Below are 117,975 nucleotides of genomic sequence, written 5' to 3'. Positions count from 1 at the left end.
AATTTAGAGTCTCCAGTGAATGCAAGCATGCGTTTGGGATGTTGGAGGAAACCGGAGCGCCCAACCGGAGAAAACGCACGCATGCACGGGGAGAGCATGGCGGGGCCGGGATTTGAACCCCGGTCCTCAAAACTGTGAGGCCAACGCGCTACAGTTGTGCCACATATGTGTTTTTCATATCAGACAAATGCAATTCAAAGCACTCTACATGAATTAAAAATATATATTTAAAAAAAGAAAATGCCTACCACTAGTCCAGGACACAGAAACACACACATTTAAAAAAAAAAATAGTAATAATAATAATAATACTAAGGCCAAATAACCTGAGGAAGAATACAGTGCATCCAAGTGATATACTTATACCGGTACTGTTCAGTTTAGAATACACACTCGTACCTTAGGCGCCCCTGCAATACATTTTGTGAACTATACAGCTTGATTACAAAATAGATGATGATAAATAACTGGAGGAATAAACGTAATGTGGAAACAACATGCATATAGTTATGATTTAGTAAGTAGCCTTTCTGATTCTGACATACACAAAATTTGAGATACAGTATATTTTTACAGTTCGCCTCGAAAACAAGCGTACTGCATCTGATATTTTTACGGACACTGGGTGGCGCTAGAGTATTGCAGTGTGTAGTCTGGGGCACATTTGGATGCCATTGCAGACAAAGCAATAAAATCCCACTCTGATCTTTAGTCTGATATTCAAATATCTCATTTCTTGCTTCTTACGTAGCTTGGAGTAAAATGTCACACGCTCCCCAAGAATTTTCTGAGCCACTTATCCTCACGAGGGTGGCGGGAGCGCCGGAGCCTATCCCAGCCGTCATCGAGCAGGAGGCGGGCTCCACCCTGAACTGGTCGCTAGCCAATCGCAGGGCACAGAGAGACGGACAACAGCCGCACTCACAATCACACTTTTGGGGGCAGTTTAGAGTCTCCGATGAATGCAGGCATGTTTTAGCCATGTGGGAGGAAAGCAGAGTGCCCACCCGGAGGAAACCCACGCAGGCACGGCGAAAACGGGCAAACTCCACACGGGCGGGGCCAGGATTCGAACCCCGGTCCTCAGAACTGCGCGGCGGATGCACTCACCAGATGTTCACAGCGCCACCTGTGCAACTTATCGATTATCAAATTCACCAACAATATTTTGGATCATTGATCAATGGCAGTGGTAAAAATCTTCCGATTCAAGCCTCTCAAAGGTAAACATTCCGATTTCTGTTGTCCTACATGAAAGCAGACTGCTTAACTTTTGTATTAAATCCAAACAAAAGACACCTGCAAACATCTGTTTTTACGTTGGAAAACAATCATCTCCATTTTTGTCTCGTTTCTGATGTGACCGACAAACCAGTAACTGAATGATCTGTCAATTTGAGAGAATGTTTTTTTAATACAAATGGATAAATGGATTTAAAAAAAAAATATATATATATATATATGCAAGGACAGAAATATTTTCTCATCCGAATTAATTAAAAAAAAAAAAAAAAATCAACTAATTAATGATTGTTAGTTCCTGCCCTATATTCTCGGACTTACAAAAAAAAATACATTTGAAGTAAAGGGAGAAAAGAGCTAAATGCAATATTTTTGATGATGTAAATGCTCAGCGGGCTGGATTAAAGCCCACGGCGGGCCACCCTTTGTGCATCGTCACGTCAGGTGTCGCGTGTCTGACCCTCACTTTCTAACACAAAGAGCCCGACTGTGACTTCCACACACACAACTTACGCTTGACCTCGGACGTGCGCATTTCCACTGGGCTTCGCTTTGCCCTCAGACTTGGTGTAACCTAAACACGCCGTCTCGTCTCTTGAGGTTATCTTGTAACTGATGTGGCTTCTCCGCGTTCCTGCTGCTAAATATACGCTCCACAAGCATCTGGGAGAATCATTTTGTTCCCTTAATATCCCCATCAGCACTTTAAGCTGGCCAAAAGACTGACCCCCCCTCTCCTCCTCCCCCCCCCCCAAAAAAAAAAAAAAGAAAATCCCACCCACCCCTCCATGCTTCCTGCATCCCTCTCCTCAAAATCCAAATCCACCACACCGCTGTCACCCGCAGCCTCAGCCTGGAAGAGACGACCTAAAGGGTGGGTGTCGCGCTGACCCCCGAACCGGGAACCGACTCGCCGCACGCTTTTTGGGGATCTCTCAACTGGGGATCTCGGATCTCAGCCCTAAACAGGATTTTATATATTTAAAAAAAAAAAAAAAACAACAACAACAACAAAGGAACGCAGGTGAGTATTAATCAACTGACGGCTTTCATTAACATTTGCAAAACAAGTAGCGGGGGTCGACGTGCGGCACGTTCCAAACGATCCTTTCTGGGGGAACTTGCGACAATCGTTCTGAACGCTGTTGGAATTATTTGAGTGCATCTTCAAATGACCAAAGGAATGGACCAATGTGCCGACCCTCCCACTCTGAGCGCTGCATAGAATGAATATGCTGTCACGAAACCCTGAAAAGGGGCGGGGGGGGGGCATTGGCGTTAAACCTGAGAGGCTGCTCCTAATCATTTTTTGGGGGGGGGGGGTTTAAAACTGCACCACTGACTTTATTTAACCAACATTTGCATTCGGTAAGAAATGTATTCAAAAGGTGGACTAAATTCCGGGAATGTGCGTGCGCTGATGGGTTGTATCGGACCCCTTTGATCATCAAATGACGCTCAATATTTTGGCTTGGGGTGGCTATAATAAAAATAGCATCGTGGGTTGTGTTACAGCCACTCGATGTGATGTTTTTCCTTTTAACAAGGGGGGGTGGGGGCTCGACATGTTAAGCGCTGGAGGTGCTTATGGACGGACTTACAAGTAAGACAAAAAAAAAAGAAGGGGGGGACCATACAAAAGAGCAAAAAAAAAAAAACAAAAGAAACATTCAACGAGGAAGATTCCTCCATTTTGAACCAAATGCAAAATAAAAATGAAAAAATGAACCTTGGCAATCAGTTCCATGATGTTGATCGACTTCCACTTGTTTCGATTTTTATTTATTTTTTTTTTACAGAAAATGTCACAACTATAAAAACCATGAACGCCACTGGCTGGCAATGCTTTAAGTAACATCTATAACTGTCCAACAATAGAAATAAAGAAATATAGAATAAAACTAAAATGTGCTTATCATCACACTCAATTGCGCAAAAAAGCCAAAGAAAAAGCAAAACACACTTGTGGTGTTCATCGTTCTAATCTCTCAAACGGCGGTTTTGAAACTTTAAAAAAAAAAAAAAAAAAAATGACCACTTCAAAAAATTCCAAGCTCTCTAAATAGCACCATCACAGTGTAGTAAGCCGGCGTGCTCATCATGCTTTATTCCTGAAAAGTACACCGATGGCCAAAACGCAAACCTTCCTATCTGGAAAATGTACTTCGAGAATGATTCAATTAAAGTGTATCAAACCAAAGTTCAATGAAAAAATGTGCCTACCGAAACGTTTGAAAAGATTAAATGCAACGGTGTTGTATTGGAAAAAAAATACCTGCAGCAAAAGAAGTGTACTGGAGTGGATTTTTGTCCTGGTTGTAGTCTTTGTAAAATTCTACAAACTTAACCTCAGTGATTCTTTTTGTCCCGCTAGAGGGAGCCAAAGTAGCACACTTGATTCCCTCATTTTAAGTAATTTGATGACAACCTGCATGACCAAACAAATAGCGAGTACTTGAACTATTATTATTATTATTTTATTTATTTTCTTTTTTTTTCCCCAGCTCAGTTTCCTTGGCGGAACGTCGGGAATCTGAGGGGAACGACATCCTTGACTTGACTTAAAGAGATTTTTTTTTTTGCCAATAAATTTGAACTCGGTATTGTAGACAGTCGGGTGACGCGAACTTGTAAACAAATCAGAGTTTTCATTGTAATCCAGAAGAAGACACCACAACACCATCAAACATGAAACTCTGAGAGTGCCGGTCCAAGACCCAAAATCTTTGTGGGATGGCGATCCCACCATGAAGAGATTCACAGGATCCCATACTGGCGTAATTGACATTGATCTCATTTTCTCGCCCCCAGCAGCCATGCCGGCAAGAACGCCCACCCCAATAAGCAAGAGGAAAAAGGCCACCAAAGTCATCGTTGACTTATCAAAAATCTCTCAGGACGGTAAGTCTGGCAGTTTGTCGCATCATCCGCCAAACTCGACACCAACACTCGGCCGTACGGTCGGCGCTTCACTGAGGGGATTGCGCTTACCTAGAGTTCGAGCCCGTGGTGAAGATATCCGAGTTCGACTTGGGGAGAAAGATCGGAACGCCAAAGGACATCATGCTGGAGGAGTTGTCGCTGCTCAAGAACAAAGGCTCCAAGATGTTCAAGATGAGGCAGCAGCGGGTGGAGAAATTCATCTACGAGAACAACCCCGACGTCTTCGTTGGCGACTCCGTGGTAGCGCGGAGCAAACGATCAAGCGCAAATACATTTTGTAAGAAAATAGATAACGCTGTGCCTACCTTGGCCTTGCTTCCCTTTAGGACGAGTTGCAGAAGTTTGTCCCGACGGTGGGCGGTCACACGATACACCTGGGCGGGTATCTCCTCAGCAAGGATGCCAGTCAGAGGCATTACGGAGGGATGCCGTTCGGAGGGGGGGGGCCCGTGCCTCCCCCGAAGCCCGGGAACGAGGGCGGAGAAGCCGGAGGAGTCGGCGGGGGGGCGCAGCGCGGGAAAGACGGACTCCACGGAGGATCTGGGGAAGGATCCACAGCGAAAGGTTGGTATGAAGGAATGTTGACGTCTCACGGACACCTTGCAAGTTCGCCATCTCTGAGTGTCTCCATTCAATCACGACGATCAACTGATATTTTCAGGTGTGTGGAGATGAATTGATGAAGTGTTACATAAAGCGTCGAATTATGCCCATGAACGCAAAGTAGCTCCGAAAATGTTCAAATTTTGCCTTCAAAAAAAACCATCGCCCACCAACGGTCGGCACTGCTAGCGGACTTTCGAGTCCGTCTCATTTTCCAGTCGACGATCTTTCGCTTGACAGATGGCGGCGGAAAAGATGCGGCATCGAAGATGGCCCCCAAGACCTACATCTCGCCTTGGGAGAAGGCCATGAAGGGTGACGAAGGTTTGCTTGCGACCCTGAAATGGACCATGCCCGGTCCCGTTCATCATATTGAACTGCGCAAGTACAAATGCTTTAACAGGTACTCGACTTTAGAAGAAAATGTGAAATTTGGCTAGCGTGGCTCTGTCATGATTTTATTGAGGAGAGAACTTGCATTTGTCTCTAACCTGTAATTAAAAACAAAACTGTGCTACTTAATGGAGTACCTCAGGGTTCTAGCATTTGACCCTACCCGTATTTAACTTTCACATTAATGACCATCCATGACTCATCTAAAACTTGTTTTTTTTCCCTTCACATATGTATCCTAACGAGACATTTATCCTCTGTATTTTCCACAGAACCCGATAATTGCCACAACTATGCATGCTTTCACACCGCGGGCATCCTGCAATAATACAATTGGAAAATAATTCATAGTCTGGGGTGACCTATCAATTGAACTATGCTACTTTGTGGAAAAAAAATGTCAGGGTTCTGTTCTTTAACATCACCATTTTGCAATCTATGTGAAACTTAAGCTTCTTCCGAAATTGGTGGACAGCTATAAACGCCTCATTTAACCAACAAAGTCATTGACAGTACGCAGAACCCAGCGAAGCTGCATAGTGATGGCGTTTTGGTTTGTTTGTTTGTTTGTTTGTTTTTTAATTGTGAATAAAACTGACACTTGCCTCACATTACCAGGACTGCCATGCCATACGGGGGATTTGAGAAGGCTCTCCAGTTCATGAAATTCCAAATGCCGGACACCGAGAAGACCAAAGTGGTGGCCGAGCCCACGGTCGTGTACGGGCACGAGATCAACCTGCGGCCTTCTTTCAACCGCACGCCCATCGGCTGGGTGGGCAGCGGCGAACCCAGCAGCATCCACGTGGATCTGGACAGCGTGCCCTACGACGGCGAGACGGAGGAGCTGTGAAGAAGCGGCCGCCGAGCGCACGCAGACAAACAAATAACGTGCAAATACATATTGCATGCATGCACATTGACGCCAGATGAGCTTACCAGTGCTGCTTTAAATGACGGCCCAGATGTGGCAACGTTCGTGCTCTGAAAGGCAAAAGAACAAAATGTACACGGTCGAGAGAAAATAAACCACGGGGAGGTTTTTGACAACGTTTAAACGGATGGACTCACTTTCTCACGTGTGTCCGCATGTCAACATGTTACAACAGTTGCCAAGCATATCGCAGGGGCACGTCGAGACAAACAAGCGAACTAACAATCACACCTTGGGCCAATTAGTGTTTCGGGTTTTTGGGATGTGGGGGGGAGAGAAACCCACGCAGGCACGGGGACAACATGCAAACTCCACGCAGGCGGGTCTGGGATTGAACTCGGTACCTCAGAACTGTGAGGCGAACCCTTTCCCACCTCCAAGAACAAATATTTGTACTTCATGACTTCCCACCACTGCCCGTGCTGCGTCAACGATAGTGAGTGACTGAGCACTGAATAATAAATAAACATACATATACTATACATACTGCGCTGCCTGCATCACGAAGGCAAACGGGAACCCGACCGAAACTTTCATTTTCAAACGAAGAGTCCTCCCGGCCTGAGTGAGGCGCCCATTTTGACAAAGCGCGAGCACGAAGGAGAATAAAGTAGTAGAAGAAGAAAAAGAAGAAGAAGAAGAAGAGAAGGCGGAAGTCAGTCCGTGCTTTTCTTTCCTTTCTGCGTTAGTTTTTGTTCTCTAAATTTTAATTTCAACTCAAGACCGGCTGTCGCAGACTGTCTTTTGAAAACCAGCAAAATGGGCCCTAACCTCACATTTTCAGGTAATAGCAACTCAACGTGAACGCTAGCGAGTTGCCTGCCGCCGGGATGGGACAAGTTAGTGTGGAAGATGACTGCGGACTGACACGGCTGAGGAGAAAACGTCACTCTGCCACACCCACGTGTTCGACTTTAGCTGCTAATGATCAAATATTGCAGCCATTGTGCCCACAAGCATTAACATGAGCATACTTAGTCCACCCTCACCGGAGCGAGTACGCCGCCTGCGTGACTGTCGTAAAGCGTTGTGTGTTACCTGGCAACCGACAACACCGCCCCAACTTCCGTCAATACCAGACTACTAAAAACAATTAGCTTTACGTAAGTAAACCTGTGAGGGTGCTACTAAATTCCATGCAGATCCAGCCATATGCAAATTGGGTAACAGATTGATTCATCTTCATCATACAAGAAATGTTATTTTACAGCCTTATTCCAAAAGTGGGATCATTTTATTTGTTATTTGCAAAGAGGAATGCCCAAAACTGAACTGCTCCCGGTTGCCAGCCTGGCACCACAACGCAGAAACAAACAAGCGTCCGCACTCACATTCACATTCACACCTACGGGCAATTTAGAGTCTCCGACGAATGCATCCAAACTCCACACAGGCGGGGCCGGGATTTGAACGCCGATCCTCAGAACGTCAAGGCAGACGCTCTCGCCAGTCATCAAAGTCCCACCACGCAATGGAATGTATTTCATAATCATGTCACAGGCCTGCAATAGCGCTGCGATTTCGACCGGATGACATCGAACCCAAAGGTCCGTTGGGCGCCACTGCCGAGGACGGAGCTCCTCGTCTACTGGCTGCTATCCTTTGGCTCCCATTTCTACTCTTTTTATGAACTTCACAGGTTCTCCAAAGGTAGGAGAATGATTGAAATTGCCTCAGCTTGTTGGCAGAGCTCCGGAAATATTGTTTCTTTATTTCAGAGCACGAAGCAGGATTGGACAGACAATTTCAACTGGAAACGGGCCTCGTTCAGGGGTTCAAAAGGGTACGTTTTTCAAAATGATGACCGTTGCCTTTGAAACAGCCGCTGTGCATGAAAAGTTTGCCATACCCCTGGTTAAATGATGTGTCTTTGTGATCAGAATCAGCTTTATTGGTAGCATGATAAAGTATAATATCTATCGTGTAAAGAAAATTCCACCATGAATGTAACCTGTAACCTATTGAACTCAATTGATGGTTGAAATCCTTTTTGACTGGGGAAATGAAAACAAACAAGTCAAAACAAAAATGGTGGCAATAGTATGCAAACCTTCTTGGAAGTGGGATGTGGCTTTGTTCTGAATGAACCAATCCAACAAAGAAATCTCACATTTCTTAATATGCAGTTGTGCACAACTACATGGCCCCGTAGCTCAGCGGTTCGAGTGTCGGTTTGGTAAACCAGGGGCTGCGAGTTCGTATCCCGCTGGGGCCTCCGCTCCCCGCCAGGGGCTCCCGTCAAGAAGGGCAACTGTGGCAAACAAATATGAGCGTGATGCCGTGGCGACGCCTAACGGGACAAGCCAAAAGAAATTGTCTTCTGCTGTTGGTTTGGTTTTTCACCTTCCTACTTTCTGGTAAAGCGTTCTTGTGTTTTGGTCAGGATGCTTCGGACTTTGAGTGGAACTTCTGGACCGAGTGGGCTCACAAGTCTTTGCTGTGGACCCTGACTGGACACGCGCTCCTATCCAGATTTTGCTGCATCTTTTACCCACAGGTTGGACTGAACCCGCCTCACACAAACATCGTCCATGTTCATGCGACAGTTGCACGACACGGAAGCACACAATCACGTCAATGTCAATAGCAAAACAGGAACAAAGAGGAAAGTGTGTGGCCTTGAATGATTTTTTTTTTTTTTAAATTTTCCCCTACCTTGCGTCAACAGTTTCGGGTCGCGGCGCTGACGGTTTACGGCCTCTTGGCCGCCGTCGGCGTTTTGGGCCTCAGAGGTGTCGGCGTGTTGCTCCTCCACGTGGTTTTGTCCTTCTCCGTGGCGCAGCTCAGGAGGTCCGCTCTGTGCTGGGCCTGCAACCTCCTGCTTCTCTGCACACTTCACGTCCCACCGCTCCAGGACATCCAGGTGGGGGTCCCGCCTCAATGTAAATAGATATTTGAATGACATTCTTAATTATGACCATCCAGAGAGAGACTGTGATGCTCGATTCAATGGACACAAGAGGGTGGAAGAGGCCAAGCCAAAATGGCGCTGCTTCATCTTAATGATAAAGTGTTCAATATACGTCGTCTATATGTCTCTGTATGTGCTATATCTCAAAGTGAACGTCGTCCCAAACTTTTGCCCCTGAATTTCTCACAGAGAGGCTGGTACGAGCGCGACGAGGAGTACTACCTGCTGCTCTTCAGCGTGGCAGTGGGCACGCTTCGGCTCCTCAGCTTCAGCCTGGAGCGATGCGGGCGCCCCGCAGTCCACGCGGGGACTTTCCCGCAGCTGTGCTGGCTGTTGTCGTACACGTTCTACCATCCCTTCTTCTACAACGGCCCCGTCATCACGTATAACGACTTCGTGGAGCAGGTGAGGAGCAGAGGAGCCAAGCGACGGCAGCTCGGCTTTTTAACGGAATACGGGCGTCACCCCGCGATACCGCGGTTCATCGGTCGCTGGTTTTCGTTTGGCAGCGGAGTTCCGGGGATAGTCGTTGTTCCCGCAGAAGAGAGAGAACATATTTTATACAGTATGTGTTGATGCTCTGTGTGGTAAAATAATGTGAAGAGAGTTGAAGAGCCTCATTTCAACAAAGGTAGAGCATTTCCATCCATCCATTTTCTTAGCCCGGTTATCCTCACAAGGGTCGTGGGGTGTGCTGAAGCCTATCCCAGCTGTCAACAGCAGGAGGCGGGGTACACCCTGTACTGGTTGCCAGCCAATCGTAGGACAGCCACACTCACAATCACACCTCGGGGCAATTTCGTGCCCAATTTATGTTGCATGTCTTTGGGGTGCGGGAGGAAATCGGAGTGCCCGGAGGAAACCCACACAGACACGGGGGAGAACAACTCCGCACAGGCGGGTTCGCTATTGAAACCGGGACCTCAGAACTGTGAGGCCAACGCTTTCCATCTGATCCACCGTGCCGCTCATTTCCATCACCTTTTTGCGGCGGGGAGTGTCACTTCCAGTCTTCTTTTTGCTATTCGTGGCAGGCTGTATTTGAAAAAGTGTATTTTAATAAGTTTACAAACTTTTTAAAGCACGTGGGAAGGTTAAAAAAAAAAAAATGGTCGCCAATAATTCCCAATTGCGGCTAGAACGTATCCCCGCGAGCATTTAAAGACGACGCCCGACACCTTGCAGATGCAGACGCCCGTGGAAGAGGGCGAGCGGCACAAACCGGGCGCTCGCTACCTGTTGCTCCGGTCGGCTCGGATCCTGATGTGGTGGTGCATGGCAGAATTCATGATCCACGTCACGTACATGCACGCCATCCAGTCCAACGAGACCTACCTGGAGATTCTGCCCGCGTGGGCCTTGGGTGGGTGATTGGGTTCTGACTTTTGAGGGATCCACCTCTTTACAAAGGAAGTTAATGACGTGCAAGGTTAAAAACAATAATGATAATTACAGACTTGCTCTCACTGACCTTGTTCCATTATTCATATGTGATGATTTGCATTTAAATTCGGCTTCGCAGTTTAAACTTTGACTTTATCTTCATGTTTTGCTCATTTGCTTTTAGAAGTTAACACTCAATCCTTTTTTTATTCCTTTTCCTTTCTTTTTTTAATTCATCATATTTCACTACTAAACTACGTAAAAAAAAATGGGAGCAGAAATATTTCTTCATTTTTATCTTTTAATTAAAAGCAACAGGTGCCTTAAAATTCAATTACATTTGTATCAGTGATTTACTATTTCTTAAAGTAAAGATCTTATGGATGTAAAATTTATGTAATAAGTGCTATTTATTTTCAAGTTCAGTGGCTATAACATAGTTGTGGTTACAAAACAAAATGTATTTTCTTATATCAAAATCTAGAAATTAGTTGCTTTTTTTTAAGTAGTGATTTGTAAAATTATGCATTTTTTGGGAACAAAAAAAAAACGTGGCTTAAATTACATCATTTGTATATTATTTAAAAGAATGGTTGAAAAATATTTTGGCTATAATTTGATGTCATTTGGAATAATAATAATATTAGTAAAATATAATATAAAGTATAATAAAAAAGAAAAAGCAACAGCTGCACATTGTCATTTCTGTTGATATTATTTTTGGTATCAATGTGTTCCATTTGATTACTTGTGGCGTGGCAGGTGGCCTGGCCCTGGCCCTGGTGCAGTTCTTCTTCGTCAAGTATCTGGTCCTGTTCGGCCTCCCGTCCACGTTGGCCACGTTGGACCGGCTGGATCCGCCCGGCCTGCCTCGCTGCGTCAGCATCATGTACAGCTTCACCGGCATGTGGCGGTAAGTCGCGTCCGCTCAGCGACCCCCCCCCCGCGTTCCTTGGCCGGCACGCGCTGTACATCCTCGAAATAAAAAGCTTGCATTTAATGTCGAGTGCGTTTTAAAGTGCACACGCACACTTTGGCAATCACACCGAGTTGACTCGCTCATCCTTACTTGCGATCGCCAGGAAGGGTCACCTCTGCGTCACATTGGCGTGTCTCAAGGACTCATCTTACTTTCTTTTTTTTTTTTTTTTTATGACTAGCGCTAAAGGGTGAAAGGTTAATGTCGCAAAACACACACACACGCGATCAATTTCATCAATGATCTCTATTGAAGGTAGCGCCTATTTGTGAGCTGCCTTTTCCGAGCCTTGCAAACGCACGACAATGCTGACTGCACACTGCGGGTGGCGCTGTTGCTCAAGGTGCCACGCGGGGTCGAAAGCGCCTTACTTAGACCGAAGGGACTTGTGAGGTCACGTTCAAATTTCTATGCAGATGACAGTTGTTTATGCATCACAGCTGCGTGAAGAGATACATATTTTTTAAATGACCTCCAAAGTACGTACATCATTCATCACAAAAGTGGTACAATTGGTGTTCAACCAAAGACGTTAGACGAGTTCTAACCATCAACATGCACGAATCTTGTTTTCTTTGTATTTTTTTTTTTTGTATTTTTGGTGGGGCTGTAATGCCAGCACACAACTGTTTACGTGTTTGCATTTGAAGAAAAGACGTAGATGGATGTTATCAGTAGTGCTCGACTACAGGTCAAGGGGTATAATCCCAAACAATTGACCTTATCTATGTACCTATGTCATTATGTAACCCGTGTCTCTGTTACATAAATGCATTTGGTGAACAGGTTGAGTCAGTGGAAGGAACCTCTCAAATATCCACTCTACCTCCTTTATTTCTCGCCCGTTTCCTCTCTTTGTATGATTATGATATGCCGTCATTTCCGGCCTATAAGGCGCGACTGTTGTCACGCGCTTTGAACCCTGCGGTTTATTTGTGCATTTTTTTCCAATGGTCGCAAGGGGGCACTCGAGCAGAAAAGTAAGTGAGACCGGTGGAATATATGTGCCGAGGAATTGACTTTTACCATTTACCCTGTTAGCGCTGCGCTAGCGTGTTACTGCTGTGTTTCAGTGATTTTTACAAGGTTTTTTTTTTTAAAACCGGCCTTGTTAGCGCGCCTTTAGCGCTGCGGCGCTAGCGTTAGCGCTAAACTGTCTGTGTACCGTCTTTGTAAATATCTCTTGTTTCAATGTCGGTTTCAATGTGGGCACTTGCAGCTTTTACGCGGCTGCGGCCTACCTACGTATACCAAATGGTATTTCCTTTACAAATGTACTCGGCGAGGCTTATAACCAGGTGCGCTCTGTAGGGCGGGAATTACGGTACTCAGTTACATTAGTCATGACTGTCCCCTTCTTCCTTGACAACCACACCATGTTTGCGCTTCCAAAAAAATGAAAGATAAGCGACTCCTCCAAAAAGTTGTTCGGTAGAGTAAGAACTCCAGGGTTTGCGGTTTTTGCATTGCCGCAGGTTTATCGCCTGGTGTGCAGGTGCGAGTCGCCGACCCAGCGCTGCATTTGGAACTTGCAAATTGCAATTGCTAACCGCTGGAACTTCTTCAGGAAATCGAAATGTAGTTTGATGAATGTCCTTGTTTTGAAAGGCAAACAAGTGAATAGAATGTGCTGAGAAGCAAGCCACAAAAGCAGCACTGGCCCTCCATGTCAAGCGCGAGACGTAACGCTGAGACGGACGGTTTAGGCAAGTGGGCCCAACGGTGCTGACCGGTGACGCACGGCAGTCCCGCGTGCGCTGAGCTGGCCCGCGTCGGCGACGTCGGCGGAATGCATAACGCTGTCAGCCGACGACGTCGACGGCAAACGTTTGATGGGCGCGCCAACTGAGAAAGGCCCGCTTCTTCTAATCTTCTCATGACGTAAGAGCAAGGCAGCGTCTGGCGCACAAAAGGGAGCGCTCCTCGACATGCCTGGGTTCATTTGGCACGGCGTATAATGAAGCCGCCGGAGCTCAGGTGTTCCCGGCTCATGCTATTATCATGTAAATGTGAGAATCCAATTAATGTTCTCCCCCCTCTGTCTCCACTCTCACAGGCATTTTGACAAGGGCCTCTATCGATGGCTGCTCAGGTAAGAGGACTGCAAATAACTCAAGTAGTCTTCTCGTCCGGACTTTGTCTGGCCATCTACCCGGCAGCATCTGGCTATACGTACGTCCGTCTATTCATCTAAAATGATGTGTCTTAATTCAATATCAATCCACAAATCGATCGTTTTGATGAGGTACGTTCCGCTTGTCGATTCCGCCGATAGTTCTAAAATGCCACCAGGTGGCAGTATTGCACTGCAAACGCGTGCCGACTCCCTTCCACTATGTGAAGGGAGTCGTTTTTACTTTATTTTATTTTGTCTAATTATCTGCCTGTTTACTATTTTCTTCCCCACTTGAGCACGTCTTCATTCTGGTACATTATTGAACTATTTCAAAACCTTTTTTTTTTTTTTTTTTTTTTTTTTCGTGAAAAAAAGAAGGTTGGGAGCAGCTGCCTTGCCCAGTTGATCATAAATAGACAAGGACGCTGCATTTGCATGGAGGCTTTCTTATGATTATGAGCTCACATTTTGTGGTTGTTGGCGAATAAAAGCGCGTTGTTGTTGTTTCCGCCCGCCTAACCCTGGAGAAATGCCTCCTTTGTTTAAGACGTGCATACAATATGTTGCAGCAGAAGGAGCGGCCACCGCGTTTTTATGATTCGTTAGCCTGCCCCCCCCCAACCCCCGACGAAGCGAACATCTCCGAATGTGCCTAGCGTTTCGGGAGTTTCCGATGCGCTTGGTGGGGGCACGTCGCCCCGTGAAGGCGGAGACGGCGTCGTGCCACGCTTGTCTGACAGCACGCTCCCTTGTCTCTTTTGCTTTTGTGTGTTGGTTTTTTAATCAGTACGCTACTAATCTGTACTAATTAGTGGGGGTATCTGGTTCATTTTGACAGGCATCCATCCATCCATTTTCTCCAGCGCTTCTCCCCATTACATTCGGCTTGCGATTGATCCGCAGCCTATCCAAGTTGACTTTTGCTCTTTTCTGAGTGAAACGGGGTAGTTGTCATTTCCCCTGAAACTATCCAACCTATCGATTCGTTAGCATGTTCCACTAGCAAAGCGTGAACAGTTTTTTTTTTTTTTTTTTTTTTTCTAAATACAGGATCCCAGTTGTCAGGCAGAGACTTCAAGCCGCAGTCGTTTTTTTTTTTTTTGTCTGTACCTAACGAAATGGCCATTCCCCTACGGCCGCAAAGGGCTTTTTCCGCTTGAGGCGCAGAATGGCAGCCACGCTTCCGTCATACTGCACCGTGGCAGCTGTGGCTTATCACCACCAGGTGTGACCGAGGAGCGAATGAATAATGCATGAAATTCTGAACCGCTTTTGAGTGCCTGGAAAAGCGCTGTACACTGTAAGCGTATTGCATCGTGATTATTAACTAACATTAATAGCAGCGATAGCTATGCATTTAATCATTAGCCCTTTTGAACACACCTATTGTGCTACTAAATTAAGAAAATAATCCACAGTGGGAGCATTTATTGCGATAGATTTCTGACCATTTTTTTATGTTTGAAGATGTGCGCTTTGGTCCTTTATTTTGGTTATTTAGACCCCCGTAGAGTACGTGTAATTCCTGAACATGGACTTTGTATAAAAGTGTCAATTTCATTTAAAAAAAAAAAAATGTAATTTGTCATACAAGTATAGCTACCGTACTTCTGCTTGACCCAGTTTTGGATCTGCTGGGACCGCCCCCTTTCTTCTGATTGGTTACCTCCATGTAGACGACCCCCCAGCGCATGTGTTTGTTATGTCAACAGCGCCGAATCTATGCTCGTGGCGTTAAAAAGCTCAAGAAATTGATGTTAATTCATATTTCTTTTGTTTTCTAAGGCACCATAAAGACAGAGGGGTACAAGTATGACTGATCGACCCACGCTCACAAATATAGTTTGGTTTTTTTTATTTATTTATTACAGAGCAGTCACTGATGGTGCAGTAGTACAGACGCCTGACTTTGGTGCGGGCAGCGTGGGATCGATTCCCGCTCAGTGACGGTGTCGATCTCTTCCCTGCGACCGACTGGCGTCCAGTTCAGGGTGTACAGTAGTCTGCCTTTCGCCCGAAGCTAGTTGGAATAGGCTCCGGCTCTCCCGTGAGCCTTGTGAGGATTAGCGGCTTGGATAATGGATGGATGGATTTATTACACGAGGCAGTTTACCATTTAGAAGATGACTTCGACTAAGTAATTTTATTCAGTACGATGCAAAATGCAGTTGGCATCTATGCAGTACGTCAGTGGAAAATGTTCAAGTAGAGAAACATTTTTTGCATGTTTTACACGATGGGAATTATTTCCTTCACCATAATTTGCTGTGGGAAAATCGGAATTGGTTTGGGGATTACAACAGTTTCAATGTCAACGAGGCCCTCACAACGGATTGTCCTAATCCCTCTTAAAAGATATTATAGAATAACAGTTCAAAAAAAAAAAAAAGTATGAACGTGAATCAGTTAACAACTTGAGCAAAGCCTCGTGAGTAATATCTGAAGAATAGCGAAGTTAACGTGAAATAAGCAAAACCTTTATGACTAGTTTGTCTTTTCTTCACTTTGTCCAAAACCTCGTGGACTGGATCGCCTCCAATTCATTTGGCATTTAAATTGCAAATGCGAGTTTCCATTTCGGGCGGGTGTCCATTGGAAACCGCACCCCCCCCCCCCCCTGCCCCTGCACGGGCCTGACACTTAACGGCATCGCTCGCAATTATGCCACCGCAAATGCACAAACGATAAGCGGCGCACAATGCGCCGCACGTCCGCTCCTCGTCCAAAGTGCTTCTAAACAGGCTTTAATGCGGCGGCGAGATAGCGCCCAAACGGTCCGAGGAGGCTGGCGTAGGTGTGAAACGGTGACTCAGCCGTGGCCGTCTCCCGGGGCCGCTAAGTGGCTCCTTCTTTGTCATTCCATTACCTGCCGCAGGTACGCCTATCGAGCCCGCTGGAGGGTCCTCCAACCGCTGCTAGATTAGAGTTTTTGCAGCTGAAGTGCAGATGAGAAGGAGCGTTTGATCCAAGATGAACAACTTGGCCATTTAGACTCTCATTTACCTAAAGCGGGGGAGAAAATCCACACGACAGACTCTGCCGGTCTCTACTCAAGCATCTGATTGAAGTGTTTGAATTGTGCGTCGTAAAGGTGTAACGCCGCTATTGTGTTAGCCGTCCATCTGCTCACGCGACCGAGCCGGCCGCCCTTTTCCGAGCTCCCGCAATTCTGGCTCGTCTTTCAGCGGCTTTTGATTAGCCACGGGGTGGCTGAAATAATGATTTTGCAGCTTAGCGGCGCCGGCTACCTCGCTGAGCAACACAAATGCCGAAACTGGATTATTCCACTTTTAACCAGTCAAAGTATTCTCGCTATACTGTATTTGATGCAAAAACGTGACACTGGCGCTACTTGTAAAGCTTCCAGCTCGTCAAAGGTACAAGTGTCATGCCTGTAAACATTCTAAAATAGATATTGTGCTGCAAAAAAATACATAAAACATTATTCACTTCAATGTCCATACGAAAAAATAAAGTTGCGGAAGTGTCATTCGACATCCAAGTGGCAGCCGTATCGCCTGCATCGTCCGTTCTTGACGTCACACCGCGACATTCGCCATTGAAAACACGCTGTGCCACCAACTATGGGACACGGAAGCTCTTTTCGAAGAAGAGAACATCTCACAATCTAGGGAAGTGACCGGGGCGATATTACCCTATCGTTTCGAGCCATATTTAGATGATATGCGGATCACTTCGAACTAGCAACAGATTCCCAGACAGGATGTATGAGCCAGTCTGGCTGAAGCCCTGCTCGGCACCGACGGGTACATCGACAAATATGGCACCCCTGACTTAGGTGCGCAGATCTTTTGTCATATTCTGAGAGGATTACGTTCCCACCCCCCAAGCTATTATTTGGTTTTCGTAGCTGTATACACACCTACCTGTCATCTGGAACCCACGAAGCTCTCGTCCTTTGCACCCGTGCAATCCATCTTTCACGACCGACCGGGTCCTATTGAAAAGTATGACGAATGAGTCCATCCTTTCCCGAGTTTTCGAACAGTATCCAGCAATACAACGAGCCGGCGTTTTGGCTAACGTGAAGGAACAACGAGTTACTTTCCCGGAGTTAAAACTAATGGAAACAAACGAGTCCACTTGAGGGCGGTCCTGCCATGTACGTCACTTCCTGCTTAAAAATCATGCGTTTCATACCAGTGGACCTTTAAGGTTCTACAGATTGCGTGAATATCGGTCCACCACGACCGCCCGGCACGCAATCAATTTGCAGAATTGTAAAAATAAGTTTATCTCTTCTCATCCTACTCTGTGAATGGCGAAGAAATAAACAAAATCAGCATAGCGTACCTGAGAGCAGCAGTAGAAATGGAAGCTGAAATCTGCTCACAGCGCGCAGTGACGCCAGACGCGTCTGCCGTGAATCACAAGGCAAAAACAAAACAAAAAAGAAAAACAGAACAAATTCATTCCATCCGGTGGTGTGATTAATAACACCGGGGCCACAATTGTTATTTTGCCAGGCATCTCATTTTGTTGTCGCTCCAGGGGTCGTAACTACCTTTATCCGATTAAAAATCTCCAGAGTTGATATGACGCACGGCGAGGTCGGTCGGCCATTTTTAACCCCTTTGGTTCGCATCCGCGCTCGTCGTTCGCTGCGTACTGAGAAACGCTCGTGAAATCATCTCTGAGTTGTTTTTGTTTGTCTTTCCCCGCCTGTTGAAATGCTTCCTTTCTCGCTGGCGTTGCAGATACATCTACGTGCCCCTGGGAGGTTCGCATCGCGGAGTGCCGCGCAAAATGTTTTCCACGGCGCTGGCGTTCGGCTTCGTCTGCCTCTGGCACGGCGGCCATGACTACCTTCGGTGCTGGGCCCTGATGAATTGGCTGGGCGTGCTGGTGGAAACCGGGCTCAAGGCTCTCCTGGACTCTGCGCTCCTTCGCTCCTTTTTTGTGAGTTGCTCAAACTCCCATCTCTCATCTGAAAGAAATCTGACCACCATTCTCAGAGTTAAGTCGACAAAATTCTGCTCAATGCAACCTGGATTAAACGTAACCTCCAATTCTGCATACGCGTTCGATTCTGCAAAAATATTGGCAGTCCACCAGCATTTTAGGGATCGATTTCAGGAAAAATTAAGTGCAAAACAAAAGAAATAGTAACCTGGATCAGATCTGGATACTGTTGTCTCCCTGATTCTGGATTCACTTGGGGTCCAGCAAACAAATTTGGGTTCTCACGGGGAAAAATGTTTGCCGTAATTCCGGGCCTACAGAGCGCACAAGGTACATACATACGCTGCAGCTGTGTAAAAGCTGCAACTGCTCACATTCAAACGTGACATATTTACGGTACACAGAGAGAGTTTTGCACTAGCGCTAATGCTAAAGCTAGTGCTAACACTGCGCTACCGCTAATGCTAACAGGGCTGGTTAAAATAAAAGTTACCAGTAAATATCACTGAGACACGCCAGTAGCATAGCAGCTAGTACAGCGCTAACAGGGCTGGTAAAAGTCACATCCTCGGCACATATATTCCACCAGTCTCATTCTTACCTTTTCCGCTCGAGCGCCCCCTTGCGGCCGTTAGAAAAAAAAAAAATGCACAAATTAGCCTCATCACCGCATAAACCGCAGGGTTGAAAGCGTGTGGAAAAAGTCGCGGTTTGCAGGCCGGAAATTGCGGTAGTTCATAGAAAATCTGGATCAGATCTGGTTTCAACTCCTGCAAACTGTTCATCGTTCCAGAACATACGTACATTTTTCCCTCTCTCAAATCCACGTTCAGTTAAAAAAAAAAGATCCAGATTTGAAAAAAATCCAGGTTGATTCATCCATCAGAGAGAAGATTTGAAGTTGGCCAAAATTAAGGCACAAACCGTGGCTGCGCTTTTTAAAAGAATGTCGACACGTTTGTTGCTGGTTCAGCGAGTTGGAGGGTTTCATCGTGTCTCCCCCCCCCCCCAAAAAAAAAAAACAAAATGAAAGAGGGGGGCAGCCACTGAACGTGATTTGATAAAGAAGCAAATCCAAAGCGAGTGGTGGGACGCCGTAAAAGTGTCGGGAATAGACGAGCAGCAGCGGGCCGCCCTCCCCCTTTTCTGCGCTCTCGGCCGCCGCCGCCGCCTCGACACACTTTTTTGTTATTGTCGCTCGGCGGCGTCTCGTCACGGTCTTGCGACGCTTCTGGCGGCGGCGGGCTTATTTGCGCGCTGATTTCCCAGGAGCGGCATTCCTCCGCGGCAGCGAGAAGGCGCCTCGCCGCGCTGCTCTCCGCCTTCTCCACGGCCGCGCTCATCCTCTCTAATCTGATCTTCCTCGGGGGGATTCACGTCGGGAGGATCTTCTGGAGGCGCGTCTTCCTTCAAGGTAACGTCGGCCTTCCGTGCAGCCGCTCAGCTTTTCTCCTTTTTTTCGTTTTGTTTTTTTTTTTTTTCTTTTCTTTAGTTATGAGGCACCGCCTGGTCATTTTTTTGTTGTTGTTGTTTTTTTTCGCTTTGCGTTTCCGGCCAAATTTCGATGAGCAGATATGCCGATTGCTTCAATGAAGTGACCAAAATAAAACGAGAAAACGCCGGTTGCGGAGACGTCTCCGAGTCGCCGAGCGGTTGCGGGCAAGTTGAACATTTTCAATCATCAGAGAAAATTGATAGTCATCAAAATTTACGTCGTCATCTTTGCAATCTCTCAAAATATCACAACGGTCACCCCAAAATTTTGGACTTACTTTCGTTTTACATACCCATCAACTTTTCGGAGCGCCAACCGGTATAAACTGCCCAAAAAAAAAATCCTTATAACATACCGAAGCAAATTATATGTCAAAGTAACGGAGGGAAAAACACAAAAACAATATAGCAATTCAGCACTCAGGTAATAACTATACAATGCAAATTTAAACAAACAAATATTGAAAAAACAGGAAAAAAAAAAAAACCTAAGAAAAATAGAAATTCAGCAGTAAGGTAAAAACTATACAATAAAAACTTCAAACATAAAGTTGAATAAAAACTAAATGAAAAAACTGAAAAAAAAAAAACCTAAAAAAAAAAAAATCGCAATTTAGCACTCAGGTAATAACTATACAATAAAAATTTCCGTATGATTTGTGATATTCAGCCGTTATACGTAAGATTCACCGCAAAATCCGTATGAACTACGGCTAAAGCGTACGAGTTGACGGGTGTGGTATTAGCGAGGGCTCTGGTGCCATCTTTTGCCATCCGAACAGAGTTATGGAAAGGTGACAAAAACAGCAAGTAGGCGATTTTATCGAGTGAATGAAAAAGTGTCAAAATGTATTTTGTAATTTCCAGCCTACAAGCCGCGACTTTTTTCCCCCAACACGCTTTCAACCCTGCGGTTTATGCGGCGCTAGCATTAGCGCACCTGGTTATAAGTTTCGGTACACAGAAAGAGTGTAACGCTCGCGTTACACTCTCTCTGTGCAGCGAGGCTTATAACCAGGTGCGCTCTGTCGGTCGGAAATTACGGTATACCAAGTCACATTGTAGCGGGAGGGAAGGGCATCAATATGTTTTTTTGCTCGGTTCCCTTCCAGTTCGAAATGCTGCTGTGTGCGTTTGGCTGCGTTTTTTTAGCCTTGTTTTTGTTTTTAAGGCCTCCCAAATCGAGCGACATCTGCTTGGAACCGCCTCATTTGCCCGCCAAAGTCACAGCCAGTCGTCGTCAGTCTTGATTCAGCAGGAAGCTGGCCTCACCGCTGCCGTTATCCCTCAACTGGTTTTTGCCGCGTCCCCCCTTTTTTTTTTTTTTTTTTTTAAGTCAGGCCTCCACGGGACCGTCCCATGCGGTGCCAGGCAGGAAGCGTTCGGTCGGTTGAGCAACGCTTTTACAGCCCCGCGCAAATGTTTGCAGCCGAGAGGCAATTAAAAGACTTGGCAGTTGTTTGTTTCACGGCCGGGAAGCTCCTTTTAATAAGCCACAAAAATCGCTTTTTGCTCATAACAAAATGTGAAAACTTTTATTACCTTCACATCCACAAAGTATTGGGATCGCTTGCTTTTAAGCTTTTACATTGAAATTTAGCGCACGACCACCATCTTAAAACTACGACGGTGGTCGAGAGCAACGATTCTCAACTGGTGGCTTGGGACCCAAAAGTGGGTCACAGACACGGTTTGGGTGGGCCACGGTAAAAAAAAAAAAAAGTGTAAATTCAGATTTTTTTTTTTTTTTTGAGGGGGGAGGTAAAGAATTGGGAAGCGACAAGAAATGCTGATTCCTTGCGTTCTAGCCACTTGTTTACTGCGTAAACAAACACATGATAGCTTAGCCCTTGGAGCGATATGAAAAAGCATTTAAATACGTCGTAGACAGCACTGCACGTCTTTTCGGAGGCAATTGAGAAACAAACAAAACTGCACGTTGGAGGGTGACCGCGGTCGAGAGGCGCGCTGGTCAAACTCTGCTGCTTTGTGATTAAAAATGTGTCACAGCAGTCTGATGAATAATTACATATTTAGATTGCTTTACTCACCAACTCGACATTGTTTTTTTTTTTTTTTTTTTTTTTTACACGGTATTAAAAAAACAAAAAAAGGTACATCTCAAACATTGGAATGGAATGCTATAATAGTTACACACCTCCGTGATGTTTTCTTCCTCCACACAATATCAAATTTCATTGGGACACGGTTGCACATTAAAAATACATAAATAAATAAAATGGAAAATTAAATTTAAGTGGTGTTCCCGAAACACCATGTAGATGTAAATGTAGTGCAGTGCGCCAACTCTTCTCTCTTGTATATTAAAAACAATAATAATAATGATAAGTAAGTATGTCCATGTAAAATGATTCCAGTGGGATCTTGTGGACTTGAACACCTCACGCCGGACTTCTCATTTTAGGCAACATCAAAAGTCAAATCAAATCAAATAAAAAAAAATTAGAGCGGCAAGTCTTTTCATTGCTTTGGGGCGACAGCGGGCGATTAAAAAGTAATAAGCCGCTCGCTCACTTCCACGTCGAAGGCCTAAAAGGTTATTAGATTACCAGTATAAATGTCTTCAATACGGATGTGATTGTGCTCCTTTCAGACCTGAGGCATGAAAAAAAGAAAAATTATCCACGTGAGACTTGCTTTAATTTCTTGACTTATTAGTAGGATTATTGTTCTTTACGTAAAGACAGAAAAATGTGGAAAAAAAATGGTGTTACAGTCTAGGAATAGGCACACTGATTTCTAGCCGGTATAGTAGGAAATATGTTTTTGTCGCCACAGGAAGGCCACGGCCTAAATGCGGGTGTTATGCGCATTAACTCCTCCCACGTGACGCTCGGCAGCCAATCAAATCAGCAGCTTGGGGGAGCGGGCGAGAGTGTACGAGATGGGGGGCTTGGGGGGGTCTCAGCAAACCTTGAACGCGACAGCTGCGCACAAGTGGATGCATTTGAGGAGCCGCCAATGCAAACTCACAAAAGTCACTCAGTAGCGCCCCCTGGGAAGGGGAAAAAGGCGGGTTGCACATCAAAGAGCAATTGAAAATTAAAAACAACATTCGGGACGTCAAAATTGATCGTGAGGTGCTGCCCTTTAGGTGAGCGAATGTTGAGAATTTCTTCGCGTCTTCATTTTTCCGTCTGGCAGACTGAGCCAATCCAGTTCTGATCCAGTTCTGGATGTTCGTCTCTGCGGCGCAATTACGGAGCCGCTTGATTAAAACCGCAGGAATAATATTGGATATTTATTGTCTCGGACTCATCGCGGCGCCGGTCGGTCGGATCGGTTGGTCGGAACGCTGCCGGCCAGCTCGCGGGTCATCACCGCGCCCGTCGGGTGCCCGTCGGGTGCCCGCTGGTCTTTATTATTTCATCAAAGGCAGAGAGGACAAGACATCCGTCCGTCTCTTAGGGTGCGAGGGGGTTCATTTGTACAAATAAGATGAGGAAAAATGAATACAAACAAAATCAATTCACAAAAAAATACATATAAAAAGGCAATAAAACATTGATTTTAAAATCTTTGGTTCAACTTTTTCAAAGTAATCCCCCCCACCCAAAAAAAGAAATTCAAAACTCATGATGGATATAAAATGTTATACTCTCTATATATATTCAAATATAATAATGTACTATACAATAATAATAATAAATCATTATTCATAAGCAATTCACAGGAAAATTATTAGATGTGACATGTGAGTAATTAAATGTATGTTTAGATCATTTCTGATGTTTTAAGATTTTTTTTATACAACCCAAATACTGAAAATGAAAAAATCTTGAGGCTTAATTTAAAACTGTTGAAATAATACATGAATATTGTTATAGAAATGTAATAATGACTTCATATTTGTATTATATTAAATTATAATAGTATAAAAATGATTTGTAAATATAATGAATGGAAAAATAATTTGAAAAGAATCACGTGAACTGCAAAACTAAAATGGATAAACTTAAAAATTATATATCAAATAATATTTGGATATTTTCCCATAGTAAGGATCAATTTAAAAAAATATTCCAAAGCATACGTATTCCATAGAACGTATAATAGCCGGCCGGCATCATTAGCGTGACTGTATTACAGCTTTACAGATGCCAGGTGTGCTGACATGAAGACATTTGAGCGCGTCACGTGTGGCCTTCGTAACTGAGACCGGATATGATTTGGGCTGATGTCTTATTTTGAAACTTACGTGTCAAGACAACACGGCGGGGCTCCCTTTGAGGGTCGCGCAGGGTTCGGCGCGTTTGCACGTCAGCAAACCTGGAAAAAAAAAATATCAAAAAGGAAAATCAGGCAAGTATTGTGGCTGCAGGTGCGCACGTTCTGGGGGGGGGGGGGGGGGGGGGGGTTTCGCCTTGCTCAGCTGCCGCACAAAGTAAAACACAAACACGACGACGCACGGGCTCATTAACGCAATGATATTCAAAAACAAATCATTGAAAGGGCCCTTACGCTTGTGGTTGTGCCAGGCTGGTCCACGGCGGCGCCGCCCATGCTGGCCTTCCTCTACTGCTTCGCTCAGGTGGGACTGGAGTGGGCCCCTCAGCCCCCGTGAGTCACCTTCGCCCTGCAACGCGGCAAAGGAAAGAAAGAGCCAAAAGCCGAGCGCCGCAACCGCTCTCGGGATCTGGACCGCCGCCAACGGAACCTGCGCGGGATGCTGGCCGAACTCAAGCGCTGAGCGCTGACTCGTAGAGTGAGTGAGTGGGGGGGGGGGGGGCAAGTACTTGGAATAGAAAATTGGAAAAAAAATGAGCTATGAAACAAAAACCATCTGAAGTCATTTGCGACTGAGCTCCATGCCCAGGACTCGCAAATAGGCCGAGTTGACTGAAAATCCAAATCTGGCGCCCTTGACAAGATTTTCCAATTTTTTTCGTAAATGCGCCACATTTTCCACAATCGTAGAGGTCTTCAATTGTTTTCTAAATAGACGCCGACGCTGTCACATTGAAACTACAATCGTCACACAACAGCAGAAAACAGAGCAGCATAACTCGCAAATAAAAGATGACTCGAGACAAAACATGCGCGATTTCGGCTTCCAGATGTGAAATGCAATTGGGCCTCGCTGCCTCTTGGGCGCCACCATGTGGTAGCCTACGTACGTGCTAAAACGTGTGCTAACAAAGTCGCCCGTGTCTTCAAGTGTACGTCATTGGACGAGTCGCACGTGAGGTCGGCTTGCAAAAATATGGCGGATTTTTGTTACTGGCGGGGCCGTAAGGAAGGGAACCCCGGCGAATAACGGCTGTATAAAAGCAGAGAAGGGCTGCTGGTGTGACGGTCTGAGCGCTCCCCCTGTGCTGAAAAGTCTCCTTGTGATGAATGCGCAGGCGTTACTAACGGGGGGAACTCTGGGTACGCAGCCGACGCTTACTGGGAAATCCCCCGGTCTCGTAGTTCCCCTTCTTCTACATAGAGGGAGCTAACATACGTTATACCCTAACCTTAAAACAAAAGTTGATTTAAAAAAAAAAAAAAAAAAAAAAAGCTATATACACATATATGTACGTTAGGAATGGCACATGTTGAAGAAGCACGGATGGGGATGTTTCAGACTGGCAGGAAGTTTACAAAATATACGCGCATGCGCATTCATATTTCACGCTTTTCAGCACCCGGAAGCGCTCAGACCGTCACTCCGGTCTTTGGCCTCCACGTCAAATTTGGCTGAGGCTAAAGTCACGAGACGAACTGCTGAAGAGTCTCAGCCGGGCGGCCGCCGGGCACTTTTTTTTTTTTTTTAAACGGACGCCATTCACCTTCTGAAATGCAAACACAGGAAGTCACAGTTTTCCATCCAACGTCAGCCATTTTGCTATTGTGGCGATCGGCCGGCAACCAGTTGAGGGCGCGCCCCCTGCCTCCTGCCCGATGACCGCTGGGATCGCCTCCCTCCGGCGGTCCCGCGACCCTCGTGAGGATAAGCGGCTCAGAAAGTGGATGGACGGTGTTTGTCAGTGTGTAAAATAATCTACCTCCGTGATTGCGCTGCGGCTGTCCGCTCAAATCCCAATAAAGCAGTTTTGGGTCTCATCTCATCTTTCTATACGCCCAAAAAAGGTCATTTTGCCCACTGGAGAAATGTGGCAGTAATGGCAAAGAGGAAAAAGGATGATGATGATGATGACAGCCAAAGCGGAGGACGCGGAACGTGTAATTCTTCCCAAATCTTCGAGTGGCCTCCACCTGGTCTAGTAGTGGACTGCACTCGGTTCTCAATCCAACCAAATCTGAAGGACGGGATTGTCTCGGAAGGGGTTGTGAAAACGGCAGAGCTCAACCCCAAAATGTCGGCTTCAAATCATGTCAACGTCTCGAGAACCCCTGCGCAGGAACAGGAACAGGCCAATTTTGGTTTCAAACAGCCATTACGGGTCAATTCCAGGCATTTGTCAACAATGAGGAAAAATTGCACTTTTTTTTTCAAAAAAAAAATGTAAATTATGGATTGTATACCATCCCATATTTTTTTAAGGGGGGGGGGGGCACGACGATTTTTTTTTTTCCCCCCAAGTCTCTGTCCACCGTAGGTTTTAACTCGAAAAGAGAAACAAAACTGAAAGTTAAGTGGCGTCAGTCCTTCTAAAAACGTAATCCGACGGGACGAGCGCGTCCTTTAAGTTTCCATTAGTTGATGCGCGGCGTCGGGGATGAGCCGGGATCAGTGTCCAATCCGCTTAAAAGGAGCGCCAAAGTCTCGGCTAAAGGAGATCGAAAAACCTGCTGAGTTCCACACTTTGGAGTCTGGCTCGAGGGCCTCGTGCGCTCCTTCGGTTTACGTCACCTCGGGAACATTTGGATTTCACTCCATTTTTCAGGTATTTGTACTTTGAGTGGGGTTTTTTGTTCCGTCTCCCTACAATTGAAGAAATTTCTATTTCATTACATTTTTACAAACTCAGTGGATGACAACACCGCATTAGATAAAATACACGACAAAAATACGGAAAGAGAGAAGGTTGGCGTTTCCAACTAACGCAAAACTCCCGGGAGCTCTGACACACTGAAGTAAAAAAAAAAAAAAAAAAAAAAACTGCAAGTAAATATGTGCCACCAGGATTTGAATTCAAAATGCCACTGAAAATTACATGTTCTAAAATTTGCATTTTTATTTAAAAGTGATCACATTTCCAATAGCTATGTTTCAGTTTAACTTTTCAAAAATTCACCATATCAAAAAATGTAACCTTCAAAATTCAAACTCCTGAGATTCAACCGACTACAAATCGCTGTATGAAATTCACTGTCTAAATTCAGTGTTAAGAAGGGCAGGGTTACATCAGGTCAGAACCCGACACCCAGCCAAACCAGTTACACTTTCTTAGTCACGTGACACATCACATGCTAAGAACGCGTCACTGGATTGGCTGGCTGTCAGACGGTGAATTTCAGCCAGCCAATTGTAGCCAGTTGAAAATATTGCGTTTGAATTCTGAAGGTTGAATTTTTTTTTTTTTTTTATAAGGCCAATTTGTTAACAGTAAAAAGTTGAACTGAAATACAGCTATCGAAAATGTGCTTTTTACAACATACAATTTTCGGTGGCATTTTGAATTCATATCCTGTTGGCACATATTTACTTCCATATAACACTCTGCAAGTTTCCAAAACGGGGGAAACAGTTATCTACGTTATCTAAACAAATATTGTATATTACTGGCAGTAATTATTATTCTTGAATTTTGCACTTAAAGAGTGAATTTCGTTGTTTACATGTTTGAAAATTGCCTGCAAAGAATCGAGTCCTCAATTGTGAGGCGTTGAAGAGCGTTCAACTTTTTTTTGCCGGCCTGATTTGCCCACGCCCCGACTCGAGTATATCAGAACTTGAGCACCTTTCACCGGCTATGTCTACACACCCCAAAAATGGATCCTCGCTTTGGAGTGCCTCATTGTCGAACGTGAGTGCACGCAGCGGAAGAGTGTTTACTTGTTTTATTACCAAAATATCTGTTGAATCAGTCCTCTCTCTTTTACCAGTCTCTATTTTTTTTTTTTTTTTTTTTAAAAAACATTACTTTTGCCTCGCCTGCCAAAAAATACGAGTACGACGTGACTGAATAAAAAAAGGTCGGCGTGATCCATTTTTGGTCGCGCGACATTCAAAGGTTGTAGGAAACGAGATTAGCCCAGAAGTCATCAATCCATTTCATATTGGCATGATTCAATTCAATATGTCCCGCATTCAGCTTTCGTAAATATGACGGAAGCGACTTCTTTGCTTGTGAGCTCCTGCATTATAAATGAAATGATTCATTTCTCAATTTATCGAGCATGTTTTCCTTTACGTGGCCGCAAATGAGTTCCCGTCTCCGACGACGGGCCGGCTCTTTATTTTTAGTCGGCTCAATCCCCCCCCCCCCCCTCCATCTCCCCTCCCCCCTTGCTGCATCCCTTCCTGATAAAAGACGAGTCGTGTTTAAAAAAAAAAAAAAAAAAAAAAAACATAAATTATCCATAGGAATATGATGAATAATACAAGAACGCCGGCGCTTCTTCTTTGACACGCAAAGAGGACGGAGTGAACGGGGAGTGGACCGCGTCAACCCGGCAACTCCACAATATCAAAGAAGAAAAAAACAAAACATTTTTTAGCTTCAGGAATGCAAATCCTAACAACGCGAACGTAAACTAATTATTGGTGTTATTAAATTCTACATACAGAACCTTATATGCATAATTATCCGCTTGACTCAAGGCTTTACTTAAGCGAATGAAAATGTTTTAAAAGGGTTTCTTCTCGTTTGTTGGGTCTCTGTGGTCCGTTTCCCAATTTTTATTCGCCTTAAGATGAAAACAAAAATGTAAATTGGTTGTTAAAAGAGCGCACACACACACGCTAGCTTATTTGTAGACGTGATTTTTATTGATGTGGACAAAATTGTTGTCGTTTGAATAAAATGCCATCGATTACGGGGACATTTTTATTTTCGAATGATAAAAGCCTCACAAAAATAATTTGCATTTTCATGTACAGTGATAGTGAATATTTTGGGGAATTTAAAAAAAAAAAAGATTTCCCACATATTAAGTTTTTTTTCCTGATTATTTCCCCTTCAAAAGCCGACTTCTCTCTGTCCAACCTTCCAATAGAATTCATCACAAAAAGTTCTGTCCGTCCGTCGAACATATTTGGTATTTCCCTCTGGAATATTGCAAGTTCTCCCGCAGAATGATTATTATTATTATTATTATTATCATGATATATACTGTATATTTGACAATAATGCCTGCATGCAAACCAGTAGCACAAAATATAAATATATTGTGTCCCTCCCCCATCTGACTCTGAAATCCCTTCCAACTTGGAACGTTTGGATCCTGCGCTAAGACGAATAGTGGAAATGATATTAGTATCATAATAAAGTGATGCATGGTTTTCATGCTACGTGAAGGCGGTCGCTGTTGCGTTTCAGGATATACATAAAGGCCCAGCGCGCTTCTAGAACCGCATTCCGTCGGTCATTCGGCGTCTCCCCGCGATCACGACAACCGCCGGACGTCGTCACGTCTAATTCGTAATCGTACACGACGCCACCCAAATTTTTCACACTCGCCCGCGGGGGTGGGGGGGCTGCGGGGGCGTAAACGCTCGACTGTCCTCGCATAATGCAAACAACCTGTCGGAATCAAACCCGTCGAGGCGTGTGTCCGACCTTTTCGTAAGCTTTGTAAACAGTACGTGTCGGGATACAAACAAACGACCCGACAACGAGGATTTGTCGCCAGATGTGCCCAAATGTGTACTCAAAAATAAATCAAAATCAATCGAGCGCAACGTGGAGTTGATGGGAATCGAGTGGATGACAGAAGATCGCAAAAATGTTTCAGCGTTTGGTTGGCAGAAAAATGGCTTGGCCTGCGAATCCACTCACGAGCCAGACCCTCGGTGACGGCGTCAACTTCCTCCGAATGTCCCACATTTCTGTTTTTCCCAATCGACTTTCCGGTTGAAAGATAAATTCCAGCGAACGCTTCGCTCGCAAAGGTACATTCAGACCGAAGCCGTTTTTCCCGGTCAGGGTTTGCGTACCACGAGAGCGCTCGTGGGTTTGGCCCCCGCCCCCCCACCCCCACCCCCCGGCGGTTGCGCATGTGCCGTCAACGGTGAACAGATGCGACATGCAAGGTATCGTACAGCATACAACGTTGGGTCATGCCGTTTTTACGCCGGAGCTCTCGAGCGCGGTGTTCGGTATCTACAGATAAAAAGGCCGACCGGGTTCGCCGGCGCCGGGTTCCGCCTCGGGCCCCCCGGGCCGTTCCCGCGACGGAGGCCCGCGCGTCTCGTTTCCGACGCCCGATATAAAAGGCCGCCCCTCTGAGCCCCCCCCCCAAACTCCAGCGCCGGCGCGGCCTCAGCTAACCCCGAAGAACGCGGCCATTACCGGATCGCGGCGAAACGTCCCCCCCGAGGCTCAAGAGAAGATGTCCTCCTTGTCGGCTTCTGGCGAGGCGGGTCCGGAAATGTCAAAGAGAGCTTGCGGGGAGCCGGCGGCGGGCGTCCTGGCTTTCAGGAGCTGCAGGGCTTCGGCGAGCTGCGCCTCCAGGCCCGACATTCGCACGTTGAGGCTCTTCAGGTCGTCTTTGAGCTCCAGCTTGAGTTCTTGAAGCGAGGCCTGCAGGCTCTGCTCGGGGATGGGGTAGAAGGAGCGGCGGGTTTCGGGCGGCTGCACGGGACTGCGGTCCTGCGGCGTCAAGCGGAAGTCGCTGACTTTGTCCAGGCGCAGGTCGCTTTTGGTGATGCCGCTGTCGCACGAGTCCGTCTTCTTCAGGGACATTTGGGACTCGTGGCCCTTGGTCCGCTCCGGCAGCGTCTCCATGGATTCCGCTTTGGACACCGTTTTCCAGTTGTCGGGCTTGGCCATGGACTCCTTGAAGCGTCCCCAGCCTTTGACTTTTCCCGGCTCGGCGGCCCGACCCCCCACCAAGGAGGCGGGCGGCGGCACCTGCAGCTTCACCTTGTCCGAAGGGGCGCGGCCGGGGGGCGCGGGCGACGGGACGGGCGCCGCCGACGACGACGGCGTCGCCGGGCTTTCCGTCACCGTCACGATGCTGGTGGCGGCGGCGGCGGCGACGACGGCCGTCTTGGGGACCTCCGCGTAGACGGCCCCCTTCTCCACGTCGTTGTCTTCCGGCTTGTCGGTGGCCGTGCGAGCCTCTCGCTGCTGCCGGAAGCGCTGGAAAAGTTTGCGCACCGGATGGTCGGGCGGTAAGTTGAGAGGAGCCTCGTTTTTGCGCCTCTGCCGCTCCTCCTCCTCTCGTTTCACGTCGCTGATTTTTCGGAAAACCATCTGAAAGACAATTCGGCGGGATTACGATTTGAAGTCATTTCGCGGACAGACACAAAACTGTCCGGGTCTTCCTCTGCTTCTTTCCGGATTTAAATCCTGTTCCCAGGTGTCTAAAGTAATTGGTATCAGTCTGTTTTGAGGGGGGGGTTCTTCGCCCTTTACCCCCCCCCCATGTATTTGTGTTATCGGGACAATTCTACGTTACACGCAGCTAATTATAGCCTAAATGTTCATTTCCATTGCCAGAAGGCACACGACAACGTGACCTGGCATTCAAAGCAACAAGTAAGATCCGTCCGTCCATTTTCTGTCTCGCTTATCCTCACGCGGGTCGTGGGCGTGCTGGACTCCTATCCTTGCTATCTTCGGCTGAAGCGGTCGCCAGCCTATCAAAGGCTGCATACAAATAACACTTCATGTTCATATTCACACTTTTGGGCAATTTCGAGTCATCAAACAACCAAACAAGAGTACCCTGAGAAAACCCTCGCAGGCACAGGGTGACCATACAAACTCCACAAAGGCGGGGCATGGATTTGAACCCCAGTCCTCAGAACTGTGAGGCAGATTGCTTGGACTTGTCGTGTCACTATGCCGCCTAATATAATTTAAAGAAAAAATAAGTACCGATACAATGTTTGACAACATTTGAAAGATAGCACATAGTTTATATAAAGAGTAAACGGGATTGGACCCAAGATTGAACCTTGGGGGACGCCAAGTGACAACATAATTAAATGGAACGTACAGACTAAAAATTGTGACTCCTTCCGGTGTATGTGACTTGGCCACTGGGAGCAGTATAATACATTCATACAGACGAACCAAAAAGAGTCACTGTAAGATGCAGGAATATTCATCATTTTGCACAGAGTACAATATGGCTGTGAGTATTTTTAGATTATTTGGTGCGCTATTTGTGTTCAAATGTTTGTTCGTTAAAGTAAAAAACGAAAAAAATCAGCTATATAACCATATCATCTGGGTCAGTGGTACCTCCAGGTAACACTCTACTTGGTTGTTTAATTTCCCACGTGACGGGCGGGCCGATACTCCAGAAACCGAATTGTTTGTGTTCAAGCTGTTGTTAAAACGTCCTTTTTCCTCAATCGGTTGCCTTTAACACAAGTTGTGCCGTGTTTTTCTTGCGCTCACTCGGCTGCCGAAACAGAAACCGCAGGCAAATAGCCAACGTTCGGAGGGGGCTGAAGGTTTCCGGCCGTGTGACAGCGCCACGCGGAGCGTGAAGCAGAACTGCCCAAAAGCGGCGAAGCGGAACCGTTTTTCTCGTCAAGTCTCACTCGCCTATCGAGCGTGTCGCGCTCGGGGGTTTCGTCGCTGGCCGACGCAACCTCGCGATCCACCTCAGGATTTCCCAGCAGGGCGCGTCGGCGTGTAGCGCAACGATACCCTCGGAAACCCCCCCCCCCCCCCCCAGCCAACGGCCAGCCGTTATTTCAGCGGCGCAGATGAAATTGCCTCTTCGTAGGCCGGCAATTCAATCTCGGCCGCGCTCTCTCTTGGGCAGGGTGACCTTAATATGAACGAGGTAATGATTGGTAGCAACTGCGCTTGTTCAATTCCGAGTTGAAGGATCGGGAGGGGGCGTGGGGTGGGTTTAATATATGGAGCCAATTTGCCCGGCAACTTGTCCCGGCCGGCTTTGTGGAAGAATCGTGATCCCGCGGGTTCTTTATCATCAGTCGCTTTGCCGTTTTTTTTTTTGTTTTGTTTTTTTTTTTTTTGTGCGCGCGTGGGCGACGTCACTCACCCTCTTGCGCAGGTTGTAAGTGAGCAGCAGATTGCGGGAGAAGTGATTGGAGAAGGCCGTGTAGAACTCGAGCACCTTCTGCAGGGCGTCGCGCTTGATGACATGGAGGTCGCAGTACGTCAGGGCGCGGACGTTGGCGCAGGCCTGAGCCAGCGTCACCTCCTTCCAGAAGACGTCGCCGAAGACGTCCCCCTTGCCTGCCCGCAAAAAGGAGGGGGGGAGAACGGAAGACCTTCAAGACGGATATTTTGTCCGCCCGGACGCACGTCGATGCCATTGAGTCACTCGCTGATTGCCTCGCGCGCAACTCGGGATTCTGTTCTCCGAAGGGGGCCAAAAAGGATTTTATTTGAACGTGGACGTCGGTTGCGCGTCAGTAAAATTTTGTTTTCTCCTTTTCCAGAAAACACAAGTACGTGATTTTAATACATTTCAATCATGTTCAAATTAAGTGCATTCAAAGGACTTCCCCCCCCCCCACCCCCCGTGTACGCTGCTGCTGTTTTCGGTTCTTTTTTTTTTTTTTGTCTCTGCCTGTCTGCCCCCCCCCCCCACAATGCCGCATTCTCTCAATTTCCAATAAGGATCCAGCTCAATAGAGGAAGTACGGCATCCTGCATGATTAAGCAGCCAAACAGGAGAGGTAAAAAAAAAAAAGACACCCCCCGCCCTCCTGCTAATTTGGCAGACCGGGTCTGGTCTGCATCGCTTTCCCCCGCCCCAGGGATGAGATCTCGCCCATATCCTTGCGGGGCTTCATTACCCTGCGCGTCGTGCGCGTTCCGCAGCCCCGTTAGGCTAATGAGATTGTGATCCACACTACTAAGTTGTTTATCGCCGCCGGACGCGGGCCCCGCGGGGTCCGCCGCGTCGCCGGCGTATCGACATTTTCACGAAAGATCTCCGAGGGGCTCATTGGAAACGGGACGGTTTGCTCCGATCCCGGTACCTTATTTGCTCAATCAATCACGTGGTGAAATAATTGATGATGTTAGAAGCTGCCAACATACATGCAAAGCCATTTACACCATTTGAAAAAGTCGCGCGTCTGCAACAGGTTTTCATCGAATACTCCGGGCTCTCTCTTGTTCCTTGCTGAAGTTAGCCCGTTTTGAGGGGGCGGGGCTCTCTAACCCGTCGTCCTACAATCCTGACTTTAAGTGAAGCCAACTTTACGCGAACGTCCTGAGCACCAGCACACGTTTTTTTCTCCATTTTCTTTTTGTGATACAGTCGACAAATCCACTCGTGTGTTCGGTCACATCTGAGCTGACCCGATAAAGTCCGCCGATCGTGAAAAAAAAAAAAAAAATGTGATGCTATGGTATCAGAATACAAGATTCTACTGCAGTAGTCTGACGATCGTGAATGAGCAAATTTGTCTTGTGGTCTGATCCGCGCATTACGTTACGTGTCGTCATATATTTACAGTAAATACATAAATACTACTATAAGAAAAAGAAATAGCTTTCGGATTCAGATGTACTATGCACAACGCCGACGCGGAGTAAATGTCTTTCAATCGGTGAATTTTATGACTGAACGGTTGATCAGCAAAAAAATGCCAATCATCCGACTATCTTCGGAAATAACATTTTTTGTAAATATTTTATCGTTTCACGTCACAACTTTGAAGACATGACACTTTGCTATGATGTTAATTAGTTATTGCGGTATTTTTATCCGTCCATTTTCTTTGCTGGTTATCCTCACGAGGGAGCGCTAAAGCCGATCCCAGCTGTCGACAGGCAGGAGGCGGGCGGGGTACACCCTGAACTGGTCGCCAGCCAATCGCAGGGCACGCAGAGACAAACTGCCACACCCACAATCACACGTGTCCAATTAACGTAATTCTTTTTCTAACCGTGTCAATTTCCCGCGCCGTCAAAAGAAGTCAGTCCAAACGGAGCAGCCGCACTCACCCAGGATGGCCACGACCTCGTCGTCCTGGATGACCTCCAGCGAGCCGGACACCACGAAGCAGAGGCTGTCCACGCTCTCGCCGGCGTGGTAGATGAGGTCGCCGGGGGCGCAGTGGATGGTCTGGAACTCCATGGCCAGCGCCCGCAGGCAGCCGTCGCTGGCCAGCCTGAAGGCCGGGTGCTCTTTGAACACCTTCCGGTTCAGGTGGACGCAGATGTCCGCCCGCATGTCCTTCGGACAAATCTGCAGCACCTGGATGGTGCAATAAAAAAAAAAAAAAAATGGATTGGCTAAAACGATTGGCTTATTATCTATCGCACATGAAATGGGATTATGTTGCTGTCCAACAACAACGACGACGACGACGACGAGAAGGCTAAATTGCGCGACCTGCCCAGCGCGTTGCCGCTGCCTTTCAAACTAATCTCTTTCAAGATGAATGTCACAGACGGATTAGGCGCCATTTTTAGAGCTCCTCGTTGTGGCGTCCTCCTGGGCGCAGGCGAACGTGGCGTACGTTTTCCTTTGGGTGGCGTTCAACCACGCAGGCGCTGGCTCCCATTTTGGGGATGAGAAGGCCTGAATCCAGAACTCACTCAAAATGAAAAGAGTCCGCATTAAAGTCATTCACGACGCTGGATGCTCGTTTTCTTTCTTTTGTTTTTAAACAAAACTGACTTTGAGTGCTCTTCCAATCCACATTGTTGCCGAATGCAGCATAACATGAATTGAACATCATTAAATAAAAGCAATTTCATGTTTTTCCATTTTGTTCCCTTACTGTACCCGACGTGAAACAAACAGAGGAAGAGAATCCAACCTTCGTTTCAAGGGTGTGTGCACTAACGCAACAGCGCACTTGCACGCGGCCGCGTACCTTTTCGGTGTCGATCCCCCGCGACATGGACCAAGTGGACGCGATGTAGTCCATGACCCGTTCGCTCAGGCCCTTGGGCACCTGGTAGAGTTTCAGGAAGTCCCGCACGCTGTTGAGCATCTCGTGGTAGCGATTGGTGTTGGCGTACATCTGCTGGAAGATGGTGGTCACGTTACCGAAGATGGTGGCGTACAGGAGAGCTGCCGGAAAGAAGAAGAAGAAGAAATCACATCGAGATGATTTTTTTGTGACAAACGGTCAGAAAGTTTGACGTTGCTTAATTGGAGATTATTGCGCCACGTTTAAAGGGAATGACAGGAGCCCATTTGATTGCACAGCATGGAAGTCAGCTATGACATCACCCACGCCAGCCAGAGAGCTTCTGCGATAGGCTGGCAACAAGTTTAGAGTGTTCCCTGCCTCTCGGACTAAAAGATAGCTGGGACAAGCTCTTTAGAGGACGGATGACGAGACGTTCTTTATGGAACTTATTTGACAACAGTGCCCTCAAACGGGACTTCCATAGTTGAAAAGGTCCCTTTCACCCCAGCCCCCCCCCCAGAGGAAATATTTTGTAACTTGAAACAAGGTCAATACAAAACATTTTGCCATTTCGACCGCAATTCATTTATCCGCCGTCGGGTCAGCCGCTGAGCGCCGAAATGGAGACGTGAGCGCGTCTGGGGATCTCGGCTTGTTGAAGACGTCTCCAGCAGCTGGCGGGCTGGCATCAAAGTGTCTGGTGTGCCTTCGCGGGGGCCTAATTAGACCCCACCCCACCCCCGCCAAGGGTCGGCCAAGAGACGTGGCAGCCGCACGTTTCAATTATCCTCACATGTTGATGACGGCAAACCTGCGTTGTGTTTGTTGCCGTTGCGCCGCGCAATCAAAAGTGCGAGCAAGACAATATCGCTAATTAAAAAGTACTCCAAACTCCCCCGAGGAGGACCTCCGACGCTCATCCGTGTTATCTGACATCACACCCAGACAAAATGGAGGCCTTTATAGCGCTCTTGTCGCTCAAATTCAATTGTTGCAAACTTTAAAACGCATGAGGAAAATCAACACTTTTGCTTCTTGTTTCATGCTACTATAATATTTCAGCTTTTTAAATGGTATACTGCCCCCCCCCCCAAAAAATAGTTTACCTATCAAAAAAAAAAAGGGCCAAAAAACATGATGGTAAACTTTACATTGTAAATCCATTTGCCCCATATTTTCACATGACTTATATTCACCGTTTTAACCCAAAATATAGCACTTTTATATCATTTTCAAGCCATCTTACAATATTACCCTTTTGATAAATAAACGGCTAAGTCATGGGTTTCATTTGGAAAAAAGTGTACGTGTACATCATTTCAAAACACACCAAGGTCATAATTTCCTAGTGAGGCAAGGCTGTTAAAAAAAAAAAAAAAAAAAAAAAATCTGAAGTTGGGTTGAACAGAACAAAAGGCAACGCCGTCATCTGTGAACTAGCGATGGGGGGGGGGGGGAATCAAGGTTCCCAAACACGCTCAGCCCGTGAGCGCCCCCTTTGACCACTGTGAGCAACATCGGGCGTATGCACGCTGGTCAGATCGTTGCCATCCATTCAAGTTACGGGCCTCATTCAAAGGTTCAGATTACAGCATTCACATCATTTTTAATTTTATTTGTGTTTTTGCAAACCTGCAATGAAAATGTCAACAAACCAAAAAACACATTGCTAACCAAACCCAGCCAACTGTGAACCGTAAATATGAAACGTCGTTTCATTTATTCAGTTTAAAGCCACGATATCACCGTCTGTTTACTTGGTGTAAAACTGAATTATTGCTTGCAGAATATCTTTAGCAATGTATGTCGAAAGTTGAATAATGCTCCCAAACAGTGTTTTTAAAATACAGAATTAGCTTTTTGTGCAGTGTCTTGTCTGTGCTTTCATCCTCGATCAGGCTGAGTCAAGGTGGAATTTTAACATGATACGCCATCTCATTCTGTACTTTCTACTTTGGCTTCAGACCAGACCCTTTTTCGTCAAAAAAGAGAAAATCTCATCCAGTTTCACCACTTTTTCTTCTTCATTATTATTATTATTCACATACTCCGACATTCATTTAAGCAACATTTCTTTTTTTTAACTTTTGCCATTATTATCGAGAGTAAACATAAGCAGCATGTCTAACTCGTCTTTGCTCTACGTTGCCCAGACTCTGTTGCTAACTAAAGCAGTGTGCAGGTGCGCAGCTTAGAGAGAACAAAGACTGTGGGGGGGGGGGGGCGCTAAAATCTTGCTAAGTTGACCACAAAAATTAGTCGACGCATTAATGTCTGCCTCAAGACAATGAATAAAATAATGACAATAAAAGTGTATTTGCGCCACCCGGATCCCATTTTTTGTCGACCTGAACATTTGGCTAATGTCCATAATTACTGCATGACTTTTGTTGCAGTCAAGTCAGATGCACTGACGGACAATAAAATAATGTTGCCAAAAATGACAGATGAGTGTTAGAAAGTGATTGTTAAAACAATATTAGTAGTGGAATATACATATACTATAACAAGATCAATGAATGAGCTGAATGGTAGTTTTTATTTTGGCTTTTTTTTTTTTTTTTAACCTAAAAATGTAGTCGCTAGCATGCTAGTGCTAATCACGAATGCTAGCCGTTTAGAAAAGGCAATTTTTGTTATGGTCTCAAATTCTGTACAGTCTATAGCCTCCGCTCAGGACAAACGTATGAAATTTAGGGGTGGAAGTTTAACCCTCAAAAATGAGAATAAAATGTAGCTTTAAAAAAAACATACATTCATTAAAAAAAGGGATGAGGCGGCAATTACGCGACTAGTTGGCGAAATAGGTACAGATGAATCAACACTACTGGAAAGTCGATATTTGTATGAAAAATACGTTTAGGCTGTAAATGTAAAAGAATCTGAGGAAAAACGGAAAGTTGCGGTTTTTTTTTCCGTAAACCGAGGCCGTGGTCACGGTTTAACACGGACGTGGGGGGGGCGGGGGGGGAGCTAACGAGAGCTTTACAAGGAAGCCTGGAACGTCTCGGGAAGACGTCGCTAACGATGCGGATCTACGGAGCCGTTTGAAGCTACTTAAGAGACACTCTAGTTGTCAGCTCCAAGCCATGAGTTGCTATGGCAACATGACATATGCACGGCGCTCCCCTCCCTCGTCTTTCCACGACCCCCGCCCGATCCCCTCCTCGCACTGTGATCTTCCGCTGGCAGCACCGGTATCCAGAGCTGACGTTAAAAATAGAACAGTATCAGGGCATCCATATTTCATAGCCGAGCGCAAACGGACGACGAGTAAAATTGCATCTACGCTCGCATCCTCCCGGGGGCTGGGGGGGCCTTTTTTCTTTTTCTAATCACGCCTTAATGGGACGTTTTCTGATGAAACATTTACACCGCCGACAAGTGTGCAGATGACTTTCTTTTCTCCCCCCCCCCCCCCCCCCCCCCGTTTCAGCTCCTCTGCTGAGATGGTGAAAAGAAGGCCAAAAAAAGAGAAGGAGGGGGTGAAAGAGGTGTAAGGGGGGGGGCGATAATCGGCCTCTCCTCGACGGAGGTGTGATGACTTGATGGGCTAACGCGGTCACGCACAAACGGCATCGGGACGCTGTGTGAGGCATGCTGGGGGAAAAAAAAAATGGCCACCCTGCTGGCTGTTAAGACCTTTCATGTACTGCAAGTGAACGTCTCAACCAAAGCGAATTCAATCGTCAACTTTTCAGCACGAAAGGACGAATTCGGGATTCTCAAACTTTTTACACCAAGTGAAACAAAAAAACAAACAAACAAAAAAAAAAGTTGCACCATCACGACCAACGACAAAATACAGTCGCTAGTAGGCCTATGTGTTCACTGTGTGCTTGAAAGGAAAATGAATATTATGGTAAGCCACTATCACGTTAGGCACAGCGTGACCTTTGACACTTTGATTACATGACGGAAAAAAACAAAAACGATATTCATTCAAATGTATATACAGACTTCAAGTTCATGAAGGACAATTGGACTTACATAAGTGTAGTCCTACAAATGTAAATATATTGTATTCAAAAGTTAAAAATAGTTTTAATTTCAGGTTTTTTTTGGGGGGGGGGTTATTTGTGTGTACCAACAGCAAGCAGAAGCGTACAACTTGTGGTCCATTTATCACACTTGAAAATTATGGTTTTAATAGACTGTGATGCAGTCATCTTTATTTCACTGGAACGACACTAAAGAGTTGTTGTTTGGGATCAGCCCCCCACAAAAAAAATGACAACGAAAAACACGATTTACCGTGTACCATAAGTGATTTTTTTTTTTTTTTTTTTTTACTTTAAATTTCTATGTTTAGAAATGAATATTTTTAAAACAAAAACGCAAAAAATAAAGATTACCCTTTGGTAAAATTACAAGATGTCCATGCAATTTATGGTAAATGAATACAGTCTAATTTTGACTGAGATGATTACATTTTGATTTCAAATTCAAATGTATTTTTTTTTTTTTTCGAGCTCATTCTTTGTGACCGTTCCATTTTTGCTATTTTGCCGCACATCTTCTTGGTTTTTTTTTTTTTTTGTTCCCGGGAGTCCGGACCTTTTAGCGCTAATGAGAACTTTCACCTTGAGGCCCCCCCGAGGACGGCGTCCCATCCAAATGAAGATTGTCCGTCCTTGGTGATCCATAACAGTTTGACGGTGGTTCTGGCTCTCCTATCAAAAGACATTTGTCTGGATTTCTCCCCCTCGGGCGCAGCTTTACTCAGCGTAAAACCTCCATATTAGCTAAAAACGCTCCTCTCCGGCCTGCACTCTGCCTTCTTGCGGGTATTATTTTTTACGAGACGTTTTTATGAGAGGCGGCGTGAGAAGCGAGTCGTGCATCACGCTCGGCACATCTTAATAATTCAGCGGCGCGCCGACTGGAGCTAATGAGCCCGATGAAGGCAAGAATAACACAGACGCTAAAGGCCAACCGTCACGTGGAGACAGACACCGCCATGGATTCAAAGGATGCAGCTAACCGCGTACGACTGCTTTGTGACTTTACCTAAGTCGATTTTTAGGGCTTGAGACTCTCCTTTGAATTCCCGACTTTCAACCCCCCCCCCCCAAAGAAAACGAATCAGCGTCAACACGGCTCTTCCCGCTTCACGGGGAACGACAGAGGACAAGTGAGCCGAACCGTTGACTCCAAACATGTAAAAAAAATCTATTCCTCAATGCACATCTTTAGCCATCCTTCCATTTTGTGAGCTCCCTATCCTCACGAGCGCTGTCACCGGGCAATCGCAGGGCACACGGAGACAGACAACAGTCGCACTCACGGGGCAATTTAGAGCATGTTTTGGGGATGTGGGAGGAAAGCGGAGAGAAGCCACGCAGGGACGGGGAGAACATGCCAACTCCACACAGGCGGGACCGGAATTTGAACCCCGGTTCTCAGACGCTATAACCTGTTTCTCCAGCGTGCCACCTGCACATCTTTATGTCATCCAAAAATATCTCGATACGATGAAGAATTACGATTCAGGGCAACGAAAAATATCCGCCGAACTGGGTCGGCGCCGACATCGGAAAGGCAACCGACTCACATCCGATCATCATCATGGCCACGGCGAAGATCTTCTCCCCGTCGGTGGTGGGCGCGATGTTGCCGAAGCCGATGCTGGTCAGGCTGGTCATGGTGAAGTACAGCGAGGTGATGTAGACCGAGTCCTTGTTGGGGCCGCCCTCCCACTTGCCCAGGCCGCTGGCGTTGAAGCGGTACGGCGTGCCCACGGTCTCGGCCAGGATGTACAGCCAGCTGTCCGTGCGCACGATGTTGGTCACCTCGTCGATCACCTCGTAGTCGCCGATGCTGTACCTGCAATCGAGCGGCATCGCAAAAGTCGGGTTTGGGGTTTGGTTTGCGGGACGGCGGTCGCCGTTGCTCACACTGCACAGCGACAGTTAGTCGGGAAAAACCCACAGAAGTTTTTTTACATCCCAAAAATTTCAGGACTAAGCTGGGGTACCGTAATTTCCGGGCTATAGAGCGCACCTGATTATAAGCCTCACCCAGTACATTTTTCAAGGAAAAAGCATTTTGTACATACACAAGCCGCACCTGATTAAAAGTCGCATGTGCCCACCTTGCAACATGGGATATTTACAAAGAAAGAGTTTTCAAAGTTTTAATAATATACCTTAGCTTTTGTTAGCAAAGTGTTAACGCTAGCACAGCGCTAACAGGGCCGGTTAAAAAAAAACAACAACAAAAAAAAAACATACCGGTAAAAGTCACTTCCTCGGCACATATATTCCACCGGCCTCACTCTAACCTTTCCCGCTCGAGCGCCCCCTTGCGGCCGTTACAAACTAACGGCGTCACCGCATAAGCCGCGGGGTTGAAAGTGTGTGAAAAAAGTTGCGGCTTCTAGTCGGAAATTACGGTACGTTGGCATCAGCTGTTTTTTGGAGGGCTATAAATAAGGAAAGAAAATCTGGAAGAAAAAAAAAAAAGAAATGGACGAGCGTTTTGTAGAGGCGAAGAGCTATTTTTCGCCTGGTTTATTGTTGGAAGTTATGGAGAGTTTTTGGGCACGTACTGTACTTGCTCATCGTCATACTCTCAGTTCAACAGCCCAACCCCGAACACACCGCGTGACAGTTCACCCCCACTTATTCAAGATTTTTTGGGGTTTAAAAATAAGACACCTCGACTTTTTCACTACTTGCTGGACATCTCCCGCCAACGGTGGCGTCTCAGTGTGCATGTAAATGTCGTATGCTGTATTTTTGTTTTTTGTTTTTTTTTCAAAATTACATCACCACGTGTAAAAATTTGACAGGCCGATAGATAGAAAGAAATGCAGCGATTCTAACAAGTCACTTTTTATATTTTTCTTCCTCTCAGAACTGCCAACAAAATCCGAGGCACCACCCCCCCCACCCCCCCCGAAAAAGAGAAAGGAAACAAGCAAAAGTAAAGAGATTTACAGTGACAGCGTCGCTGTCATCCAAGGTAACGGCAGTTAACCTCTCTCCTTTTTATTTTTTTTTTTTTTTTAGCTTGTGATGCGACCATAGCAACCGCCGACACGGCACTGTGGGAATCGGCGCGGCGGCTATTTTTACCAGCGTTGGGATTCACGTGTTGTGACACTTTATTAGGTACACCCCCACCCGCCCGACGCACGTGAAGGCGAAGGGTCGACAAAGCGTAATCGCCTGGCTTCTTTAATCCACGCCACCGAATATTCCTTCAACTTGTGCGTGAAATGAGACTCCTAAGTATACATAATCTTTGTGACATTTTTTGTTTGGTGCTGTGCCTTCAGATTCTTCGAATGTAAAATATGTGCCTTGGCTCTGTGAAGGTTGCTCTGGGACTGTGCGCACATTTGGATACCAAGCATTCAAAAAAAACAATAATCCATAATGTAACGAAAAATACACATTTAGTATGGCGAGGCGGGAGGGGAAAAAAAAAAAAAAAGCAGCATCTAATGAATGCGTAATTAACAGAATAAGTGCGCTCGTTATGATAATTGTGTTGGGCACGTACCAGATGCAGGCCAGCCAGTGAGCGGCCAGACCGAAGACGCACACCAGCAGGACCAGCACGGCGGCGCCGTACTCGATGTAGTGGTCCAGCTTGCGGGCCACCCGACCCAGACGCAGGAGCCGGACCACCTTCAGGGAGCTGAACAGGCTGCTGATGCCCTGCAGCGGAGGGAAACGCTCGCGTTACACGAATCGCAACAACAAGTCGAACTCGTAGAAAATGAGCTCAAACGCAGCCAAAGTTAAATCAAGTTAAACGGGCAGGAATTGCCATATGTCCACGGCCACCGGGGGGCAGTGGAACACAGACGAGCGTAAAGAAGAGTTTCACAACTAAGTGACTCAGTAAGATGAGTTGTTTTTCCACAGACGATGAAAAATGGATGTTATTTTCCAAATGTGTTGCGGGTTAGCGATGCTCAAAGGGTTCCAAGTTCTCTTATCCGGTCTATGGCCTTTTGCATTCGCCGTTAGCATCGGGCTAACAGACTTTCCCAAGTTACCTCATCTGATTGTTTTTCGTTTTTTTAAATTTCAATTAGGAATGGCGAAAAATATCTTAAATCAAGCAACTGGCCTCTTTTTTTTTTTTTTTTTTAAATAATTGTTCACTATTAACTGCTTAATGCAAAGTTTGTTGACATTGTGCAGTGCTTGTAAGTCGGATTTTTCCTTAAAAAAAGGCTATTCATTCACTCGCTTGTAAGTCCAAGTACCGCTGCTTACGTTAAAAAAATATTCTATTACCGTCTCCAGAAATTGACGGTGATGAAAAAATATAAATACAGCATTTTAAGGCCATGTTGCCAAACCCTCGCAAAACTTTTATAAAAGATTTTATGATGATGCACTATTGCATCCGATTGTTTTCACTTTTAAAGCTTTCACAGTGCATTCCGCCCTCTTTATCCCACCAGATCAATTTTTATATCGTATTCCTTTTAAATGACAGCCTCCGACGTGCTACACAGTAATACGCGCCGCGTTGTGTCAAACATGAAAGGGTATGCAAATGAGGAGCTGGCCACACACACAAACACACGCAGACGTGACGCCTGTGTGTGTTACGAAAGTCATTCTTTTTTTTTTTTTTTTTTTAAACGGTGTGGAAAATGTATCGCTGAGCCGCAATGTCGAGTCAGCAATTTGTCCAAACTCCCACCGCCTGTGATTCAAATGAACACGTGCACACCCCCTGAGCAGCTTCACACAGTCATGGCCCACACTCTCTGAGTGAGTGACTGAGTGAGTGAGTGAGTGAGTGAGTGAGTGAGTGAGAGACAGAGAGAGACAGAGAGAGAGAGAGAGAGAGAGAGACAGAGAGAGAGAGAGAGAGAGAGAGAGAGAAAGCATATTGATCGGGCTAATGCTCGGCGGCGGTGTGCAGCCCGCACGACTGCTGCGCTGGCCGTCACCTGATCCGATCTCGGCGGCGTCTGACGGACACGTCGCCCTCTCCAAAAGAAAATCAGGCTGAGGAGCAAAAATTCAATTATACCACGCGAGCGAAGCCGTTTGAAAAACATGAAATAAGCGAAATAATCTGGGTCGGCGGCACGGTAATTTAGTGGCTATCACGTCTGCCTCGAAAGTCAAGAGGTTGTGGGTTCAAATCTCTTTGGGAGTTTGCATGTCTGCACGGGTTTTTCCATCCAGAAACTTCCCGGCGCGCTCCAGAAAGGTGACTCGGCCGCTCGCTTCCGCGGAGCCCCTTCTAACCGGCGCAATGAGCACATGTTTAATTCATATTTTTGCCGATTGTCCAGCTTCCCCAAACATGAAAAAAAAAAAAAAGCACGATAGCCTCCTAATAATCTAAATCAGTTCATGTATTGAGAGTGAGTATATTGGTAGAAGGATGCTGAGGATGGAGCTGTCAAGGAAGAGAGAGCGAGAGGAAGACCAAAGAGAAGGTTGATGGATGTGGTGAGGGAAGACGTGAGGGCAGTTGGGGTGTTGAGAGAGGAAGATGCAGGAGATAGGCTAAGATGGCAAAAGATGACACGCTGTGGCGACCCCTAACGGGACAAGCCGAAAGGAAAAGAAGAAGAAGAAGTTCATGTATTGAGTAGCATATTTTCCGCACTATAAGGCGCACGCAAGAGCCTTATAATCAGGTGCGCCTTATATATATATATGGATCAATATCGAGCCTTTAGCTAAGCCCATATCATGGATGCATAACGTAACCCCAGCAGCCTCTACTGTAGCAGCGTCTATTCTATGCGTGTTATAATGCGGCGCGCCTTATATATGAAGAAAAAAAACGGCCAGTCGTTGAAGGTGCCCCTTATTGTGCGGAAAATACGGTAGTTTTTTCCCATTTAATCTATGAAAATCCATCCCGTTATTTCAAAGTTCAAATATGTCTGTCGCAATGACGTAGAATATAAACTAGTCTGCGCACTATGCACCCAACATTGGTTCCCCACGGTCAACATGCTCTGACTTCCGCTCAGGGCAAAAAGCATGGTAAACGATACACACATTGTTATGGAAAACGATGCGATAAAGCTATACAACAATGGGATGTTTTGGATCCCTAGAGACATGAATTTAATCTAAACATTTGCAGCATGCGCAGGAAGGTTTAAAAGATAGACTGACACAAATATGTCATAGAGGGTACAGACCTTTATAATATCGTAATGATAAATTTTCCACATTCATAATCATAATAATTAATCGTGAAGGTTAAACTGTAACACACTTACTTACCGGTGAAAAGTTACTTCTTCGCGACCGCCTGCACGGTTTTGACAGAACATTATGTTTCACAATGTACAACTGTCAGGATATAAAAAGATGTCAATTTTCACGTGAACTAGCACCCGAAGCAATGTTTTGCCCTGACCGGAAGTTGAATGCGAATTGCCACGTGAATGGGATCTGCGCGCAGTCTAGTTTTGATTCCACGTCATTGCTCTGTTGCTTTTCAAGTGAAGATTTTTGAGCGGCCATCTTGCTATACTTGCTAATTAGCTTTGAGAGCGACGTATGATGTAGTACAAAATGTTTGTCTGTCATTTCATCCGATTGCTGGTGTTGAGCGATGTGGTTCCAAGCGTGCTTTATTAATGATTTTTTTTTTTTTTTTTTTTTTTATGACTGCATTAGCCGTCCACGCGCAGCAGTGTGAAGCTGATGTAATGTTTGCTTTCACGCTGCTTTGGGACACCACGCAGCCGTTTGAGAATGAAAAAAAAAAAAAAGTGTCGTATTTGTTTTGGCGCATCGACATCGTCAGCGGGGAACCTCGGCGAGCTCCGAGCTGCTGGATCAGAACATCTGTTTACTTCTTTGCTGCTTTTTTTTTTTTTTTTTTTAAATCTCATTTTTGGAACAAAGCGTTGTCTTCAGGGGTGGAAGGGATTTTAATGTTTAAATTTTGGGGCCTTTAAAAAAAAAAATAATAATAATCCAACTTTCATCTCGTAATAATTGACTTTTTCTAAAAACTTTGTTCAACCTCATTAGTGACCACTTGTTTTCCACCATAGCTAAAATTTACTTTACTTTCGCAATACAATAAGTACTATTTCAGTCTAATCACTTTTTCCTTAGAAAAATTTAAATTTAATTTCAAAATGTGACAGCTTTTTTCCAATTTTTCTACTTTTTTTTTTAATACTCTGAATTAGTTTTTTGCAGAAAAAAAAAAACTTTAATCTTGTAATCTTTCACCTTTCTCCCCCTCCGAGAAGTAGCTTCAACCTTGTGAATTCCAAACTGATGAAATCTATTTCCCTTAAATAATAAAAATGTAATTAAACGTGATTTTTTTAATTGAAAAATTGCAATCTTAATCTTGTAGTATTATGACTTTTTTTTCCTTGACAAAAAAAAAAAAACCCAAAACAAAATAAATCTTTGATCTCACAATAAGATTTTTTGCAACAACTTTAGTTTCATAATATTAAAACTATTTCACTCAAGTTTAGTGTTACTTTTAGTTGGTAGTAAGTAATAATCAATAGACAATATAAATTGTGGAAAAACTATTTGAGTTTAGAATACATTAATTTTTAAACAAAAGGCTTAGTTTTTAATGCAGAATCAATCTTAGACTGTCATCTTTTTTCTTCATATGATTTATCATTTGTAAAAATCTCCTCTTTTCTCCAAATATTACAATTCAAATATATTTTATTAAGTACATTCTGACTTGAAAAAAACTTTCATCTTTAGTTGGATTTTTTTAAATTATTGTAATTTTTTTTTTTTTAAATTATCAAAAAAGGAAACAATATGGTCTAAAAAATACTTATACTCATTACGCCATTTCTCTTCATACATCGTGCTCATAAATACAAAATATGTCGATATAGGGCCTTCCAATCTTTTGAAGGTGTCCCCCTCCCCCACCCCCACCCCTCCACGGTAAAACTAAGCAGCGCAAGTCCAGTGATTGGAATTCACGGCGGACACAGCAAGGTCGACGCCGCGTGTGTGCGCGCAAAACATGAAAAACAGCAACTTGTTCATTATCATATTCTCATCAAAGTGAAGCCTACTTGAGTCACAGCTCGCCGGTTCCAATTCTTGCCACGTCACGTCACGTCCCGTGCATGCATACAGGGGGGGGGGGGGGGGGGGGGGGGGCATGCAGAAGACAACAACAGAAAAAGAGAGGTGGGGGCCGGGGTCAAAAAGAAAAAAATGAAAACACCATCAAGTGATGAATAAACACACAATAAACTCAACTCAAATAATAACAACAAAAGTCATCATTCCACAAATGCGACGACGGCGAGGCCGAGAAGAAGCAAAATGTTCACGGAGGCCATCAAAATCGCTCAAGTGGCTCGTTCACGTCCGCCGCATCGCCGATCACCTCCGGAGCGATTCGGGAGACGATCGGAAAGAGAAGCGTCGGCCTCAAAAGCAAACCTCGCACACCGGCAGGGAGGCGACCTCGCGTTTTACACTCCACGGATCGCATTTGTCGAAATTTCCAGCGACCCATCCGAGAGGCTGCCAACTTCATGACTGGCCGCGACTGCACGGAACCGCAGCTTGGACGACCGGGTCGGCTGGCGGGGGAAGTAGCTAACCCTTATACTTTATTTTCATTCTTTCAAATTTTTGCATTGTAATTTATGAATCATGACTATATTAAATACATCTGAATTTTTTTTACTTTGGATGAATTTATTCTCATGATCTGATATTTATGTTCAAATTTTTACATGTAATATTTAGTTGTCATTTTCAAATGTTTTTAAGATTATCGTTTATGTCTAATATTTTGTTTTCTTTAAATTTTTTTGATGTTTTGGTATTTCTGGTGTAATATTCTGTTTTTATAAACATTTTTGTTCAAATAGTTGAGTATTTTGGGGTTTTTATTTTGACGATAGTTCATTCTGTTTATGTTACGTTAATGTTTTCGAGGTGTCTAAACTGTTGTATTTTTCAAGTATTTGTATTAATTTCTATTATTTTTGTCACAATTTTTGCTATCCTATTTTTCATCTAACAAGGTTTTAAGCCATGTAATATTTTTAAAAAAAAAAAAATCTATTCATGAGTTGTAATTTTTTTGTCATACAGTGTCATCATCTTCCAGTATTTTGTCTAACTAAAAATATTATTATTTTTTGGAGGGGAGGGTTAAATTGCAACAATATGCTATTTCTATGTTGATATTTTTTTGGAATGTTTTTCTACTACGGTATTTGAGCCTGTATATCGGACACCGTGCATCCGGTTCCGCGTCCACAAGCGCAAAGTGACCGCTGGCGTTCCCCCTGACGCTCGAACTCGTCAGCATCCGCCATGCTGAAACGCGGAAACCCGAGAGCGACGTCTCAAAACGCCGCCCTCGCTTGGACGCGCGCACGCACGCACGCACGCACACACGCGCCGGTGCCGACTCTGACGACAGCTCGCCGCCACCCACCCCCGAGAGCCCACGCGTGCAAACACACGTCACGAAATGCTGACGCCGCATTTGACGTCACACGCACGTGCGGAACATAGAAGCAAACGACAGGGAGCGCTGTATTGTACACAAATATAATAAAGTATCATGAAAACCAATGTTAAGAAACAAACGGCTGTTATCAGGTATAATTACTGTTTGAGTTGCTCCTGAAAGGGGCGTGGCCTAGCGAGTGACATCAGGAGCTGGAGTCGGTTCGTCCGCGGGTGAGCTTCGAGCGCGGGTTGTGGACGACAGCAGCTCCTTCTTGTCATTTTCTCTTTGCGTTTGCCGTTTGTCCCTCCCACAAATGAAGGTAAAAAAAAAAATGTTTGTGTTCCCGTAGCCCATAAAACTGTTTCATCAAGCCATCTGCTTAAAAAAAAAAAAAAAAAAAAAAGCAGACGCAGGCATCGCATAATGGTCAAAAGAACTCGAGTTTGCTGTTGTCGTTACCCACAATGCATTGCATCAGTCAGCAGCCGTGAGGTTTTAATGGTTGGAGGGCGCATTTGACGGCGGTGTCTGTGTGTGTGTGTGTGTGTGTGTGTGTTTGAGCGAGTGCCTTTCTGTTGAATAATGGAAAAGGGTCCTCTCCCCCAATTATAATGTGCCAATTATCTATAAATCCGAAAGCGAGCGCTCCAGAAAAAGATTTATGGACATTGGCAAACAAGCAAAACGCAAGAAAGTGACACAGCGGAGAACGAATGCGATGACTGCGTATTACTCGCGCGAGACGTGAAAGGGTCTACGTGGACGCCGGATGAATGCACCGCTGCGGAAATCCATTCCGAGGGAAATAACTGGACATGCACGGCGTGTGCTTGTTCGGATCAACCCGAGCATTACCCGAGGGTCCTAACGCTGGCACTGGGCCAAACCTGGGCCTCACCTTCCCCTTTCTGAGTGTCTAACCTGAGCCCAAAAGCAAGCCCAACCCCAACCCTTGCGCTCAACCCAAGCTCCGACCCCATCTTCAGCCGTAACCTCAAACCCTTGCCCCAAACCTGAGTTCTAATCGGCTCCCTCACCCTAAACTGAACCCTAACACAAGCCTGACCCGAACCGAACCGAACCCATTCTAACCTTAACCCAGCTGTGTCCAAACAACATCCTGTGGTTCATTTGCCGCTTGCCGTCCAATCTTTACCCCAAATAATAAAAGTTGCTGTCGGGTGCAGGTTTTGAAAATAATTAGCGAGGAGACCTTCAGATTGCACGGCAATTCTAACCTAGCCACCCGTCCACCGATCGTATTTGTCAACTACGGCGTTGAAACGGATCGACTTGCTTCGGGTTACGTCGGGTGCCGCAAACATCTCAACACACTCACCTCATCGACGTTCTCAAAGGCGTTGATGACGTCGTAGGGCAGGCAGGAGAGCAGGTCTATGACGAACCAGGTCTTCAGATAGTTCATGCGGATGAGTTTGGGATCCGAGATGACCTCGCCGGCCGGCCCCACGAAGGTGGTGTGGAAGTTGAGCACGATGTCCACGAGGAAGATGACGTCCACGATGCTGTCCACCACCAGCCACGTCACGTTGTTCTGCTTGGTCTTGAAGGACACGTTGTAGGGCACCATGATGGCCGTGTAGAAGGTGAGGATGAGGATGACCCAGTCCCATGTGGTCTTGAAGAGGCAGTAGTGCAGAATGATGTGGGGGGGCGTTTTGGGGGTCTCCTGCTTATACTGGGGCAAGATGTCGGAGCCCAGCTGCAGCACCTGCCCGAAAACGCGCAAAATCTGTAAGCCCGGAACAAAACTCACAGAAAGAAAGCGCATTGCCGGCAAGTACTCCAATTTGTGACACCTCTGAAATGAATGGCTCAGGTTTAACAAAAGCCAAAGATCAAGAGCCCAAACCAGTAGATATGCAAAATGGAATACATGAACTGTATTGCTCGAGATGTGGAAATCCGCATGCCTTCACATATTAATTAATAGCACGCCTTGAGGAGACATGACAGTTCAGTGCGGTGATGACTCGAAGAGAAAAACTGTTCCTCGGTTTGTCAGCTCTTCCTTTCAGGAGCTGGAGCCGGGGTGTGCGGCGTCCTCACTAATGTTCCGAGCTCTGCTGAGGCACCGTCTGCCGAGGAGCAGAGACGCCGTCTTAATTGTCCTCTGAAGCCTTGCTCGGTCTGCCTCGGTGCAGCTCCTGTACCAGATAGAGACGCAGTACGTCAGCAGGCTCTCGAAGGCTCGGTGGTGGAAAGGCCAGCTGCAATTTTCTGTCCAGCTCTTTTGACAACCGCTGAGATGAGGTCCTAAGAGTTCAGGACTCCCAGGTACCCTGAATGTGTGGACTTGGCGTTGATGAAGAGCGGAGGCCGTTCAATTCTGTCTCTCCTAAACTCCACAATGATATCCTTTGCTTTTCTAAAGTTCACTGCTCGATTGTCATCTGAACAGCAGGTTGTGAGCTTCTGGACCTCCTCTCTGTAAGCTGCCACGTCTAACTTCGAGATCACCCAAACCACCGTTGTGTCATCAGTGAACTTAATGATGACGATGACGATGACATTGTAGACTGGGATGTAGTCAAAGGTGTTGAGACGGTACAGGAGGGCGCTCAGCACACCACCCTGCCGTGAGCCGCTGTATGCGGATGGAGGAAAGGTGAGAGTCGGGGGGTCTGTTGGTCACAAAAAAATCCTTGATCCAGGTGCAGGCGAGAGGAGGCAGACCCAGGATGTCTCGTTTAGTCACCAGAACGTCCGGTACGATTGTGTTAAAGGCCGAGCTGTAATCCAAAAAGAACATCCTAGCGTAGCTCTGCGGTTGTTCCAGGTGGCTCTGTCGATCTGGTGTCACATCAGGCTTTGCAGACCTAACCCAATCAGAACCTTCTAGCCTTAACATAAAAGCAAACCCTAAACGAAGCCAATGCTCTCCTAACCTGAACCAGAGACTAAGGCAAGCTATTAGTTTAGCCTTACCCCCCCACGAAAACTGCAGCCCTAATCCATGTGGTTCACTCGGGGCGCCAAGCCTTTTCAAATTGAGAGACGATGATTTTGAAGGGCTTCCAGTTTGATGCACAATCCTGGAGTAATACATTTGCTCAAGAGAGCTTTAATTCTTTTCATTTTCACCTGTGTGCACTCCTTGATCATTCGAGTGAACTCTAAAGACGACTATCAATGATTTAAAGAGGGGCGAAGCAAATTCATCAGTTTGCAATATTTTTGTTCTCTAAATCTCTGAAAGTCTTTACATTTTCTAACAAAATTTCTCCGGCAGTCCTTGGAAATGACAATTTCCTGGAGCCCACCCCGGCTAGCTTTTGGGGCGAAAGGCAAAATACGCCCTGAACCGCTAAGTCAGTCCGTCGCAGGGTAAAAACCAGTTGAAAATTCCTCAGTCCTCAGCAGATAAAAAGCCCGGTCGGTACAAATCCGTACGTAGATGTCCAAAAAGTGCGTGCGTGCGTGCGTGCGTGCGTATTACCTCAGCCAACCGCGAGTGCTTGTGTACGTTCTCTCCTTTGTGGACGGTGGGCTGCAGCTGCTGCAGGACGCCTCGGCTGCTTGTCAGAGCTCGGGTCAGTCGCGCGAATTTGCCCCAGCCTGCGCCGCAACAAGTGAACGTCGTCAATGCGTAGTGAGAACCAAGATGAGTAAATGTATTCCATGTTCCAGAAAGGTCGACGTCAAGTATTGGATTCAATTAAAAAACACGTTTGGATCCAAAGCACAAGACCCAACATGATCAAATATTGGCACTCGGTATCGGCGTACTCAAACTGGGTCTGAAAACATTGCATCCTTTCCCCAACCCGATGATATCTTTCTGTCTGCCTACACGCAGGCGAATTCTACACTGACATCTTGTATCGGTCCCACTTTCCTGGGACCCGCGCTCCCGTCCCTTTGGACTCATTTCATCATTTGAAAGTGTGTCAGTATCTCCCGCACAGCGGTGAGCACACTTTGACGCGAGAAACAAAAGAACTGTCTGCCCGTATGATCCCATGCAGTATATTATATCTCTGCAGCTGGTTGCGGCTTGAAAAAAAAAACAAAACAATTATCAGTATTTTCATGTAGATTATAAAAACAAGGAAGGTGGTTGCAGAAAAAAAATAATAATAGTTTTGTTCGGACATGGTTTGCTCGGAAGGTTTCGACTAAATGCTCGTCTCTCGTTTCTACTGCAGTTTTGCGATCCTGCCCGATTCTCCCCCCCCCCCCCCCCCCCAAATTGATGTTATACGCCGTCCTACTGAACGGAAATGCACTTAATCTGTTCCAGTTTCTCAAAAAAAAAAAAAAAAAGACCAAAATCGCTCCATTGTATATAAAATTTTTAAAAAAATACTAATGACATAATTAGAATCTAAAAATATTCAAGATTTTGCCACTTTTTTTGGCTTCAATTTAATGGACATTGCGCTGCTCCATTACGTGTGCACGCCTTGGCCACCTGGGGGCAGTATAATGCAGTTGTCACTTATATGCGTCAGCCACTCTTAGTCATTTTTCGACAGAGGAAAAGAAATCTGTGAGTATTATTATGCATCTACATGTGTCGCCTCGCCCTTTGAGTTCAAGTATCCAAGTTCTGAGGTTGTTTTAAAGACAAAACACGTCATTCTCTTTGTTTCATGTTTTCTTTGACGGTAAACTTCAACTGGGGGTTTGCATTTAACACTGTGAAAAGTGTTTTTCTTTTTGCCCCTGACTAATTTCAATAATCGTTCACTAGGTGCCCAACCCGCTGCCTGTTACGAAGCGAGCGTCTCAAATTTTTGCCCACAAGTCAAAAACAACCAAACAGACAAACAAAAGTCAACTGTCGAGTTTTTCACGAGTTTGCCACGCCACCTTTGGACGAGTCGTCCTCGATGGGCTGCTTGAAGGCCGTGATGTCGCTGAAGGTGCACAGGAACAGGACCACCTTCTCCTGCTCGTTTCGAATGGGCGCGATCTTCACGAAGAACCACACGGGCGTCCCTGCAAGCGCAAGAAACGGCTCACAAAAGTCAGAATTGATGCGCTAAAGGGTCACAAAGGGACACTGACGACACGCCGGGAATCAAACACGGGCCGCGGAGGAAGCGTTCGGATCGCGCTTTGAAGTCGGCCGTGTACTTCCCCGAATATATTTGCATGATGAGGCCGAGGCGGCGTACTTACTGTTCTTCTTGTACATGAGGATTTCAAACGAGTTCATCTCGTAGTTCTCGAATGTCAGACGCACTTTTTCCGTCGTGTCTTTGTCGGTGAGCTCGCCGTACATGAAGCTGGGAAAAAAAAAAAAAAAAGATGAATTTGAATTTTTAATAGGCACACATTAGTCAATGTGTGAATATTTTATCACCTCACTTGGATTATTGTCTTAGATATCCTCTAGTTAAATATTTTATGTACTTTTTTTTATACAATGGCTGCTCAATAAAAACGTTTTTTTTTCTTCATTTTTTTCTGAATCCAAAAGAAAAGCAAATTCTCCAAAAAACACACAAAAAAAAATCTTTGTTTTAACTAAATTTATTTAGGAAAAATAGACAAAAGACGATTGGGTTTTTTTGGGTCATAAAATAGTGTAGAAATGAATTGTGTTTATTATTTAAAATCTGAAGACAAAAAAAAAAGAAATTCAAAAGATAAAAATACTGTTTTAGGGAAAATATTTTTATGAAATATTGAAAATATCAACCCAACAGTTCCAGTTAATTTAATTAAAAAATAAATATTATGTGAAAAATAAATGTACCGTTTTGAGTTTCATGTATTGAGACAAAACAAAATTATGGGGTTCAATTTCAAATCTGTAAATAAAAGTAAGATGCGGACATACTTTTCCAGTGCTTTATTCATTTTTATCTGGTTGAAATGTTTGTTTTTCCAATTCTGAGTTGGGTTCTGGGCTTAAAATAATTAAAGGACTTATTTCGGTATTCAGACAATGGGAGATAAAACACAAATATAAAAAACCAAATGTGTTAAATCGAAAAATGAAGTTTAAAAAAAAGTCACTGGTTTTCACATACAGTAAAAAAAAAAAAAAAAAAAAAAAAGCATATTCAAAATGCCATTTTTTTTAAATGACAATTTTTTGGTTTTCATGTATAACAAAAATACAAATTATTTTTCTATATCAGAAAAATAATCTTTGTTTGTTATTTTCTATACCAGAAAAATAACACAAATGAGTATCTGGACATTTAAAAAAAAAAAAAAAACAACAACAACAAAAAAAAAAAAAAAAAAAAGACTTTGTTCTTCCTCCCCAGAAAACCCTAAACAATGTTCATTAACGTCAGCCGGCAGGTACTGAGCCTGATTGCTGCATGAAAAACGGAGATGAGGATTTTTGGAGCCAAAAAGCAACGATTATTACCCGTTGTAATGAATACATAATCCGGAGGACGGGTCACCGTGTGCGTTTTTGCGCCGTCAGCCCTGATGTAAATATACCGCGCGGCGGGTTTGCAAACAAAGCAAAATGTAATTAACGAGGCAACATTTTGACGCCGCGGGCCGACCTCTCTCTTTTCTGAAGCCGTTTTCTTCAAAGAAAGTCAATTAAAAATTCCACGTGGCACGTGGGGAATTCCCGGCGGATTTGTCCTGCCAGACTCCGGACACAAATCTTTGATCCGCAGCAAAGCGGGCTCCGATGTTGGAAAGGAGTTGGAATTGTCAAAAACAACTGGGAATGAAATTTTACAGCCTCGTCATCAAGCGTCCAGCCACGCAATCCGCCATCAATCGCTCGGAACGCCTTCGACGGCAGACAACTCAAACGTATTTGTTCCGTACTTAAAGGAACACAAGCCCTCAAAATACAACACGGGCTCAGCTGGTAAAGCGTTGGCCTCACAGTTCTGAGGTCCCGGGTTCAATCCCGGACCCGCCTGTGTGGAGTTTGCATGTTCTTCCCAGTGCCCGCGTGGGTTTTCTCCGGGTTCTCCGGTTTCCCCCCCCCCATCCCAAAATCATGCAGCTTTACTTGGACACTCAAGATTCCCCCGTCGGTGTGATTGTGAGTGCAGCTGTTTGTCCCTACGTGCCCTGCGATTGGCTGACGGATAGTTCAGGGTGTAGCTTGCCTCGTGAGACCCTTGTGAGGATAAGTGGCTAAGAAAATGGGTGGATGGACGAATACAACCGCAACAAAAGTGATTAAAGTTTGTCTAATAAAGACGGAAATTTAAAACCTGTACACCGGTGCATGTTTGGCAAGATAAGACTTGTCAGAAAGATGCCACGTCTCCCTGCTCACCGCACATACCACCACCCGCACTCTCCCTTCCGGCTGTTTAATTCACCTTTTTGCTTTTCCCCCCCGACCACAGGACTAGAACAAATAATAAAACCTCACCCGCAGCATGAATACCATTCCAGACAACGTACATCAGCAGGGGTGCCCAAACCGTTTTGCCGCAAGATCTACTTTTCAAGCAGCCAACCGGGCGATGGGGATGTATTTCTATTCTCTTTGATTTTTGCTTTGTTTAACGCCATTGTCTGCTTCCGGGTTGTCATACTGAAAATCAGAACCTGCCCACGACTGCCTTGACTGGATAAATGAACAGGGTTGAATAAATAAACCAATAAAAACATTTGGACCTACAAACAATGACTAAGAAGCCAGCCAATGGCCGCATCCCGTGATTGATGTGCGGACCCGGCAATAACGGGAACAGGTACTGAAAATCCAGAGACCCAAAAAAAATGCTTCGATGCGAACTACAGTCGAGTGATTCGAGGTCTGTTTTCTACTTCCAAAAAAAAAAAAAAAAAAAAAGCCTTCTGACTAAAAATAAACCGAAAACGAATAAGAGCTCGCAGGCGCACACAAACACTCCATTGAGTGTTGGTCCTGGCAAGAGTTCTGAAGTTTATGCCGGAGCACCCGAGGGTCCAAATCACCAACGTTGGCTCTGACAAAAGCCAAGAAATCTGCGGCCATTTGCGATCCTTTTCGTTAACACGCGAACGTCGCCAGATGCTGTCACTCGCCATCCTTCAGTTGGATCATCCGAATGAGAAAAAAAAAAAAAAAAAAAAAGGAGATGGGAAATGATCCACAGTGTCGTCAGCGGCCCGTGGGTCCCCCCCCCCCCGCCCCCCTTTCATCGGTGAGCTCTGCCTCATTGCCGTAGTTTGATTTTTTTTTTCAAATGAAAATCGATACAAATTGAGTAGACGGGGGCCGACTCGTTTGTTTGTATTTTTTTCCCCACATGTCGTCGATATCCAGCCCGAGGTCCATGTAGCCACGCAAAATTGTTCTATTAGTGCGCTGAATTGTCTTATTAGCAAGGACCGAGAGCAGACTAGCGCGTGGAAGTCGAGTTGTGAATATCGAGGATATCGAATAAACGCGCCGCTGGTGTCAAACTGGTGGTCTGGGGGCCAGATTCGGCCCAGATTGGTTTTATGGGGCTAGCGAAAGCAAATTGTGTTTCGAATTCATATTTCTTGTGAATTTATCAAAATTGCAAATCGTCTTCCCTTGTAATAACTTACCGATGCCTCCTTGAAGAGAAATTGAATAATAGTTGGACAAACGACTTTTTATAGGCTTCTGATCTAGTTATCCATCAATTTGTCGCATGAAAAGCGTGCAACGAGTGAAGTGCTAGATGTTATCTCATAGAATTTCATAATGTGCCGGTCCTTTTTGGACGCCAAAGTGGTTCCACCAGTGTAAAGAAATGTCATTAAACAGTGGGGGGAAAAAATATTTGTTGTAAGACTGAACTGAACGCTCTGACAAATGACAACAGCGTACTCGTATAAATTAAGAATATGGAGCAAATATTTTTGCAGCTTTCTAGACAAAACACTTGCAATTGAAACTTTTGAATGAAAAACGTTCTCTCACTGGTCATCCGCAAACGCTGCAAATCCTGCCACCGGCACACACGCTAATTGGCACGCGGCTCAGAAAAGACGACGCATGGCCTCCATTTTGTCGATCAACAACGCTCGGATCAATTATTCATTTAAAGAGCGCCCATTGCGGCTGCATCGAGGCTAAGACGCTGGCAGGCCACTCGCCCGAGCATTGGAACGTCGGCCTTCCTCGGATAGAAAGTTCACACGCCCGTTGCTCAAATGCCAGATAGTTATGATACAGTACTGTATATTTTAAAAAATAATAATAATAATCTTTTTCCACCTTTACACTGTCTTAAAGAAACTCTGTTTGAAAAGAGGGCTTTTTTTTTTCTTTCTCAAGAGGGTAAGAACAAAGAATTGAGATAATGTGGTTGCACAAGTGTGCACACCCTCTTAAACCAGTGATTCAAGCTCATGTTAAACGGAAGGCAATACAAACAAGTGGCACCGTTTCAAAGGCCTCCGATAAAGTTCAGCCGGTTTTGAGGTGCGCAGACGTTTTCATTGTACCGGTGAGTGATAAGGCAGCAAAAGAGAGCGGCCTACCTGCAGGTGCTGCTCTTCTGCATGACCTCTGCCCTGTGGTACCCCGACAGTTTGCAGAAGCCGTCGTTGCTGTAGACGATGGGCCAGTCCACGATCTGCGCGTTGCCCAGCACAAAGTTGGTGTCTGCGCCGCCCGCACGGCCGAAAAGCACAAAAAGCAAACACTTGAGCGGTCGGGGCCGGCCGGCGTCTCGGCGGCAATCCTCCGAGAAACTCAAAAGAGCTTGGAAATATTTGCCTTTGATCAGAACCCAAGGGGGAGTGTTGGGGAAAATCAAAGGGGGGGAAAAAGTTATTGCAAGACGTGAAAGGACACAAGCAAAAAGGCCAAAAGCCGAAGCAGCAGCAGCAGCAGCAGTTGACTCCAGTGTACGCTTAGCGATACGCGATGGTCTTTTACCTCCACCCGGCAATTGCGCATTAACTACGACAACCCATGAAATACTCTTCAGAGTCCTTTTTTTTTTTTTAAATTTGAACATTTCACAAAATCGGATCAGAGTCGCGGGACAACTGACAAATCAAGCAGCCGACGCGTCGTCATTAGACAAATGCTAATCGCTGTCAAGACGTTATTTAGTCTCTCCGGAAGTCAACGTTAGCGTCGGCAGATAAATTCTTCTCGCTCAAGTTCAACAGCGGCGTGTGGAAGACTTCTTTCGACACCTGTGCCGGGTGCAACAAGGTCCAGACAATTTAGTCATTTCATCTTGAAATCTTTACTTCTTGGGCTACAAGGTTTTTTTTTTTTTTGGTTTTTAATCAAAAATTCAAGTTAACATTATTTGACCATTTAGTAAAATTAGAATTGAGTGGAATTGTCTCACAATGTTTTTACATGTAACAAGAAAAGATCCCTCAGGGATGCGTTTTTTTTTTTTTTTTGTTTCGTTTTTTTTCAGTGACAGGTTTGTTGTTATATAATCTCAGAAAGAATATTTGGGGCAATTAATTAATGTTAAATTGTGGAACATTTCAAATGTATTCCCGGTATGTGTAAAGGGCAACTTTGTTGAAATTTTGAATAATATCCTGGGAATTTGCTTTTTCTTTTTTACTGAAACAGGGGAGGCAAAAAAGGGACATTTATTTCAACAAATTATTAACCAGCCCTAGTTGCAGCCAGGTGGCAAATCCCATCATGATTATCACGAAAATGTAATTCTCTGAATCCCTGATTCGCAACTCCAGTTATCATATTGATCAGAAAAATTGACTTTTGACTTTTGTCAGAGCACAAATTTAAGGTGACGCGTCTTCTTCAGACAGCAAACTAGGTGATTCGATTGCGCCTCTGCTGGTTGAAGCTGGGTATTGCACCCCATTATGATTATTGGGAAAAATGGGTTTGCGCTACCTGAACACTTTTGAACGCCAAATAATTGAGCTGTGCCATAATTACTCCACGACCCGTAGAATTAACAAAGCATGTTGTTGTTCTTCGGACAGCAGACTAGTTGACTCAATAGCTCCGTTGCTTCAAGACATAATAAATCGAGTCATATATTAATAATGCGATCGCTTATCGTGCCCATTTCTACATATTCGAGCGCAAGCTATTTTAGATGTGAACATTGACTGTATACATCTGGACGTGGTTTAGTATTTGTTTCTCATATCGTCTCCTTTTTCTTGTCCCTGCTTATGAATATTACAAGGACAAATTTGTAACCTTTGCGTCCACGACGCTTCATTTCATGTGAGGACGTAGCGCCGACAAACTTTAAGACGACTGCGCACGCTGACACAAAGATGTCGTCGGGCTCGAGTGCGTTTTGTTTCACGGCGAAATAAAGCAGGATCGCGGGAGATAATCGACGAGATCCCTCGTTTGTCTGCAAATATCAATAATTGCCGTCATTAGTTTGAAAGGTCATAAAAAAAAAAAAAGGCAGCGGGGTTTAAAGCCACCTATTTTGCATATTAAAAAGGTGAGCAGCACCTCGGAGCAACGCTTACTCATAGTCAATATGCTAATCGACCGACATCATCATTGTTGCTTTGCCACTTGCTAAATGCGCCGCTTACCGGCATTGCCTCTTCGGATTTAAAAAATAATTATTATAATCATACAAAATCCGCCGTCCTTGAATCCCTGTTGCGTTCTTCTCGTTCTCACTTACCCTTGGCTGTAAAAGAGTAATTCATTGAGCATTAACGTTTATTGAAAGGAGCATGAAAAAGATCAAAAGCTCGCAAATGTGCTGAACCGGTTGGATACGAGCATCTCACCGGATGCAAAAAAAAAAAACGTCGTCGTCGCCGCCACGCGTCCTTCGCGTGACACATTTGGACACGCTGAAAGTACGAATGACCTTCGACTACGCCGCCATTCGAGGGCGGCAGAGAACGTTTCAATATTCGTCCAATATCCCACCTTGGAATTTAACCCAAGCCAAGGTAGAAGTCTACGTTGAACCGCTGACGATTTGCGTTTCATCATTCATAATTTGTTTTCTGTAGAAACAAACGACTATTTGCTGAAAAACTCAACCAATATCCACCCCCCCCCCCAGCGAAGTTCCTAAATTCCAGTATTTCAATGCAAGTACAGTACAACCTCGGTTCTCGACCACAATCCATTCCAGAAGGCGGTTCGAGAAGTGATTTGTTCGAAATCCAAATCCATATTTCCCATTACAATTAATGGAAAAAGAAATAATGCGTTCCAAGCCTAAAAAATTGGGTTTTTAAAGCATTTTTTAGCTTTTCCTGATAAACTTTGTAGTGGAAATATATGTTTCGTTTGAATGCTTTAAATAATGAAATAATTTAAGAAATAAATAGAAATATGTTATTTCCGGGTTTTTTCGTGGGCGTTGCAATTCACAAAAACAAAGCGCACCGTGGGTCAGTTGGTCGGGCCGCGCGTATCATATTATTTCCGGCTTTTTTTCGGGGGCGTTTGAGTCCTGGATTTTTGTTCAAAACCAGAAGCAAAAAAATTCTTGAAAGTTTCGTCTGAAAACTGATTTGTCCGAGAACGGGGACGTTCGAGAAGCGAGTATTCACTGTAGTTTCTGACTTTTTGTAACAGCAAACGAGTGGAGAGTCTGTTGGCTGCAGCGAAGTAGCGCACTCCTCTTTTCCTTGTTTGCTCGAGACCTCGTTCAAAATCCAAAGCACTCAACGGATTCATAAAAAAAAATGTATTATTTGTTTTTAAGGAATGGAAAAAAAGAGCGCAGAATGTTCTGGACTTTTATTGCCCAAATGTCGCATGAATTCCTTTAAGGCGTGATTGATCAGAAATGGATTCTGAGCAATCTTCAGAATTAACAATCAATTCATCGACTCACAGACAACTTCCAAGAAAATCGGTTCATTTTAAAGGTTTTGCATATGATGACACGTGAGTCCCTTTAAGTCCCATGAAAAAGATGTTTAATAGATAAAAACATGCATTATCGATCCTTCCTGGTTATTATTGATCACATATTAATATATTGGATTTTGATTTTTATAAAAATGTGTCACTTCAGTCTAATAAAGAGTAAAAAAAGAATCCTTATAAGCACAAAAATTACACGGGGGAAAAGGACAGGGGAAGGGAAGTTTAAAATTCATACCACATATGAACACAAACACACACACACACACACACACACACACACACACACTCACAAAAACACATTTTGTTTATCACGTCAAACTAAATCCATGACAACACAATAGAATGCACAAGATGTTCCATGCCAACGTGTTATTTTACAAAGATCGGATGGATGTTACTCTTGGGGAAATCCAAATCTCTTGCACTTGTCTTCAAAACTTCAGTTTGTAATCATGACTACGGCTCCGTACAAAGCGAGCACTTTTGTAAATTAACAGCATTTGGTATAGAACATTTTTATGATACACTGCAATGAGAAGGGAGGGCAAGGTCGGGTACAGTAGAAAGTGGGTGAAGAAAACAGAAGAAGCTAGTTTAGGTCGGAGTACCTGTCTGTCTATGTGACAGTGTCCAAACTGAAATTTGTGAAAAGAAAAACAAGAGTTAACAGATTCATATGACAAATATCAGCTTGAACGTGAAGACCAAAAGAAAAAGACAGAATGTGAGCAAACAAACAAAACAAAAGAGAAAATGCTGCATTGACATTTGTGCGCAAACTGTGATCAACAAAATGCTATTTTACTAACTTAACTACTTGTGGGACTGGAATGAACTAGTCTAATTAAATCCAGCCCAAAACAACTTGGACGCACTAGCATAACATCCAGCTGATGCTAAGAAAAATTAGCATGCATTTGCCAACTTAAAATTAGTATTTACAGAGAAAACGGATGGTTTTCTCTCCATTCTACACTCTGGTTCAAATCAATTCAATTTAATAAAATGTTGAAACCTTTAACCTTTGGTGAAAAATGCTATTGGAATGTTGTGGCTAAGAGATTAGCATAACATCTGGCTGGAACGGTACAAAAGAATATAAGAGTTAAAAAATGGCTGACTTGAGTAAATATAGACGGACTTGAATTTTAGAAACTAAAATATTGATTTGAGATATTAGAGGGCGGCGGATCGAGCCGCGGCTCGCTGGATAGCACGCTGAGTTTTGTATCCAACTTCGAAACAAATTGTTAAAACAGTTTCTGGGACGAGAAGGATTTCTTTTTTTTTTTTTTTTTTTTTGAAAAGGTGACCAAAATATTTGAAATGAATAAGCAAAACATTCATCAACACTTACTTGACTGAATGTTGTTTTGTGAGATGAAGTGACAAACCACGGCTAGCTTGTTAGTACAGTACACTAAATATGACATTTAGACAAAAAGGAAAATTCTGAACTAAAAAAAAAAAAAAAAAAAAAAAGTTTTAAAACAGCTTAGACGCCCTTCTGTAAATTGTGTTTAAACACACAGAGTTAGTCTGAATTTCATAGATTCAATAAAATCTTGATTGATGAGAGTCGAAGTGGCGCGACGAGCTGCCGCTACCTGGTTTGCATGCTGAATTCGATGGCTAACATTTACGTACAATAAAAGTAAATATCCGTAAAATAAAGCACTCGGGTGGCGAACTTGAAGTTCTATTTGAACAAGGAGCGGATGCTTTTAAAATAATTTAGTAAAAAGTTGATACGTGATACGTAGCTGCTGCTGGCTACCCGGTCGGGAAGCAGCCGCCGTCGATACAAATTGTTTGACATCGTTCGTTGTGAATTGTTTGAAACACGATTCTAACACATTGTGTTAATAAATAGCTGAACTCTTGTTTCAAAGGTTGACGTATTTAAATGTAACAAAGGAATTCGAGTTCACTCAGAGTCCAGGACGGAAGGGAAAAAAAAAAAAAAAAAAAAAAAAAAAACACCATTGCTTATGAATATGAGACCTTACAAAAGACAATAACAACAAATTCAAACGATGAGTGAGAGAGAGACTTTGTAAGACGCACCCATCCATTCAGCTAGCTAGCGCGCTTTTCAGATTAGCACACTTGGCTCCAGATTTAGCGCCTGCTTATCCGTGGACCGACCAAGGTCGCGTTGGCTTTTGTCTCAAAAAGAGAAGATTTTCCTCTGTTGGAGGGGGGGGAAATTTTGTTAAGTCACGGTGCCGTACACGCATACCACTAATTGGTACAAATTTGAATATTTTCCCCACCCTTTTTTCATCATCAGATGTCTCTCACAATTTAGCCTGAGCAGTTATTTTTTTCCTCAAATTATGGGCTGGCAATCTAAAATGTTAAAGGTGATCAATATTTAAAGCATGGTATGGATAGGTTTCCAATTACGCCATCGTGTGTGTCATAGAGGTCAGAGGACACAGGTGATATGTGAACGACAGCGTGAAGTCTTTTTTCTATCGTTAATTTATCCGATTGGTCTAAGGGTGGGGGTGACCTATCCATACTCATACCTATAATTGTGCCGTGTTTGGACATTTTAATTCGCTTCTAAGCAGCGTCAAGAGGCATGGTTTTGATTTTGCATTTGTGCGACACTCCCTACTACTGTTGACAACTTGGTATGTGCGCAACATGCTTGAATCTGATTTCGGTTTGGTTTGGTTTGGTTTAAGAATACTTTTACACTTCATTTAAAAAAAAAAAAATTGACCTCATTTGAATGAGCTTTCATAGTGATATGATCATTTCATTTGTGTATTTCTTTCGGTACATGTATAATCTGCTTTTTTCATACTATGGGTCTTTTTGTTTAATGTATCGATTATCACACGGCCGCCATCTTGTTATTGTTGGTATGAGCTCATAAAAACTATGTGCAACTTTGGCTATTCAAATGAATTGGAGTGATATAATAAGGTCAAGGGCACCTGGGCTACTTTATTATATGTTTACATTTTGGGGGGCCCCTCTGTAAAACTTTTCAACCCCCCCTTACCATGTTATTTCTTATGTTCAATCGGTTAGTGTATATGTTTGTGTATATTTTTACTGTTAAAGGCTGGACTTTCAAATGTCATTTTTTGAGCCCGGTTTGCGAGTCCGACAATGATCACTTTTTTTTTCCCCCGGACGCCCAGGACGCAGCCCATACGCGTTGCTGCCCGCGGACGGGACGCCAGAGACTTGTGTTGCTCATGTGTAATTATGTGGGAAATTAAAAATGCATCGCTTTTATGAGAGTGAGGAAAGGAACGGTCTCGCTCCCTGAGAGAATTCCAAAAGCTTCTCATATAAAAGTTGCTCTAATTAAAATTTTCAAGCGACGACAGTCTTTTGTTTCTGGTCCATCAAAATGTCTCTAATGTGCGAAATCAAGCCTGCGGGAGGTTTTGATGTCATCACAAGTTCGGACCCTCAAGTTGATTATTAGCTAAAATCTGACACTCGGTTATACTATCACATTGTTTTATCGTATCTTTCCGTTTGCATTTGTTTCTAAAATGGACACATCATTTATAATTGTTATTATCCCTCCAGTTTTAACACAAAATAGAGCTCCAAACATGATTAGATGTATAATCAAGGTTTTTTTTTATCCGTCACTTATATCACGGTCCTCACTTTGCACTGTTTGTACAAATGTTACTGGAGCATCGCAGCAGGGATGTACTGTATTTTCTTACCATATTTGGAAAACGCACCTAAGAGATTAGATCCCATTTCCATCAAACGCGCTTGCTTCTGGCTAACTCCAATATTTCTGGAGTAGAAGTGTTTTTTTTTTTAAATGATCCATAACGACAGGGTGTGTTGTTTTTCTGGGGGGGTATGTGGGGGAAGGGGGGGGGTGGGCTTTCCCAATTTCCATCGTCACTCAAACCGCAACTTTATCCATCAAACCCTCTCAAAAATAAGTCCCCAATGAACCAATTTGGCAGCGGATCAACTGATACTTAATGGACACACACACACGCGCACGCGCACGCACGCTGACGGAAAGCGAAAGCTGCTCTTACCGTTGGAACGCCGGACAATATTCTCCAAAAAAGTATTCTGAGGGGCCACAAGTCCTCGGCGGCCCCCCGCCATCCTGCCGCTTCACTCGGCCTGCTCAAGGCGAGGCTCGGCGCGGTGCTCCGGCGTCATGATGCCGCGGCGTGGATGCGTGCGTGCTGCCTGTGCGGCGGCGGCGGCTGCTGCTGCTGCTGATGCTGGCTCGTCAGCCCGCTGGTGCGGCGGATCCTCATCTTCCTCATCCAGGAGGAGGAAGAGGAGGAGGAGGAGGACGCCTGAGATGCTGACTCGGATGCGGGAGAGGCGGGGCCCACCCGGACTGTGGGGGGGCGGAGGGGGTGCGGAGCTCCCTCCATCCCTGGCCCAGTGGAGAAGGATGCGGTGCAACAGCGACACCTGCCGGACGAAAGGAAGCTCACGCACCAAGGAGGAATTTCAAGAGCGAAAAAGTACTTGAGATACGAGGGGCCCGGCTTTCTAGATTAGATTTGACGATGACTGAAAAGCAATTATGCCACGGCAAATATTTCAATTAGAAAACACATCATCATAAAAAAATATTGTTTCATCGTACCGTTTCATACTGGCCCCTGGAAGGCCGAATTGAGGCGTGAAGACTTGACAGTGGCGGTTGCTATGGGAACCAGCAGGAACCCAATAACATCCTTCAAAATGAAGCTCGCATTGGTGAGGTTGTCCTCCCGGTGAGGAAGAGAAACATGCAGGAGCGGTAGAACAAAAAAAAAAATCATTAATAATTCAAGACGAAAAACTTGAAAGATGTTCACATCGACTTTGAAAAATAGATACGATTTCCGTATTGTCGCACAGCACATTTCGTCATACGTTACAGTGAAGAAGTCATTTTCTTCTGCAGTTTCAGCAGGTAGCACTTGAAGAAAAAAGAAAAAAAAAAAAAAACTCACTGAAAAGTATGACAACGGCCTGGCAACGCGTCTGCATAAAAATGTCAATAATCAAAAATATATACAGTATATTAGATGGAATAACCCAATACTTTGGAGTTCCTGAGAACAGAGGTGTTGGACAAATTTGGCATTGTACAAATACTTCCGCATGCTACTGTATGCTGGTGGAAATAAGCTTTCAATAAAACGATACTTATACCTATTTGTTAAAAAGAACTTGGAAAACTTTTTTTTTTTTTAACTTCCACCTAATATAGCCAAGGGAAGGATTGTGACCATTTAAACAAGTGCATCGCAGGAACTGCATAAATTTGTAAAGAATATTTGTTTTTTTTTAATTGTATATTCATTAGGTTTTGGATTACATACCATTTTATGTTCATCAGGTACAGCAATTTACTTCAGCTAAAACTGTTTTTTGTGTTCTACAAGTTGAGAACAGTTGTTCGGGATGCTAGCTCAGGATCTGGAAGAGAATTATGAATTATGACAGAACACTGTTGAGCTCACCTGCCTCGCAGTCAGGAGGTTGCGGGTTTGAACCTCAAGGTACAGCCCTTCAATAGAGCACAAGATGAATTCTGCAATGACAACATCCAAAAGGTGGCAACAAAGCGCTTACAGAGTGAACCTTAAACATCACCCGCATGTTCCATAAACGGCTGCATTTACCACCTTCGCACGAGATTCATCAAGACTTACGAGCACACTTCGACACAAAATGCTATCAAGGAAATTTTCCTTCCATTCACAATTTTTGTTCAAATTTGAAGAAAACCTGAGAAGTGGAGGGAAAATTCAAGTGTAGATTGCATAAATTAGGCCAAGGTGCCAGTTCACATCTTGAAAAAGAGACGAGCAAAAACCAGTTGCAGGATTTCAACTCGAGTTTTATATATGAATGATGACACAAACAGGTGGAGAACCGAACTGTACACAGACGGAGACGCGCTCGAAAGTATTTCCATGTCCAAACTCGAGCGTTAAGTGCACCAGTTCTTGGCCATTCTGAGTTGGGCCAGGTGATCGGTGATGGTCTTGTGCTGCGGGAAGTTGTTGAACTTGGCCTCCTTGATGCGCAGCCAGACGGCGGCGCGGCGTTCGGCGGCGCTTCCGGCCTCCTGCTGGGGCGTCACGTAGGGCCGGCTGATCCAGTACTCGTTCTCGGCCTCGCGCTCCAGGTGCTTCAGCATGTTGCGCTTCATCTGCCACGTGATGGGCCGCGGACGCCGGTGCTTGCCGATCCACTGCTTGCCCGGGATCCCCTTACGCAGCAGGGCCAGGGTGAGGAACATGGCGCACGCTGGCTTCGCAGATGCAGCGACGGGAAAAAGAAAAACAAAAAGAGATTCAGCTCACGGCGGCCGACGCCCGCGTCACTCACCGGCCCGGGCCGCGCGTTCGAAAGCCGCAATACGCTCAAAATCACAGACACCGTGTGCACTACGAGGATGGTGACCCGACATTACAATAGCTCACGGGCATATTTCATTGGTTCACCTGATTAATTGGCAGAAAATGGATTTCTCAAAATATAAGATACCTGCAATCAATCTATGAATACAACTGCTGTCATTTCATGAAATACAAGTATAGGCATTTTTTTAATTTTGACCTAATATTAAAGTGGTTTTAATTCATCTTTAAAATATAGACAAATATAATTAACCATCCCCCCCCAAAAAATACTACATTAATGCACCAAGTTTGGATGTAAAATATGAAAGGACTCTTAATCTATATACAAGCAAAATATTTTTTATAATTACCTTATATCCCAAAATAAACATCTTTTTATTTATTCAACTCACTAACTAACAATACCAAATACAAAAACAAACAATTCTTACTTACCAATTTTAATAACCAAACAGCCAACATAATGCAACTAATATGAATGTAAAATGTTTCAGGAGTTTTTTTCCCATTATAAAGATTGCAATTAGTAATTGACATACAAAATGGGTAAAGATACAAGGGGGCGTCAAAATTAATGCAACAACTTGAAATGTTAGGTATCATAGCATACCCTTAACTTGATTTGAGTTGGATTATTATACAGTGGCTATGCACTCAAACGTCTCGTACATCAAAAATGCTACTTAGAGGATTTACTGTACACTTGAAGGTTGTTAGATGGGGATACTTTGACCCTGGAACTGACTGAAATGTCATCCTTTTCCAAGGTTAGGAAATTTGGTTCAAAATCCAAACAAATCAGATGTTTCTTTGTGGTTTCCATTTTGAAAAATGACTCCCAGTCTTACGAAATTGAATAATTATAACAACAGCACAGCGTCACGTGTAACTTGATTGATGTATACGTACCCTACTTAATTCGACCTTCATTGTGTGACATTGAGTTGTTTATATTGCTCGTTTCGTGTACTTATTTATCAGGGTTTCTTTACACAAATTTACGGTGAGCTACCATTAGTTGGTACTTGCGAGCAAGCTAAACTGTAGGTCAGATGACAAGCGACATTTTCGTTGAAATAACACGTGACAATAAACGTGTGCACCTTACCTCACTTATTCGTAAACGAAATAGCTTCCCAAAAAAAAAGGGGGGGGTGGGGGGGAGACAAACTAGAAAGGAACAATTTGTGACAATTTAGGGGCGCCAAAGGATAAAATGTGCAATGGTAGCGAAGATCTACATCCGGGTTGTTCTACGGTGGGGCGGAAAGCTCAAACTTTATCAAGACCGTGTACTGGTGACAAAGATTTACATTAAAACATGCACAAGTGACAAAACTTATTTTAATACATATACTTATGTATAATTTATTATGGTGAGCTATAATAATTGTGTGGGTAAATGCGATGAGTTTTATTTGTTTTTACATTCGGGTTAGAATTATTCCACGGAAAAAGGCTTGCACCTAACCTCACTTATGAGAGACTGAATTTTCTTAAAGGTCAAAATTCGAGCTATTAAAGTTGAAGTTAATACAGTTAAAATATTCCAAATGGAAAAATACCCCATTAAAGGTGATAGACGCCTACTTCTGGGCATTACGGCGAGCCAGAAGGCTCAAACCTCATCGAGACAACATTTAATAAACGATAAATTATGACCAGTACAAGGGCTAAATAGCAAATGGAGTTGGAAGCGATATAAGTTTAAAAGTATGTCATTTCAACTGGCTCACACTATATGTAGGACTGCAATGGGAGTCAAATGAAGTCAGAACTCGAACGTGCTTGCGCGTTCAAATGAGGCGTGATCACTTGTTGACATTCATTCGATTCGTCGACGGCGCAAAATGGCCAACTAAAACTTTTCTGTAAGCGAAATAAGGTGGAAAAAGTGACCAAGTCCCACGAACAAAATCTGGCAACTGAGCCTCAACGAGACGTACGTACTTGTTAAAATCAATTTGATTGCAAGCTTGATTAAATACATTATTGACCCGGGGGGTGGCATGATGTGTGTTTGAATATAGATATTGTTAATAATCAAATTAGGAAGAGAGCTATTAAGTGACGTCATGTGCTGATCGGAGGTTGAAGGTATGGCGCAACACTTCCTTGTTTTCGCATTCACGCTTGAGAGTCCTCGACGAACACGATGTTGCCCTTTGACCTTTTTTCGGCCACAACCTGGACTTTAGTGGCTCTGTTTTTCACCTTGCTTTTACTGTGAGTACGTTTCACTTTATTTCTTTATTTGTGTTTGGTTTTCCCCCCGAGTGACTTTGTATGTTTTGTAGGTACGGCGTGTGGCCTTATGGCCGCTTCAAAAAGTTGGGAATTCCAGGCCCGACGCCCCTCCCCTTTATGGGCACGATGTGGCTTTTTAGAAAAGTCGGTCAGAAACTCCACTCGATGTTGTTTCGACCGCGTTGTACTCACCCAATGGCTTTTGGTTCTTTTTTAGGGCTTGTTAGCTGTTGACCGGGAGTGTCACGCCAAGTATGGAGACGCGTGGGGGTGAGTCACGACGCCCTGCAGCTTTCCTTACCCTTGACTCGCCACAAACCTGCAAAACCGCTCATTGGGTGTCAAGACGGCGACGGTGGGAGCTCACCGGAGGCAAAGGGTCAAAATGCCAAACGGTCAAATCAAATACATTTCCTTAGCCGCTTATCCTCACGAGGGTCACGGGTAGTGCTTGGGGCCTATCCCAGCCGTCGACGGGCAGGAGGCGGGCGGGGTACACCCTGAACCGGTCGCCAGCCGATCGCAGGGCACATTGAGACAAACAGCCGCACTCGCAATCACACCGACGGGGCAATTTAGAGTGTCCGATTAATGTTGCATGTTTTGGGGGATGTGGGAGGAGACCGGAGAAAACCCACACAGGCACGGGGAGAACGTGCAAAGTCCACACAGGCGGGGCCGGGATCGGACCCGAGTCCTCAGAACTGTGAGGCCGACGCTTTATCAGCTGCCCTCCCCCCACCCCCAAATCAAATCCAGTCCAGTAAAATTACTCAAAGTAAACAGATTCCCTGTCCATGTGACATGATTTAACAATATTCACGGTAGCTGTGCCTTTTTTTTTTTTTTTTTAAGACAACGTTAATAATAATAATTAAAAAAAATCAAACTGATCTTGTAGCTTTCTGATTTTATTGTCATTACTCATGACTTAATTTGTTTAGGTTAAAAAAATATCTAGCAACATTATGGCTTTTCCCTAGAAAAATGATGACTTGAACTCTGTGCGTGAATGACTTTTTTTCTCGTTTGTCGCGTATCTTTTATTTCCATTTTGCTCTTGTAACTTTCTTTCCTGTCTTGTCGTAACTCCAACTTTTATTGTGAGTTCAATTTCATTCATGTGACGTTCATTCCTTTTTTTGTCACTTTACTGTGTTACTTTTCTCTCCAAATTTTGTGACCTCATCGCCTCCTTTACAATGAAACTGAAGTGACGACGTTATATTTTCTTTAATATTGTTTTCACAATATTCTGTTTTTACTTTTATCCTCTGAATTTTCTCAGGACATGATGTATTTTTCCTCTATTCTTTATTTTTTTTTCTCGTAACTTTGCGACTTTGTCATCATGATGTTACAATTTTTTTTCCCATTTATTGTATTTTATTTTATTTTTTTTACATTTTTTCCCAATTTTACTCTGAGACAAAATCGGTCGCATTACATTTTCTCTTTTTTTTTTTTACATTTTTTCTCCCTATTGTCATCATTTTGGGGGTTGGGGACAGCTTTATTATCATAACTTTAATGTTATTTTGCCAAGTTTCTTATTTTCTTTTGCCAAAGGAGTACAACTTTAATCATGTAATTTTTTTTTTTCTCATAACTTGAAAACTTTTTTTGAAACATCACCACTTTAATCTCTCGATGTATGTCATCATGACGTTATTTTTCTCCTGTGACAAAAAAAAAAATTCTTGTTAGTATGACATTTTTTCCTCCCCATTTCAAATCTTTTTGGGGGTTTGGGTGCAACTTTATTATCTTAACTTTACTGTTATTTTGCCGTGATTTTTTTTTTTTAAATAGTTTTAGCCAAGTTTCTTATTTTCTTTTTCCAAAGGATTACAACTTTAATCCTGTAACTTTTTTTTTTCTTTCTCGTAACTTCACAACTTTTTTTTTGTAACATCGCCTGTTTAATCTCTTGACTTATTATTATTTTTAATGTTTCTTCTTTTTCTCCCGGTGACGTTCCAATTTTGCCCTCTCAAGGTCCGCGGTACCGTTTGTGCGCCCGCAGGTTGTTTGACGGCAGAACTCCGGTGCTGATGGTGACGGACCCCGAGATCATCAAGACGGTGATGGTGAAGGATTGCTACACGGTGTTCACCAACCGCAGGGTAAGGGGAAAAAAAAAATCACTATACACTGTACATATTTTTTATTTGGGGGGGCGGAGTTGAATCGAGGAACAGAAAAAGTTTCATTTTATTTGTATTTATTTTAAACTTGAAGATGTGGCAGTTTTTAGAGAATTTTAAGTTTCAACTTCTGAGGTTTTTTTTTTTTTTTTACTGTTTTCGCCACCTTGTTTCAGGTAACTTTCTTCATTTTTACCATTATTTCAAAAGAATATATCATATTTCTGCACATCTGAAGTTCTTGTTCCTTTCTTTTCGTACTTTGTTATTCCTGCTCAATAATTGCCAATCTCGTACGAGAGCTCCCTCTAGTGGTATGCAAATGAACCACTGAATTAGATGCAAACTGTTACATTGGCTTCATATTTTTTTTTTTTTTTAAAGATCCATTAAGAGTCCATTTGCTTTGTACAGTTTAGTTGCACGTCACTTTAAAGTATACAACTCATTTGTCTAAAATCTTTTCGAAGCGTGTTTTCCAGCATGTATCGGGTGCGACTATTCTTCAAGGCGTGCGCGCTCCACGCGCCGTTGTCGCGAATGTTTGAAAGCGCGCGTAACGACGACGGCGGCGTTGCGTTTCCTCGGCCCGCAGGACGCGCTCGTGCTGGGAGCGTTCGCCGACGCCATCACTTCCGTCAAAGACGAGCGATGGAAACGGATCCGCAGCTCCTTGTCGCCGTGCTTCACGAGCGGGAAGCTCAAGCAGGTCAGGATGCTTCCGGGACAAAAACACAAAAATGTTTCAACTCCATTTGTGGAACTTTGCTTTTTTTTTTTTTTTTTTTGTTTGTTTTTTCGTCCCAAAAGCCGCTACGTATTAATACCGGGAACGTTAAAATACGAGGCTAAAAGTCGTCATCCGTCCATTTTCTGAAGTGGTTGGCAGCCAATCGCAGCAATATGATAAGGACATAATTTGAATTTGTCTCACAGTTCTGAAGTCCCGGGTTCAATCCCGGACCCGCCTGTGTGGAGTTTGCATGTTCTCCCCGTGCCTGCGTGGTTTTTCCTCCGGTTTCCTCCCACATCCCCAAAAACACGCAACATTAATTGGAGACTCTAAATTGCCCCGTGGGTGTGATTGTGAGTGCGGCTGTTTGTCTCCACGTGCCCTGCGATTGGCTGGCGACCGGTTCAGGGTGTGCCTTGCTTCCTGCCCGTCGACAGCTGGGACAGGCTTCGGCACTCCCCGTGACCCTCGTGAGGATAAGCGGCAAAGCAAATAGATGGGATAGATATGAAGTTCTGAAAATGGCAAAATAATATCTATTTTTTTATTTGGACAAGGATGTTTGTGCTTTGTTGGCTGTAAGGTGTTCCCCCTGGTCACTCGTTCCGCGGAGCGACTGCTCCAGAGTTTGCGGGAAAAGGATCTGAGCCGACCCGTGGACATCAAACAGTGCGTACGCCTTCCGCGACTTTCATTTTGTTTTCCTGACTGTCTTTCCATAACTTCATACATTTAGGTTGGAATGTTAGGCTAGGTTTATTTTGGGAACTTTACGGCTCTGTCTTTAGAAGTTTGACTTTTCTTGCACTTTGTCGACCTTTCCGACTGTCCGATTATCTGCCGACGGTCCACTTTTGACTTTTTTTTTTTTTTTTTTTTAAATCTGCGAACCACGGCGACGTCCCGGCGCGCCCCCCCCAGATTCTTCGGGCCGTACAGTTTGGACGTGGTGACCAGCGCCTCCTTCAGCGTGGACACGGACTCCATCAACCGCCCGGACGACCCCGTCCTGGTCCACCTCCAGAAAATTTTGAACTTCAAACTTTGGCCGTTCATCCTTTTGCGTAGGTGTCCGTTCTGAACGTCGCGTCGCGTGAGCCTTTTTAATCGCGTTGGGTCTCTCTCGCTTCGCAGTGCTTTTTCCATTCCTCGTCAAGCTGTGCAAGTTGCTGGACGTCGACTTTGCGCCAAAGGCCAGCACCAATTTTTTCTTCAACATCATTAAGAAGTTTAAAGATCAGCATCAAGAGGACCAGCCGGTAAATTTCACAGCGTTTTCATTAAAAAAAAAAAAAAGATGTAATTCTACAACTTTATCCTCATAACATAACGTGGAAAAAAACTTGTAACTTTTGTACCCCGTTCACATAACTTTGTTTTCTTGTAACATTCCAGTTGTATTTTTCCAGCTTTATTCATGAAGCACTTTTAGATGAATGACTTATCTTATATTGTTATGTTTTTGTAATATTACGACTGTCCTTGGGATTTTCTCGTAATCTTTTTGCTCTTGTAACTTTACGGCATTCTCCTTAAATTTGAAACTTTAGTTGTATAACATTGACATTTTTAACATTTCATTTTTCTCGTAATATGGCTTGAGTGTCTTTCCTTCTTCTTTTTATGACATTTTGTGTTTTGACTCCAGCTTTTCTTTGTTTTAGTAATGCTGCCATTTGGGATTGTCATACTTTATTCTTCAACTTTAATACGTTCATTGCATGAGAGTTACTTTTTCTTTTTTTTTTTAATTATTTTTGTTTAATTCTTGGAACATTCCAGATCTCTTGTCATCAAGATTTTATTTTGGCAAGTCGACTACTTTTGATTACTGACTAATGATTTTTGACATTTTCGGGTCAATTTAGCAATTTTGCACCAATTTGTACATTACCCCCCACCCCCATCTTGGACTGCTTTGTAATTAAAACGTGCCAAAATGTCAGCTAATCCCGTATCTCGAGAGGCTGTCGGCGATGTAGTGATTCACGCAGCGGCCTGGACTCTGTTCACCTCTTTGCCCTACCCGCTGATAAATGACATGATGTAAAACGATAAAAAAAAAAAAAACGGAACTTTTGACCTCCCCGGTAACATGCGACGCTGGCAGCAGCAATATGCAGAGATACCGCCGTTGTCAGAGAGACGTTCATAACGGCACAACTGTAATAACGCCGCTAATAATGTGTCCAATGCGTGTGCGCAGAGTCAAGCAGACTTCCTGCAGGTGATGATCCAGCACGAGATCCCCGAGTCGGACATAAAGAGCGAACACGAGCAGCCGAGCAAAGGTAGGAGTTCGTCGTCGAGCGAGTCCCGAAAAGTCCAGTGAGACGCCGTCTGAACGTCGCAGGCCTGACGGAAAGGGAGATCCTGTCGCAGGCTCTCATTTTCATCTTTGGGGGTTTTGACACCACGTCCACCACGCTCACGTACGTGCTGTACAACATCGTCACCCACCCGGAGGCCGCGAGGAAGCTGCTGGAGGAGATCGACGCCAACCTTTCCGAAGATGTACACTTCACGCCGTTGTTGCATTTACTTTTGTTGTTGTTTATTCTTCACCAATTGCCTTCAGGGAGTTTGCCACAATTCAGTCAATTATCCTTTTGAGAGGTTGCCTTAAGGATTGGAGAAATGGCCACCATTTTCTGTTGAAATTCTTGGGACTCCGGAACATTGTGCATTTAAGCGAGTCTCCCGTCCGTGTCCCAAGGGCTCCATCTCATACGAGAGGCTGCAAGCCATGGAGTACCTGGACAACGTGATTAACGAGTCCTTGCGCGTCATCCCGCCGGCGCCTCGGCTGGAGCGCTTGTGCAAAAAGACCATCGAGGTCGGCGGCCTCACCATCCCCGAGGGGACCCTGGTCAACGTTCCCGTGACGGTGGTCCACAAGGACCCCCGCTATTGGAAGGACCCGGAAAGTTTCCGACCAGAAAGGCGAGTCCGCGTGTTTTTATCGATAATAGTGTCGTGTCGTGATTTCATAACGCCAAAGAAAGGAGAGCTCTCCTCCAGTCATAATTTCACCGACTACATCGCGTCATACCTCAAATTGTAGATTGCACGGTGGGGATTTTCCTGCTCTTTAATGAATTTGGCAATATCAACTTACATGGTTACATCAAAAACTGAAACCTTGTCTGCGAGTTTGTTAAAAGTCACCAATTTGGAGCAAATCAGATTGTTTCATAACTGAAATGAAGACACCCTGAGGGATTTCCTAGTGTGTAATCATTTTGGAAATAGAATTCCATCAAGACCATAAAGATAGACTAGTCACATAATTCAATTTAGTAATAAAAGTATGCCTCGCTGAGGGCTTGTATGATTACATAATTCAAAACAATGACCACTAGTAATAAAGTCATAAATCCCGCCATACCTCCAATGAAATTGTTCTACGTCACTGCCGTCCCGTCGCAGGTTCAGCAAAGACGGCGGCGACGAGGTGAACCCCTACGCCTACATGCCCTTCGGCCTGGGCCCCCGCAACTGCGTGGGGATGCGCTACGCTCTCCTCACGGTCAAGCTGGTCCTGGTCCGCCTTCTGCAGAGCTACAAAGTGGAGACGTGCGAGGAGACCGTCGTAAGACGTTTTTTTTTAGCTTCATTTGCATCGCGTCGCTTTTGTCGCTCTTGCTAACGTCTCGCGCTGTCGCTTCCCCTTTTTTTAGATTCCTCTGGAGTTTAACTGGAAGTTCCAGCCGGTCAAGCCCGTCAAATTCAAGTTCGTGCCCCGACGTTAGGCCGGAAAATGGCAAAAATATGCCTCAGTGTATTTGGGAAAAAAAAGGGTGTTTTTTTTTTAAAAAATAATTATTCCCTCAGTACACATCAAATCAAAAAGTTGAGTAGGAGAACGATAATCTATGCTGCAGTACTGGTAGAAGGCAGCATGGGGTCAGACAGCTCCTGTACTGTATTTTAAATCACATTTTCATATTATTCAACTGATGTATGCAAATTTAAAATACACATCTCATCTGACTCCACCCATAGTTGCACATTCTTCAGAGTTAATGAAAAGTATTTCAAACACTCCCAATGCACTTATTTTGTTCCACGTGTTGTGCTTTGGATAGCTCTAATACACTAAGTATACGTTCGAGCCCAAATTTAGCAATAAAGTAATTTTGGGGGGGGGGGGGGCTAGGAGGGATTAAGTGTCAAAAGAAATGAGTTTAAAGCTCAGTGGTCTTCGGTGTTCGAGTTTCATCGTATCCTGTTCGGACTGAAGGGATCCTGCGTGCCAGGCGTAGCAAAGCAGCCCCAAAACATGATTTGCCGGATTGCCTCCGGCACTCAGGGTGTCTTCAAAGTCTCAAGACCGTAAAACCGGCTAAGCGTGAACTGAGCTGTGCTGCCGGTGTCAAAGCCCGTTGGGTCTTTCAGACACCTTGCGCCCCCGAAACAGCTGCTGTTCCGTTTGGGGTTTTTAAACCTGGTGTATCTAGGAAAAACTGCAGTGAGATGCGTGCTCACTTGCAGTTTCATCGTGGCTGCGTCCAGCAGTGACGACAGGTCAGATTTGCAGCATTGAAGATATTGATTCAACACATGAAATCATTTCAATTCAAAACGCATTTGAGATGTCACCTGACCCAAAAACATTATAGAAGTCAATGTGCCCATGATCCAAATATTTTTAGCTTGACTTGGGAGATATTTCGGAGGAAATCATTGCAGTATACTTCACGCTGTAGCGTCGACAATCATGAGATTCCTTGCACAAATTCAAGACGCCCAGTCCCAGATGTAAGAAAGCAGTCCCAGGACATCAGCACACCTCCTACGTTTCAATCGCCGGGGATCAAAATATGGGGAATAAATGTCCAAACGGCTTGCCGTATGGAATGCACTTCACATACAAGAAAACAAAAACACCTTGTCAACAAGTTGCATTTTCTATTTAATTTCCATACAAAACTGCCACCGTGTGTTCATGCGGCGTAGCGACGACCGCATCGAAAAGCATAAAACCTGATAAGATTTTGAAGTTATTTTAAAATGATGACCAAAGACTTCTTGGGGTCCTGAGGTTTTTTTTTTTTTATAAACAGAAAAATACCAAACAAACATTTGTAGTAAAGCAGGAAAAGGCTGCGCACTCTCATCCATTTCAGACTTTGAATATCTGAATCAGATGTCAATGAAACATCCGATGCGTTGCTGTGCTAGTTAAAAAAAAAAAAAAATGCAAGATTTTTTTTTTTTTAAAGTTGGGTTGCTCTTCCTGGCGAGCCAGCTTGAAGGCACCACGGCAGTTTGCTGCTAGTAAGAAATAAGTCGCTCTCCCTCAGACTCAAAGTGACAAAAAATAATAAAGCGTTCAGTCTTTTAAAAAATGGAGAAAAAGACGTTTGGCTCGGTTACCTGTGACAGGCAGAAGCACCATTCAACCACTTGGTCGAGTCCTTTTACAGCTGGTGGGGGTGAAGACGGGAAATGGACCCTTTCGTAATGCTTGTGAACCGACAGGCAGGCTGCGCGATACTTCCAGGTGGCAGGAAAAAAAAAAAGGCTGCCTGCTGGTGACGAGAACTGAAACTGAAAGTGGAGGTCGATGGTGGAAGGCATTTTCTCACAGCTACGGTACCAAATTCTGGCCCACATTGTGGCTGGCTAACATCTCTACGGTGCGCCATCCATTTTGCCCTCAAAATTTTCTGTGGCAGTCATTTGAGCTTTTTAGTGAGGTAACAGACAAGTAGACCATCCACCATTGTCCAACAGATTCAAGTCCATTAGTATCAATAACCAAAAACGACCCCAATGTTTGGAAATTCATTAGTCAGTCCCTCACAGATCAATTAAGACTGAACTTCCATCTCATCTCTTTTTGAATCAAATTCCAGCCAATCTACCTTCCAAGCAATTTATGTCCTGACATCTTTTTGACTGCCGCTTCACACAACTACCAATTCAACTACGGCATTTGTAGAAAAGGCAAAAAAGCATCAGTGAAGCCATTCGGGCTGTTTGCCGAGTTATTATTTTGCCACTTCATGTTTGTGGTGGATGTCAGACAATGAGGGCAATGAGGGGCTGATGAGAAATTTCGTCAGCCGAAATTAAACAGGATGAAAGCAATAAAAAAAAAAAAAAAAAAAAACATAAATCGTATGTAATTAGGCGGAACAAAACACAGGACGGCTAAATTTCATAAGCGTTTCCATGACATGTCACGGTCACATTCTGTCTTGTCTGACACTCATTTCGTCCCCTGATCCAACGTGAGGGATCCGGTCGGGAGGGAACATCCCTGCATCCGTGGCAAACCGCGAGCCGGACCTCAGCGGTGACGGCGGCATGACAAAAACAGCGTGAGAAAACACCCAGGCTTGAATGTGGGGATAAATAGCGGCCAAAGTCCCACATTTCGTGCCAACCCAGCTGCCGTGGCCGCCGGGAACGTAGAATAAACGTTCTGTTAATGCTCGCGCCGCCCGGAAGCACGTGCGATGTCGCGCCGAAACGTCCGAAAGCGGCGAGGGCTTTTCTACCGCCGCGGCTGGTGGCGGGACGAGGACGGCGCCACGGCCGCCAGCGAGGCGGAGGCGACGGCGTCCTCCGCCTCCTCCGGCTCGCTGGCGCCGGCGTGCAGCTCCTGGCTGACGCTGGATTGCAGGGCGGCCGGCGTCAGCCACTCTTTGGGCAGGCAGCTCTGGAGGAAGGGCACGCACGAGCTGAAGTAGGCCAGCCGGTTCACCCAGCGGGGGATCTCGCGGCCGCACAGGATCTGGACGACGGCGAGGACGAGGAAGAAGAGCCCATGAGTAGAGAAAAATGATCATGAACAATGAACGGAAAGTGAAAGTGAGTTGCCTTGAGTTACAGAACCAAAACACTGCTATCATCTTTCCCGTGTGAAATTGATGAAAAATACAAAGAAAAAAAAAAAAAAAAAAACAGCAACAAATAAATGAGAAAAATATCACTAAACAGTATTGTATTTTGTAAAAATAATGACACTGGAAAGAATTAAACAGTTGGTGTATCGGTTGCGTCAGGAAGGGCACACGGTGTAAAAACTGTGCCAAACATGGGCGTTCATCTGAGGTGTTGTGAGGGAGGACGTTAAGAGAGGAAGATGCACGGGATAGCCTTAGATGGAAAAAGATGACACCCTGTGGCGACCCCTAACGGGACAAGCCGAAAGAAAAAGACGACAGCGACGAAGTATCGCGATAATTCAATGGGCTGCTATTGTTAGTGTGCGCCAACGCCATCAGGGGGCAGTGTAATTTGTGTTGAGGTCAAAATGGACAATTAATAATAGCCAATCACAACGCAGAAAACGCCACACGCTGAATTCAAAATTGTGGCACCGTCAGCTACCCGTTTGTGAAAACACGATTTTTTTTCAGTTCAAGACAAGACGAAATGATGCTCACGTCACTTATATTACGGTGCTTTCAACAAATATTGTAAAAAAAAAAAAAGCTGTTTGCATCACTTCTCCACTACCACATTGAAAGCGCCCAAGCATGTGTGTGTGTGTGTGTGTGTGTGTACGCCTGGTCTTGTATCGTTACACTTAATCCCCATCTCAGCGTTGGCATTAACTGTAAGACTCCCCCCTCATTAGTCGGGGCAGGATAAAACGATTTGGACCTCATTCACTCACACACACACACGTCACTGGCTGTATTGGACAAGCAATCATTTGCCTTCTTTAATTTCAATATTTTCTTGGAATGGACCATGATGTAAATTTACATGGTCCTTTTGTTGTATTACTTTTAAGTACAATTGAAAGGGGGGTGGGGGTGGGGGGGGGGGCAAAGCCAAAAATGGATGGACGTTACGAGCCTCCAGCTCAGATCTTGGTGCAGCCCAACATTACTTAAAAATTTGCGCTGCAGCGTGGGCGCAAACGACCAACCGCAATCTTGTGAGGGTTCGCCTGACTTTCTTCCGTTTCCGTTATTTACAAACGGGAAATTGGATTTCGATCCAAAACGGATTATGTACAACCTCGCTGCATTAACTGAACAAGTGGCACGTTCAGCTCTTTGTTTTACCGGAGTGAACTAATTACGTGGAATGCCAAGCAAGCCACCCACCACAACAGCACGTCTGCGTGTGTCATACCTCTGAGAGCGCCGAGGAAAAGTGGTTGCAGTTCTTGTGCATGAGGTGGTAGGCGTTGCCTTTGTATTCCTTGCCCATTTCCTCCACGATGCGCTCCACGTCGTCCTCGGTGAAGTCGGTGCTGCCCAGGACGATGGCTTCTCTGCGCACGCACACACACACACACACACACACATAACTGATCATTATTCACACTTATGCCAACAATGCTGAATTAAAACATGTACCATCCTCTCAGGGTGGACATCAACAGCCAACTACAGTGATGCCTCGGTTCTCGACCACAAACCGTTCCAGAAAGCGGTTCAATAAGTGAGTTGTTGGAAAACCGAATCGATGTTTCCCATTACAATGAATGGAAAAAGAAATAATGCGTTCCAAGCCTGAAAAATTTGGCTTTTTAAAGCATTTTTTAGCTTTTCCTGATAATAAACTGTATAGTAGAAATACATGTATAGTTTCAATACTTTATATGATAAAATAATTTAACAAATATATATAAATTTTTTTGCTTAAAATATATGCTTTAGTAGTAGAGTACGCTAGGCTGCGAGCGCATTGCCGTATCTGTAGCAACTCTGCCCCAAGCCTTGTAAATCTTTTTTATTAATAAAAGTGCAAAATAACTTTACAAACAAGCAACTTGCCTTCTTTGGAGCCATCATTGGGGGTTAATACGGTCGTCCTCCATAAGAAGAAAAAAAAAAACAAGTCACTACCAGGACACGTCTGTGTACAGAGGCTGCGTTATACAGAATAACAAAAGTGCGCTGGTTGCGCCGTGCACGTTATTTCATTTCCGGATTTTTTTTTCCGGGGGGCGTTCGAATTGACAATAACAAAGCGCGTCGTGGGTGGGTCAGCTGCTTGCGCCGCACGCATTGTTATTTCAGGGTTTTTTTTGGCGGCGTGGGGATTCACAACAAAGCGCGTCGTGGGTCAGCTGGTCTGGCCGCGCGCTATATGTTATTTATGGGTTTTGTGGGGGCGTTCGAGTACTGATTTTCTTTCGAAAACAGAAGCCCAAAAAATCTCGAAATTTTCGTTCGACAACAGATTTATTTGTTTGAAAACGGGTAAGTTCGAGAACCGAGGCTTTACTGTACGATAACAATAATAATAAAAAAAAAAGTATATACAGTATGTTTTAATTATTTGAAAAAATTGATAAAAATAATTAAAATATACATGAAATGCACCAGACAGTGCGCCCAGTGTGCATGTATTTGTATTTGCAGTATATCGACATCTTTTTGGCACCAATGAATATCAAGTTTTGTTGTAGAATGGCCCAATTAAAAAAATAAAACAAAACACAAGGACGTCATCGGAATTTTCTCTTAAAGGGTCAATTACTTGCAATGTAACTCGAGGACTAAATCAAACATTTTCATTGTGGATATTGATGACTCAATCCGAGCAGACGTTGCATACTGAAAAACGTTTTGCTACATTTTTTTTTTATTATTCATATTATCCAGGCTCTTGTTATTGCATTGTAAATGCTTTTATGTTCACGATCCTTATTATTTATTCATCACCAAGGAACACAATACAATGAAATGACTTTAGATGGACAAAAGACAAAACCGTTGGGGCGTGACCGTCACGCTTCCGTGTGGCACTGCGGAATTTCCTGACCCGTACTCACCTCTGACACCACCTCGGAAAATGGAAAATTTCCCAGATGACTTCCAAATGTCACAATAGCAGCGAAAGTAAAAGCTAAACACATGCGCAGAACTGAAGTCTCACGAGGAACGCCGAGAATTGAACGTTATAATTTTGTGCAACATTAGTGGTGCGTTTTCCCCTGGAAGTGTCAAGTCCCTCTGTGTTTATTTGATTTACATGGTTCAGTAGGCAGCAAAGATGTGCGCTTGTCTGTCCAACACCGCCGGGCACATCAAATAGAGCACAAGTAATGGCACACGCACAATGTGGGGTGATCGTGAGAATGGGGGGCGGGGGGGAAGACTTTTGAAGGACTTACTTGAATTTAAAAGTGTCACCCAGTTCAGTGGCATCACCCGGCGTGATTTCAAAGATTCCTGAGAAGGGGTACGGGTGTCCCCCGTAGGCAAACTCTATTAGAAAAATGAATCAAAGCGTATATTTTAGCGAGGCTTTCAGTAGCGGGGCACAGAACGGCGCCGTGAGATGAGCTCACCTCGGCCGTAGATCTCGATCCCTGAGTGGAAGACGCCAATGCCGAGCGTGCTGGTGAACTCGTTGATCCAGTACTGAGGGTGAAACCCCCCCCCCCCCAAAAAAAAGGTTAGACAAAGCACTCCTATCATTCAAGTTGTTACTACTGTAGTTTCATCATTGCCGCAAAGAGGGAAAAGATCTGCCAAGTTTGTAATTGCAGACCAGATCCTAAAGCATCAACACCATACACTGAGCATGTACACAACGCTGCTCTTAGTTTGTAGTTAAACTACCGTAATTCTCGGCCTAACAGAGCGCACCTGTTTATAAGCCTCACCCAGTACATTTGTCAAGGAAATACCATTTGGTACATACATACGCCGCCGCTGTGGAAAAGCCGCAAGTGCCCACATTGAAACAAAAGATAATTACAAAGAAAAACTGTTTAACGCTAACAGGGCCGGTTTAAAAAAAAAAAAAAACATACTGGTAAAAGTCACTGAAACACGGCAGTAACACGCTAGCACAGCGCTAACATGGCCGGACCAGTAAAAGTCACTTCCTTGAGTGCACCCTTGCAGCCGTTAGAAAAAAATGCACAAATTAACCACATCAGCGCATAAACCGCAGGGTTGAAAGCGTGTGAAAAAAGTCGCGGCTTATAGGCCGGAAATTACGGTATATAAGACAAACAAACTACATCCACACAAGGCTCATTAACTGTGTGAGCTAGCATACTAGCCTAAATAACATGCTAGCACAAGCTGACGTAACCACACGTGGACAAATATGCGCGCAGGCACATTTCACAAACGCTATTAACTCATCCAATCACCTTTTTGCATTTACGCACAAAAATAAATGCAAGGGAATAAAGGAAAATCGTAACTTCAAAATAAGCCAAGTGCTATTAGTAGCCGAAACATACTTTCACTTTTGACGGCGCACATTTTAGGCCCACCCACAATACAGGACATGTAAAATCAGATGGGAACAAATGCTATAAATGAATGATATCAAACAACAAAATCAAGAATTCACCAGATGGCGCCAAAGAAATACTTGCATAGATTTGACTTGTGCACAAAAACAGTGACAAGACAAAAGATTTACGGCAAATAACAGAAGAGGTGGTGAGTCACACCCTGAATCCGAATGCTTTACCGATCCCAAGGAATAGAATAGAAACAAAAGTGCTTTTTTCACCCAAATGTGGTTTTTTTTTTTTTCAATGCTTCAGCCAGGCAAAATGTTTTGACAGTCTTAAGAATATTCACATGGTTTCCGCTGAGCTAGTCATGTGAAAATACTTTGAAGTAAAATGTTTTTCGAAATCCACATGACATCTTGTCTATGTGGCAGTAAGAAAAAAAAAACAGCTAAATGTTAAAAAAAAAAAAAAAAAAAACGTAATGAAGTTAGTCTCAAATCAGGAAAATGACTTTCATGTAAAAATGGCTGAAAGCCGTTTATATGCCTCCGCCACACTTTAACGGTCGAGCGTTTGAAAACGGAGCCCTCAGTGGCAAGCGCATTTGGAGCCCAGACGACCCACAAAAGAACTGCTGCTTGGATCCTCCTCGCGCTCGCTGGTGACATAAGAGTCTTATCTCAGAGCTTGTTAAAACCTGCCGTCTGAAAGACACAATGCGGTTATGTGTGTGTGTGTGTGTGTGTCTTTATCAGAAGACTCGTCGCGCAGAAATCCGGTAAAAGTTTTTACACCAAAGCCCACACAGCAGTACAGACGATGTCTAAAGATGATTGAAAATGCTGTGGAGTTCATTTAAATATACAAAAACAAAAAGAAATAAATTTGAGACTGGGGGAAAAAAAAATCATTTTAAAGCACCAAACGTATCCATTTATCTATGAATTTTAGCATGAAATATGCGGAATGGTAGGAAAAAAAATGGGAATTTGTGGAATGTGAAAAATCGTAATTAATGATTCTGTTAGCTGCAAAGAGATGACACCCCCCCCAAAAAAAAAATACAAGCTAAGGTACCATAGTATATAGTTATTTTTATGACGTTACAAATATTGTAGCGTGAGATTGATTTGAATACATAAAATGCGCGGCTCGTGAGACATTGCACTAAAAAGCACTCAACGGCGCCAAACAGGAAACGCACTCAGCGGAGATGAGAGGAACCCGGCAGCGGTCGCGCTTTTATGCCGAACTCTAACAGTGCTGTGATGATCCCGAGTCATGTGACGCACTATTGATCCTCCAATGGACAGGATGAATGAGCCACTCGAGGAGACGTTTTCCCCGGGAGGCGCCGAACTCCGCGCCAGGCGACGCCGCTCGCCTGAAATTTCACATTTTAATTTGGGCATTCTTTCATGCAATTACAACCAAAAGGAGGAGAAATACTGGACTTAAAACAGTAAACAGCTCCTGAGAAAGTTCACTCAGGTCATGAGCTAAATCATTTTCAATGAAGCGACGCGCTAGTGTGAAATGACAGCATGACATCGTCACGGTGCGACGACGCGTCAGGCGCCAATGAACTTGGCCCAGTAAAGGACGTCTTTCTTTTCTTGAATCTTCTTTCAACAAATATTGAATCATAGAAAGCAGTTTGAGCAGTTGTCTAATATCCTCCCAGGGAACTAAATTATGAATAGAAACGAGTGCGTTGTAAATAAATGCTGGAACAGCTTTAGAGCAAGTTTCAGCCTTTAGTCAGTTAAATATCCGTGTACTACTAGGAAGCTCTTTCCTCACTAGTAGGCACGCTACCTAGGACTACTAGTAACAAATAACAAAAATTGGACTAAATATGTGCCACCAGGATTTTAATTTGAAATCCCGCAGAAAATAGGATTTAAATATGAAATGTAAGGAGATCACATTTTCAGTAGTTGTATTTCAGTGTAACTTTTCAATGTTACCAATTCAACCGGCTACAATTCGCTGTCTAAAATTCACCGTCTGTGCCACCAGGCAGGGTTACTTCAGGTCGGAACCGAACAGCCAGCCAATCGCAGTTGGGTTTTCTTAGTCACGTGACGTCACATACTAAGAAAGTGTAACTGGATTGGCTGGTGGTGAATTTTAGACAGCGAATTGTAGCAACTATTGAAAATGTGATCACTTTACATTTTAAATTCAAATCCTGGTGGCACATATTTTTCACACCGACGCGGCAATTTAGAATCTCCAATTAATGCTGCATGTTTTTGGGATGTGGGAGGAAGCGGAGTGCCCACCCGGAGAAAAGCCACACAGGCACGGGGAGAACATGCAAACTCCACACAGGAGGGATTTGAACCCGGGTCGCAGAATTGTCAGGGAGACGCTCTAACCAGTCGGCCTCCGCGCCACCCCATTTAGAGTCTAAACCACAAAATACTTTTTTACTGCGCAGATGTGTAGAATGGCCACACTTGATACGTTCGGTGTGGATACCGTACCGAAAAATCTGTATGAACACAAAACACACAAAAAGGACACAGTAGACGAGACACCACCAACACCCTTGTCGGCAGATGTAACGCCAGGCACAAGGGCAGCGTGACCACTCAGTGGCATCCCAAAACAAAGAACCCCGCGTAACACCCGCCACAGAACACTCCCCTTGCATGTCAATCAATGATTCATCAATACTTGAGAGTCTGGCTCACCCCCCACCTCCTTTTGCACGGTGACAAGACGAGACGCTTACCTTATCCTAGGAGGAAACGAGTCGCTGCTTTTAATAACGCTGTTTTTTGACGTCCCCACGTATCTATCAAAAGCTCCATTCGCATTCATTTTTACGTTTTGATTCCTCTTCTGGACCCAGAATAATTCAAATCGTGTCGATGCTCGAGTGATCGTATGTTTCTGGACTCTGTTAAAAGTAGCACAGATGTTCGCATGACGCTAGTGGATGTCCATAAGACAAAAAAAAAGCTTGAAGTGCCTCAAATTTGGAGACGGGAGAACAGACAACGAAGAATATTGTGCTTAGAATAAAGTTGAGTGGGAGAGGTAAAAGTTCATATGAAATCGATATCACGTACTTTCACCAAAATGTGGTTGAGTCTTGAACGTAATCAATAATAAAGTGGGGTTCACTCACCAGAATATCAACACATAGAGTAAGTTTCATTCGGCTTGTCCCTTTCGGGGTGGCCACAGCGTGTCATCTCAGATGAACGCGCATACATGTTTGGCACAATTTTTACGCCGGATGCCCTTCCTGACGCAACCCTTCCCAGGGAGTGGAGGCCCCGGTGGGATACGAACCCGCAACTCCTGGTTTACCAAACCAGTGCTCTGACCACTGAGCTACGGGGCCTCAATATCAACAAACAGAGTAAAGATACAATAGAGACGTCAAAGAGGTTTACGCAATTTAGAAGAGGGAGGTGTTTTCAGGGACATTTGGCCATTTAATCTCACCGTTTTCCAGACAAAGTTTTCTTCTTGCACAGAGAAAAATTGGACCCTTCACCCGGGAAAAAAGTTCGGCAACTGATCCAAAACAAACAAAAATGTTAATATTTTAAAACGTCTTTTTTTGTTGTTTTTTTTTTTTATATATAGATGCTTTTTCAGGTCTCATTTGACTTGTGTCTGCTAAAATTGATTTTAGATTTAGTAAGCCTAGCAATTTACTTAGTATGACTGTCAAAATGTTCTTGGTAAAAACAAAATCAAAAACAAACAAAAGAATATTTATGTGGATGTAAATTCAGAGTCGTCCATGTCATGGTAATTTACAAAGGTTTAATGGAGGTGACTGGCCTTTAAGGTTGTCTAATGTCTTTTCTGGACAGTATTTCTTTTATTTAATATTGAAACTGCAATTGAAACTCCCGATTATTATGGGACACTGTTAAGTGTCCAAGAAGGATATTTTAAAAGTATCCTGAGAACTGTGTTACCACCACATAAATATATCATTTTTTCTTTTGCCATAAACGAATGGTTCGGGGGGAACTTGTAAGGGTTTATCACCCATTTGTTAATCGTCAAACAGGTGACATTTGCGTTTTGAAAACAGATTTTTATTTGGACAAAAGACGTTACTTTACCATATCGTAGACGTTGAGAATGATCGGTTCGTTGGCCATCCCAGTGTGGAGCGTCGCCTTCTTCCAGGCAAGCCGGCGGCGGTGGTGCTTCTTCGGCGAGGTCCTGCTCCACCTCCTTCCTCCTTCCTCCTCCTCCTTCCTCCCAGTGCGAGAGCTTCCAAAAATAACCGGCAACCCTCCGCGTCAGACTTGAATACTTTCACCGCACACGGTCGGGGGGCGAGAAACGCTTGACGGGCTGCGAGGCGTCCGACATCTGACGGCCAAGCTTTTGTCAGCCCCCCCCCCCCCCACTGGAGCTCGTCCAAAAAAAAAAAAAAGAAGAGAGAGCAGCTCGGCTGACGAGAACCCGGCGACGCCAAAAACAAAAAGAAGACTTAAAACGTCCTCTGGCTGTGGGGAAAAGGAGTTTACGAGAGGCAGGGATAAAAAAAAAAACGACATACAAAACGTTGCGTAAAATGACGTCGTGTTGTCGCCCCGACACCAAAGCGGAGCTCCCTCCTGGGGTGGGTTGCTAGCTAACGTGGGGACGGCCAACCAAACAGGAAGACTCGGCGGGAAGGCGAAAAAAAAAATGCAACGCGAGTGAGAGTGGGCGAGCGCACCATCGAGCGATGAGCGCCGCGCTCCATTAGTTGACCTTCAAATGTCGAAGGGGGCTCTGGGTAATGTAGTTGATTAGTCAAAGGACCTCAGGCCAGTTCGGCAGAAACGTGGACTAACACTTTATTAGAGGCTTTTTTTTTAACGTTCACGTTTATATGGTGTACACTGTATTTGGATTATGTGGGGGTTTTTTTTGTCAATATAGAATTAAATGTTATTAAAATGAAAAAAGGGCAGGCAGCACGGTGGAGGCTCAGCTGGAAAGCGTTGGCCCTCACAGTTCTGAGGTCCCGGGTTCAATGCTGGCCTCACCTGTGTGGAGTTTGCATGTTCTCCCCGTGCCTGCGTGGCTTTCCTCCCACATCCCAAAAACATGCAACGTTAATTGGACACTCTAAATTGCTCCTGGGTTTTGATTGTGAGTGCGGCTGTTTGTCTTCATGTGTCCTGCGATTGGCTGTCAAACCAGTTCAGGGTGTGCCCCGCCTCCTGCCCGTTGACAGCTGGGATAGGCCCCGGCACTCCACGCGACCCTTGTGAGGATACGCGGCTAAGAAAATGGATGGATGGATGGATGGATGGATAAAAAAGGGCACCCAAAATGTTTTAAAATCACTGCTTTAATCGTAACTTCGAAGACCTTTTTCTCTAGTAAGTTTCATCATGGAACGGTGTCGCAACAGGCAGACAACATTATCAGACCATTTCACAAACTTAGCTTATTTTTATGAAGAGTGATGATAAATGTCCGTTCATTTGGAAAGCGATTTTTCTACCGCCAAGGGGCTCAAAGAGCTTTAACACTTGTTTCTTCATTCACTGACTGATGACGCAGCAACCAGCGGGTTCAGTAACTTGCTCAAGGACACTTTGACAAGGTCACACGAGCTGAGGTTTGAACCCACAACCTTCAGCTTGCAATACGACCACTGAACTAACTCATCATAAAAAGTAACCTCGTGCACTCCCGCTCCAAAATCTGAGGACATTTTTTCCCAGATGAGCGTACGGAAGCGAAGTTCAGGCATTGGCAATCAATCCAAAGTGCTGCTCATCCTTCCTTGTTGCAGTTTTCCCCGAGAAGTTCCATGAGCTCCTCCTGGTTGGAGAATTCCTGCAGCGAGGAGTTCATCTCATCGAGGAGATGTTCACCCAGCAGGAAGGTCTCGACGTCGTGCAGCGTCAGACCGATGCGGTGGTCCGTGATGCGGTCCTGGGCAAAGTTGTACGTGCGGATCTTCTCGGACCTTCCTTTGGTGCCGATCTGTCGGAGAAACGCGGAGAATACGGGTGCATCTTCATCTTCAATACGTGACAATATGTTAGAAAGGTTCTTTTATCAGTTAAAAAAAAAATTAAGTGAAACCCAAATACAGATTCAATAACAACAAAGGAAAATACTTTATAGATTAATTTCTCATGTAATTTTTACATTTTCATCAGATGTAAGACAATAATTACAAATACTGTGTCATAATATGAGTTTTACTTTTTGAATTGAAGTACTGAAATAGTTTTCCAGGAGATTCTACTTTGAGGTGGACTTTATCATTTATTGTTCCCAGAGGAAATTATGGCAATCAAACTGTCACCGTAAAGCCTTCATTCATTGCACAGGCAATGTTAGAAGGAAAACAAGCATTCTAATATAAAATACATAAAACCAATACGCAATCAAGATTTTTAAACGCCATAAAAGTCTGACTTCACCACTGGTAAAAATACCAAAACGCTCACATCAAACGACTGTGTTGACATTGATGAGGGACACAACACGTTTAATGTACTTTGGATTGAGTCCTGCCACAAAAAGAGAAAAGACACGACCTGGAAAAAGATTTTCAAGTGCCTGTAAGTACCGAAAGGTGGCGACAAAGCCCAACTTTTTATATGAGCTGGGGATAGACTTGCACAAACTTCGGGGGTTGTTTGAGGAAAATCTGACTTTAGTTTGCGTTTCCCAGCCCCAGAAACGTCATTTGTCCCTTGCAGTGTGTAGCGTGCACACCAACCTGCACTTTGCGCTGATTGTAGCGCTTGCTGGTCTCTTCCTCCAGCTTCCTGCCGTACAGTTTTGCCCGCAGAGCCTTCATGGCCTTCTCCCTGTTCTTCAGCTGAGAGCGTTCCTGCTGGCACTCTGCCACAACACCTTGGAATCGCACCCACACACAAAAGCGTGACGGTTTGGAAGGATTCAGAACTTTTTCGAGGGCCGAAGCTGCCGGGCGTGTGATTGCGCATCGTACCGGTGGGCAGGTGCACTATTCTGACGGCGCTATCGGTGGTGTTGACGTGCTGACCCCCGGCGCCGCTCGCGCGCTTCGTTTCAATTCTCAGGTCCTTCGGGTTTATTGTGAACGAGATCTGAGGAAAAACGAGAAAAAAACCAACCATCTAACAAGTCCAAAGAAACCTCCAGACACAGCCGAAATTAAATTTGGTTTCATCGGAGGCACTTGGAATCAATTGCAAAAGTACAGGTTAGTGATCACAAATAGTGGGGAAAATTTTGAAGTCATCCATATTGGTCTTGTTTCTTTATATTAGAAAAAAACTTGCATTTCAGGAGAATAAATCATCTAAACCATTACATACAAGTCTACTGGGTTAAGGACAAAACCATTACATTTACAGTGGTGTGGCGGAGAAATATGTCAGAATAGTACAGGACATGTATGAGGAACAGTGGTGAGGTGTGCCACAGGTGTGTCAGAAGAATTTAAGGTGGAGGTGGGACTGCATCAGGGACCCGCTCTGAGCCCCTTCCTGTTTGCGGTAATAATGGATAGGCTGACAGATGAGGTTAGACTGGAATCCCCTTGGACCGCGATGTTCGGAGATGATATTGTGATCTGCAGGGAAAGCAGGCAGCCGGTGTAGGAACAATTAGAAATGAGTGAGCATATTGGTGGAGGGGTGCTGAGGGAGGATGGAGCTGCCAGGCGAAAGACCGAGAGAGAGAGAGAGGAAAAACAAAGAAAAGGTTGATGGATGTTGTGAGGGAGGATGTGAAGACTGTGGGCGTTAAAGAGGAAGATGCACGAGATGGGCTTAGATGGAAAAAGATGGCACGCTGTGGCGACCCCTAATCGGGACAAGCCGAAAGGAAAAGAAGATTTACAGTGGACCCCCCCGCTATTTACAGAGGATAGAGACCAGGTCGGACTACAAGCAGCGAGGATCCACCGATAGGTGACATCCTTTATTATTACATTGATTTGAATGATAAACCCCAGAGATGAAAAAAAAACCAACAACAAATCAGAATACTTGAATCAGCAAGTGCCTTTAAAAATAATAGTAGTAAGCTTCTTTCAGCTTGTCCCTTTCGGGGGTCGCCACAGCGCGTCATCTCAGATGAACGCACACATATGTTTACGCCGGATGCCCTTCCTGACGCAACCCTTCCCAGGGAGTGGAGGCCCCAGTGGGATATGAACCCACAACCCCTGGTTTAGCAAACCAGTGCTCTAACCACTGAGCTACGGGGCCTCTTTAAAAATAATAATAATAATAATAATAAATTTAAAAGCTCTACTTAAAAAAAAAAATAATAAAAATCTTTCCTGTTTGGCCCACAGCCTGATTCTACCTCAGTGGGTTGGGGCAGCACCGCCACGGTCATGGTGCTGGTGTGCATGCGGCCCTGTTTTTCCGTCCTGGGGACGCGCTGGACCCGGTGAACGCCGCCTTCGAACTTCATCCTCTTGTAGCTCCGACGGCCGCTGATGCTCGCCGAGGCGTGCCGCACTCCGCCTGGGCGCACGCGAGGGGACGCGACGATCAACTTTTACTCTGTGAGTTTTCTTTTATTTGTGGCGACTGACCTAAGTCACTGTTCATGTGTTCCAGGACGTCAAAGGTCCAACCGTTGTGCCGAGCGAATCCCTCGTACATGTCAAACAGCTTCACATAGGGGGAAAAAAATTATAATAACTTGGTTATTACGAGGAGAACCGTAACTATCGTTACACTGAGCCAGTGGTGAGCGTTGACATTTTCCATCCATCCATCCATTTTCTTTGCCACTTATCCTCACAAGGGTCGCGAGGAGGAGTGCTGGAACCTATCCCAGCTGTCAACGGGCAGGAGGCGGGGTACACCCTGAACCGGTCGCCAGCCAATCGCAGGGCACATGGAGACGAACAGCTGCACTCACGATCATACCTGTGGGCAATTTAGAGTGTCCAATTAATGTTGCATGTTTTGGGGGATGTGGGAGGAAACCGGAGTGCGCACCCGGAGGAAACCCACGCAGGCAGGGGGAGAACATGCAAACTCCGCACAGGCGGGGCCGGGATCGAACCCGGGTCTTCAGAATTGTGAGGCCAACGCTTTACCAACTGAGTCACCGTGCCGCCCTGTGGACATTTTCTTCCATGAAATTACGTGAATTTATTCATGCAATTATGTTGATTTTTTTTTTATATAGACTTCTGCATGTGTTAGCGTTTCTCTTGCACACGCTCCTTCCAGGACATTTACAGGGATGTTGTACGCTTTGTCCAAACAGATTTCCGCCTACAATATTTTTCCCAGGGTCCTTCAAACTTAGTAGTGCTGGCATGGTCAATTATTTTAAATCATATTAGCAATGGGACTGATTTTTTAACCCATCAGATTTCAAGAGTGCCGCCCCTTCAAAGTCATTCTGGTCGGCCAATTTCGAGTACCCTGCGTCTCAATCTGCAGTACATTTAATAATCAGCATCTCTGGTGGGGGGTGATGTGTTTTGTTGTCATGTGATTAGATAAATATGGATTCTGAACTGCTCCATCTTGTGTATTTGGCACAATTGGATGCTGTCATGTTGCATTTTGGTCATCTTTCGAAGGTCTTTAATGGTAATGTTGTGGTAATGCTACAAGTGGATCAAGTCCAGACTGAATGCCCAGGTACCAAATGCATTGCATGCCACTGTACTTGGAACTTATGTTTTGTATATAAACTATAATTGTTTTTTGTTTTGCTTTTGGTTTTTTTTTTTTTTAAATGACCAACCTCGGCGGTAAACAGCATGGCCTCCTGCCCGCCGACTCCTGCCGTCACTTCCAGGACGAGGTCGCTCAGATCAGCCTCGTCCTCCGTGATCAAAAGATCTAATATCTAAAATGGTGCGGAAAGAGTACATTTGAGACATTCAAACAGCAATTTTAAAAAGCAAATATAGTAGTTCCTCGTTGATCACGGAGTTGATGTTCTTGAACCCACTGCGATTGGTTAAAATATCTAAAGGACCGATCATATATTGAATTGCATATATTTTTCAACGTTTGATGACGCTCCCCGTAGTCTTCTCAAACCTTCTGGTGGGGGTTTGTAATATTTCTAAAATCAACTATTCTACATATCATCCTTTTTTTAATTGTTTGTGTATGATCATTCATAAAATGCATTTCACTAATACAAAATATGCACATGAGTTGATGGTATTGTTTTGGTCCAGTTGGGGTCACCATCCTCACGGCATGAAAAAAAAGAGTGAGAGGGGGGGGGGGGGCTGTTGAGTGACATGGGAGTCGATGGATGAGAGTGACGAATTTTCTGGCTATTAACTGACTAAGCCGTTCGCTAATCAGTTGTGGCTAAGCAGCTAACATATTAATGTGCTTCTTATGTGTTTATTTTCTTACTGTTTGTTCAATAAAGCTATTGAAAGGCCACCAGCAGCTGTATTTGTACTTAAGCAACTGTGGAGGGATTCCAATGTGTTCTAATGTAGGCTACAGCAGTAAAAGAGCAAAGGATGTTTATAATGAAGTGTCGACGTCCTCGCTAACAGACACGTGGCCCTTTATCCCTCCCCCCAACTGAAATGATCCCAAAGTTTGGAGAGTCTTTGTCTTACAAATTGATTCCTTCTGGCTCATGTTTATTGGGACAAGAGTCTGCAGTGACATTAGTTTGGAAAAAATGATAACTGCAAAATTCAGAGATAAAGTGAAAAATCTGTCATATCAAACAAAATTGCTCATTTGTTTTTATGACGAACACAACAATTAGGTACCTTTTGCCTCAGCTCATGGATGTCTTGCAAACAGGCATCCCGCTCCTGCTCAGCAAGTTCTCGGAGATCTTCAACTGCGGGATGGCCCGTAATTATACAAGGCTTTCCTCGAGTCTCCCTTGAAGAGTGTGACTCACCCTTGAAAAGCGCCTCCGTCTCACTCATCTCCTTCTGCTTGACGTCCAGCTCCCTGATGGTCTGGATGAGGGGAGCCAGCAGGGCCACTTTGGTCCTCTTGGCCCTCAGCTCTTCCGCAGTGCTCTGCTCCTGCTCATCGCCATTGACCGCCCTCAAAAAGTCGCTATACTCCGAGTCCATCTTTCTAAGGTAGTCCAGCAGAGACCTCCTGGAGAACAGTTCGTCCAGGGATAATAACTTGGCCACGTTCAAATGGCTTGCGGTCTGAAATGTCCTTGTGGTTCTGATGCAGCGTTTACGAAACTCAACATCTTTAATTAAACTTGAATAACGAGTAAAACGACAAATGATGCCGTTAAGGGCAGACTCCTTTCCTCGAGGGAGGAGTTGAATAGCTCTTCTCAAAAACATGATTGAATGTTTGTATCCTCTACATCAGAGAAACCTTCTCTGCCATTGCGATTCATTCAAAATGACCGGCAACCAGTTTACGAATCAAGAGAACCAACTAGAAAAGTCAGTCTTGCGCAACTCTCAAATCGTAAATATCGAAGACAAACAAGCAACTTAAAAGATACCGAACATTCAACTTTGCTGATATCGTTTACGGAAGATTATGACATTCACAACGCTAATGCAAACTTCGCCATCTATATCCTGTATACCAAAAACTGACGTACATGGTGAGAACATTCAAAACACCTTCCGGACGGGCGCAGCCATATTGAACACAGCACGCATGCGCAGTATTGAACGGCTCTCGTGTTAAAAATAAATAATAAATAACCAAAAATTGGGAACCGGTACAATTGATCAATTTCCGATAAGGAATCAATGATTAAATTGTTTTTTTTTTTCTTTTTAAAAAAAAAATCAATAATATGTGACGGTTGCTCCGTTGTCGCTCGCCCTCTTTACTCAACCGACCTCAGCCAGCAACAAATAAACAATTACTGTAAATTCACTCATGCAACTGAACGGAATCTGACCGGTTCCGTGCAAAGGCCTGAAATCACCAATTGACCAGCATGTTCAAGCCACTTATTTGCTTTGTTATTCAAATACAACAGTCAGGGTAAGCTTAACATTCACATTTTTATCGCTGTTTGATGTGGAGATAAAAACTTTTCTCTCAGAAAGAGTTCTTTAGTACTGTTTAATCTAGGGATGGAAATTATTTGACGTGTCACAGCGAACTCCAAAATATTGCAGTCTTTTTTTTACCTTATATTCCAGTCTGAATGCTCTAATATTGCGATCATATTACATGTTAGTAGGTATTGTTTCATTCGACATGTGTCCCCTGCCTCCAGATGTTGTGTGTGTAAGTATAGCTGAAAGAGAACGTTGTTTTTTTGCTTTTATTTGAGTCGGTGACTGAATTTGTGAAGCTGCGGGCAACCTCAACGCAGGCTCGACGCTTTAAATCGCGCATGCGCTCTGAAATCTCCCCCAGACCGCGGAGCCCGCTTCCACAACGTCGCTCGCGATTGGCTCCCGGTTTTGATAGGAAACGACCCACGCTGCACCGCGCATGCGCGATCCCTTCGAAATTACGCCATTTCCGCCCGATCCCAACTGCCAGCGTCGCTGATTGGTCGGTGGTTTAAATGGTGAAGCACCCGCTTCTCTTTGAATACTTTTGCGCCTTCTCTCGACAATCTCGAAACGTTGAGGCGATGGTAGGGCGACTTTTCTGAGCGCTGGATGTCTTTTTTATGTTTTTAAAAACCTCCAAAAAAGTAGGTGACTCCCGACGAAGACTGGCTTTTCATAAACGGGACGGAAAAACATTTTGGTGAGTTACTTTTGTTGTATTCAGCAGCCACCGAGCTGTCAAGTGAATGCCACGGAAATAAAATTCCGGTACCATGGCGTATATTCGGTTTTATGTAATCAATAATGCATCTTCGTGAGCTGTTTTTGTCTATCCTTAACGTATTTAATAATACGTCACGGTATTTTTTTCATGTCACTTGGTGCGTAAAAAAAAAAAAAAATGAGGAGGTCAGTCTAAGTCTCAAAATGGCTGGCCCCGCCAAATCTATGTGAGTTCAGAATAGTCTTAATTCGCTCGAAAGTGTAACGAAACAATGTCCGGCCACTTTGAAGCCTGCAGGGGGATCATGAAATGTTGTCAGCGTTGTATTTGCCGCCAATTTTGCCATGTTTGAGGTTGCTACGTTTGCTTGCACGCGATTTATGCCACGACTGAACTTCCTCCCGCGGGCCTGCATACAGAAAAATTGAACGATACCGAAACATGTATTTATAAACACACTAACAACCAACCCATTGTTTTTCTTCCCATGTATGTGGTAGTTTGTAGCCTTTTTAAATGTAGCGAATAGTTTCGTGTTTTTGGGGTGATTGTTTTCCACATGTCCAGGGTAGGCCGAAAGTAGACTGATACTAGCGAGTATGCTTCGTACAGCGATAATGCCTTAGAAATGTAAGTCTGAGACCTAAAAAGTCAACTTAATTCAAACCCCTTGTACATTGCTTATTTGGCATGTACAGCTCAAACAAAAAGCACACATCCAAAACGTGTAAATGTTCACTTAAAGTGAGCAGTAACACGTTTTGAAAACCGGAACAAGAGCTATCTTTTGGAAGCTGATCATTTAGTTGTAAATACCTGTACACCTCTGTGAGAGGATAAAACTGAGTTTCTCTATCTGCAGTATGTGCGGACGCCAACATGAAGTGCCCAAAGTATGACTTAGCCAAAGCCAAGAGGAACATGGAACGAGGCTCCCCGGAGAAGCCCTTGGCTCTCCATGTGAAAGATTCTCCCATCAAGGACCCCCTCCCCCTCAAGCCCCTTGCTCAGAGGGTGTCCACGGTGTTGTTCCCCAACAGCCTCGTAGCCGCCCGTGACAAAGAGAACCGAACCCTAAAGGTGGACGAGAGGACATTCGACGAGGCGTTCAATGACAGCGGCTACTTGTCCTTGCACAATAGTCGTATTGATGATGATGACAATCACGGTCAGGGCAAAAACCCTCACATCCCATTCCCGTTCCCCCCTCTGTGTGTGACACCAAAACTGTCCCCTCCATGTCAAGAGGGTACAGTTTCAGACTGCCTTGTGAGCCTCGGGGCTTCTTCCATACCCGTGGACCGCTGCAGGCGCAACCCACACGTGTTGGCTTTGTCATCCACCCCCGCTGAGCAACACTGCGAACCCAACCTCCCAATCAGGAAGTTCCAGCAAGCAGTGTGTCAAGAGCTCTCCAAGAGTTACAGCAAGAATAAGAGGTAGGTACTGACCCGGTTGCAAAGTCGTGAGCTTGACAAACGCTGCTTTCAAGGAAACTGGGAAATTTCACGTGTTAAGCCACTTAAAAGCTACACTTACTGTATTGTGCAGTGAAAAACCCGGCAGATGCAGTCCAAGTAAACGTGAGGGTGAAAATCTAGAATGTCTTTTTCTTAATCTGATTCGAAACTCAATCCCCTGGGGAAGAAAAAAATGAAATGTCTCAATGCCCCTTCGAGTGGTCCTACTTTCAACAAATGGGAGACAATTGCATCAAATTACTTTGGGGGAAATTGAGACTCGCTCACAGTTCTCTCAATAAATAAGAGGCAAAGCGTGGTCGCTTCACATTGTTCGAAAATGAGGGGAAAAAGATGACATATTGTATATTTAACCAGCAATAGGTGCTCCCGTGATACAAAACACCATAGACGTGCTATTGGAAATGATCAATCTTACAATAATTATTAGCACCTGAACAATTTATTTTCAGGAAGTTGTTTGCAGCACAGCGTCACACCAAATGGGTTTTTATTAGTTTTGCTGAGGTTATGTAGCTTGGGTTTATATATTTGCTGCTCTGTTGTTATCATCACACTCCAGATTTTCCGCATTTTTCTGCTTATTCCCCGACACTACGGTTTCTCTGGCTGTCGTGCTTTTTACAAATCTCTTACTGGGGGTGGTTTAGGTGAGATTAATGAGACTTTCCCCAATTTTCAGGAGTAAATACATTTTGAGATCTATCTTGGTAAGCTGTGTTGCAAATCGTGGATGCTATAAGATGGTGGAAAAGCACTTATGGGCGAGAATGTACATGACGTGGCTAAATGAAGCGCCTCAAGTCACGTCAGTCCTTCCGGCGCAGCCTTAACCACAAAATGGTGCGCAAGTGATACTATCAGGGTAAAGAGGGCTTTAGTTGGACTTGCAAAACAGCTTATTGCAATCGGGTGGGGATCACAAATGCGTTCGGGACCTGTGTTGTCCGATTCCTAATCGATTCCCCCCCTTGTCAGGTACGACTGGAGCGTCGTCTCTGAGGTGGCCAAGGATTATCAGCTGCACCAGGTGATCGGCGGCGGCATGGGCAGCGACTTTGTCGACGTGTTCGCGTCTCTCCTGTCCAAGAACATGAGAAACATCCTGGCCAACATCCTGGCCCTTCTGGGAGACATGGACCTCATCAGGTAGACGTTTTCCCGCTGGTCACTCGTCGTCGTGACCGTAAGATACAGTGCCAACGCCGCTTTGCTTGTGGACCGACCCACAGTTGCAAGAAGGTGAGCAGGACGTGGAGGAAGATCGTACGCGAGGACGGCGCCGCGCTGAGAAGGTGCCGGCAAGCCGAAAAGACGCTTCAGGTGAGGAAGGACACACAAACGTTGGCTCGGGGGCGCTTCTGACTGCGTCAAATGTGTCCAAATGGCCAAAGACTTACTTTGATACATACAAATGCATAAAATTCCATATATTCTAAATTGATAGACAGATACAAATCTTTACATTTATGGATATTCCCATTTAATTTGGGAAGTGAAAGTTGAAGTTGCTTTTAGTATGTTACTTTTAATCAACCACAGTAGATTTAAAAAAAAAAATGTGGATGTTGAAATTAAATTTCACTACATTGCTCTAGTTCAAATTTCATTTTGACAGTTTTAGATTTAAAAAAAAAAAAAAAAAAATTGTTCTTCCCCCATATATACTTTGTGTTGGCACCAAAAACTATGTCACCATTTCATTTGTTTTTATAGGTTTTGAAGTGCCTTTTTTTTTTTCTTCCTAGTTTATCTTTCACATTTAAAGTATTGAGTACATTAATTTATTCCCTTGTTTTTACACTTAAAGGTTTGTCAACTGTATGGAATATAAAATTATTAACATTTAATTCATTCAAAATGTGTAAAAAATATTTCTCAAAAGTCATATTTCCCCATTCCTTTTGACATTTTAGGAGTCATTAAGCTACGCGAAGGTCAAGACTTGCGATCTGACGAGAAATGCGGCGGGGTCCCGGGTGGTGATGTCGTGCATCCAGAAAGTGGCCTCGCCGCGCCCTCCGTCGTCGTCGTCGTCCGCTTCGACGGGCGGCGGCGTCAACAGACGGGCTGCCGCTCCCGCGCAGAAACACGACGGAAAATCTCAGTCTCGCTTTAATGAGTACAGGCAGGTCAGTGAACAAATGGGTCTATATGCTATGTAGTACATCCGTCAATCCAAAATTGTAAATTGCATATTTTTCGGAAATATGCGGAGTTCACGGCAAAAGCCCGCTCTTCAAAAAGCAATTGTGCTGACGTATTTTCCCGCTCCCTCCCGTCAGGCCGCCGGCACCCTGAAGCAGGACGAGTCCCTGCGCCGGTGCAGGGAGTGCGGCTCGCCCGCCACCCACTCCGACAAGTCCCAGCGGGCCACGTGCACGCGGCCCAGCTGCAAATTTGACTTCTGCACCCTCTGCCAGGAGGCCTTCCACGGCTCCGCCCCGTGCCGGGTGGCGTGCTGCACCACCCGCTTGCCCGCCCCGCGCAGCTCTTACTCCGTCCTTCCCGGCAGCGCGCGCAGCAAGAGAAACGTAAGGAGGTTGTGATGGTTGGCGTGCGGCTTGTTTTTTTTTTTTTTTTTTACCTTGTTCCGTATTGTTGCCAAAGAGGCGGGATTTCAGAGGGACTGTTCCAAATATACCTCCGCAATCAGCCCGACTGAATTAACTGAAGCACTTGCTCTCCAAAGCGTCCTGGAAAGTCATCCGATCGGGGCTCAGTGTTGTGGTCCGTGAGGACCCCAAAAGTAGACTTAAAAAAAAAAAAAAAAAAATGCTGACACTTTAAAGTTGTACATTTTAAGCATGTTTTAAAGGGGTTGTAAATAGCCTTTTAAATATATGCGGTATTTTTGTTTTAAATAAATGTAAGTTCTCTGTGAAAACGTTGTGCATATTTACTGTACTGTTTGTATTGATATTTTCTGTCAAATAGATGTTTTGTAAAACCTCGGGCCTCTTTGTCAATCCTTGTGCTGAAGTGTGGGTGAGGGAGCGAGCGAGCGAGCGAGAGAGAGATTTTACATTTGTGGCTATCCCGCGGGTCTAACTACTGCCAAAACAAATATAGCTAAGCTGTTCTATAGCATATACTACGATATTTATTTGCACGATGAAAGTTTACCTTTTAGTCGATGACACTGTGAGCTGTACAGTTTTCATTGTTTAGAAGAAAGACGACCAAGTCCTCTCCTTTTGCCGTTGACTCAGCTGACGCTGGGAGCAAGTTGAAAATCCAGCTCCGGGATGGCTGCCGCGAGCAAGTGACTAAAGTAACACTCACGGATCAAAGTTTCTCATAATTGTATAGTGAGAAATTTTGTCATAGTAATAAGATTTCTACTTACAATGACAAACCAGTCCCCATATACTTTAGTTATGATATTTGGAGTTAAACCTCCCCATACTGATAACTACATGTTTGTGGTTATGTAATGGTAAACCAGAAAGTTGGATTTATTTTTATTTTTTTTTTTTTTAAATAGCTGGAATGAATATTAACATCCACTCGGGCTCACCTATTAAATTAGCAGTTAACGGTGTATCAGTTTCATATCCGAGGCCGTTTTGGTTTTCAAAAAGCCCCCCGAAGACCAATGTTCAAAATATGCACATAAGTGCCAGCTTACGAGCGAGAAAATGTTTATTATATTCCAATATTTTTAGTGGGTTTATTGTTTATGTACACATCGAAGGGGGCCGACACTGTCCTTAGATTCCTTCAACGGATCGTTTTGACTTTTTGCCACTAGATGGTCGTGTTGTTCCCTGGCGCTTGTATCATCCTGGGGGGAAAAGTACACAATCAAATGTGCAAAATATTCCGTGGTATTAATTTAAGGCAGGACCGTGAACTAGTAATATTTTTTTGAATTGTATTGAAAATATGTCAATTCATTTTAAAGGCAAATTGTCAAATTATGTCATTACTTTTTCAGACTTTTTTGCAGTTTATTGAATAGAATTTACACTAAATATTTGCTCAGTGAAATATATTTTAAATGTTTTATTACCTCACATGTGAATTCATTTTTCATATATTTTCTTTTTTTTTCCAAAAAAACCAAATTGCTACTTTCCAAAAGAAATGCAAATATGTTAGTCATTTCACTTGTTATAGTTTTATTCTGTTGCAAAATGTACTCTTATTTTATATTTCCATGTAGTTTATCAGGGAGCATTTGAGGTTTTATTATTATTATAGGTTGTTCAAAGTATTTTTCAGTCATCTTTTGGCCTGGCTAAATATATGAAAAACATATTATGAGCATTTATAGTCTGTAGGGAATTTACTTTGTTGTTGTTGGGGTTTTTTTTTTTTTTAACTTAAAAAAAAGAAGGGTGAGCGTTGTTGAAGTTGGAGCAGTGGCGGCTGCTGATGAATTGCCACTGTGGCCTTTTAGTCCATCTGCCACTCGGGATCATTTATCTGCCCGTATTATTGATTGCATGGTTTCCCCACCCCCCCCAAAAAAAAAAAACTTGCTGCACTCAATCTCCGTAAGAGTGCTCGCAAGTGGCCTGACTCTTGTTTTTTGAGCTATGAGCTGTCGTTTGGACATTTTGTGGAGCTCTTTGGGTTCTGCGATCGTGGCGATAAAGCATTACATAAGCGCAGTCCATTTTTTTTTTTTTTTTTTTTTTAAACTATGAGTCACACGCACTTAAAAAGTGTCTCAGCCCATTTCACAACATGCCGGCGTTCGGCAAAAAGCGAACATTGTTTGGAAAAGAGTTCCGGAGCTTTTTTGTTGAGACTCCCGGTGGAAATGCGCTCCATAACCTTCCCTTTCGGAACGTCCGCTAGCTTCATGCTAACGCAAAATGCAAAACAGCATAATCGGGTTGGAGAAATTAGCACCGATCGTCGCCTGCAATTCTAACCCTTGAAACAACTCCCGTTTCAACGCAAGCGCGCAAACAGAGCATAAAACAAAACTCAAAGGCATTTATTATTTATCCTCTCTGGAAAATGACAATATTTCTGCCGCTTAGTTGTGACACTCATCTGCGCTTCATCATAAAAATCTGCGTGTAGCACCGCATGTATGTGTTTGTCGGGATTATACTGCTCCCCGGTTGCCAAGGAAACACAAATGTCACGTGTACTTCTGTACATTTTATCGAATTAAACCCTTAATGCAAAGTAAAAAATGTAAAGTGCTATTTTCCTCTGCTCTCAGCTGGTCGAGCGGGTGGCCCTGTTAAGCGAGAGGTTGGCGGTTCAAATCCCGAGTCCAATTGTCTGCTGTTGAAGTGTCCTTGTGCAAAACGACGAACTTTCACTTTCCTGCAGGTCGGTTTTGCAAATGGGAAATAAAGGAAATTCATTCATGTGAGATGATTTTAGGCGGAGCTCACAGTTCTGAGGTCCCGGGTGCAATCCTGGACCCGCCTGGGCGGAGTTTGTATGTTCTCCCCATACCTGCATGGGTTTTCTCATGAGGATAAGCAGCCAAGAACATGGATGGATGGAGGATTTGAGATGCAAGAGTTTCGTTCCAAGCGATTTGCTGTTGAGCAAATTGAAAGAAACAAGGTGGCATGCACTGTAGGTGGAATCGTACACGTACACACCATTGAAAGTCTCCCCCCCCCTCCCCCCCCCCGTTTGGGCCGTTAAGATCATCAGCGATGACAGTTAATGAGCGAAGCCTCTCCACAAAAGCAGGCCATAATCAACGGATGTCGTGAAGAGCCAAGCACGTATGGATACGTCACGCGCAGACTGTGTCGTGCGTCCGGCGTAAAAATCACAACCAAACGAGACGTGGCCACAACAGGCAGACAGCAGCAACAATCGCAAAAAAATAAGAATAATTTGAACTTATCAACAAGTAGAGACTAGCAATAATCATGAGAAACATTAGAATTATAACACCATGTCATACTTGCCACACGTTATTGTCGTGATATCCCGAAAATGTTATCCTCCAAAGGGCCTCATGAAATGACCTCATTCGAACAAAATTACAGCACCATTCTCTATTTCTTGTTATATCCACCAATCCATCCATTTTCTTTGCCGCTTATCCTCATGAGGGTCGCGGGGAGTGCCGGAGCCGATCCCAGCTGTCATCGGGCAGGAGGCGGGGTACACCCTGAACTGGTCGCCAGCCAATCGCAGGGCACGTGGTGACAGACGACGGTCGCACTCACAATCACAGCGACGGGGTAATTTCGAGCGTCCTCACAACTGTGAGGCCAACTGCCACTGCGCCGCCTTTCTTGTAATCATATTCATTTTATTCATCTAACATTGACGTCAAATCCCAGCCCCGCCTGTGTGGACTTTGCACGATCTCCCCGTGCCTGGGTGGCTTTTCTCCGGGTGGGCACTCCGCTTTCCTCCCACATCCCCAAAACATGCTTGCATTCATTGGACACTCTAAATTAGATAGGGTTAGGGTCATTTTGAAGAAAGGTTTACAAGCGCTGCAGACAGGCAATGCACTCCCAGCCTAGCCTCGTCTACTACTATATCTATTTCTTAAATTATTTCCTTATATAAAATATTTAACCCATAGATGTATTTCTACTATGCAGTTTATTATCAGGAAAAGCTTTAAAATGCCAATTTTTTTTTTAGGCTTGGAACCCATCATTTCTTTTTCCATTAATTGTAATGGGAAATCTCGATCCGGATTTCGAACAAATCACTTCTCTGGAACAGATAAAAATGAGAATTTCATTCTCATAAAATGGGAACATTTGTCTTGTAAAATGACATCTTTATGGTGTTTTTTTTCTGGTAGCAACTTGCTTTTGTTTTCATTTTTTTGTTTCCGCAGGCACACACAATGTACGGTTGCATGCTCCTCGTGTGACTGCATCACCCTGATTTCAAAATCAAATCAAATCAAACCCTGTGATCACCAGGTATGCGGCATCTTTGAAAACTACATATTTGTTTTTTTATTTTCGGGGTGGGGGCGGGTTGCGCCGAGTCAGCAAAACTCAGCGCTGCGTCCATTATCGGGGGTCGGGGGTCGCCTCGGCCGCTTGCAATTATGGAGAAAAGTCAGCATCCGGCCCCGCAAAGCGATCCCTTGTTGACATTTATGAGTCACATGTGCACTTCCACGTGACGCACGTCAACAACGTGACTCACGACGACGACGAGACCGTTCGGGCTCGTCTTGCACCAAACGCAAAAATTTGGGGACATCCAGCCGGTCGGGGTTCTACGAGGGGAAAATATTGCAAACTTGCTGATGTTGACGGGGTGGCACATTATTGGAGTAATCATAATTTGAATAATGTGGAATTTGTTCAAAGCAGAGCCGCTTGTCGATTGAACAAGGCAGCAAAAGAAGGCAATTTTATTCCACATAACATTACATCCTTGTAAAATTACGGCTTTTATTCTTAGATTATAACGCTGTTTTTCCATCATGTTGAACATATCTTGTAAAAATGTACTTATGTTCTTGTGATTTTATGACATATTTACTTATAAATGTTGTCGTATTTTCCCTTTTATTTTTAAGTTGTTTTGAGATTTTTTTTTAGGTATTTGGCCGAAAAATATAGCTTTATTATATTACACATTTCTCTGGTAATATTTGAAACTTTTTTTTTCTGTTAAATTCATAACTTTTGTTTTATATTATTTTAGTGTGTTAATTTTTTCACCCATAAAGCATTTTTTTGTTTTAATATTCTCACGTTTTGTGTAATATAATCATGATTTTTTGGGGGGTTTTGATATTCTAACTTTTGTTGATTGATTTAATATTAATACTAATAATTAATGGGAGTTTTGTACTATTTACGTGTACTGCGTTGACAGAGATGAATGTTTGCGTGACACTCGAGACTTTAATTGAACAACTTTTATTTGAATAGTGTATTGTTTGTATGTAAACTTCCAACATTCCCATCTCCCATGGTTGCTCATTTTCCATCTTCAGTGCGTATTAATATTCCAAATGTGTTTTCTTGAGCTCACTGTGGCAACATTGCAGCACGACTTCGACCTCGTCGTAATTCCCGTTTTATGCGGTCAATCATCGGCGTTGACTTTCATCCGCGGGACGACAAAAGGACTCAGCTTTGAAAAATAAAATAATAATCCGTCTTTTATTTGCCGAGCGGCGCACGTGGTACATCCGGACGCGAGTACAAGGTCGGGGTGGTCGCCGTCGTGCGCAGTTAAGACCCCGTCAGCTCTGCAAATCGAGTTCAGCGGTGGAAAGTGATGAAATGAATCCGGCGTCCGTTGGGGGGAGAAAAACAAAAACCGAAACACGTTGGCAGGTCAAGGACAAGACGACCTCTAAAGGGTCGTTCCAATTCGAACGCCGTTGGCTCTTCAAAACGGACTTTGCTCAACGCCACATTCTTCTTGAAAAGTGCAAAAAGTGGGACGGGTATGGAAGTAAACATGTGCCACCAGGACTTGAATTTGAAATGTAAAGTGATCACATTTTCAATCCTTGGATTTCAGCGTCACTTTTCAACGTTTACAATTCGCTGTCTAAAATTCACCGTCTGTGCCACCAGGCAGGGTCACTTCAGGTCGGAACCGAACAGCCAGCCAATCGCAGTTCTGCTTTCTTAGTGTGTGACGTCACGTGACTAAGAAAGCAGAACTGCGATTGGCTGGCTGTTCCGTTCTGACCTGAAGTAACCCTGCCTGGTGGCACCGACGGTGAATTTCCGACGGCGAATTGTGGCAACGATTGCAAATGTGATCACTTAACATTTAAAAATTCAAATCCTGGTGCCACATATTTACTTCCATCGATGGGCCCAAAAGTAAATATTTGCCAAAGTGTCATTTCGTATGTATGGGAGAAAAAGCACTCCAATCTTTAATTTTTGCTATGCGAAATAAAAATTTTTTTTATCGCTGTCCATGTGCGAAGACGTGACTAAAACATAAGAAGTGCAAAGACGCGTACAGCGCTTGACAAATGTATGAGACCACCACCCCATGGAAGGTCAACAGTGTTATTTTAGTACTAATGACCAAAATCTTGAAATTTTTTTTTTTTTTTTTGGTAATGGTTAACTCAGTCCATGTGAAAAGTCTACACACCCCTAATTCAAATTAGAAAAAAATGAGACATAAAACAATCCCAAACTTTTGAGGTAATGTAAGAAATAACTAACTGAAGCAATGGGGTTGGACAAGTGTGCACACCCTCTAATAAGTGGCATTTTGCTGCGTTCCAAATGTCGATCAAATTGTAATTGAAATGAAAGTGAGGACGCAGCTCGCACCGTTTGAAGCGTTTCTCACGAACACGGCCAAAGTTTCGGATGTCCTAGTGGGCTTTTCATTCCATTTTTGGGCTCTCAAGCAGAGGCTGCAGATTTTGCGCTAATTTGGAAGTGTTCCTGATTGCCGCCACCTTGACAGCACGAGAGCTTTTCTTTCTGCTTGTTGTATTTTTGGATTGATTTACGGGCTGGTTGTCTGACACGTGTGTTAAGCGCTGCAACTTAATGACAATCACACTGGAGGAGGTGTCAGCCTTGCTGGGATCTTTGGGTGAACGCCGTCGTCGTCGTTGTCATCGCCGGAGCGAATGTTTTCGCCACGATGACTCCGGACGGACGTCGGGACCTCTCCTCAAAGCGGCTGAGTTAGCAAAAACAAAAACGTCAAGACAGTTGACTTTTTGCGGACGCGCCGCTCGTTTTATGCGTCGCGTTACCAGCTGGAAGTTGTTCAGCAGGTGGTCGACGCTGATGTCGTCGTAGCTCTCCTGGAAGTTGTCGGGGTCGTCCCGGGACGCTTCCTGGTCGCCCGTGTCCACATTTTCTAAACTGTTAAGGGGAGAAAATTTATTTTCGTTTTTCAAAAATGATAAATGTGTCCTGTAAAATGAGTGATTATCTAAGTGTGGGACTGTACGGTGGTACGCAGGCTCCCTAAGTGCAGTTCAGTTGTATTTAACTTTTGACCACAACGCAACGGTTTTTGTCTCTTTTTTTTTTTTTGCGCTCTGCATTCCATCTGAGTAATGACAGATCCACGTCGAGCCGCCACGGAGTGAAATGAAGCCCAGCGGGCCGCCCCTCACCTCCTCTTTCCCGTCAAGACCGAGTTGAGGTACTTCTTGACGGCCATCTGTTTGCGGAAGCGGCTGTAGTTGTCCGTGAAGATGGCGTCCGAGTGGCGCTTGACCGGCTCGTCCGTCAGCTCGTCACTGCGTGGACGCGCGTGACGCGGCGGAATGAAAGTTAGACAAGAAGGGGAAGCCATTATCCCTCCCTGCCCTCCTTCGGCCGCGCGACAACGTGCGAGCGAGCGAGCGAGCGAGCACTCGTGGCGTCACTTAACCTTTAACAATTGGCATCATCGGCCAAGTCAGCTCTTATCATTGCAAATGTCACTGGACGCAAGCACACACACGCACACACACATACAAATGCATTTGTAAAAAAAAAACAAAAACAAATAAATAAATAAATTAGATAGATGTCATTTTGTGATATTTCTACTTTTCGATGGATGACCTCACGACCCCAACAGGCATCCTCCCCTTGCAACCGAATTGTAGAAGGTTTTAGTTGGAATACACGTCGACTAAACGGACACAATTGAGGTTGTTTGGGCTCAGAAAAGACGAGGCAAGTTCTCATCTGGTTCTGCTAAAAATCCAAACTTGAAATTTGACTTGCCTTTTTTTTCCCCAGCCAAATTGTTGAGGATATTTTTTTCAATCTAAATGGAGACAATCTTCCTTGCTTTGACTCGGCAACACAGTTGGTCTATTGATATTCTTTTCAGCCAAACAATTAGCACCAAAACGTAATTTTTGTTCCAGCTACAGTATATTTCTGAATATTATACAACAACATTTCCCCCTTCTAATTGAAGATGTTTGAAGAGATCCTTGCAAAATTTCAGCCAGCTGAATTGTTCACAACGTCTTTTGAGTACTCATCACCTAAACTTGGACAAAATATGTGCAGCGGTCTTTGCAAAAGGTACGGCATTTTTTTTTTTTTAAAGAACGTACTTGATCCCCATATGTAAGCCAAGACATATTTAGTTGTTGTTGTTTTTCCCCCTTGTGCGGAAATGATAAGCAGCATCCGCCTACCTGACTCGCTTCCCAATCAGAGAGTCCAGGTATCTCCTGGCTGAAAGCTGGCCCAGAAGCTTGCTGTAGCCGCTGGTGAAGAGCCCGTCGGCGTGTCTCGTCGGTCTGGATGGCGCGGAGAAAAAAAAAAAAGAAAAAAGAAAGAAAAAGAGGATGACTCGGATCGCGCAATCGACAAATGCCAAGCGTCGCTCAGAAAAAGCAGCAGACAGGACCGAGTCTGCGTGCTTTTGACTTGTTCTTACCTCATGGACGCGTAGGGCAGACCCAGCGTCCTGGAGGACAGCGCGCTGAAAAGGGCCAAGAGGAGGAGAAGGTGGGGGCCGCTGCGCCCTGACATCATTTTTAACACCTGAGGAGAGAGAGAGAGAATTTCGAATAGTGCGCAGTATTTCACCAAAACGTCATCGTCGGCGCTGACACTCGAGCTTGGCGCAAGTGCACGGCCGTAAAACCAAGCGGCGAAAGTCTCTCTTTTCTGGTATCTTTACGCGCAGGATCAGCATCCTTGGAGGCTTGGACGGGGTTTTGACGCAATCATTTCATGACGGTCAACCATCAAAATTCAATTGCGTTCGTTTTTAAACGCGATTACGAAGCACCGAACGGTCGCTAAATCGAAAATGCGCACAAACGCCGCTTGGTCGGGGAGATTCTACCGCAATTTTGCAAGTTTGCATCCAAATGTCAACTCGAGCGACGTCAGTCAATTGAGGATCATCCTTAGAATGGACGGGAACACTTGCAAATGGAGACAAAACGTCACAGGTAAATGACGGTCTCGGTAACGAATTGTAAGTTGACATAATGATATCTATTTGTACATTTCTTGCCAAATTACACAAATGCAAAAGATCAGCGAGTCGAATTCGCTTTCTTTTGTTTTCTCTGGGACGGGATCATGATTGCAAATGTCCAATAATGAACTCAATACTTTTCTACCCGAATTCAACAACGATGATGGCTTCAAAGTATCTTCGTCACTATCCTCAAAAGTAAAAGAAAAGGCGGAGAAACCAACGCGTCATTACGCACGGATCCGAGCTCGCGGTGGACCGCGAAAACACTTCGTGATGAATTTTCTGTGTTCTTGACCGATGTTAAGAGTGCCGGAAAGCAGCAGACACGTGCAAAAAAAAAAAAGTCTTACGTGTGGCCGAGAAAGGAAGAAATCAAAAGTGGTGAAAGTGCAGGAATCCTGCCGTTGCTCGCTCGTCCTCCTCTCCGAGCTTCTCGTCTCGCCGTCTTGGCTTCTCTCGGGTCTTTTATACACCTGAGCGCGCCCTGCGGACCCCCGAGAGGACCGAATGAGATTTGACGATTGGGGGAGGGGTTTCGGGAGGTCGTTGCTGACGTCATCGCGCGGCCTGCGCTCAAATGAGTGGACAGTTATGCTTTTTTTTTTTTTTTTTTTAATCATCCGGTGGCTAATGAGTGACCACTCAATTCAGGTCACGATGTGAACAACACCGGATATGACGTCATCCCAAATAAAGTTAGGCCAATTAAAAATAGCATCATTTGTCATCTCATTATCCAAACCGCTTATCCTCACAAGGGTTGCAGGAAAGCTGGAGGCTATCCCAGTTAGCTTCGGGCGAAAGGCGGACTACACCCGGAACTGGTCGCCAGGAAGATATCGACACCATCACTGCACGGGAATCGATCCCACGCTGCTAGCACCAAATGCAGGCGTGTGTACCACTACACCATCAGCAACTCTAATAACATTTCTGAAAGAAAAAAAAAAAAAACGTATTGTTGAGCAGATGCAACGGGAATGACTGTCTTATCCACGACGGTCATTAATTGCACTCAATTGTAAATTGTACATTACATAAAAATCATAGGAATTACATCATTAAATAAAATGTAAATGTGGATTATGATGATTGTGCGTCTGGTGTATGCGCCTTGGCCACCTCGTGACACAGATAAACACGGAGATCTGTAATCTGTGGTAAATATTAGTCATTTTTCCTCAAAGGATAAAGACTATCTGCCTGCGAATATGACTACATTGTCTTTCGACGTGTTGCTGCACCATTTGTGTTCAGACAGTTGTTCCAAGATTTAGAACTACCATGATATCGATGGTACTTTCGTTATCCCCTCTGTGGCATTTGGCATTATGTGTTAGCATTTGGCTAACACGCTGATTATGTAAGTGATGTGTTTTGTTGTTGTGTAATTCTCTGTGTTTTACGTCGAGTCTTGCAGTAATCGGCTAACCGGGAGTGTCGAGAAAGCCAACAGTTGCATCGAGTCGCTTACTCGGACTGCGTCTCGAATCGTTGGCTCGCGACGCCGAGCAAAGAACCGAGGCGCCCCTAAGTCGGTGTCCAAATCGCTAGACGCCGATTAAGGGAACGACGGAATGATTGCGAAGGCGGCCGCTTTGTTTATCTTATTTCATTTAGCTCAAAGCTCCGTTTCCAAAGCCTAAATCTTGCCGAGTGAGCCCATTTTTACACTCTACTTTAAAATCCCAATCCTGACTTCCGGCCTTACTTTTTATGAATCATGAAATATTTACGAGAGTAAGGTGCATTTTTTTTTTTTCATATACATATTTTTTTTTCATAAACACTGGAAAGTGCAAATGTGAAAAAAGCAAGTGTACTTGCCAGTACATCTTTTATACATGATTACAAAAGTACATTTTTCTCCCCAAAAGTTTTATAATTCCCTCCAATAATTCCAAACGTTGCACGTGGCACATTTCACAGGTTAATTCTGCTTTGTTGTCGTTGTTGTTGTTGTTGTCACCAACAGCTTGAAATCTTTTGTCCTCCAGCACGGAGACGAGCTGTTCGCTCGCAGATGACAAGAACCCGAAGCTCGCCTTTGGCGCTCCCCCTTCTGCCATCAAGCGTGTCTGCTTTCGCTCTCTCGTGTTGTGTGCGCAACCCAAACACACGCAGATTATGCAGATTATCGCCGCAAGTCTGCACAACGCTTTTGTCTTTCAGGCTTTTCGGGGACCAAAGAATGAAGGATGCCGCGCAAAGTGCTGCAGAATCCGCCACCCACGACGTGACGTCAGCCCCGTGCGGCATCCTGCCCGACGTCCGTCCGTCGGTACGTCCCATTTTCCATTCACTCGTCCATCCGTCTGTTGAATCATGCAAACATGCATTCATCCCTCCATTCGCTCGGGTGGCAATTGTGGACACGAACTAAAGAGAGCGTATGAAGATTGTTGATCAGTCCTATTAAATATGGCACGATAGCACTTTCTATTGCTCTTCCCCTCTTTGCGGTCGTTGGTATGTGAGCCGGAGTCCGGTATCCCACGCAGCCGACTTTGGAGTGTCGGACTGGCCGGCCAATGGCGAGGCGCGTATACCTTGTAGGCCGAGGTCATCCGGGTCGCCGAGGTCATCCAGGTCATTCCCAAGGGTTCAACTTTTTTCAACGAAAACGGCGAAACTTATTTCATTAACGACTCCAGAACAGCAACAGGCCCACGTCAAATATTTGTCAGGTGGCGCGGACCCCCACATGTCCCCCCCCCCCCCCATGATGGCCCCATGCGCAACGTAATGAGATCAGCCCACAGAGAAAGTAGATTAGGGGCCAAGTCGGCCGTAATTGACAGCGGTGACTGGAGACAGAGCCCGTCAGGAAGGGGAAGCGAGCATTATGGTGTGGATCTTGATGGAATGTTCGGACGGGAGGGGAAACGTTCCTTTGGACCACGACTGTGTCCGTGCGTGTGCTGCGCCTTGGACTTGAAATGTTTCATCTTCATTCCAAAACTAGAGACGGAGATAGCTCAGGGCAAAAGGTTTGAAGAGCAGGAAGAAACGCAGCAATGTGTTACGTTTGGTTCGGAAAAGTCATACCGCCAGTGATGGTACGGCCGAGCTGTCGGTCCAAACCATTATTGTGGCCCACAACGGTTAGCTGACGTTGCTATGGTTTGTTTAAAACGGGTGCCAAAGGTGAACATATTTCCAGAAATGTTATTTGATTTCAAGTGCGACTCGCCATCAGACGAGAACAAAGTCGAGCGGAGAATTTCGGAAATGGCACCGCGGACGCTCGGCCGACATGCTAACGCGGTTAACGAGCGTGCGGTCGTCGCGTCGGTTGGCTTCATGTTGCGCTTCCAGATGATGATGTGTAACTTTTGCTCTATCGTAGAGCGTAATAACACCGTATGACGTAATAATGTGACGAAATCTGAAGATTTTTCATTTTTCCCAGCGTTGACACAGCGGCTTTGGCTAGTTGGCATGTCGCACAAACGGCTAACTCCGCTGCCATTTCTGATGGCTAATTACACCGATTAGCAGATCAAATAAATTATAATCCAAATAGTTTAGTATTGTGTTTAAATGTATAAAAATGAATTGATTCATTTTTGTTGGACAACACTTACACAAAAATCATTTAGCTTGTTTGCGTATCATTTCAGTACAATGTTAATTTCTCTGTGTTTTTGACCTAATACAAAGAAAACTTGTTTCTTTCCTTGTGACAAAAAAATTACAATATTTTTGTGTACCGCATGGGATGTAAAACGCCAACCAACCGAGTGAACGTTTCACCTCCGAGCCGTAGATGTCAGTAATGAGCTTCACGTTCTGCTTAAAAAAATTTATTCGCCGAACCACAGCATTTTTGCAGCTCAGCAACATGGAATTCACGTGTTCGTGGATTATATTTTTATACATTTAATGTGTGGAACCTATCCTCCGTCAAAGAAAACACTTTTTTGGGGGGAAAATTAGAGGAGGAGATTCCAATTTTTGGCCTCTGTTAGGAACGCAGCCGATTACAACGAAGGTCATCTCGCTACCCCAAAAAACGGGTGCACAAAGGTTTGGACCGACCGTACTTTCAGTCCAAAGGCGAAGAAGACGTAGACGCCCGAGTGACGACGAGGGGGTTCCCCCGGCGACACGAGTGCCCCCGGCGGGCCGCCTCATCCAATTGGCCGAGCCCAGAGCGGCCACGCTACGTTGACGCTGGGGTGGGTCTCGTTGCAGATGAGACTCGATCGGATGATCCGAGGCGAAGAGGAGCCCGAGGGGGGAAGACGACAGTCAAGATGTACGAGCCGTACTGGAAAGGTCAACGTAGATAAAGGCGTGGAAGCCCCGTCTAATGAAAAGCATACATCTCTCAAATTGGAGATTTTTTTTTCTTTTTTTTTTTTTTATGATCGTTATCTCAAGAAAATAAACTTTTTCCTCCTTCACTCACAAAGTAGAGCGATAGATGCTTTTCATCGGAGGACGATGACAATTGTGGCATACATGCTTTCCCACAGTATGATAGATAGTATATACCATAGTTGTACCATAGTTTTATTTAGGATGATACTGATATGAATTATTATGCTTGTTTTTATTTTTGTTGTTGTTGCGCTGTGGTCCCTCGTGTAGCATAATTGCAATCCTCTGTTTGTGCTACACACATTTTAAAATTGACAATATGCACCTTGCACATTTGTATTCTAAAAAATATCTCGATGTCAGACGTGTGCCAACAAAGATTTTTAAAATCTTAAAAAAAAAAAAAAGGAATTAACAAAAATTCTTTCAACTTTGAAATACTTGCAAATACATTCTACAGTGATAATACATAATATGTGTGGTATTAATAGGGGGATTTTGCAGTTTTAAAACCGCTAGCAAGATTCACTAATGACCGAAACTATATTTCAAATTGAGTCATTCTAAAACAGTTCCAACAAAGCTCCTGAAGCCCAAGCAAAAAGGTCAGCACGAAGATGACTATGAGTCTGCAAGTGAGCGCATGCTAAGCGATTGACTTCTTGTCGATCACGCCATCTGTCCGTGACAGGTTGTTCTTTCTCAGGTGCGGTGGTAAAGAAAAACAGCAAATTTCCCTTTGTAATAAAAAAAACACAACAATAAAATGTCAAAATCAATTCATGTTTTATTTTGTATGGTCAATAGCAAAATAATGTGAAGTAATTGAGGCAATTAACATGCAAATATTTCAAGTCCAAAAATATTAAAATTAAAACAATCCACGCAACTGTGATTTGAAATACATGAATTAATAAATTCAAATTGTACGTAACAAATCATTTCAAACAGCTTGAAATCTTGTTTTTAAGACCAATGTAAACAATAACAGCCGTCTCTTTATGGATTGCTTCATTCCCCCCCCCCCCCCCATTATTGTAATCATCCAGATGTAACTCAGTCATTATTACCGTGATATAAAATGTGAATGAATGAATGTCCAGCTGCTCCCAGTAAATCCCATTTTGCTTGTGCCAATTAATTATGGCCACTTATTATCTTGGTAACCAGGATTGTTACAATGGGCGTTATTGGAATATCTTATACGTATATCTTGGAAGGGCAGCACAGTGGTGAGGTCTGGGTTCGATCCCGGACCCGCCTTTGTGGAGTTTGCATGTTCTCACCCGTGCCTGTGTGGCTTTTGCTCCATGTGGGCACTCCGGTTTCCTCCCACATCCCACAAACATGCAACATTAATTGGACGCATTAAAAATTGCCCCTAGGTGTGATTGTGGGTGTGGCTGTTTATCTCAGTCTGCCCTGTGATTGGCTGGCGACCAGTTTAGGGTGTACTGTACCCCGCCTCCTGCCCGCTCACAGCTGGTATAGGCTCCAGCACACCCCGTGACCCTCGTGAGGATAAGCGGCTAAGAAAACGGATGGATGCAAATGTATATCTCGGAATATTTTATACACACATACACACACTGGTGTGGCGTCATGTGAGTGATTGTCATCCACCAGTAAAAGATGTTAGAGATCATTTTGGAAAAATTTCACCGGTCGTGTATCGTGTTTGACCGTCGGCAGCTCCAAATGAAAAAAAAAAAAAAAAAAAAGTTGAATTATGATTTGTGTTGCGCAAACAAACGCGGGCTGAGGCTTTCTGATGCTCGCGGTCAGGGTCCCCGGAGAGTCCCTTAATTGGGGGTGTTGTTTTGTGCGCGCGTCAATTAGACGTCCGCCCAGAGCTCGTGCTTGCATCCTGAATGAAGTAAGCGCATAAATACATTTGGCAGACATTACGCACCCGCATGCCAGCCGTCGTTCATTTACTCCCTCGTTAACCCGACCAAAAAAACTTCCCACAATGCATTTGGCCCTCTGCCAATCTGATTACTTTTCCCATCTATCTATCTATCTATCTATCTATCTATCTATCTATCTATCTATCTATCTATCTATCTATCTATCTATCTATCTATCTATCTATCTATCTATATCTATCTATCTATCTATACACCCACAAATCTATCTATCTATCTATCATCTATCTATCTATATCTATCTATCTATCTATACACCCACAAATCTATCTATCTATCATCTATCTATCTATCTATCTATCTATCTATCTATCTATCTATCTCCGGTGGAAAATAAAAGGCTACACACCCCTATTCAAATGCTATTTTATTTGCAGTACAGTAGTAAAAAAAAAAAAAAAAACCGCGATAAATCTTTATGAATGTGATCTCGTGGGTGGGGAAGTTAAAATAAACAAGTGAGATCATGTGTTTGCGCAAGTGTGCACACCCTCCTGTTCCGAATTAGCCAATGACGCTCAAAAGTCATGTCAAATGCGAGAAAAATGGGACCTTAGTCAAAGCGAAGGAAATAATGAAGGGTTCCAAATAGCGACCAGTGTTAGCATGAACGCTTCGGCCTTCCGCTAGATAGCAAAAAATGAACGTCAGCAAAAGTCTACGAGAACATCTCAACTTCAGTTGGTGTTAATCAGAGAATTTTTCAAAGGAAGGCGAACGTGCGCTGACTTGAAGGCGACTGGCTAATTCTGAACAGGCCCAGTTGGAAGGGGATGTGCGCATTTGCCATCTCGGTTGTCCATTTTGAAATGACTCAGGATCCGTCCGTCTGTCTATCTCACGATGGCGGAGGTGCGATCTCATCCAGTTTCCGTGAAAGTCTTCCAGTAACGACATAATGGTGCGGGGCCGCATTCCATCCGGTTTGGCGACCGCCCGCCGCCGTGCGCCGGGCATCATTAACGTCGT

General features: G+C 44.4%; 9 protein-coding genes, 1 long non-coding RNA gene and 1 other non-coding gene across 29 annotated transcripts; 4 read left to right on the top strand and 7 right to left on the bottom strand.

The window, feature by feature from the left end:
- The first annotated feature begins 2,077 nt into the window (after positions 1-2,077).
- myoz1a (myozenin 1a) lies at positions 2,078-6,034 on the top strand. Of its 3 annotated transcripts, XM_061837596.1 has the most exons (6): positions 2,078-2,266; positions 4,054-4,143; positions 4,238-4,425; positions 4,512-4,749; positions 5,029-5,191; positions 5,800-6,034. In XM_061837596.1, exons 2-6 carry the CDS (start codon positions 4,059-4,061, stop codon positions 6,032-6,034), a joined length of 909 nt encoding a protein of 302 aa, XP_061693580.1. In that variant the 5' UTR covers positions 2,078-2,266; positions 4,054-4,058. The 3 variants fall into 3 exon arrangements, with proteins under 3 accessions (XP_061693580.1, XP_061693579.1, XP_061693578.1); XM_061837595.1 differs by lacking the exon at positions 2,078-2,266 and having other exon boundaries at positions 3,018-4,143; positions 4,238-4,422; XM_061837594.1 differs by lacking the exon at positions 2,078-2,266 and having other exon boundaries at positions 3,019-4,143.
- Positions 5,868-6,563, bottom strand: LOC133509986 (uncharacterized). The gene is made up of 3 exons (XR_009797488.1): positions 6,253-6,563; positions 6,121-6,165; positions 5,868-6,006 (listed from the first exon to the last, which is right to left on the bottom strand). It is a non-coding gene; the product is annotated as an uncharacterized LOC133509986 (long non-coding RNA).
- Positions 6,564-6,640: 77 nt separating this feature from the next.
- Positions 6,641-35,024, top strand: hhat (hedgehog acyltransferase). 6 transcript variants are annotated; one of them, XR_009797487.1, is made up of 13 exons: positions 6,641-6,899; positions 7,616-7,765; positions 7,834-7,898; positions 8,499-8,612; positions 8,784-8,978; positions 9,216-9,431; positions 10,212-10,389; positions 11,172-11,322; positions 13,445-13,480; positions 18,223-18,424; positions 19,697-19,841; positions 24,421-24,647; positions 34,914-35,024. XR_009797487.1 is itself a non-coding variant. In XM_061837590.1 (12 exons), exons 2-12 carry the CDS (start codon positions 7,645-7,647, stop codon positions 24,504-24,506), a joined length of 1,509 nt encoding a protein of 502 aa, XP_061693574.1. In that variant the 5' UTR covers positions 6,641-6,899; positions 7,616-7,644; the 3' UTR covers positions 24,507-25,990. The 6 variants fall into 6 exon arrangements, 5 of the variants coding, with proteins under 5 accessions (XP_061693574.1, XP_061693572.1, XP_061693570.1 ...); XM_061837590.1 differs by lacking the exon at positions 34,914-35,024 and having other exon boundaries at positions 24,421-25,990; XM_061837588.1 differs by lacking the exons at positions 24,421-24,647; positions 34,914-35,024 and adding an exon at positions 21,093-21,899 and having other exon boundaries at positions 7,509-7,765.
- kcnh1a (potassium voltage-gated channel, subfamily H (eag-related), member 1a) lies at positions 26,726-66,852 on the bottom strand. 3 transcript variants are annotated; one of them, XM_061837583.1, is made up of 15 exons: positions 66,650-66,852; positions 66,078-66,471; positions 62,646-62,672; positions 58,704-58,827; positions 54,441-54,547; positions 54,129-54,257; positions 52,753-52,871; positions 50,632-51,024; positions 47,887-47,913; positions 43,374-43,531; positions 41,419-41,690; positions 35,823-36,022; positions 34,945-35,197; positions 33,023-33,219; positions 26,726-31,251 (listed from the first exon to the last, which is right to left on the bottom strand). In XM_061837583.1, the coding sequence occupies exons 2-15, from the start codon at positions 66,148-66,150 to the stop codon at positions 30,376-30,378; spliced, it is 2,955 nt and encodes a 984-aa protein (XP_061693567.1). In that variant the 5' UTR covers positions 66,151-66,471; positions 66,650-66,852; the 3' UTR covers positions 26,726-30,375. The 3 variants fall into 3 exon arrangements, with proteins under 3 accessions (XP_061693567.1, XP_061693568.1, XP_061693569.1); XM_061837584.1 differs by lacking the exon at positions 47,887-47,913; XM_061837585.1 differs by lacking the exons at positions 47,887-47,913; positions 62,646-62,672.
- Positions 66,853-67,873: 1,021 nt separating this feature from the next.
- Positions 67,874-70,274, bottom strand: mrpl57 (mitochondrial ribosomal protein L57). Of its 8 annotated transcripts, none has more exons than XM_061837604.1 (2): positions 70,160-70,274; positions 67,874-68,311 (listed from the first exon to the last, which is right to left on the bottom strand). In XM_061837604.1, exon 2 carries the CDS (start codon positions 68,297-68,299, stop codon positions 67,988-67,990), a length of 312 nt encoding a protein of 103 aa, XP_061693588.1. In that variant the 5' UTR covers positions 68,300-68,311; positions 70,160-70,274; the 3' UTR covers positions 67,874-67,987. The 8 variants fall into 8 exon arrangements, with proteins under 8 accessions (XP_061693588.1, XP_061693589.1, XP_061693587.1 ...); XM_061837605.1 differs by having other exon boundaries at positions 67,874-68,307; positions 70,160-70,262; XM_061837603.1 differs by lacking the exon at positions 70,160-70,274 and adding an exon at positions 69,989-70,074.
- On the top strand, positions 70,228-79,490 carry LOC133509982 (cytochrome P450 3A40-like). 2 transcript variants are annotated; one of them, XM_061837592.1, is made up of 14 exons: positions 70,228-70,365; positions 70,476-70,649; positions 70,721-70,814; positions 70,888-70,940; positions 72,697-72,796; positions 73,413-73,526; positions 74,134-74,219; positions 74,472-74,614; positions 74,685-74,809; positions 75,757-75,841; positions 75,904-76,064; positions 76,267-76,493; positions 76,980-77,142; positions 77,231-79,490. In XM_061837592.1, the coding sequence occupies exons 2-14, from the start codon at positions 70,579-70,581 to the stop codon at positions 77,300-77,302; spliced, it is 1,494 nt and encodes a 497-aa protein (XP_061693576.1). In that variant the 5' UTR covers positions 70,228-70,365; positions 70,476-70,578; the 3' UTR covers positions 77,303-79,490. The 2 variants fall into 2 exon arrangements, with proteins under 2 accessions (XP_061693576.1, XP_061693577.1); XM_061837593.1 differs by having other exon boundaries at positions 70,230-70,365; positions 70,454-70,649.
- On the bottom strand, positions 78,448-89,482 carry desi2 (desumoylating isopeptidase 2). Its single transcript, XM_061837597.1, has 5 exons — positions 88,833-89,482; positions 83,821-83,893; positions 83,644-83,737; positions 81,651-81,792; positions 78,448-80,295 (listed from the first exon to the last, which is right to left on the bottom strand). The coding sequence occupies exons 1-5, from the start codon at positions 88,869-88,871 to the stop codon at positions 80,056-80,058; spliced, it is 588 nt and encodes a 195-aa protein (XP_061693581.1). The 5' UTR covers positions 88,872-89,482; the 3' UTR covers positions 78,448-80,055.
- Positions 89,483-90,043: 561 nt separating this feature from the next.
- On the bottom strand, positions 90,044-96,340 carry mtrf1l (mitochondrial translational release factor 1-like). 2 transcript variants are annotated; one of them, XM_061837716.1, is made up of 9 exons: positions 96,268-96,336; positions 95,587-95,795; positions 95,450-95,523; positions 94,444-94,548; positions 93,269-93,347; positions 93,034-93,197; positions 91,688-91,805; positions 91,454-91,590; positions 90,044-90,705 (listed from the first exon to the last, which is right to left on the bottom strand). In XM_061837716.1, coding segments are annotated over exons 1-9 (1,101 nt in total). In that variant the 5' UTR covers positions 96,270-96,336; the 3' UTR covers positions 90,044-90,492. The 2 variants fall into 2 exon arrangements, with proteins under 2 accessions (XP_061693700.1, XP_061693699.1); XM_061837715.1 differs by having other exon boundaries at positions 95,587-96,340.
- Positions 92,861-92,933, bottom strand: trnas-gcu (transfer RNA serine (anticodon GCU)). The gene has a single exon. It is a non-coding gene; the product is annotated as a tRNA-Ser (tRNA).
- An 826-nt stretch (positions 96,341-97,166) lies between the features above and the next one.
- On the top strand, positions 97,167-101,844 carry fbxo5 (F-box protein 5). The gene is made up of 6 exons (XM_061837717.1): positions 97,167-97,385; positions 98,272-98,848; positions 99,869-100,039; positions 100,123-100,213; positions 100,807-101,022; positions 101,176-101,844. The coding sequence occupies exons 2-6, from the start codon at positions 98,289-98,291 to the stop codon at positions 101,437-101,439; spliced, it is 1,302 nt and encodes a 433-aa protein (XP_061693701.1). The 5' UTR covers positions 97,167-97,385; positions 98,272-98,288; the 3' UTR covers positions 101,440-101,844.
- Positions 101,845-107,952: 6,108 nt separating this feature from the next.
- On the bottom strand, positions 107,953-111,243 carry vip (vasoactive intestinal peptide). Its single transcript, XM_061837139.1, has 6 exons — positions 111,103-111,243; positions 110,198-110,304; positions 109,953-110,057; positions 108,927-109,052; positions 108,558-108,669; positions 107,953-108,481 (listed from the first exon to the last, which is right to left on the bottom strand). The coding sequence occupies exons 2-6, from the start codon at positions 110,293-110,295 to the stop codon at positions 108,473-108,475; spliced, it is 450 nt and encodes a 149-aa protein (XP_061693123.1). The 5' UTR covers positions 110,296-110,304; positions 111,103-111,243; the 3' UTR covers positions 107,953-108,472.
- Positions 111,244-117,975: the final 6,732 nt, after the last annotated feature.

Source organism: Syngnathoides biaculeatus, chromosome 12 (assembly GCF_019802595.1).
Source record: "Syngnathoides biaculeatus isolate LvHL_M chromosome 12, ASM1980259v1, whole genome shotgun sequence".
In the NCBI taxonomy this organism is placed as follows: Eukaryota; Metazoa; Chordata; class Actinopteri; order Syngnathiformes; family Syngnathidae; genus Syngnathoides; species Syngnathoides biaculeatus.
This window is presented reverse-complemented; position numbering and strand designations above follow the sequence as displayed.

What these genes read in the sequence shown, in the direction of transcription:
- mtrf1l (XM_061837715.1), bottom strand. Translation starts at nt 95,998, where the DNA reads ATGTTTTTGAGAAGAGCTATTCAACTCCTCCCTCGAGGAAAGGAGTCT. An exon ending in CCATGCTGTTTACCGCCGAG is followed by an intron (nt 93,348 to 94,443) that starts GTTGGTCATTTA and finishes CCCTATGTGAAG; the next exon opens with CTGTTTGACATGTACGAGGG. An exon ending in ACACATGAACAGTGACTTAG is followed by an intron (nt 93,198 to 93,268) that starts GTCAGTCGCCAC and finishes GCGTGCGCCCAG; the next exon opens with GCGGAGTGCGGCACGCCTCG.
- fbxo5 (XM_061837717.1), top strand. Translation starts at nt 98,289, where the DNA reads ATGAAGTGCCCAAAGTATGACTTAGCCAAAGCCAAGAGGAACATGGAA. An exon ending in GGAGACATGGACCTCATCAG is followed by an intron (nt 100,040 to 100,122) that starts GTAGACGTTTTC and finishes ACCGACCCACAG; the next exon opens with TTGCAAGAAGGTGAGCAGGA. An exon ending in GCTTTAATGAGTACAGGCAG is followed by an intron (nt 101,023 to 101,175) that starts GTCAGTGAACAA and finishes CCCTCCCGTCAG; the next exon opens with GCCGCCGGCACCCTGAAGCA.
- myoz1a (XM_061837594.1), top strand. Translation starts at nt 3,990, where the DNA reads ATGAAGAGATTCACAGGATCCCATACTGGCGTAATTGACATTGATCTC. An exon ending in TCTTCGTTGGCGACTCCGTG is followed by an intron (nt 4,426 to 4,511) that starts GTAGCGCGGAGC and finishes GCTTCCCTTTAG; the next exon opens with GACGAGTTGCAGAAGTTTGT. An exon ending in GGAAGGATCCACAGCGAAAG is followed by an intron (nt 4,750 to 5,028) that starts GTTGGTATGAAG and finishes TTCGCTTGACAG; the next exon opens with ATGGCGGCGGAAAAGATGCG.
- kcnh1a (XM_061837583.1), bottom strand. Translation starts at nt 66,150, where the DNA reads ATGGCGGGGGGCCGCCGAGGACTTGTGGCCCCTCAGAATACTTTTTTG. An exon ending in CCTCATGTACAAGAAGAACA is followed by an intron (nt 54,258 to 54,440) that starts GTAAGTACGCCG and finishes TTGCGCTTGCAG; the next exon opens with GGACGCCCGTGTGGTTCTTC. An exon ending in GGGGGATCGACACCGAAAAG is followed by an intron (nt 35,198 to 35,822) that starts GTACGCGGCCGC and finishes TGCACCATCCAG; the next exon opens with GTGCTGCAGATTTGTCCGAA.
- desi2 (XM_061837597.1), bottom strand. Translation starts at nt 88,871, where the DNA reads ATGGCCAACGAACCGATCATTCTCAACGTCTACGATATG. An exon ending in GATCGAGATCTACGGCCGAG is followed by an intron (nt 83,738 to 83,820) that starts GTGAGCTCATCT and finishes TTTTTCTAATAG; the next exon opens with AGTTTGCCTACGGGGGACAC. An exon ending in GGTGACACTTTTAAATTCAA is followed by an intron (nt 81,793 to 83,643) that starts GTAAGTCCTTCA and finishes GTGCGTGCGCAG; the next exon opens with AGAAGCCATCGTCCTGGGCA.
- mrpl57 (XM_061837598.1), bottom strand. Translation starts at nt 69,353, where the DNA reads ATGAAGGTCGAATTAAGTAGG. An exon ending in TGAAGGTCGAATTAAGTAGG is followed by an intron (nt 68,312 to 69,332) that starts GTACGTATACAT and finishes GCATCTGCGAAG; the next exon opens with CCAGCGTGCGCCATGTTCCT.
- hhat (XM_061837588.1), top strand. Translation starts at nt 7,645, where the DNA reads ATGACATCGAACCCAAAGGTCCGTTGGGCGCCACTGCCGAGGACGGAG. An exon ending in AGCTTCACCGGCATGTGGCG is followed by an intron (nt 11,323 to 13,444) that starts GTAAGTCGCGTC and finishes CCACTCTCACAG; the next exon opens with GCATTTTGACAAGGGCCTCT. An exon ending in GAGGCGCGTCTTCCTTCAAG is followed by an intron (nt 19,842 to 21,092) that starts GTAACGTCGGCC and finishes TTTGTTTTTAAG; the next exon opens with GCCTCCCAAATCGAGCGACA.
- LOC133509982 (XM_061837592.1), top strand. Translation starts at nt 70,579, where the DNA reads ATGTTGCCCTTTGACCTTTTTTCGGCCACAACCTGGACTTTAGTGGCT. An exon ending in AAGTATGGAGACGCGTGGGG is followed by an intron (nt 70,941 to 72,696) that starts GTGAGTCACGAC and finishes GTGCGCCCGCAG; the next exon opens with GTTGTTTGACGGCAGAACTC. An exon ending in GAAAGTTTCCGACCAGAAAG is followed by an intron (nt 76,494 to 76,979) that starts GCGAGTCCGCGT and finishes GTCCCGTCGCAG; the next exon opens with GTTCAGCAAAGACGGCGGCG.
- vip (XM_061837139.1), bottom strand. Translation starts at nt 110,295, where the DNA reads ATGATGTCAGGGCGCAGCGGCCCCCACCTTCTCCTCCTCTTGGCCCTT. An exon ending in CTGCCCTACGCGTCCATGAG is followed by an intron (nt 110,058 to 110,197) that starts GTAAGAACAAGT and finishes CGCGCCATCCAG; the next exon opens with ACCGACGAGACACGCCGACG. An exon ending in CTGATTGGGAAGCGAGTCAG is followed by an intron (nt 109,053 to 109,952) that starts GTAGGCGGATGC and finishes GCGTCCACGCAG; the next exon opens with TGACGAGCTGACGGACGAGC.